General features: G+C 40.7%; 1 protein-coding gene across 3 annotated transcripts; it reads right to left on the minus strand.

Annotated features, from left to right (window-relative positions):
* Positions 1-1,704: 1,704 nt before the first annotated feature.
* Positions 1,705-119,397, minus strand: LOC150077609 (GTP-binding protein Di-Ras2-like). 3 transcript variants are annotated; one of them, XM_090385602.1, is made up of 4 exons: positions 119,277-119,397; positions 51,597-51,682; positions 27,534-27,686; positions 1,706-2,662 (listed from the first exon to the last, which is right to left on the minus strand). In XM_090385602.1, the coding sequence occupies exons 3-4, from the start codon at positions 27,669-27,671 to the stop codon at positions 2,201-2,203; spliced, it is 600 nt and encodes a 199-aa protein (XP_090241728.1). In that variant the 5' UTR covers positions 27,672-27,686; positions 51,597-51,682; positions 119,277-119,397; the 3' UTR covers positions 1,706-2,200. The 3 variants fall into 3 exon arrangements, with proteins under 3 accessions (XP_090241727.1, XP_090241728.1, XP_090241729.1); XM_090385603.1 differs by lacking the exon at positions 119,277-119,397 and adding an exon at positions 72,809-73,068; XM_090385601.1 differs by lacking the exons at positions 51,597-51,682; positions 119,277-119,397 and adding an exon at positions 28,457-28,563 and having other exon boundaries at positions 1,705-2,662.
* Positions 119,398-144,179: the final 24,782 nt, after the last annotated feature.

Consider the following 144,179-nt stretch of genomic DNA (forward strand, 5'->3'; position numbering starts at 1 on the left):
TCAAGTGAAGCACTCATTTAACAGGGAACAGTCAGCAGTTTTAACAAATTCATGAGACCATTCAAGAGTGTTTGCTATGTTATTTTTTATTATTATTATTTTTTTTCAAGGTACATTAGTGAATGATAGAAGTATTTTAGAATTGCAATTATGTCCAGTGGAGCATATTATTTAGTGAACCACTTACACTAGGTGGCTAGTTTATTTGGTACACCAACTGTATTGATGATTTATTGTAAATTCCACTAACTTGGTGGTTGTGCCAGAGTATAAGCAAGTGCTTTAATAATGATTAGCACATCATTCAGGGCAGCATCAGGTCCAGCAGTGGACTCTGTGAAATATCAAACCATTCCACAGAGATGCTAGACCACGTAAATTTGATCACATCATACATATGCCTCAGACTGAACTACACCAGATCACTGCCATGAACAGTTCATCCCACGCCGACTGGGCTAGCCGGGTGGGTAAAGTACCTGCCTAGCAACCCAAAGGTCGCGGGTTCGAATCCCGCGAATTTTTGAATAAAGAAAAAGGGCACTACACAATTAATGAAAACAGATCAAACTTGGCCAGGCTGAACAATCACTTAGAAATGCTCCTTTCTGGATTTTAAGGTTAAAGAGGTGTAGGTGTTTCTGAGGAAAGGAAGTCATTTATGATTAATTTAAATGACTTCATGTAGCTACTTTAGTAGTGCCAAACAGAAAATTTTAACAGTGTGTTTTATTTTTTACGATTGGTGAAAAGACCACATCAATTTACAATTGTACACTTTTGTGAATGGATTGTATAATACTTGAAATTAAAATAGCAGGCAAAATTATTCTTTTAAATGTGCAGTACGTCAAGGAAAAAAGTAGTACAGTTGGAATGTCGTAATAATCTGATATTCTAACTTGTAGAAACCCTTGAAATCTGGCAGAATTTCAAAAAATAAAGTAAATAGAACTTACTGTTGCACAGTGCAACTCTCATATCCTTATCCCTATGATGATGCACCATAAGTATTCTGGGTTCAGGGGTTTTCTTTGTTTATGATATAAAGAGAAAGCACACATTGTTAATCATTGTGCAGAATCATGTGGAATGCCACTCTCTTTCTCTCTCTCTCTCTCTCTGACTGGAGATAGCTCTTGTTGTACGGTTTCCTTTTATTTTTATTCTGTCCTTTTGTGACCACCAGTCTTTAATCCAAATAAATTATAGCTTTCAAGAATGTTGTTTAATTACAGTTACAACAGGCTAGAGCAACAACCAAGATATAACGAAAAAGACATCATGAAAGACTTCAGGACATCATGAAAAAAGTGTAAATTTTAGTCTTCACATAACAGCTAATATTTTGTTGATTCCTCAACAGTTTATGATGGCAAAAGCAATATAGAATGCTGTTGAAGCTTTAAATTGAACAAGAACATATTACAATAATGCACTGTGAACTTCAATCATACCCCCCTCCCTCTCTGGTGCAGGTGTGGAATTGTGTTAGAATTTTATAATTTCTCTTATTACCTAGCAAATTCCATAGTCCAAAAGTGCCAAGTGTACTATACGTTGAGACTCACAGCATAGGTCATGACAGAAAAATGTTTGCTTGTAATAACTTGGTTATATACAGACATCAAATGTGTAGCTTTTAATATGTCAGTTTTTATTATTTGCCACATATCTTTATAGTAAATATAGAATAGATGCTAAGCATACATGGAATTACTTGCAAAATAACATCACATAATTTGCAAAAGCAACAGCAGATTTCATAAAATACATTTCACAGCAGAATGGCTGGATTAATGGGAATATCCACTTCAGCTTTGGTCTTGGACCTTACTTAGGGGTACATGAAATGGGGTATACAATAAGTCTGATGAAATATTGATCACTGTTGATAGAGTTAATTCCTGTAACAAGAATTAAATATCTTGTCAGTTGCTAGGTTAGTTTTTTTTTTTTTTTTTTTTTGTTTGCCAGTTCCTTGAAGCTTTTGTCGTTATGAGATTCAGCCCCATGCAGAATTTGTCATGACACATTCATAATGATATGCTTGGAATAATGATCTTTATCACCAGTAACTTTTAATTGTGACCTGACACACCCGCTCACATTGGTCCCATGACACAATGAAAATGACAAAAGCACAACAAACTGCATGTACTTTATTTTGGTCCCACTGAGTACCATATTTTATAGACAATCACATTATCAGACAGTTACCTTTCAACTTTTCCTTCCTAACTTGAGACCGTGTTTTCTTTGCATCAAGTTGAAGACTCATGGTCCTTCGTTTTTCCATATTCAGCAGTTCCTGGAATAATTCCTTGACATTGTAGTTAGTTTTGGCAGATGTTTCCATGTATCCGCATGCCCATCGATGAGCTTGGTCAAGTCCATGTTGATATTCTACTTCTCGGCTTTCACTTTCATCACATTTATTTCCTATAAGCATGATAGGAATGCCTTCCATAGAGCCTTTTACTTCTTTGATGATGTCATAAATGGGTTTTAGTTCTTCTAGACTTTGTCTGCTGGAGATGGCATATACCAAAATGAAGGCATGGCCTTTGGATATGTTCAGCCTTTGCATTGCTGGAAACTGATGGCTTCCTGTAGTATCTGTTATTTGTAACGTGCAGATATTCTTGTTGCATGTAATCACCTAAACAGTAAAAAAAAAAAAAATTATATCTATATAAAAGACAATTAGGAAATAAATAATCTTATACAGTACAAGAAAGTTTCACTAAAGATCATAGATTCACTCTTGGAAATTAATTAGTATTAGTGGAGGCAAAATGGTGCAAGCTTAGACATTATAAACAAAAAAAAAACCCAGATGGAAATTTGTTTCAACAATCAATTACTGTCTGGATGAAAGCAAATTTGCAAGTCTATCCTCCAACCATAGGTGCTGGCAGCATGGTGCAAGTGCACCACCTTTAGATTTTGAAGTAATGTACAATTTTTAATATTTTCATTAATTTATTTTGATGAAAATTTGGTGAACAAAAAATTTATTACTACATGCACCACCTTGAAATATACCCTGCCGGTGCCGATGCCCCCAACCATCTTTTTCCAATTTATGCCTTATGTTATATGTATATCAAACTGAGAAAGAATAAGAATTCCATTAGCATTTAGTTTTACCCAAAGCATTCCTAGAACTCAATCTGTAACAGAGGGTAAATAACTAAATTGTTAATAGATAAGCACAAAACATAATCTAACCTTTCCTTGTTAAATGGCAGTTCCCACATCTATATGCATTTTTCTATTAGCCCATAGTACTTTCCATCTGTTCCTTCACCTCCAAGTATGGAATGGTTCAGTAATAAATGATCTCCATAATAATGATCATCTCTCAGTTATGTGTAAATTGCACACAAAAGTCACAAATGAGACTTTTGGGCAATCTCAACATGAAAAATTTCCAAGGCAGACTGGGATAATTATTTCTTTTCTGTGTGTTTTGGTGAACAAATTATATAATTTAATTTTATCGAGAATGCTGCATTAGCTGCAACTCTCACTGCTGTACTGTAATCTTCTCAGAGTGTTGGAAGATGCATGTGATGAAGCCTAATATGTAAAGAACTAAGCATGAAACAACTTATTTCATAGGTGTTATACCACTATCAATCTCATAAATTACAAGAAACTTTTAAAGAGCTCAACAAATTAGACACAAGGCAAAAAAATCAAAGGAAAATAGGCTTACTAGACTTTAATTGGAAGAATTAACAAATAGTTGTAGAACACGTTTCAGGAAACTGAGGGAAAATAATTGCCCTCTGTTTCCTGAAATGTGCATATTCACCGATGAGCCAAAACATTATGACCATCTACCTAATATGATGTTGGTTCTCCACCTGCAGTCAAAACAGCTCATTCCCAGTGAGGCATGGATGCTACAAGATTTCTAAATGTGTCTTGTGGTATCTGGTACCAACACATAACTAGCAGATCCTTTAACTCCTGTAAGGTCCGTGGTTGAGATGCTGCAGATCGGAGTTGCTGTTCCAACAAAAACCACAGATGCTCGATGGGATTGATGTCTGGGGAATTTGGAGGCCAGGACAATATCTGGAAGTCTTCCTCGTGTTCTGTGAACCAGTCTCGAACTATCCGGTTGGTGTGGCATGGCGCATTATTCTGCTGAAACGCGACACTACCAGAGGGGAAGGTCGTTGCAATGAAAGGGTGTACCTGGTCAGCAATGATATTTAGTTAGGTGGTAGACGTCAAAGTGCCCAGCACATGGATGACTGGACCCAGGGTATCCCAGCAGAACATCGCCCAAAGCACCGCCCTCACCGGGTTGTTTTTGTCCCACGGTGCATCCAGGTGCCATCACTTCCCCAGGTAAACGATACACATGTACCAGGCCATCCACACTGTGCAACAGGAAACGTGATTCATCAGACCAGACTACCTTCTTTCAATCACTCGAGGTCCAGTTTCGATGCTCGTGTGCCCATTGTAGACCCTGTAACCGGTGAACCGTGGTTAGCATGGGCATTCGGAGTGGTCTGCGGCTATGCAGTCCCATTTTCAGTTCATGCAGTCCATAATTACTCCCGCATTCCAATTACCAGCGAGTTAAACTACAGTCACCCTTCTGTTGCCACGTACCATCCGGGAGAACCTTAGCTCACCTCAAGCATTGACGAGCTGTGGTCGTCCAATTTCTCACCAGCAGTTAGTGGGTTTCCCCTCCTCGGACCACTTTTGGTAGGTACTGACCAGAGCTGACCGTGAGCACCCTACAGCTGTGCCATTTAAGATATGCTCTGACCCAGTCATCTGGCTATTACAATTTGGCCTTTGTCAAACTCGCTTAAGTCCGCTCCCTTTCCCATCTGAAGAACAAGGGTAACACTGATTAACGGAGCTCAGTATCAGGTGCTTTTTATACCATGTCCCAACCTGTGCACGTGCCGTAGTTCACCTGCAGTTGTTTCGATTTGCATAACGACTTGCTGGTCAATGTTTTGGCTCATCAGTGTATGTTTGAAGCATATGCTTCTTTCAGCAATTTGGTAATCTCTCCTTATCAAATCAAGAGTATGGTGTTGAGAATGTTGCATGCAGTCCACTCATTTGACAGTTCAGTCTATTATCAAATACATCAATGGTTATAAGATGTAATTGGCAATGATGCCATCTGACTTTTCTATCTTTGTATCTCGGTCAAATGCAGTATCTGTTTATCTTTATCATCTCTGATAAAGCTAACTTATTAGCTCTGCTTTTAAACCAGCAATCCATTATATATTGTGATTCCTGTTATACGCAATGATCACTGAATTATGACCACCTACCTAATACTTTGTAGGTCCTCCTTTTGCCCTCAGTACAGCAGCTATCTGATGTGGCATTGATTCAACAAGATGTTGGAAGCGTTCTGGAGGTATGGCCAACCAAGCTGTGTGTAATACGGTCAGTAATGCAGGAATGGAGGTGATTAGTGTATCCAGACACCTGATATGTCTTTCCATAGTGTCCCACAAGTGCTCTGTGGAATTGATATCAGAGGAGTTTGGAGGCCAATCGATATGCTGGAATTCAGAACTGTGTTCCTCAAACCATTCCTGCACAACAAGTGCCTGATGGCTCAGCGCATTGTCATCTTGGAAGACACCATTGCCATTCGGAGAAAAGAAACAGTGGGGTGTACACAGCAAGCAGTTGACGATTGCAGGACCACATACGTTGTTCCACATGCACCAGGGGTCCAGTTCCTGCCAGTGTAACATGTCCCACACCACAACCGCCTCTGCTGGCCTGCACTTTTGATACCATGCATGATGGATCAAGAGCCTCATGTTGATGCCAAATCCGTACATGACCATCTATGGTGTGAAGTACATAATGGCTCAACGACAGCACACCTTCCAGTCTTCTAACGTCCAACTTGCATGCGCTTTGCACCAGGCGAGTCTTTTATGCCGATGAACCTTGATTAGGAGAGGATGCCGTAGGGGTTGTCTGCTGGTATAGCCTATATGTGCGAACGTGCGACACATAGTAATGCCAGATATTGTTTCGTTTCAGGTTGGCCCATGTTGTATTGGGTAGTCAACTCTTCAACAGTGCTGCGCATGTTTGCCTGTACGAGTCGTTGGACCCGGCACTCACCTCTAACATCAACCTTTCGCTGACCTTTCCAGTTTTTCCGTCGGGTCGTTGTTTGACCATTTTGACGCCAGTCCTGGGACACTTTAACTATGGCGACTCTCGAACACCCCACCAGTTCAGCCATTTGGGAAATCGAGGCACCAGCTCGTCGAGCACCTACAATCTGTCATTTATCAAAGTCCGATAAATCCTTTTACCCATCATGTTCAGAATTTAACTACCTACTGAACCACTGACACCTTATCTATGCTACATAGCTCGACTAACTCTGCACTCTCGAATCTCACGTGGTCAACGGGTCGCATTCAGTTTTCATAGTGGTGGTCATAATTCAGCGATCACTCATTGTATATCGTGATTCCTGTGATTGTGATATTGTGATTACAAAACAAATTCCCGTCTCCTCATCCAATTGTATTTAATGGACCTCCATGAAATTAAGTGTTCAGTTAAATTCTGTTGAATACTGGGAAATGCTGGCATTCCAGGCAATGAGGGAGTGATCGTTCTCTACAGCACATCTTGTTAATATCAAATCAGCTCATTTCATTGTACCATAATCTAATTCATAATCATATACTGATTATAAAGTTATCACAAAATGCAAAATAAAACTGCAGCTACATGTAGAACATGGGGTTCAATCATGCAATTCTCGTTTCATATGACTAATTCAGCCATGTTGTGAAAAAAAAAAAAAAAAAAAGCCCTCGAAAATTCCTCATGTTATTGATGGGATTCGAACTTCCACCCTTGTAAGAATACGTGTTTTAAGTGTATCAACGACTTAGACCATGTGGCTAAATTGCATTTGTGCTGTGATTGATTTGCCAGACCCTTGTGGGTAGTACGTTTGGTATAATCACCAGAGTGAAATCTCTATGCATTCATGAAAGGCAAGACAAAAAGCACAATGGGTGGCTTGTTGGCTGGCCACCCACTCAGATAGTAGTTTATTGTGTTTCCCTCAGATAATCAGATACTGTATTATTTTAGTGCAGTTAGGGACTGCTAAAATTCAACAACTTGAAGTAGATTAAATTTTCTTAAAACATCTAGGAACCGAAGTAAGGCTGCCAGATGTTTGGTTTTGTTCTGAACAGCCCCACATTTGAGCCTATCAGCTGGTAAACAAATTTAGACAAAACTGGAACACTTACATGTCTGGTATTTTCTCAATTTTCTTATTACAAATAGCAAGAAAATTTAGAGTTTTCAATTCTCAAATGAATAAGTAAATAAAAAATTAAATTAAAACGGAAACCTTCATAACATTTGCACTCCTACTAGAGTCACTACCTCCATAATTTTGGGAGGTAACTTATTGAACAATCTGCTGCCCATAGCTGAATTTTATAAAATTCAATCTTCAATAGAAGCATTAAACTTTAGTTGCTAATTTTCGGACCTTATATGCAACCGAACCAACAACTTGTGCATTGAAACTGTTTGAATCAGAACAGTGTTTTTTAATATGCCTCTCAATTCTTTATATGTCAAAGTTGTTTTCTATATAAAAAAAAGGATAAAAGCGGAGCAATCAAATTTAAATTTTAAATAAATAATCTTTATTGAATGTACTAATTAATAGAAGTAACTATCCAATAAACATATTTACTTTATTATTATTATTAGCCATATAGTGCAAGGAAGCCTGAGGCTTACGCTGCACCAACCAAAAAAATTCCAAAGTTACTCTCAGAGGGGTAACTTTGGAGAGGTACAGCTTATGCTGCACCAGCCAAAAAAAATTCCCTAGTTACCCTAGGAGAGAAAGAAGTAGAAAGGAATGACCAAGAAAGAGAAGAATGATGATATCCAGCTCAGGACTGGATATCATCATCATTCTTCTCTTTGGGGCCTGGATTTGCCAAGCCCATACTCACCAGATGCGAGCCCCTGGAGTTAAAACATTCATTACCAAGAAAGAGAAGAATGATGATATCCAGCTCAGGACCCTGGGTGTGCGAAGCCCATACGCACCAGATTTAAAGTAATTAATGTGAAACCAATAACTGCATTTTCTGAGGAGGTTATTTGGCAAGTTACTCCCTAACAGAGCCTGCTAATCCCTTTTGTCATTGTAGTAGGGTTTTAGGAGCATCAACCACTAAGGCCTTATTACTCTGTGTATACTGTGTCGATTTTCTGTTTGTTGGATGAAAAACCTGAGTTTCCGTGAGAAAAACCATGCTACTCTCACTTGAGACTGACTAACCCAAGGGGCTCACATCTGGTGAGTATGGGCTTGGCACACCCAGAGTCGTGGGCTGGATATCATCATTATTCTCTTGCTTAGTGATTCCCTTCTACTTCTGACTCTCTGTCTCTGTCTGTCTCTCTGTCTCTGGGTAATTCAGAAATTTTTTTTGGCTGGTGCAGCATAAGCCTCAGGCTTCCTTGCACCATATGGCTTGTGAAAAAAGGCCCATAAAAAATACTTCATGTCATCAACTGGACTTGAACGCGGATATTTTCCATCCGGTGGGTGGTGATTCGACCAACTGTGCTATTCACGAGGGCAATCCTCTTCCAGGGTCTTTGAATTCGTTATGCCGCAACTGTATGTTATTATTAGAAATAATATTAATACTGTATTATAAATTTCGAAAAATCAGAAATAAAAAAAAAATGGATCAACGTTAACATGGCAGAGTCCTCTTTACAAGCGATTTACTATTATTATTTAGAAAAAGAGAGCTCTGCTGCTCTTAGGATTAATTTTACGTACAGTAATTTTATTGCTAAAATTAAGTTGCAGTCAGTTATTTAAAAAAACTACTGATTAAGACAAGTATGTCGTTATGGGGGGGAGGGACTAGGCAAAACTGATATTCATCTAGTAGCTGCCCATTCGACGACTATATATGTTACCTCAAAGTGTGGCACACTTCAAACGGTGACAAAATTACATGTTGAATTTTCGTGACCCATCTTAAATCTGCTCATATTATTTTTAAATGTTCAGAATTGTTAAGGGATGTTTGTTAGCATTCATATAAAATAAATAAATTTTCAGTTTATACTCCGGCACGACAACCAAGTCAGTAGAGTTTACAATAAATCGTCAATACAAATATTTATCGTATTTAGTAGTCACGGGCTTGAACACCGGTCCACTCAAGGAACGCGTGTTATGCACTCTCGCTCCTGACCACTCGGCTACGTCAGGCGTGTGCAATGCACTGTTATTTGTGTATTCTTTTTCTGCTGTGAGTGACATTATGAAGTTCTGAACAGCGCACGGTTTCACTTTTATTCATTTGTGTATTGCGCAACACGGACTTATGTTTCCAGTGCGAATCGGAAGATTTTGTTGGCTTTCAGAAACTGATTTTCTTCTGGATGCATATTAATTATTCGTTTTTATGTTCGGCATATGGGAGGATCTAATTTCACAAAAATACAGCTTGTTTAAGTGGGTGGAAAAAGTAGGCAGAGCGAGGATGGCCTCATTCCAATCACGTAAGTATTTGAACGTTATATTCTTTCCCATTCGTTTGTTTTGGATTTAATTCAGTTTGGTTAAAATACTGAAGTGTGTGGTGGAGTGCTAGGACGAAGGAATTGTCTTTCCTTCCTGAGATCTCCTGCCCCGATCCATTTTTGTTTATTTCTGGTTGGAAAAGAAGCCTCGAATGCATCAAATTTACTTTTGAGAAAACTGAACAATTATTCAGCTACCCTACTAATTTGGCTGTATCCAATAATGATATACCTAATTACTGATCACAAGTTTTCGTTTACCAAAGAGCACCTAGTTTGTCATTATCATCAAAATATTGGACAACTCGTTGATAATCAAACTCTGTTGTGCATGTTTTTGGTTAATCACGACTGACGTCAATCAAACTACATCGTTATAGACATTAAAACACCCTTTTTAAAATGTTGGCGATGGCATCCAGTGAGATGGCATCCAATTCTCATTGGATGCCATCGCGAGCATGTTCTGGTTCTTCTTGATGCATTCATTTCTCATTTACGGGTGTCCCAGATTTCCCTATCTTAACATAAGATAATGTTAAGATAGGGAAATCTGGGACACCCGTAAGGCACCAAAGTATTACGCGAGGATAAGATGGAAGTTTTTATAATGCGATTTTTTGGTGGTTAAGGTCGTGACTGCATCATTCATTCAGTCGCACCTGTCGAAACGCAATGGCTCAGCCATAGCTTCTGGTGCGTGACTACATCAGTGCTTCACCCCTTGGTAACTCATCGTAGAATTTCAACAAGTTTTTCTTCAATAATAAATGACAACAAGTTTTTCAATTACAAGAAGTTAATACTTTTAATGTTACAACAAGTTATTATTAACAGTAAATAAATTCCAAGTTTTTCTTCAGCAATAAATGACTCCAAGTGTTGGAATATTCTGTTGTGTAATAATAGGGGGATACGGTTAGAGTGTTTATTAAATGTATCTTGAGGGATAGATGATTAAGTTTCAAGTGATATTATATAATTTATGAGTGGCCCAACGTTCTCTAGAAAACCCAACACAGTAAAATCCAGTTAAGTTGATTCAATATGATGAAAATATGCGTTAAAATCTCGAACGATACTCTTGCAGTATCTACGATATATGAGTACCGCGTTGTAAATAATATATATATATTATTTGTTTTATTTATTTATTTTTCAATGTTATTATTGTCAACTGAAGAAGTTTCGAAAGCATTATTTATTTATTTGGGTTAACTTCCGTTTATGGTGCTTAGCTATGGTCTTTAGTGATGTCTTTAGCATACTGTAGTAAAAAAAGGAAGGTTATGTTATACGGTTACTATGTGAGTGTGTGTTTTTATTATTATTTTTTTTTTTCTCGGTAAGGCCTCACCTTGAGTACTGTGTACAGGTCTGAAGGCCTCATTTTAGGAGGAATGTAGAGTTGTTAGAACAAGTTCAGAGAGGGGCAAGATGGGGCAGGGGAACGAAAGGGCCCTCTTACCAAGAAAATCTTAAGTTCTGCAAATTGCAGCTTCTGGAGACTAGGCACCTGAGATGGGATCTGATTGAGGTGTACAAGGCGTTGAATGGTTTGAGCAAACTCAATGCTGATGGAATTCTTCTTATTACTCAGATTATTCTGAGGGGCATAAATTCAAATTGAGGAAAGACAGTTGTATAACATAAATGGGGAAATTTCCCTTTAGCCAGAGGGTAATTTGCAGAACTTAAACCTTTCTTGGTAAGAGCACCCCTTTGTTCCCCTCTTCAATTACTGCTCCCCCATGCAGTACTTTGCATTTGTCAATATTAAACTTCAATTGCCAGTTCTCAAACCATCTGCCTAATATTTCTAGATCTTGTTACAGTAGCTTACCCTGATTACTTCATTAAACACCCTACCAACCTTTTTATCATTAATATACAGGGTGTCTCAAAAATATTGGTACAAGCGTTTAGGGGAGGTAGGTAACATCTAAAGGAATGTGAATCGCATAGGAACCCATAAACGGAAACGTCACGGGAAAGTAGAAGCAGAAATGACTCAAGACATTCATTAGTGGCACACATTTATTTGACATAATATTAACAATGGAGTACGAGATGGATGTATTTCATGATGCTTGAACAGCAGATGCTCGAAGGTTCCACCATGAGACGCGATGCATGCGTCACACCGACGCAGCATGGATTGGCGGACACGGTCGAACACACCTGGAGTTTCTTTGACAGTAGCAGCAGCGCAGACGAGTCTCGCCACGAGATCCATTTCCGTCTCCACAGGCGATTCATACACGATAGATTTGAGGCCCCCCCCCCCCAAGGAAAGAAATCAAGGCTCGATAAATGAGGTGAGCGTGGGGGCCAGGCAACGGGTCTACCACGGCCAATCCATCGACGCTCAAACCGCCTGTTCAAATGGTCACGAACACCTTCCATAATGGGCAGGCGTCCCGTCATGTTGAAACCAAATGTTGCGTCTCACATTTGCTGGAACATCGTCAAGTAACCCTGGTAGAACTTGTTCACGAAAGATCCGATTTTTAGCGGAGTTCATGCGGGATGGTAACAGGTATGGGCCGACTAAGCTATCACCGACCATACCTGCCCACACATTTATTGCGAAGCGATGTTGTGCCCCATGGGGGCGCACACCGTGTGGGTGCGCCCCCATGCACACACATGAGCATTGTGCTGATTGAATAAGCCTTTCCGAGTGGAATAAGCCTCATCCGTGACCAAAACATAGGCTGGAAAATTCAAGTCTTGAACACTTTCTTGGAGAAACCAGTGCGCAAAAGCCACACATGCAGGATGATCTTGGAGGAGCAGTAACTGAACCCTTTGGAGATCAAAGGGGTGTAAGGAATCATCGTGCCAGACACGCTGTACACTGCAACGAGACACTCCTAAGGCAGAGGCAACGGCATGTATGCTGATAGTAGGATTATTCTTGACGGCATTCAACACACTTTCTTCCATGGCGGGAGTTCGCGTCGAACGTGATCTGCCCACACTCCTGTTACCTCTAAATGACCCATAATCGCACAAATTTTGATGCACACGCGCAAACAAACGGTGGTCCGGTACATGTCTGTCTGGGAAGCGTTCTCCATAAATTCGTTGAGCGGCTCGTCCATTGCCCTCTGCTAATCCATACACTAGGTGCATGTCTGCCAGCTCACAGTTCGTATATCGATGCATGCTCTTCGTGCGGCGACTACTGCTTGAATGAGTAAACCAGAAATTTCCCTCTCGCGAACTGATGAACAGCGCCATGTACCGACTTACGGTGACGTTTCTGGTTATGGGTTCCTATGCGATTCACATTCCTTTAGATGTTACCTACCTGCCCTAAACGTTTGTACCAATATTTTTGAGACACCCTGTATATAGAAAAGATAATGGACCCAACACTGAATCCTGGGGGCTCCACTGATAATATCATTCCATGAAGAGCAATGTCCATTAATAACCACTCTGTCTTCTCCCAGTCCAGCATCCCTTCATCCACAACAGCAACTTGTCCTTAATGCCACATTGCTCCAATTTGTACAGCAGTCTTCTATGCACAACAATATTAAAAGCTATTCTGAAATCTAAGTATATGATGTCAAAATTATTTTCTGCATCCTCTACCTTTTTGGTAGTGCATCATAGCATCCAATCATATTTGTCAGACAAGATCGCCCCTTAATAAATCCATGCTGTGACTACAGTATAATTGCATTCCTGTTTAAAGATTTGTGCAAATTCCCTGCATTACTTTAACCAGTGACTCCATTATTTTCCCTGGAACAGAAATTAAGCTAACAGGTTAATTAGCATGAGTAATTATTATTATTATTATTAGCCATATAGTGGAAGGAAGCTTGAGGCTTATGCTGCACCAGCCAAAAAAATATTTCCGAGTTACCCTGAGAGAGAGAGAGAGAGAGAGAGAGAGAGAGAGAGAGAGAGAGAGAGAGAGAGAGAGAGAGAGAGAGAGAGAATGATCATACCCAGCTCAGGACCCTGGGCGTGCCAAGTCGATACTCACCAGATGTGAGCCCCTGTGGTTCTTTTAATAGGTCTGTAATTATTCGTGTCACCTTTTGATCCCCGTTTGTGAATTGGGGATACATTTGCACATCCTTAGTCCATAGGGACATCCCCTGAATTTAAGAATGCTCTCATAATTGTGGCTAAGGGTTTGTTTACCACATTTTCTTCCCCCCTTTAATATAATTAGATAGATACTATTCATCCCAGGCGCCTTTTTTGATGTTTGGCTTCGACAATTACTCATTCACGTTCCTCTCAGTTATTACAAAATTATTTAGCTCCCTGTTAGATTTGCTAAACTTCTGGCCTCCACTTCCCTAAGGAATTCCTCATGTGTGAATGCAGATGTAAAATATTCATTCAATTTGTCAGCTGCCTGAGTAGGGTGAACAGTTAAACCATCGACATCAAGTGGGCGAATGTGATTCACCCCTTCCTTGTAATATTAACACGAGGGGTGTCAAAAAGTTCGTACTCTTACCTAATAATAGCCCTAGAAAGGTGAAACTTCACAGGAACTTTAATCCTTTTCTATGGACTCTCCATATATAATAACACATTTCTCCCATCTGTGGATCAGTTGTTTAATGCCATGATCATAGAATCTGCACTTTTTTGCATGAAACCATGATTCCACATTATTGATGACTTCTTGAGACGAATCAAAGCGGCGTCCACGCAATGGTTTCTTCATTTCTCGAAACAAGAAGCGTGATGGTGCTAGGTCAGGAGAATAGGGTGGGTTCACCCTAAAAAAATTCGTAACATCCGCATTACACAAATCCAACAGTTGGAGAGAACATTGCATTCGACATTGCTTCTGCAAATGCGTCAGCAATCTTGGAACCCATCGTGTGGAGACCTTAGACATGTGCAGATGGTCATTTAAAATGCTGTGGGCAGACCCATAACTAATTCCCACTGCATTTGAGATGAAATGAATTATCACACAACTATCACTCAGCACCAGCTGCTCAACCTTTTCAACCGTCTCACTGTCTGTGGATGTTGATGGCCTTCCTTCTCTTGGCTCGCCAAAGACACTTGTACGACCACATTATAACTCCCGTTTCTACTTTTTACAGTGTCATAGGATGGACAATTCTGCCCGTACATAGCTTTCATTTCTTCGTCAGTTTTCTGAGCTTGCCCTGCAAATGCAGGAACTTGATCACTGCTCGATACTTCGCTTTGTCAACCATTCCTCAGATTCCGGGCTCCATCTCTGGTGTACGATCACCTAATAGAATAAAGTTTTCCAGGTTAGTTATTGAATATGTAGACAACTTATATTAAAAACAGCATCTTCTCACTGATGTTTTATCTAGGTCAGGGTATAAAACCTCTTGATACTCCCTCGTATAAATAAATAAGCCTTTGCTGCTTTTCTTGGCATTCTTTGCCAGGAACTTCTCGTAAGCGCCCTAGTTTGCTTAACCTCCTTTGTGACTTGATTACTGACTAGTTTATATCTATCATAGGCTTCTATATCACCTAATAATTTATATTCGTCCCAAGCACTTTTCTTTTCTGCCACAAGTACATCTGACGTTCATATAGGTCTGTCTTGAACAGTATTTCTTAATTGGTACAAAAAGCCTAGTTGCTTCGTTGGTTACATCCCTATATGTTTTCCATTTAGAATTTGCTGTTGGGAACATCATCAGTTAGTCCCACTGAGTGCAATTTAAAACTGTCTGAGAACACCGTAGCCACCCTTACGAAAGCAAAAGCCCTATCCTCTTTTGCTTTCGATATTAGCTTTTGCTTAATATCAATAATAAATATAGATATTGATTTGGCTGATTTTGATATCACAGCCAAATCAGCGATTCTCGCAAATAATCTTGGTCTATCATTGCCCCTATGCGGAAGGAAGATAGGCAAATAATACGCAAAACGTCGAGTTCCCAACGACAAGATTCGTAGCGTGGACAGAACGACTGACAATTTATACGAGATAGGGGAAAAACCATACTATCACCTTGATTTGAGGTCTTTACGAATTCCTCCAGCCTCTGATGGGGTTCGAATTCATATCTCTCCAAACGAGTGGCGAAACCACTGTACTGTCATGGAGGATCCACACATAATTTGTCTACAGGGCTTCACCACCCCATCCGTATTCGGGGGTGCCCGTGTTAATTGCAGACACGAGGGCAGCATTTTTTAAAAATTCATTTCCATGTTATCTTATTTGGAGCACAGAACGTCAATTTGTCCAAGTTAATGCCCTCATACTCGAAAAAATTGAACTTGTGGACTCCAGCGATTTTGGTCTCTTCTCTGGGATGTGGGCTGGAGCGGCAGTGCGTAGCACACGCTTCTTGATTAGACCGGGGTTCGAGCCAGTGACCACCAAATACGGAGGATGCGGAAAGGTCAGGGAATGACCACCGCATATCCCCGGAGCAATATGGCCTTAGTTGCTAATGCTCCATAAAAAAAATAAAATAATAAATAAATCTCTGGGATGTACGTTGTTTTGGGACAATGGCGTCTCAGATTTTATAGCGAAACTTGAATTTAATTTGTGTAGTAGTGCGTATCTGATTTAATATGTACTAATGTTGCATTTTGAAGAGTCTTGATTAGAAACGAAATAGAGTAAACTGTGTAAAATCGAGCATTTTACAATCATCCAGAATTGTAAAAAAAAAGTTTAAAATACGGAAATAGTAAGAAAGCAATCCGGCACTCGTATTACGACCTCATTTGTCTTTAAAAATCATGCAAATCAGGTACATTTCTATTTCTTTAAAGATGCGTGCAGTCCTTTAAATGTTGCTGGCTGCAGAAGCAGTTTAATTGCACAGACAATGGACTTAATTCTCACCAGAACAAACTTGACTTTAGTATTCAATATTCATCATCATCAGATTCGGTCTCCGTGTCGAAGGTTTGCAGTCATGATTCGCCAAAGCCTTCTGTTTTGGGCTCTTCAGAGCAAAGTATTTCTTCCTTTTCAACCATTCTTGATGTCTTTTGAAGTTATGATGGACATCATAACAAGATCCAATCTTCCGTACATTTCAAGGGTAAAACTCTTAAACGGTGTTAGCAAGCTGGCCGGTGATAGTCCACCGGACCGAACCTATTGGTAATTTTCTAGGAGGCTTCCGAATGAGCTAGTGTATAAACTCGCTGCCTCTACTCTGTCAGATAGTGACTGGAAGGAGTCCGACTAGTGTGCGTGCAAGGGGACATTGTGGAGGCCACGTTTCAAGGAACCGGGTATATCCTTGCCATATCCAAAAATTTCGTTTCCTTAATAATTCTCGCCCCTACCGAGCGAGAATTATTTATTTATCTTTTTTAGGTCTTAGCCACTGAAATCTCAAGAAATTAGGTGGCAGGACCTGCCAGAGTAAACAGGCAGGTCCTGCCACCTTCTGGAGTTCTTTGTAGGTTTTCTCTGGGAGACCTATTGCCGCTAGGCTGTTATGCAGGGTCTTTGGCACCATACTGGTAATTGACACAATGATCGGGATAGTCATTACTTTCCTGTAATGACTATCCCGATATGTTGTGCCCATTGTTTGTCCGACATGGTCAGGCATAATGTGGACAACGTTGGGTCTCAGCGGAGGTCTAGCGGCTAAATTGCCAAAAGAACAACGACACACAACACTACACTTACAAAATCCATACACTTTTAAATCTCTGGCCTTTACAGCGAACTGTTACACCTACAATGAGGGAAACCTCTAGTGCCGTTAGACAAGAACACACTATACAAGGTATGTTCGTGTCAGACGGCACCTGGGATTTCTCCCATCTCCCCGTGTGTTTCGCTGTATCGAGGACAGTACACTGTCAAGCTAGAGACTTGAAAGTGTGTGGGCAGTGTCTGTGCAGTGTGATATGTTGTGCCCATTGTTTGTCCGGCTTATTGGCCGCCAGGCCCCTAGTGGAGCCCGACGTTGCCCATACCTTGCCACGTGGAGGCTAGCCGGGTTTATCCAATATCGCAAAAAATTTCTCTGGCAGGTCCTGCCACCTAGTTTCCTGGGATTTCAGTGGCTAGGACCTATAAAAAAATTATGCGTTTGACATTAATGCTTAATGGGATTGCTGTTAGGAAATCGCTGGTTGGGGTTGAACGCTAAAGAGCTGTGTTAAAGGCCAAATAGGTCGGGCAAAATTTTGATGTTATTAAATTTAGACATGTGAGGCTATACGCTAGTTGTTGTTATTTGGTTTTTAGGAGCATTAGCAACTAAGGCCATATTGCTCCGGGGATATGCGGTGGTCATTCCCTGACCTTTCCGCATCCTCCATATTTGGTGGCTCACGGGCTCGAACCCCGGTCTAATCAAGAAGCGTGTGCTACGCACTGCTGCTCCTGCCCACCCGGCTATGGAGGCGCCCTATACGCTAGATAAAAGCTAATAGTGTTTGTTGTCTTAGAGATTTAGACGAAACCGGTGGAATTTAGACATTGATTAGAATTTGGCGGCATTGTTAAGGGTTTCTGTCGGTCGATTTAGTGAGGGGGGGGGAGACTGAAGACTGGAGAAACAGATAGAAGAACAGGGACGATAGAGTAGCCATCCCCAAAGAGGTCAGTGGAGACGAGCCCCACCAGGCGAAGTATTAATTAATTAATTAATTAATCTTTATTGTACAGAGGATGTATACAATTTACCCTTCACGGCAGGAATGCCAGGGGTTTCACATTGGCTGGTGTACAAAGGCCTTGAGGACGGGGCCCACATCGAAGTTCGGGTTCGTGCCTCAGGGCCAACAATATAATAGGTTTCAGTTAAATTTCACAGTATTCATAGAAATGTTATACAGTATTTTTTGACTTTATATACAATATTATACAGACTTTAAATTTATTATACTGCGACATTACTGTGAAGTTTTCCTGGTTGAGTTTACGTCATCAAGGATCTCCCTCCGGTATTTGCGGTCCTTGACAAATTTGTAGAGGTCGCCTTTGATTGCTTGGACTGTGATAAGCATCTGCTTGGGGAGAAAGCGGTCACTAAGGGCTAGTCTGTTATGGTTGGCTATAAGGGTTGGAGCTGATCTCAGTCCGGGTTGAGGGATCCTCCAGCTGCACAGTTCCCATATGTTTGGCTCCGAGATTATTCCAGTGGTCATTTTGACAGTTAGGGTGAGGCGTCTTTCCATTATAAGATTTGGCAGTCGGGCAAAGTTCAGTGCGGTTGCCATCGCAGTTGTTCTTTGCTGGGGTGGACGATGATGTTTATGTGTGACCCAACGAAGGAGCCAGTATTCGGAGGAGTACACACGCTTGATATTCGTGGGGGCTGCAGATGCCCATATTTCTGAGGCGTATAACACGACGGAGTATACAGAGGTGTATATGTACCGCTGAGTCACATCCAGATCCTTAACGTGAAGTAGTTGTTGTTTGGTAATCCACCGCATTTTGCAGAATTTTGTTATGAGCTTGTCAATATGGGGCTTGAAGGTCAGTTTGCAATCGAAAACTACTCCCAAGTCTGTATGTGTATTTACCACTGGAAGGAAAATGCCATTTAGAAAAACTTGGACTTCAGTGGGTTGGTGCTTCAACGAAAAGACACTTTGGGCTGATTTTTCAGGATTAATAAGTAGTCCAAATTGATGGAGATAGGATTCTAATTCGTGTAGCTTTCGATTGATCTTTTCATTAATTTTTGAGATATGTTCGCCCGGGTTAATCTGGGTGTGTAACTTAATATCGTCAGCATAGCAGATTATGTCTTCTCTCTCTTGAACTAAGGTATGGGGGGTAGGTAGGGAGGAGAGGAGACAGAGATCCGTCTCCTCCCTCCCCTGCCTGGGGATGGGGTTTTAAAGGGAACCAGGTTAGAGTACCCAGTTCAGATCGCCAATGGCGTGTTGGCAGCAAAGAATGTCTTCATCGGTGTCATGTCCAAGGAGTGTCGAATCCGGTATGAAGGTCAAGCTGCCCATCCCGCTCCGGGGGTGGGATATGTTAGCTGGCAATGGGGAACCCACCAGGCAAGGGGGTGGGAGACACATACATTTACTTCATTCATAACTGCATTCTCACTCTACTTGCATTTTTTTATTATTATTATTATTATTTTTTTTTTTATTTTTTTATTTATTTTATTTATTTATTTTTTAATACTTTTTTCTTATTTTATAATTTTTGTTTTCCAAGTTTTATATATACTGTATATATATATTTTTTTTTTTATTCACTCAACTCATTCATCTTTTTCTCACACACCAGGAGGGGATGCAATGATGTGTAATGTAAATTTAAATATCAATTAAAACTAGGATTAGTGTGTACTTAACTGTAGCATTTATGGTTTGTGTTCTTTTTCTCACACACTTACACTTTTATTCATTATTCTTCTAGCTCTTATCTCATTTATTCGACTCTTTCTTTCTGCACTGCACTCTCTGGGCACCTCAACTTACTGTTATTCTTCAGTTGTGGTGCAGGCCTAGCTGCAAGTTGTTTTTTTTTTTTTTTTTTTTTTCGCAAGCCAGGGGAGAATGCAGTGATAGTGTTTATGTGGTTAGTAAATGTTTGTTAGTACAGTATATATAAAGTAATGTAAGTTATTTTTAACTTTGTATTCTTTCGGCCAATTACACTTGCTCTTCCACTCATTCCCACTCACTCTCTCTTTCCCTCATGCTAGGTCACTCTTTCTTTCACCAAAACTGCCATTTATTCCCTTTTACCATAATTCCTAGTTCACCCAGTGCCCAACCTATTCATTGTCTTTCATTCTCATTCATTCATTCTTCTTTCATCTACATTGCATCCCCTTGCTACCAGCTTACTGATATTTTTCAGTTAATCTGCTTCCCTGGCTGCCTATACATCTCCCTCCCCTACATGGTTTCTTATTTGGTGTGGGGCCCTAGGTTCCTACACATGGCAGGGTAGTCGTGGGGAGTTTTGTTATGTCAGGTTTCTGTCAGGGTGCAGAATACTGCTATCCTAACAGTTTTTAAGTCATCGTCTGGGCGCGGTGGGAAACTTGGGCAATTTTAAATATTGATTATTGTTTAATTGTTGGGGGGGGGGGCTGAATTGCCATTCTTTGGATTGCTCTGCGCATTTCGAATATTTTCTGTGTGAAAGATGTAAAAGCTTTATAATTTTGCTCTTCTATGATAAGCAGATGTTCTTCTCCCCTGGGAAGGGGACCAATCTGTGCTATTAGCTCTGTTCTGGGGATGTCATATATTATACATTCATAGAGAATGTGTGCCCAGTCTCCACTTTCGCCACAGGTGCAGTTTGGGTCATCGGTCAGCCCTAAGGAGATTAGTTTCGCCTTTAGGGAGCCGTGACCTGTCAATATAAATGTTGTAAAAAGTCCAGGGGCATACCACTTAGGTGGCTTTGGGCTAACCATTGACACCAGTGGCAGAAACCGTTTGGTGACCAGACCTCTGGTTTCCTGCTCCCACTTTGTTTGCCATAGCTCGTGGAACTTTGTGGCTATTCTTTTTCTTTCATCATTGAAGGTATTGGTTGTATCAAGGGCTATCCCCAGAAATTCTGTGGGTATGCCCTTTTTAAATCTATAATATAAGCCTCTTTTGGCTACTTCCAGGTAAAGTGGGAGAGTTCCGGCCAGCAACTGTAGTGCAGGTGTGCTTACTGTGCGACATGCTCTGGTTATAGGGTCCTTTGTATCGATTCTAATTTATTCCTATTTCTTACTATGGCCGAGCGGATTAGTTTCACCGGCTCCATAGGTGATAACGGGTAGGAACATTGCACGGTATATGATTGCCAGGGTCTTTCTTTTGAGTCCCCAGTCTGCTCGACTGATCCTGGCAATCATACCTGCATAATTTCTCACTTTCTTCGCCAAGTAGATCAAATGGGGGTAAAAAGTTAATTTTGAATCAAAGACCACTCCAAGATATTTTAGTTCTGTTATCATTTTTATAGTGGTTATCTTAATTTTGATTTGTGGACGTCTTCTTATGTCCAAATTGGCTTTTAGAACACACTATACAGCATGTCCTCACCACCTTTTCTTACTTCTGAATACCATGAATTGTCAAACTAATAGAGTAAGCTGATCTGCGAAATGATCTAAACCTCCCAAACACTTCCTAGTTCATTTCACAAATGTACGTGGTCTCAGTTCTAATCTCAACGATGTCCATTTCCACTTGCAGTCTGCCAAACCCCATGTACTTTTTCTGACAGAATCTCAGTTATCGGTTGATTAAACCACTGCTCATCTCAGTTGTTCCAATTATTTGCTGTACGATTCCTTTCGCTTCAAAGGTGGTACTTGTGCATATGTCCGTTCTGATATTCACTGTTAGAGAATTAGTAATTTGGAATCTCCTCTTTTTGATCTTCTTTGGCTTAAAGTCTCTCTGCCACATTCTGCCAAATTGATCTGTTGTCTCTATCGTTCTCCCAACTCCACTAATCACTTGAAACTGTTTCACTTCCTCTCTTTGAAGCTTTCCTAACAGTGAAGTAATATTCCTTGGTGATTTTAAAGTTCACAGCTCCAGCTGGTTTCCGTTTTCTACTCACGCGAACCCAGCTGGTCGAGATGCTGAGGTTTTTGCAATTACTAATTACCTCGCACAGATCGTTCATTTACCTATCAGAAAATCCTAACCACGCAGCCAACACGCTTGATCTTTTTCTCACAAACAACGCATCTAAGTACACGGTCGAGGTGAATGATTCTCTAGGTATCTCAGATCACAACTTGGTGATGAGCTCTTCTCCAATGGTGCCTTTCTCTCGTGGCCATCCTCAACCTTGTGTTGTTTGGCATTACACGACACGAATGGAAAATGGGATGATCTGCAAGATTTTTTTCTTTTCCTTAGTCGGATTACCGTTTCAAATCTTCTGATGCCAACGTTTGCTCAGATCATGCCAGTGAATTAATCTTGTAGGGATGAAATCCTTTATTCCAAACTGCATCTTAAAATCTCGTCCTTTATCGCAATTCGCTTGTATCCAAATCTCCAGGTTCATTTTCTGCCTACAACAAAGCTGACAACAATTGTAAAGCAGTTATTAATCAAATTCAAATCAAATTATTTATTAGGGTCACCCGTAATTGATTATATCTACCCATGTGTTTTGTGTCTGTAAATTGCGTGTGTTTTCTGGTCGATTTGCCTGTTTTGCTGGACGAAAAACCCCAGTTTCTGCGGAAGAAAACCCTTGCTATCTGCGCCTGAGGCCGACTAACTCAGCCACGGAGTGAAAAAAGCCCATTAAAGTTCCTCGCATCATCGACGGGATTCGAACCCCGGCTTTTTCCACCCGGTTTGGGGAGGACGGTGGCCATACCACTCTGCTACCGCGCAGACTCCCTGTTATTACATGCGGATTTGGTACCATAGAGCAATAATTGTTCGCAATAAATGCAAACTATAAACAATTTAGTGGAGTATCTTGCACGCCATTACCAGGGCCTGCTGCACAGTAAACTCTCCGGCCCTCTAGGTTCTTGCGGGTGTCTTCCCTCTTGATTTGGAGGTTATCCATCGAGGATTGCACTACTGCTTGTCGCTGGTCATCCCAGCTACCATCATTGGACATACCATCGACACTCACAATGACTGTAAGCAAGAAAAGAAGAAACTAGCTGCCATGCTACTGCAAATATGGCAGACAAGATGGGAAGAGACGGACAAAGGCCTAATAACTAAGAAATTCATCCCGGACCTCAAACTTGTTTATCCAAAGTCACCGCCTTGGTTCTCTCCTGGCCTCTATTAATCTCACGCCATACTTTTCTCCCATTGTGTGAATTTTGTTAAGTGCTCTCTTTAGTTCCGATTTACTTCCAGTAGTTATAACAGTGTCATCCGTGTCTCTAATCCTATTGAAATTGTTCTGCCTTATTTTTATACCTTCAATGTCTTATAAAGATTCTGCAATTAATTCCTCACTATATAAATTGAAGGAGGAGGGTGACCACAAACAACTTTCCTTGTCTTACATCTCATTTGACCTCAAACTACTCTGTTATTTTGTTATTTATTTTGAAAGCCTCCTTTTATTCTAGTTATAGGTTTCTTATAATTCTTAAATCCTCTCCCTCAGCTCCTATCTTCTTAAGCATATTGAGCATTCTCCCATGGTTGACTCTGTCAAAACGTTTTTCAAAATCCACAAATCTGATGCACAATAGTTATAACAATGTCAATGTTTTGTGATCTTTTATTATCCTCTGACCAATGGTATTTAGTTCCATTATTGCGTCTCTTGTTCCTCTATTTGCTCTGAATCCATATTGATCATCCCTATATATTCTTCTCTTTATCCTCCTCAATATCACCCGTAAGAGAATTTTGGAGGCGTTCTATGATGTTGTTCTGTAGTTGCTGCAAGCTAGGCGAGCTATATGAAGAAACTAAGCAAACTATTGTTTGCTTAGTATCTTCAGGTAGCTCTCCTGTCATGTAAATATCATTCACAAGTTATGTCAATGTCTCCAAACCTTCTTCATTCATATTCTTGAAGAATTCTATAGGATTATTATCCATTCAGCAAGTTTTTCCGTTCTTTATTCTCTTTGTTGCTTCCTCTATTTCTTCCTTCATAATTGGTAACTCAGCTTCCTCCTTCGGGATTACAATTTCCTCTGTAGCTGTCTTTTTCTGCGTATAATATTTTACTATTATTTTTAACTCCTCCTCCTCGGATCCTTCTTTCCTTTTGCTGAATTCCTTTTATGATCCTGAGCTTTCTGTTGGTGTTATGTTTTTTTATCCAGGTCCTCAATTTCTTTACACTTTTCTTCATGCCATTTTTTCTTTTCCTGCCTACATCTTTTTCTTATAGTGGAGTTCAGCTTCTTGTACCCCTCTCTATCATTTCTTTTCATCTTTCTTCTCTTTCATCATGCATAGGGTTCCTTCCGAAATCCATTGTTTCCTTCTGCATTTAATATAATTAGTGGCAAATGATTGAAAGAAGCAAGCAAAATCGGCCAGAAAAAAGAAGAAAAGTCAACTAAAATGCAAGGTATTGCATTTATCAACGTTAAACTTCAATTGTCACTTCGGTCTGACCACCGACCGGTCCTAAAACATACTGCAAGCAGTCAATTAAATTTTTGGCGAAGCCATCTTTTTGAAGGTTGTGCAATACCGGGGAAACTCGTTAGTGAGGCAAGTTTTTGTTGCTGTGAAAATTGCGTTAATGAAACTGTTAATGAAATTGAAATCTTGCTGGCCGTGGAAGCAAATGAAAAGACAAGGCAGGGTAGTGTGTGCAAACATCTTTATTATTTTTCTGTTAAAGCCATATGGCTTTAACTATATAACTAGCTTTGAATTTCCCTCATATAATGCTATTTCTTATTCAGTTAAACTTCGCAACCTGTTGGAAATGATAGCTATGTGACTAGTCATACAACGCTTGCATGAGCCGGTGACTTTGTCACTTTTTTTAGGACAAAAACCTGTCATATTAGAACCAGCTCATCTGCCCCCCCTCCCATGTAGTATGTACATAAATTGCCTGTGTTCTCTGGCCGATTTACCTGTTTCTGCTGCACAAAAAGCCCTTGTTCCTGGGAGGAGGGAAGTGATGGATCCTTGTTGTCCATGCCCGAGACTGACTAACTCAGCCACAGAGTGAAAAAAAAGTTAAGTAAGCTGATAAAAACTGCCTCGACATAATAATTATTCTAAAAGAAGATGGGTTAATTTTTTTTTCTTATTCTCAACTGAGAAATTATTTTTTTCTCCAGAATGCTCTACCACTAAGTACAACTCTAAAATTCGGAATATTTTAAAACTTCTCAGTCCCCGAAGGTGCCGGATTTTAACCAGTTTTACCTTATCTGCATTTAATATATACTGTATAAGTTATATAGTTAACTTTCATTTTTATCAGTCTCCTAACTATTTCTTTTCTTTTCTTTTTTTTTTACTTTCTACCTTCGCCAGTCTGATTTCACTGTCCTCCGTGACAGTATAATGGTTTCGTACCTTCCCAGATTTGCATCCCGTCTGACTCTGGAGGAATTTAAGACCTCTTCAGTAGTTAGCAGATCTTGGGCAGAAGGAATAGGGTTCCCCACTTTATGAGTTATACTGCATTTTTCAGCTCACACACAACATGCAAATCGCGAAGATAGTAAACATGCAAAGATAACAGAACTGGAGCAATATGGCCTAAGATAGTGAAGATTCTTAAAACCATTAACAACAACTGCGCTTCCTTAGAGGAAAACCAATTTTTCATGGAGATTTCAATGAATGGCTGCAGTAGCTATCAATGAATGCCATCATAAGCGAATCATGAATTCCTCTTCCCACAAACAGCCCTAACTGGCCGGGAATAGCTGGTGTCTAGAGCTCTGGACAAACCATGCAACTGGCGCCTCAAACTTCGTGTCTGGGTTTTCCAAAGTGGAAAACCCAGACACGAAGGTATTAAAACTTATAGTACTGAGTAATGTACTTGGGTTGAAGGATGAGAAGAATGATCGTTGCTATTAGACTAGAATTTCTGAAGATAGTACTTTTCAGGAAATACGGGTGAAGGAAGGTTGTTCCAGAAAACGGAAGACGGAGGGATAAATGAGGAATAAAAAAAGTTGTTCTGTACGTTTCGAATAGAATATTAAATGGATGTTGACGTTGCGGCACGTGTTCCAACTGGTTTGGAAGGGAGAATTACAGGATTCAGTTTAAAAGAACAGTGCTCATCGAAGAATCTATAAAAAAAAGGCATGAAAGAGAACGTGTATGAGACCGAGAATGGAGAAACTTTGTAAGCGACGGGTCATTAATTAACCTGACTGTCCTCTTTTGAATGAAAGCTTGAGATGTGGAACATTTATTTCATGATAGGGCAGATTTGAGACTTGTATAGAGTAAGTAGTTGTTTAGAAGAAAAGTAACGCCGAGAAAAGAAAAGAAAAAAACTCAGTTATTCAGATGCAGAAGAAGCAATATTTGTAATGTGTTTATGCAAAGCGAGATTAGAAGTCAGGGTGATCCGTAATAGAGGTGTGATATTTAGAAATCTGAGTGTGTCGTCGAGATAAGCACAGGAACAGAAGAATTCTTTTTGCGATATATAAGACAGGACTGAGCTTTAGAAGGATTGAAATTAACTAAGTTTTCTTTACTCCACTGGAGAATTACTTGGAGATAAGTATGTAAGGAGTTGTCGGTGGATATTCAAGACGTTTAAGCTGTTTGTGCAAGGCAAAGTTTCTCAAACTGGAAGGGTGGAATGCAATGCGCTATCATCAGTAAAACTATGAATAGGATTTACGGTCAGTGGAAGAAGGTCATTAATGTACAAGTGGAAAAGAGTGGAAGAAATAACCGAACCTTGGGAACATCTGCATTGGTGAAGAAGTTAGAAGACAGAGAGAGCCATCTACCCTAACCTAGCGAGTGGTCAGCGAGAAAGGTGGAGTCCCAATTACAAAAAATAGTTAGTAAACCATAAGATGGTAGCTTGTTGAGAAGATTATCAAAACTTCAAACTTTTCGATTGAATTTGTCCATAGGTGGGTAATGTAAGCAAATGGGCAATGTGGATCGACATTGTCGGAATCCATATTAGCCCTGGTATCCATCTAATATGGATACCAGTGGATCAACATTGTCGGAATCCATATTAGCTATCGTTGATCAGCTGGAAGATACCAAATTTTATCAAAGCGAAGATAAACTAAATCCTAGGATTTATCGGATTTCGGACTGTTATAGTACCACATATCTCGGAAATTAAACTTGTAGCACTCACGTTTCAATGTACACTGTCGATTTACTATTAACGCATTTCTTGAAGAGAATGAAGGTTTCGTTTAAGATGATTTATTGTATTCTGACATAAGATATCGTGTGATCATCTGGTTAGTAGTTTTACAAATTTAAAGTGTCGCATTTCACAATTGCAACAACCCACTTACCTGTCTGTAGGTGTCTTCTATGGTAGGAATGTAGCTCTCTCTAAAGGTTCCTCGGACAAACCTGAGAACAAGAGAACTTTTTCCAACCCCTCCTGCCCCAAAAACAACCACCCTGTAATCATTACTCTGTTCAGGCATGATTCGCTGCGACTTCTGGAAAAAAAAAAAAAAATATATATATATAGAAACATCTTACAACTAAAACTCATTAATAACAGAATTAAAACAATTGATTTTGAAGTTAAATTTTATTTTTACTTTTGTTTACAAACTTTAGAGAATTTGTAATTTTTTGGCATAGGAATATACAACTGATTTTTAAATAACTCTTAAACTTAAATATTAATAACTTGGAGTGTTTCCATTTTGATCATACCAAACTGCTAGTTAGAATTGTTTGAGAAGTTGGTAAAATCCTAGACGAATCTGAATTCCCTCTTTCACTTGAGTTTCCTCAGTTCTTCTCCTGCCATTAATCCAGATTTAAAGCAAGTGCGTACTTTGAATGCTAAGATAATATTCATTCTGATTTTCGCATTAATTAACTTTGGATACATTAAATTAATTGGTTGTTTAAACAAGCAAGATAACACAATTAAACCCTGAATGCACACCGGGTGGTTAAATTACTTTAGCATTAATAAAATCGCATTCATTTCTTTCAAACAGGAACTCGCTGCTACCGGCGTACCACGGAAAAAGCAAAGTCTTGTTACCCAATTTGCCACCGAATATAAATATAGCAAAATAAGTCTTTACAGACCACCTGGATACAAAGGTTGCTAGGCAACTACTTCATTTGCCCTGTAAGGACGAGGCATCTTGCAACATCCACTTGATATTGATTCTGAAAGCTAGATATATTAGTGGTAATAACAACATCAGTAATTAACAAGGGTTCAATAAAACTATAGCCAATCTACCTGACTGTTGGGCAGATTCTTCGCAACGTATGTTTTGGTTTCCAGGAACACAATTGTCATCCAGCGGATAAGGAAGTGCAAAAGGATGTTTCTTCGCGTTACCCCGGTGCAGGGTCACAGTAGCGTGGGCGGCACGTTTAAGTGAGACTTAACTATGGCCCAATAACTTGTGGTATTTCAGCAGTGACATCTAGCGAACAGTGGCATAAACTTCCGTGCTAGCTGAGGACTGGGGATGCTGGTACGTAGCGAGAGAGAGAGAGAGAGAGAGTCATGTTGGATGCTGCGAAACCACAATTAATGTTTTAAAAGCGTGAAGTGAACCAACTAACTGTTATTGAAGTGACAGAAGTATAAAGCTCCTGCTGATTATACACGTAATTGGAACTACCATTTGTAATAAGCAGTTGGCCACATCAAACTCGTACCTCCAAATCTTGGAAAGTCTTTCTGCCTGTTTCCGGTTTAGAAGAATTTTCTTTTATTCTTTCTTCTGTTACTACACCAAGCAATCTCCAGTGTACGCTTGTGAACATTCACAATCACAGAACGTGTTTGTGTCAGTACTGTTCATTCATTTTAAGAAACGAATGAATGGAATTAAATATTTTTCAGTTATGGTGTCGATTAATCGATAACCAAATAGTTAAGCGTGTAGACGTTCAGTAATGTCTAATTAATTAAGATTAATTTAATCTTTTCAGCTTTGTGCTCCAACTAAGCATTTCACACAGTTTGACTCTTCCTCGATACTTCAATTCCTCATTCCTTCTTAACACCAACTGAGACTTTCCCTGTTTTTAGGTTCATGGGGACTTGAAACTTTCATGTAGCCGGGTAAATGATGCTCTCTTTTGTACACCGATTGGCCACTTTATTAGACGCACTTTACGTGGAATGGAGAGCTCCGTCAGTAACAGCATCACCTGCGATAACGAAGGAGGAGGATGACAACCGTAGGGATGCTGATTTTTTTTTTCTTTTATTACTACGACTGTGTACTACGGTGTATCGAAGTTGTTTAGGGCGTACCTGGGTGTATCAACAAGACTATCACCTGTGTGGCACGCTTTTGACACCTCGTTGAGTCTACACCACGAATAGAGGATGTTCTGAGGGATAAATGGGGCCTACTCTATTAGCTAACTGCACCTAATAAAGTGGTTCAGTGTATCAATTAAACTAATAAGGCCAATTTCTTTTTCTTCGTCTGAAACCTTTGTACCCGCAGAGGTTAATCTGAAAAATTGGTATCAAATACATTTTGGATCTCGTTGGAATATAGCGTTTATGATCATCTTCGCAATCGGCGAGCTTGAAGACCAATGGAAAAAATTAGGCTCTTGGCTCGCAAAGTATAATTAGTATTAAAGTATTTTATATGTAATGAGTGGTACATTTTTTGTAGGAGTACAATAGGCAGAATCCGATTATCGAGTTTGTTTGTTTGGATACTCATAGCAAGATTTTTAATGATTATTAATGCTTTCAGGCTCCAGCCTATTTAATGTAGGTTATTTTTGGCTGATGTTACATAACCTCGATTCCTTGCATAATTTATCTTAGTCGTTTTGAAACAAACCCCTCCAATCATTCATCGGTGCCATTAAGAAAAACAAGACAGAGAAGAAGTGGCCCCTACACTGATCTCTGAGGGCCTCCGCTTGCTGCACTGATCTACCCTGAGGTAGGTCCATTTATGGCTCTCTCTCTCTCTCTCTCTCTCTCTCTCTCTGTTAGGCGCATTATAGCCTAAGCTTCTCTTGCGCCAATAGCTTTTAAATAACAACAACAACAACTCTCTCTCTCTCTCTCTCTCTCTTTTAGTCAGCTCCTTGGATCCAACTGAAGATGTTGCCGTAATCTTAATTTACACCAGTTTACATAATTGCCTTTCGTTAGGAACCTTATCCAAACCTTTACTGAAATCAATGTAAATAATGTCAAAGTTGTTTCTTGCACCCAACTGTTTTCTAACTTAGTCATAATTAACCAGATTGGTCAGGAAAGATTTCTCCCTTCATGAACTAAGTCTCTTGTATTGTATCTCTCTCACCGCGGATCTCGTGATCTTCCCTACCACTGAATTCAAACTCCCTCTTCTGTAATTGGCCATCTCTTATCTCTTTGTAGACTGGGGAGACTTTAGCACTTCTTCAGTCCAGGGGGTCCTTCCCAGAGTGTTATGATGCTGTCGTTAAATCCTATAGAAAGCTTCCGAGGGGTTTTTATGCGCAACGAATAGTTGTTTAAGTTCCCAAAAACCACAAGAGTACATGAGCAAATACTTGTATTGCACCTTCATTAGAAAGGTATAATGGTATGGCCAGCGAAATCTTCATGCCTCATTCAATACAGCACGCTTGAGATACTCTAGACAATCATTGGGTCCTCCCATCCCTACGAAATATATCTCAACTTGCTTCAGCTGTTAAATAAGAATGAGATCTGAAACTAACTTCAGGTTCCCGTTTCTGCTATACTGCTACCCACGGAATCACATGCCTTGTTGACAGTGTTTCCTTTAATTATTATCGAAGCTCCATTTCTGGCGTTCGTGAACTCATTTGCATAACCCTAATTTCGGAACGAAATTCAAGCAGTTTTTAGGTGCGTTATATATGCTAAGTTTTTACTTTTTGTTTTCTTTTTTCTTCTTTCCTCAACTGGCTTTCCTTTTCGACACTTCACGAAGGATTTATTTTTCGAACACTGCACTGTTGAAGTAAAGTGTGTTGATGCCTAGCGGCACCAGGGGTTTCCCCCCATTTCCGCGTTGCTTACATTGTGGGTGTGCCAGAGATTTAAAAGTGTGTGGGTATTGAATTTGTGTTATGTCGTGTACCGTTGTTCATCTTGTCGTTTAGCCGATGGACCCCTGGTGAGGCCAAACGTTGCCCCATTTACGCTCCGTAGAGGCAGACCAGGAACCCAGTAGATTAATTTTACTCTGGCAGGTCCTGCCGCCTAATTTCCTAAGATTGCAGCGGCTTGGACCTAAAAAAAGAAAAAAAAAAAGTGCGTGTGTGTGTATATATATATATATATATATATATATATATACACACACACACACACACACACACATGTGTACCTTCAATTGCGTGGGATAATGGTAAAAAGGCCGAAAGTGGGGCGTAGTTAATTTGGAGTTGTTTGTTTTGGTGTGGGGGGGCATACGTTTGCGTAAAGATAGAAGGGGGCTGTAGACTGGGGTTATAAGGCAGAGGTATGGGGACGATAGAGTAGCGACCCCAGTAGATCAGTGAGACATGCCCATGCCTCACTAAAAGGAAAGGAGGGAGTGGGCCCTCCACCACCAGGATTTAAAGAGCGTCGGGCTACATTGCCCGGCTCAGATCGCCATGTGGTGTCGGCAGCTGGGCTGCTGCGTGTCACACACGTCAACTCTGTTTGAGTTGTTGGTCCGGTATTTGTCCTGGAACAGGAGCAAGGAACTCTTTGTTCCAGCTACGTGAATGTCCTCACAGGTTCTGCTTGTGATTGTAGGCGACTATAGATTGTCTATCTCGTGGGTGTTCATTATCAAGTTCACTGTTGAGGTAGTCTGAGGGCGAATGTCCAGTTATAGAAATAGGCCATACAGTTAAAAAGTGGACAGCTGGGTAGACCCAGCTGTCCACTTTTTAACTGTATGGCCTATTTCTATAACTGGTAAAAGATTACATTGCGTAAAAGCCTCCCTTAGAGGTGTTCTTATGGCCTGAGGTTCATACTTGTAATATGGTAAGTTTTCTTCGATCGATCAGCTGATATTTTTGCGCTATCTTCTGATGTATTGTCTTAGCCTGGTCGTGTCTGTGACTGTACTTCGTCTGGTGATCACCCAGAATCCTCCAGTGATGTGCTGGATTGTTTCTGGGGCCAGGTGGCATCATCGACATGTGTCATCTGTTATTCCGGGGTCCTTAGCGATGTATTTCTATTATTATTATTAGTAGTAGTAATAGTAGTATCTGTTTATTGCTTTATTCATGAGCAACTCTCCCTGCAGAGCTAATATGGGTGGAGGGGGGGGGGACAGGTGTCCGGGCTTACATGGATCAACACGTATGCTTAACCTGAAAGATATTTACAGTTTATATTACATTGCGGTTTATGGGATGTTAAAGATTCAGTCCGATATATAATTTTCTCTCTGACATCTACTGTATAGTAATACGCATCGTGGCCTTTTAAAGATTGGAACAAGCAATGAACGATTTGAGTACAAAGTGAACGTTGATAAAAGTGTGTGTGTGTGTGTGTGTGAGCTAAATGCACATTTTAATCAACGAAAGGGTTTCTTTCGTTGATTTTCAACTGTTTATCGCACGTTGAAGTCCGCGGTTTCTGATCCTTTCTACACATCTCAGCTTATAATGCCAGGCGTCTTTTAATGTCTTAGATACCGAGGGTAAGGATTTGAAACGGCTTATTTTATATTTACCTCGTCATGGGTAGCTTTAGCTTCTAGTTTTCCTTCAGCTTGTGTCCTCGTAACCACGATAAACTTTTGTTTGTTTCCATTAGTTTCAGGAGTCTGTATGCTTTCTGCTGGCAGAATTCGTCGAGATCAAATCGCCAGATTATTAATCAAATCTTCCCTTAGTTTCAAGCGTCTCAGATATCAAGGGTCTGTGATGTCGAGGCGGCCTGGTATGAATCTAATTAGTGCAAATAGGTTAGCTGCCACAATCCAACCTGTTGTTTCCATGGGGAAACTTCGAGATTCATGTAGAGTTGAGCCCTAGAAACAGTGTACTGGTCCCATTCCACTGGTTGAGTCATTTCAGGAGCCACTATTCCAGGCTAAGAAACTTGTTGAAATGTGTCGTAGGGGCAGAGGACCTTATAGTTGCTATGGTATGGGATAGAGACAACGGAGGATGTATTTATTGACCAAATCAATTCAGTGATTATGGAATGTAAATCCCTCAGATCTTCGTGCGTTTTAACTTTTTGAATGGATGATCCTTTATCACCAAGAAGAAATATTTTCACTTATTTGAGCTACATGTATGGTTTCACTTTAGTACAGTTTGAATGTCCAGTACGTGAGCTTCCCCTTGTATATCTTTGGTTTACCAATTTCTCGACTTCACATTAATGTGGACAGTAACTCTGATTTCCTTGTAGTTTGTTCAAACTTATAATTTTGTTAAACAACGAACACGAGTGTTGGACTGCGAGTCATTCCCACCTTTATGAAGCACGCATTTATTGATTCTGCAGACTAACCTATTGTCGTGTATTACAACGCGACATTGGCTGCACTTTTCTCAGATTGATTAATCTTCGTTAGCGGATGTGCTGAATGGAATCTATTACCTTTGACAGGTTACATCGTCCAGACAATTCAGTAATTAGTTTCGTAGGCGGCAGGTTTGTGATACGACTAATGGATTAGTTGTTTAAAATGCGACCATTATGACTCGAGCGAAATGTCGTGGATTCAGTGAAGAGTGCATAAATGTTTTAAGGCTGGAAGTGGCAAGTTGTTTGTAACAAAAGGTCATTGAGTCCTGTGGGAAAAGAATAATACAGATTTATGACTCAAGCGTGATCAGAGAATTCAAACCAATGCACTTCGCAAATACTATAGAAGCGAGTTGCGGTCTGTTCATTGTGTTTGGGAATATTGATGTTAATTGATGTTAATATTGATTCAACAGATGTTAATCTGTTGAAATTTTGAAACTCATCTTCTTCTGTATTACTTCAGATTAGATTAGATATTGATTGTCTTGGATAAGTATATTAATATTTATCCTCACCTAGAAATACTTCAGTTAGGGATTTGAAAGCTGGTTGGCAATTTCATCTTTCTCTATGCAGCGACCTTCTAGAGCTACACATTTTTCTCATCTGTGGATGAAAAAGTTGATACGAAAGGTCTTCCAAGCCTCTTGAATAGAACTCCTCACTTTGAGCAGAAACACAGGGCTTCCACTTCATTAACTATGGCTGAAATCTGCGGTCCCGTAATTGGTTTATCCATTTAGGGAAGAGGAAGAACGACTCAAGGTGAGAGGTCGGCAGAATTAGGTGGGTGCTACAAATTTTCAAAGGGGTACCTGATTGCAAACTCCACTCTGAGAGCAGCCTTGTGAGCAGGAGCATTGTCTGCTAGAAGTCGTATACCTTTTCGATACCTGCTGTATTTCTTCAACTTCATATGTACAAAGGGTACTAGGAAAGTTTTGCAATACAGCTTTGTTTATTTAATTTTTTCAAAGTAATTTCCTCTACATTCAATACACCTCTCCATCCTCCGAAACCAATCTTTAAACCAGTTCTGCCAAGTTTCACTAGGGAGTAAAGCACACTCGTTGTCCCAAGCCCGTAGAAGGTCCTCATCACTGGAAAAACGCCTCCCTTTTAGCTTCATTTTCACATGCGGGAACAGTGCAAAGTCGCAGGGAGCAAGGTCTGGCCTGTAGGGAGGGTGCTCGAGAAGTTTCAGTCCTGTCGTGGTCAAATATTCGGTGCAGGCTTTGGCGCGGTGAGCTGGAGCATTATCGTGATGGAGGTACCAGGTGTCCATTCTTGACTTTGGCCGCAGGTTCTTCATAGATCCAATGACTTTAGGCAGGCATTGTTCAGTATACCACTTAGCTGTGACTGTCTTCTGCGTGTCCAAAACGACACGTTCCACAATTCCACTCGATTTGAAAAATACAGCTATCATTTTCTTCTTTACAGATCGGGATTTTCTGACAATTACGGGTGTGTCGTCATCATCAAAGACCCAAACTTTGTTTTGAGCCTTGGTCGGCAGATCGTAATAGTACAGCCAAGTCTCGTCACCTGTCATGATGTTGTTCACATACCGAGATTGTCCCTTATCAAACTTTTTTAACATCTCCCGGCACCAAGTCAGACGTCGTGTCATCTGCTCTTCAGTCAGTTGATGCGGCACCCAGAGAGAACAAAGTTTCTTCACGTGCAAATGATCTTGCAGAATCGAACGAATTGCTGGTGCATTTAGGCCCAAAGTATCCTCTATCTGTTGGTAGGTCACTCGCCTGTTTTCGTCAAGCATTTTCCTCACAGCAGTAACGTTTTCCTCCGTAACTGACGTTCGTGGACTTCCTGGCCTCTCAGAATCCTCCAGAGTGAAATTTCCCCTTTGGAATTCTCTATACCACCTGAATATCGTTGTACGATGTGGACAATCATCATCTAGTGCAAGAGTCATTTCTTCTAAGCACTGGTCTATGGTTAAACCACGCACGAAATTATACCGCAAAACTGTCCTTATCTCATTTCGTGACCACGATGCCATCGCAAGCACTTTACACTCTCACTACTAATGAATAACTGAGCCCATCGACTTGGCGCGGCGGCTACTATGCACGTATGAACATGTCTCAACATGCAGCAACAAGCACCTTCCTGTGATTCATTGTTGCGTCATATTGCAAAACTTTCCTAGTACCCTTTGTATATGCTGTATAACTGCTCTTACGTTTCCCAGTATTGTAGTACTCCCCGGTGAGTGATGCTGTTGCCTTTAGGGAGGTAATCTGTAAATATATTACCTTTAGAATCCCAAAAGACTGACAGCATGACCTAGTTGGCAGACAGTTTAACCTTGGTTTTTTTGGGGTTGGGATTGGTGAAGGTGAATGCTTCTATTGTTTGCGCATATGTTTTGTTTCTGGGTTACAGTGATGTACTTAGCATTCATCCATCACCACAATTCGGAAAAAAATCATCAGCTTTATCATCATTATCAAAAAATCTACGAAGCTCCAAAATGTTTTCCGAACACTCAATCTCGGAACCCATCGGCACCACGTGCAAAAACTCATACATTATGGTGCAAACAGACCCACGGCTAATGTTCACTCATTTGCATTAAAATTTATAGTCACACGCTTGTCTTCAAGGACTAGCTGTTCTGTTTAAGCCAGAGCCATGCCGAGGGCAAGGCGAACTAGGCTCTTGCCTCAGGTTAAAAGCTGAAAGGGGCGCCAAAAGAAAGATTAAAGAATTGGCAACGTTTTAGATTTTATGTTTTGATTATTCCAATTAGTTTATCATCCTGCTTTTGCAAGAGAAATCTTAAATGTTAAATTATTCATGAATATGAACTGTTAGAATCGTTTCCCAACCTGGAAATGGCATTGAGAATATCTTTAACGATTCCAGTGACAGTTGCGCGATGTGAAAGAGGTTCCAGCAAGCTGAAATTGATTAAAAACTAATTACGGTCAACGTTAAGCCAAGAAAAAATGATGTGATGTGGCCATTTTATCAATCGAGAGGACCACATGGAATCAAATAATCAGTATAGTTGTGTGTGTATTTTGTCGATTTTTTGAAATTAGCTACGACAGTGTAAAGCTTAATATAAAAATAATATACACTAAGTTGACAGAAATCATGGAATGCCTACCTAGTAACGGATAGGCCCACCCTTTCGCTCGGATAAGGGCAGTCACGCGGCGAGGCATTGGGTCCGCTATTTCACGAAAGCCTTCCACAGGTATTTCCATCCGTGCTTGCTACACCGCTGTCCATAATTCCGTCGCATTCCTGGGTGGAGGATCCAAAGCTCGAACGTACCTTTCCACAGCATCCCAAAGATGCTCCACAGGATTCATGTGGAGAACGGGGAGGCCATTCCATGGTGGTAAAATATGTAGAATGCTCTCCGAACTATGTTCTAGTCACCACGGCTCTGTGGGGGAGGCGCATCGTCCTGCTGGAAGAGTCCATTGCCCTGTGGATGCACGACCGTGAAGAGATGCAGATGGTCTGCAAGGATGGGTACATAACCTGGACCGTTCAGAGATGCGTCTAGACGTACCAGAAGTCATAGCGTGTGCCAGTTGAACACGCCACAGACCATTACCAACCATCCACCTGCCTGAACAGTTCCTTGTTGATATGATAGGTGCATAACTTCGTGCGGTTTCCGCCAGATATGCATCCTCCCGTCCGCTCGATGACGCGAGGAACTTTTATGGGTTTTTTTCACTCCGTGGCTGAGTTAGTCTGTCTCAGGCGTAGATAGTAAGGTTTTTTCGTTCAGCGAAACAGGCAAATCGACCAGAGAACACACGCAATTTACAGACATAATAGATATACGGGCATATGTAAGAAATTATGAGTAGCCCTAATATAATATATATATATATTATTATTTTTTTTTGTGCCACTGTCGCTCTCCTGTTGGCTGAAACATTGCGAGACAGATGAGCACATTCATCCACCACTTTTCTGCGTCCACAGAGCTGTCCACAACGAGATGTTATTCCCGAAATGGCCTATTCCTGATGCACTGTTGATACTGTCGAACGGCGATAGTGCAATTTCTCTACCAACTCCGTGATAGTGACCCATGCGTCGGGCACCCACTATCATCCCTCTTTCAAAGTCGGTTAACTCACGACGTTTATCCATACTGACACCGAATTACCGTCTACGTGAATGCAGTGTACCTATTGACATGCCAAGTGGTGGATTCGTCTACTAGCGAAACGAGTGACAGCGTCGCGTTGCCCAGGAATCGGGTATCCCATGAATTCTGTCCTTTCAGTGTACTACAAAGTATTTTATGATTTTTATTAAGCATTGAAAAATTTATGGCAAAAAATATTAAAACGATTAATATGAACAACTGATTTTCATTAAAATATCCTCCACGAGATTTTATCACTGCCTTACACAGAAGTGGCATTCTGGCGATTAAGTTCATAACAGTAATTTGCAAAAGGTTCCCATAAATGTTGTGAAGGTGGACAGACTTCACAGATCTAGGTGATCCCATAAAACCCCCTACTGAGTGAAAATTAGAAATGTCCGAATTCAAATCGCTCACAACCCTTTCGGTCTAGCAAAATTCTAGCGTATTTCCCCCTCTCCCCCCTTTTTTTTTCACATACGCCCTAGCCACCGAAATCTCAGGAAATTAGGTAGCAGGGCCTGTCAGATTACCATTTAAAATAATGGTGTACCCGGTCTGCCCCCACGGGGCCAAGTGTGGGCCAACGGCTAAATATCGATTTATCGAACATTATCCTGTTGAGATATAGTGGTCATAGTCGCATTGAATAAGGCAATTGTAAGACTGCATTTGGAATATTATGTTCAAGTATGGAGGTCTCACCTGAAACAAGACATTGAGCTTCTTGAAAGGGTTCAAAGATGGACAACTCGTATTGTGAGATCGGCAAAAGGGCGACCATATGAGGAAAGACTCCGTATATGTGGGCTACAAAGCTTGGCAACCAGGCACCTCAGAGTTAACCTATTGAGGTTTATAAGGCTCTGAGAGGGGGTTAGTAAAATGAACTAAGGCGGAATTTTCACTGTTACAGACAATTCCAGAACTCGTGGAAAAAATTCAAATTACAGGGGAAGAAGTTTAGATTAGGTTGTAGAAAGTTTTCTTTTAGCCAGCGAGTCGTTGATTGCTGGAAATGTTGCCCTCGCAGGTAGTTCAGGCTGAAAGTTTGAATAAATTCAAAGGTCATCTGGATAGTTACCTATGTAAGGAGGAAAGCAAATCAAAATGCCAAAACGGCCAGTGCAGCAAAATGCCCATGGCTTCCTCGCACTATATGGCTATTATTATAACTAAGTGGTTTTGGGTTCCTGCCCTCCTGTGCCTTCGCCGACCTGAACCATATTATGAAACCTATCTTAACTGCTTACACTGTAGTAAAAGTAGTTTTTTTTTTAAATTCTGTATCAAGTAAATGTTATGATACCCATTTGTCTAAAGATAAACTTTATTTTTCGCTGATTTTTCAAATATATTAAACAAAAGTAATTAAATATTCATATCTGGTATCTGGCTCATGACAGCACGACGAAACAAATGGCCCTCAGTCCCCAGAGGCTCTCACTCCCCCTCTGACGGCAGCGAGAGGATCAGAGTGGGTTGCAGAGGGTGCTAAGAATCTCTGGGTACGATCAGGCTGCCATGCATAGAAACTGAACTTGGCCTGTTACAACGTAAGATCGCTCATCGGTGAAGACAGGGTATTAGAGCTGGAAAAGGAACTAGAAAATGTGAATTGGAATATCATCGGTTTGGCTGAAACAAGAAGAAGAAATGAATCACTTATAAGTTTATCAAGTGGAAATCTGCTGTACACCAATGGAAACAGTGAAAGGAGCGAAGGTGGAGTTGGCTTTCTGGTCCATACAGATAAAAAAACAACATTTTGGAATTCCAAAGTACATCACCAAGGGTGTCAAGACTACTACTCAGGATTTCTAAGAGGTACAAATTAAAGGTTATAATGATTTATGCACCAACATCGAGCCATGATGATGAAGAGGTTGAAGAAATGTACACCGAAATTGAGAGTCTTCTATATGGCCAGAAAACCCACTACACTATCATTATGGAGGACTTCAATGCTAAGGTTGGAAAGAGACAAAACAGCGCAGAAAGGAGAACTATAGGATATCTTGGAATTGGTGAAAGACTTGTGGAATTTGCAGAATTGCGAGGATTCTCAGTAATGAACACTTTTTTTTTCAAGAAAAGGGTGAACAGAAAGTGGACATGGAAGAGTCCAAATGAATTAACAACTAATGAAATCGACTTCATCCTCACTAACAGAAGATATATCGTGAATGATGCTACCGTCCTGAACAAGGTAAGTGTTGGAAGTGATCACAGAATGGTAAGATGCACACTTGATATAGATGTAAGAAAAGAAAGGAAAAAAACTGACTCGAGTAAATAATACGAAGGTCTTTGAGATAACAGAAGAAGAGAAAAAGCAGTATGTACTGGAACGTAAGAACAAGTTTGAGTTTCTGAAGACTGCTCAGGACCAAGATATCGACGAGGAATATTACAACTTTCTGAAAGTGATGAAGCCCAAGAAACCTATAAATAAAAATAAATCCAAAGAAGAAAAAATTAGTCAAGAAACACTTGTCATGATGAACCGAAGACTACAAATGAAGAGCAAGATTAACACTGACAAGGAAAAAATTGAGTATACTGAGTTATGCAAAGCCATTAGAAAGAGACTCAGAGAGGACATAAGAAGATTTAATACAAGAAAAGTAGAACAAGCATTAAGGGAAAACAAAGGATTTAAATCAGCAGCCATGAGCAGTAATACAGAAAGACAAATGATACTGAAACTGAAGAATAGCGATGGTGTACCTATAAATAGCAGAGAAGGCAGAATTCAAATAGCAGGACTACTATAGAGAATTATACAAGGAGCGAGTGAATGATGTCAGCAGTGGGGAAGATGGATTGCAAATTAACCCGATATCCTTCCTGATGAGGTAGAACATGCATTGAAGAAAATGAAGCATCAGAAAGCCCCGGGGGAAGATGAAGTTACTGTAGAGTTGTTAAAATTGGGAGGAAGAGACATAACACAAAAACTGGCAAGGCTCTTCACAAAATGCATTAGAAAAGGTGTGACGCCTAAGCAGTGGAATAATGCAATTATAGTTTTGCTGCATAAGAAAGGAGATAAATCAGAAATTGGAAATTATAGACCAATTAGCTTGTTATCCCACATCTAGAAGTTGTTCAGAAGGGTCATTACTAACAGATTAGAAAGAATACTTGATGAGAATCAACCGAAAGAGCAAGCTGGCTTTAGGACAGGATTCTCAACTATGGATCACCTTCACGTAATATCACGGCTAATGGAGAAAGAAAATGAATACAAAACACCATTATGCCTGGCATTTTTGGATTATGAAAAGGCATTTGACTCCATACAGCATAAGAAAATGTTTTGGGTACTGGAAAGACAAGGCATAGACACCTCATAGATTTTGAAGAAAATATATGAGAACGCTACCTCCTTTATTAGACTAGACAAAGACAGTAGGAAATTTAAAATCGAAAAAGGAGTTTGACAAGGAGACACTATCTCTGAATTTGTTTACTGCTGCCCTTGAGGAAGCTTTCAGAAGATTAGACTGGTCGCAGAAAGGAGTCAATGTGAATGGAGAGTACCTAAACCATTTACGATTTGCAGATGACATTGTGGTCAAAAGCCACGATCCCAAAGAATTAGAGGAAAATCTTAATCACTATGCAGAGTTAGTAAGGATTTTGGACTAAAGATGAATATGGCTAAAACAAAAGTAACGATGAACAAGTATGCCACAGAAAGGGACATAATGATTGAAGCAGTAGTAATTGAAAAGGTGGGATCATATACTTATCTGGGACAAGTCATCAGCTGTAATAATAATTGGCTGGAAGTCAAGAGAAGAATAAATTTTGGATGGTTCGCATTCAGGAAATATTATCACATACTGAGGAGCAATATCCCAATTTGTCTGAAACGTAAAATAATGAACCAATGTATACTCCCCACCATGACTTATGGAAGTGAAACTTAGGCACTCATCAAAAGAATGTAAGAGAGCTGGGAACTACACAGCGAAGAATGGAACGAATTATATTTGGGAATCAGACTGTTAGATAAGAAGAGAAACACATGGATTAGGCAGCAAACTCAAGTAAAGGACATTCTTATCAAAACTGAAGAACTAAAATGGTCTTGGGCAGGACACATAGCTCGAAGACATGATGACAGATGGACTAAGATAATAACAGAATGGTATCCAAGAGGAGCTAGAAGAAAACCTGGAAGACACCGATGGAGATGGACTGATGAAATTCATGAGTTTGTGGATAGTAAATTGATGGCCATTGCACAAAACAGAAAGAACTGGAAAGTTTCTGGAGAGGTTGTTGTTGTTATTTGGTTTTTAGGAGAATTAGAAAGTAAGGCCATATTGCTCCGGGGATATGTGGTGGTCATTCTCTGACCTTTCCGCATCCTCCGTATTTGGTGGTGACGGGCTCGAACCCCGGTTTAATCAAGAAGCGTGTGCTACACACTGCTGCTCCTGTCCACCTGGCTACGGAGGCGCCTGCTGGAGAGGCCTTCATCTTGCAGTGGATTGAAAATGGCTGATGATGATGATCTGGTAAACATAGCGAGATTGCATATAAACATCAATATGCAAATTTTCTTTAATCTCGAATCTACATCCTATCTCGAATGCAATCCGAAAAGGAAACATTTTTGTTAATTTTTCTATAAATCAGAGTAATCGAATGTCGAGTTTTTTCGACTATATTTCAGTTTTTAAATTAATCGAAATTAAAATCCACATTATACTGTTATTAATTTAGCCACGTGTTGCAAATAATCAATTAAAAATAAAATAAAGCTTGCATGCCAAATTTCAATATCAAAAATAAGATCTGGCGTATGACTTAACAGAACCAAAATAAACTTGTGGATGAAATCATTTTAGAGTTTGAGTGGGGATATTTTGAAATAATTCTGAGAATTCTGTCAGTGAGACGATTAACATTTTTCTTTAATTTCGGAAGAGTGACTTAAAAATGACTTAACATGGGAAGGTTAAAAATTTTACACCAATCTTTATATTTAAACATAAAATAGTCTAAATCTGATTTATAAACTAAGAATCTGATGAGAGATTTTTGAACCCTTTCCAGCGTATTAATATTATTTATACCGAAAGGGGTCCACACTTGTGTTGCGTACTCCAGAATTGGACGAACATATGATGTATAAGCAAGTTTTGGGATATCAGGGCCAACAAAGTCAAAATTTATGATTCTGGAGATAAAGATTTCTCCGTTGTTGGTAGTTTCTGTGATTTGATAAAAATGTTTCTTAAGGTAGTATAATACTGAGAACTAGCTGTGGATTGGATATTTGTTAAGACCTCTTAAATAGAAAGTGACGATTTTATAAATTATTCATTAAAAATAGGGTGAATCAGTTCACATGGATGCCTTACGTACTTGAACAAAAACAGTTGGATATGTAAGAAAAAAAAGTTACATAGATTTTTGGGAGTGCGTATAATTCGACCTCGATTTCATTTTAAGGGATATATTTGTATGCGCCTTTCTGCTACCTTTTTTACCTTTATAGTTTTCTGTAGCTCCAATTGAAGGATAGCAGTTTTGCTCAATACCACTCTACTTAAAGGATCACAAAAACCATTCACTTTTACCTGAAATTCATTCGTTGCTTGGAGTGATCGATAGCACACTCGAGACGTTTTGGAAATTCTCGGATGTAACTGAAACTCGTCCAGTTAATGCTATATTTTGTTTGAAATGGCTAAAAGACAGTTTCCATGTAATACGATTCTAGGAACTTATAAAGACAGAAAGTTTCTGCAATGAATGTGGTTCGAATTTAATTGACGACAAAATACTCTTAGCGATAACATTCTTCTAAAATGTCATTAAAAACTTCTGTGGTAAAAAAGTCGACACCAAGGGGCAGTGACCACCTGGAGTGATAAAGTTCTTGGGGATTGCCTATCTTTCTGTAGGAGGGGTGGCCATCTCTCGCTTTATTTTTTTTAGAAACATTGTTAGGAAATCAATTTACATAAAGGCTGTTGTTACTATTATATTCTCCTTATCCCTTGATTGTCCTCATGGATAGCAGAGTTGATAGAATCACCATTCTTCCCACACCGGGTGAAAATTCCCGAGTTCGAATCCCGTCAATGACGCGAGGAATTTTTATGGACCTTTTTCACAATGGTTGGTTGAATTAGTTGGTCACAGGCGAGAGTAGCATGGTTTTTTCTCCCGGAAATTCAAGTTTTCATCCAGAATACAGCACATGGACCACACGTAATTAATAGACATTATATATACGGTGCAGTATGGCTTAAGTTGCTGATGCTCTTAAAACCCGATAACAATCTCTTGATAATTTTTAAAAATATTCTGCGTAATAATAAACGAGTGAATTATAAATTAGTCTCGAATTTTTTGTGCCACCGATAATGTTGTAACCAATGTACGGAAACCGCTTCGGACCATGTCTTCTTAGGCATATTCATTTCAACAAAAAAGAGGAAGCAGTTGAAACATTATCGATTATCAGCTTTATCGAGGAGGAAACTTTATCGTTGAAAGAGCAATTTACTTCCTTTTGTGGTTGCTTTAAAATGCGGAGAGTGAAGAGTTTTATCCTGACAACAATTAGTTCACTAGACAAAGAAAGCTTTATCGACTTGTTCAAGTGGCAAAGTTCAGCAACCGCTTATAAAATCCCTTCATTGTCACGCGCCAGGGGATTCATTAATGACATTCGCGAGTCTTTGTTACACGTTCGCATACTTGTGCTTCTACAGCTGAACACTTGCCCGAATTCTGCTCTTTGGGTGCGCAATTACAGGGAGAGATCTGCGGTCTTATTAACTAGATACCCCGCCCGACAGTCGCTTCTTTATTTTTGCATTCATTACGCGAATCGATCGATAAGAGGCTTGACCTTCGTCCGCGCCTTGATTCTTCGTACTATGACGTAATCGCATGGTGTTAATGCAAATGAAAGTAATGGTTTATTAAGACGATTAATAGCTATAATGTAGATATTGGTCGAAAAATAAACTTCCATCACAGCGCGCATTATCGCATTGCAAGGTGTTGGATGAAAATTCCCCTATTTAGAAGCAAATGATCCTTCTAAACGTTTGTCAAATTGCCGTAACAAATGGTAGAACTTTCAGGTGCAGATCCATTCGCCCGGGTCCCAAATTAACATAGCATGCTCCAGGAGCTGACAGATGACTTTAAGCGTTGCATTTATGTGGGCTTCAGACTGCATGAATCGAGAAAGTCCATTGGCTACGTGTAGAGAATTTTATAAAATAAAACTAGCTGGATTCCAAAAAGGGTTAATTGTTAATACTTCCTTCTTTTAAGGGATGGGAAAGAAATCAAAGAAATCTTTACAATTGCTCTGGAAATTTTGGTTTTATTCACAGAGTTATTTTCCTTATAATCCTACAAGTTTTCCTGTTCCTGCAGGAAAACTTGTGTACTTTCCTTTGCATTCTCTTTCTCGGTGGAGCATCTGTCTTTTTAACTGCCTGATCTTTTTTCTAAGATCAACCAACCAAGAAGGCATAGCAGTTGCTGGTACAAACGTAGCTAGCCCGCGCATCAATACTGTCATTTCAAGGGCAACTGGTTACATCCGCGAAGCAATGCCTTCTGTCACTAAACCGAATAATATTCTCCATTACTTGAAATCGCTGATGACGGAAGGACTTAAGTGAGCAGTTGGAAAGGGTTGGCGACGTTACAGCGAAAGTCTTATCGATTGAAATGTGAGTTCAACCCTAAACAACGTACGGATTCTTTTATCTACCAAAAGAAGTTCGCTGAAATATTTCGCGTGTGCACTTGACACTTAAGCTTTTCTTGGCCTGTGTTATTGGCAAGTCTTTCCTTTCCTTTTTTTTTTCTTTGCGTAGCTCGATTTAATATTGCAATTGGAATAAAATATGTCAAAGATATTACTATGGAATTAATATGTAATAGAGATGGAAGGAGTTCGCTGCTGCATTCAACTTGTGAACTCCTCAACAGATCTTTAACAAGATTTTTCTTAATCACGTTACTCTGATGAAATATTACTTTGGAAGTAATTTCCACTCTTCATTTCGATCGCATACATAAAGGCAGAGGATAGAAATTCGTTCAATTCCTATTAACTGATACTTATAATTATAATAATTATTTATTACATTTTTGTAGTCAAATACATTTGTGAAACAGCAATGTACGAGGAGAGCCTTTCTATTGGTGCAAAAATCAGGATGAATTTTAAACATACGTATTTAACTCACCGAGATAAAGCGAATAAATTGATTGGTGGTCTATTCTTTTAGTGCAGAGAAGTGTCAGAGTTTGTAGGTCCTTTGCTGTTACCTGTCTCCACAGCTTGGCATTTAGGGTTATATCGAGTGCAATTTTGGAGAGGGTAAATGGGTTTCCAGTAATGCTTTTAATCCATCGCAAGATGCAGTACTTCTGAGCAAGAAAATTTTTTTTCTCTGATAGGATAACGGAGAATAAGAGATAACAGATGTATATAATCCGACTGGCACTAGATATCAAAGAATGTATGGAATCATTTGTCTTGGATTTCACAGGCGTATGAGCTCTTGCTTTATGACCTGCACGGTCATGAACATCTTGGTTTAGGCGTGAATGAATCGGTCCTGGAATGTTAGACGTTCGTTCTATGTAAGACCTAAATCATTATGAGAAGCGAATATAGTTCATGCTAAAGGACTAAGAAAGGATCTTCACTGGGTGAGGCTATTCACAAATGGCAAAACTTCTCGTATGTTGTAGTACGTTAGCCAGTCCTTGATAATGATCTAAGTCGAAAATCACGTCCGATTTCGGCTAGGCAAAGGTTTTAGCATATTATACCTATTTTCTGGCTGCCCAGTATGACAAGATCGAAATATTGTGTATCCTATCTGGTATTTTGAGCGAAAGGGTTCCCTATCGTTTTGAAATGAGAGAGAGGAGGGGAGGGCTTGTGTTAGATTATAAGATTTGATAGTGAAAGCTCCAAAATTCATGATATTGTAAGTGATTTTAAATATGACTGGCCCCCATGATACAAACAAGAAAGGTAACCTTTTCAATATTTCTGTATATTAAAGTGCAAGTATATTAAAGCTCCAGATATACTGTTGGAATTTCCCTGTGTCTTTTTATTATGTAATGTAAAATGCAGGCGTGGTTCAAGTGATTACGATAATGTTTTTTTTTTTGCCACGATAATTAACAAAATTACTACTTATTTTTAGTAAAAAAAAGTAGCTTTACATGAAAAACAGGAGAAAACAGAATGTTCAGAGGTTTTTGAGGACACTGGGACATTATGCCAAAAATCAGGACAGTGGAGGTTGATAACCCTATATCTGCATACATCCGGCTCACATTTTCGGGATTTTATTGGAAGGTTGAACATTCGGCTATATTGAACATCATCCAACGGTTTGGAAAGGCGTTCAATAATTTTGAGAGGATAGTATATTTCTCCCAATATTGATTTTCTTGTTAAGAACGATAGGATACAAATTTCATGTTAGTTTTTGATTTTGTTTATCATTTACTAGCTAAAGTTCCTGGCATCATCCGTCATATTCCTTTCAAAATGATACGCATTCTTCGTCCATTAACCACTCGAATCTTATTTTCCATTAATTAACATCACAAATTAGAATCGCAAAATTTATTTACCATGCAGTGATTAAAAGCAATTAAGTTTACTTTTCATTTACGAAATATGAAATATTTACGTATCTGATGAAATGAAATATAATTGTTTCGTCGAAGTAATATTTACTGCCATACTTCTATTTGTCAATCGATAATGGCTCCCTCTTACCGAAGGTAACAATTAGTTTTTAATAACTCATATTAAGAACTGATGAATCCAAAACACAAATACAGTACACACCTCTCAACTTTTGAGGTAAGGCTTCCAAGAAAGCCAAGAGATATCAGTCCTAGCTCGTGAATAATTAAAATGATCGAAGTTTATGAAGAAACTAAGAAAAAGCAATTGGAAATTCAAATTGGTCGGCAACTACAGGTGTGTCTTAGCTCACTGCCCGGCCCGTGCTGGATTTTGGAATGAGCGTTCCTTTTTGTGAGAATGCTTTTTTATGGTCTCTTTGTACGCTTTATCTTAGGCCTTATCGTGTCCTGTGGTCCTGCGCTCAGTAAACGCCAAAGGTACTCAGTGGTTGTCTTTAGACGATTTTAACAAATGTATAAACCATAAAAACACTTTTTATATTTCAAAGAAAATAGTTTCGTCAGTGTAAAAGGTGCTACTACCTAAATTGAAGAAAAGAAAAACTGTATTTTGCTGGACGTAGATATCGGATGAAAATGGTAAATTTTAGATAACTCTTAAAAGTGAGGAAGAAATAATGGCGCTGTCGAGCGAAAGCAGACACAGAGAAAGACTTTTGAACAGATGTGCATAGCAAACTAACACACCTTTTAAAACTTACTACCTGCTGGCTTAATGAGCCGGTCCATTGCCAGAGCAACGCTAATCACTTCAAGTATCTTCTCGAGAGAGAGAGAGAGAGAGAGAGAGAGAGATGGATGGATTTGAGTCAAAAACAAATTTATTCGCCCTAAGGAGGAAATTATTAAAGTAATAAAGAATTTATATGCAAATACAATGAATAAGGGGACAGCACTATTGAATATCTAAACCATAATTGGCAAATCTATCCGTTTCTGATTTTATTTTACTGGTCATAGTTAGGTTACAAGAAATACTTTATAGTTTCCTTTATTAAATGATGTTAAGAGCCAGAGAAAGTGTATTGTGCCTGTTACCCTCTTTAAAAATATCATATACGCGTGTATATACACACACACACATACACGAAATACATTATATATTGTGATTGAGATCAACAGTTATGCAAATTTTATTGTGCTTCAATAATGACCTTTTTAATTTGTAATTTTTATCATAGAATAGTGAGCGTCGTACGACTCCAGCTCTCGGGAAGTTGCAAAAATTCTATCAGGCAATGGTCGTTGGAAGGTTATACACATCTTGTCTAGATTTTGGACTTTGAAACACAGTACAGTGCGCGTTGTAATGGACTGGTTTGAGGGCATAACAGAATCTAATCTCCCACTGAGACTAGAGGCTGTTATAGAGACTGAAGGTTTCAGCGTTATTAGTTTTGCTGCAAATAAAGATTATTTGTTCGGATGTTAATGGAATGGGTGTGGATACACGATTACTTAAATGCGAAAGAAAAGTGTGGTAATTAGCTTTGTAGTGTATTATTAACCAAACTGGCATTTTGGTACTTTGCAGTGTATCATTAACTGATATTACATTTGCCTTGCTGAGCATACCAAAGTTGAAAAGCTTGTTTAATTCTTTCTATGTCTTTTCTTAGTGTAGTCCGTCCGAAAGTCGGTTTTGTGGACTCATTCCTTTTGTGCCATTTTAACCTGCTTTATGCATATAAGTAGAGTCGCGCGCTGATTATGATTGCGACTTTTCGATGAGAACCAAGTTCTGTCATCCTCTGCTAATTACTTGCCACTATCCATGACCTACAGCACGCCACATTTCAGTATGCTGCCCGTTTTCATCGGGAGCATTAGCAAGCAACGGTGAAACGGCTTACAGGAGAACCTTACGCGTTTCAGTCAAAGTTTCTCCATTAACAGGCCCCAAAACTTCTAAGCGTCTTTATTATGTAAGACAGGCATGGGCAACCTTTTGTAGGCCGCTGTCCATCAGGGCATGACTGTGGGCCGCAGCCATAACTAATTTTCTACCGAATTCCATAATTAAACATCAAATAGATCTTTAAATAAATGAAATGCAGTACATTCGTTATAAAATTGTAGACTTGTACAGTGTAGTAAATTATTGATTATTTTCCTATTTCACTTCACAAAAAGGTGCCTCCAGTACGTAAGATGGTAATGTAAGCAACACAATTATATATTTTTTATTTATTTAAAATTGAAGACAAAAATTTAGGAAAAAGTATCTGACCAAATTTTAACGAGATTTGGAGTTTTGGAGAATTTTGCAATTTTTTTTTACCAAATGTTTGGCAGTTGGGGGAAACCTTAGATGTTGCAGTTGGGAAATTATTTTCAAGATGTACTAGCGTCAGTTTTTGACTTAACTTTCATTCGAGAAAATAGCTGTTCACAGTTACAAGTACTCCCAAACATCGAAGCAGACTTCTTAGCAAATTCTACAATTTTTGGAAAATCTTCTACTGGGAGATTTGCGATAAATAAAGAACAATTATGATATTTTTGTCTCAGAAGTTCATTGAGCTTAAGTTCGATTAATTCCATCCGAACTTCCTTTCTCGCCAGCAAATCATGTACTTTAAACGGATTAGAAAAAAAAAGTTTAAATTGAAGTCACGAAATCTTGAACTGAGTTCTTTGTCAACAGCCATTAGCTCATCATCATAGAAAACGTCTCCAAACATCTTGCGATTGGCTAATGTAGAGGAATGGTAAGTGTCATCACTCCTAAGATGTCTTTCCCAAATTTGAGTTTTGCTTTGATGTGAGCATATAGTTCATGAATTAACTGCTTTTCCCGTTTCAATTTCGAATTCAGATTATTTAGATTGATATTAATGTCAACTAGAAATGCACGAGTCCAGTCACTACATTTAAGTTCTTTGTGAAATGTGGTAAATTGTTTCTCTGCTAAGTTGAGAAGCTAATACGGATTTTAATCTGGAAACCAAGCCGACTTTCTGCCCAATCATCCTAGGTGTCCCATCTGTCGGCCTTATGAGCTTAACAAAAGAGGAGTTAAACTTTTTCTTTGCTGCCTTTTACTTCTTCAAAGATTTCATTTTCTGTAACCCTTTTTTTAGTGTTTGAAAGCAAAGCATTTCCTCTGTAACATTGAAAGCATTATCAACTCCACGTATGAAAATTGTAAGTTGAGTTGACTCTGATACATCGATACTTTCTTCGATAGCCAGCGAAAATGAATGAAATTTTGAAGAGTGTTTTACTAAGCTATCCTCTGAATCAGTTGCAATTTCCTCAACGCGTTATAGTTCTGCAAGACAAGCTACGAGTCCTTGAAGTTGCGTTTCGAGGTTGTCACATTTTAACGCAGATTTTGCAAAAAATGCTGAGATGAACCAACTGCTTTTTTCGGCCAAGGTTGCCATAAAATGGTGTGAACATGAATTTGACTTCTAGGTGCTAATTTGACTTTGACTTCTTGGCAATCAAATTGGCTTGATAATAACGTCAATAACGTGTGTTCCGAGGTCAATTTTCTATTTGCTGGACGAAATACTGAGTTTCCTGGAGAAAAAAAACCATGCAAACCTCGTCTGAGATCGACTAATTCAGCCACGCTGTGAAAAAGGCTCATAAAATTCCTCACGTCATCCACGGGGCTCAAACTTGGACCTTTTCCACACGGTGTTGGGAGAACGGTGCTCCTACCAACTGTACTACTGAGGGCAGTAACCTCTTCAAGGTCTTCTTGGGATCGTACGGAACCTAGGATTCATTCAGTTGTTCAAGGGATTTCTCCGCAGTTCATTAAACTAGTTTGAAATAACTAGCCACCACCACTATAATACGCAAGTATTCGCTAAAGATTGCATTTAAATGATGTTTCTTTTGAACAAGGAATTAACGAAATGCAATTTGCTGTCTTGGGACAGTACAAGGATGTTTAATATAATTAAAGAATACATATTTTTTATAGGAAATAATAGTTAGATTAGACTTTTTACTTATGTCTAACCTTACCTGATTATCACCCAGTATGCCTTCTGTAATGTATTTTAGGAGAAAACGATTGAATCATTCAAAGTGCGAGTTCTTCTCCCACATGTCTGAAATTATAGAAAAAAGGAATTGAGGTGGTTAGTTTTAAGCATAGAGAGACAACCAGCTTTCTACATAATTTCTGTTTTAAGTGACAGGTGGATGTAAGCAGTAACAAAATGACATTTATTATATCTTTTATTTATTATAACATTTTTTTTTTTAGACGTTGACTTAAAGAATCTATACTATGATCTTTTAACAGGTTATTCTGGTATTTTAGAATTATCTACTAAAAGAAAGCACGCTTTCTTTTAGTAGATTTTTCCATGCCACGATGAGTGTAGTCTGTTTTGAGGGCGGAAAGGGGACCCACTCGCTATTCGGTTAGTGAGTCTAATAAAAAAGTCACCCAGTTTAAACACAATTTACAGAAAGAACACAGACGCTTCATAGCCTCAGTTGCTTTAACAAACAAACAAACAAACAACATTTTTATTTAATTTAGATACTCCTGTCTCTTTAGGCATTCTGCGTCTTTTTAAATCTATTACACTTCAGATACACTGTCCAGCCCAAATATTAGGACCATCTCCATGTTTTAGCAATTGGCTGTTCCTCCCCAACTGGTAGCACACGTATTGCGGTGAGAATCGGTAAATTTCACATTACCGGTTTGTGGCATGCAGTCCATACGAAGTATCGATCGACATGGGCAAGGGAGGTTATTCGACGGATTTCGATGATTGTCGCATACCAGTTGAAGGGTGGCACTATCACAGAAATTGAGAATCTTGGCTGTTCGCGGAGTTCTGGAAGTGAACAGAGTAGCAGTTTCCGGGTCAATAGCGGGCGCCCACTCCTCATCGATGGTCATGCTTTGGACTTTGTCCAAACCATCATGGTCATGGATTGTCCGCGCAGATAGTGCAGTGGTTATAACACAGCCCTTCCCATACTGGGCGGAAAAGTCCCGGGTTCAAATGGGCTTTCTTTTGCACTCCATGTCTGTGTTAGTTTATTCAGGCATGCATAGCAAGTTCTCCCCCCCCCACTCCATAAAAACTCAGTTTTTACGTCCAGAAAAACAAGCAAATCGACCAAATAACAAACACATACAATTTAGATGTAATAGCCAAGGGCGGTAAAGTTAGTTCTTGCGTGGTCCTAATATAACATTTTTTTTTTACCATGGACTTTAACAGGGGACAATCGTTAGTATTTCCAAAACCACAACCAACGCATTCTCTTTCCTTTTGGCCCCCGGAGTAGGTGCTGGGTCATGGTACCCTTGCTTACGGGCACCCATCAATAACGACTCCTAAAGCTTGCATCTGAATGGCGTCTTTGGGCCATTGACGACCGGAAAAAAGTTGCTTTTTTCCGTTGAATAACGTTTCTTACTGTGGACGGTAGATGGAGGGTACGATGACAAACTGGGGAGACGAATCACTCCAATGTCCTGGTCCAACAGAAACTGACTTTTCCATTCTGAAAGGCGGGTAGTGCTTTGGTATGGGGATGATTTCCGGGGAATCGCTTCGTTCCCTGATACCTCCTAGACAGCATTTTAAATGTGAAAAACTATTTTCATCGTGGCTGATCATGATGAAGGGAGTTGTAAATTTTCTGTTTATACTCCGGCACGACAACCAAGTCAGTAGAGTTTACAATAAATCGTCAATACAAATATTTATCGTATTTAGTAGTCACGGGCTTGAACCCCGGTGCACTCAAGGAACGCGTGCTATGCACTCTCGCTCCTGATGCACCCTGTCACGTTGACAGTACTGTTCAAGAGTGGTTTACCGAATATAAATTTGACTTCTACGGTGCTACCTTGGCTGCCCAATTCGCCTGATAAAGAATCCCATAGAACATGTTTGGGATTACGTGGATCTGTCGATCCATGTAATCCTGATTCTGGCAACATGGTGCAACATACCTCCTGAAACGTTCACAGGCCTTATAGAGTCCATGCTTCGCCATGTGTCGGTGGTTCTAGCGGCAAGAGGAGGACATATTTTATTATTAATAAGAATAAAGTTCTTTAACTTAATTTAGATTCAATCATGATTACTTCTACAGATGGTCAGTGGAATCTCACATAAACTCTGTCTATTGTAAGATTCTTCAGTCGCTGGGAAGAGCCGCAGGCCAAACTTCCACGGCATAGGAAAGCTCACTACTGTACATCTGGTTTTCTTGTCATATTGGGCATACTCGGGTCTATGGACACAACTTCATTTTAGATACACGTTTCGAAGCATTTCAGGAAGAAAGAAACGCGTGCATCATATTAGGTTTTTTTGGAACTACCATTACTCTAAGTCAACCTTACTGCCATTGGAACTGCCATTACTCTAAGTCAACCAGCTTGAAGGCGCCTGTGCATTTTGGATTACTTTGTTGTAGAGAAGAGTGAGCTCTTTGCTGATGAAATAAGAACCGATTTCGAGACTGAAATAGCTGTTAAGTAGGTGCACAATATTTTAACTGGTGAGTGTATATGTCGTCACAAAACATCCCTTCTAACCACATTTGTCACGAAAAGAGCTCCCATCATTTTTCTGTTCTTCCGTGGAAATGGAAAGTCACGCAACATTCTTTGAGATAACTTCAAAGCTGGATGTTTCCACCTTTGGAAACATCCAGTCAGTGCTAGTTTATTTACCATCATGAAAGCTACAGCTTCTTTCTATCCGAAGAGCAACTCATAATAATGATTACTACTCCCTGCTTGTCCACCAGATTTCTTATTCTCTCAGCTCTCTTCTACATGTGATCAGCGAGAAGGTGGAAGGAACTCTCATTTGCCAATCTGGAATTTGGATTCAAATCTTGGAAATTTCCGAGCCATTTTAAATCGGTACCGAATTATCCAATTGTAGATAAAAGTTTCTCATTTTTTGATTTCTGGGTTCCAACTTTACAAACACGAAAGAGCAACGTTGCCTTTCTCCATTCTCACTCCTTCCTCCGTTTGATCCTTTTGCAGAGTTTTGGAATGTTTTTCTTTTTCCATTCGAATGCATCTTTAGCCTTTTCTGTTTTTCTTTCCATCTCTTCTCTGCCTGAAGGTACCTCAAAGGAACAATCACTTACCTTAGCTTTTGTTCTTTCTTTAGAAACGTCTCTCTTTGTCTTTCCTTCATTCAATTTTATTTTTTCATTCCCTCCTCAGAGACGGCGAATCTGCAGTACATAAAGATCATTTGAAGCTTCCGGTAAAAGCATTTTCCTAAAAGGAAAAGGTGGTCTGAACATTAGGAAAGAGGAGGGAGAGAATCTTATTTTTCCCTTTGCTGACCATCACCGGCTTCTTTCTGCCGCGGAGTCACTGTGGAAGAAGAAAGATAATCTCCTCCCAAATATTTATCACAGTTGCCACCCAAAGCTGACTGCTCACCCGCTGCTTATTTTTTCCGGAAAACCATTGCCGTTTCCAAGGTGATCAGCGATGTTCAAACCACGTGTCTCAGTTAAGATCTTTTCACAATTTGTTGCTGTTGCCAGAAGGTACGGGCAAAACTAACGTTTACAGCTGCCATCGGAAAAGCCGAGCGTGGTGAATTCACCGCCCCTTTTCACGGAATTGTCTAAATTTACTTCTGTTACACGCTTTATCGAAGAATCGCTGGCTTCGTCGAAATCTATATTAGTTTATGTGGGGTTACCCCGAGAGACAGAAATAAAAAGGGCCGAGGTGGAGAGAAAAGGACAAGAATGCTGAAAGCGCACTTTGGAGGTAATTGCAGAATCAATAAAACAGCCAAATAACTGAATGAATGAACGTAAAATTAAAGGCAGTTTCATACTTATTAATTGCTCAATGAGCAGCTTGCAATTCTGTACAGAAATAATTTAGGGCAATAGAAATTCCTTCTTACATTTGAGGGCTGCATTCTGTTAGATTACATTCCATTGTCGACTGAACGAATGCGAAGTTTGCTCTTTCACTCGGAAGCAGCACTTCTCGTATTAAGTTAAAGGTTTAAAATAATTTAAAAGAGATCGTGGACAGTCCCTCTCATCAGCACAGTGGCTGCGTTGCTACCCTTTCACCTTGTGGGGAATCTAGTTTCGAATTGTGTCTCGCGGAAACAACTTGTGTTTTTATTTTTTGTATTTATTTATTCCAACATGTCAGAAAAAAGTACGACGGTTCTAATGTCCTTGACCTTTTCTCACCAAAGATCCAAACTACATCCAAAGTTTAACAATGCACGAACAAATAGCGGGTAGTTACAGTAAGGTCATAAAATGAATGGAGTTTAAATTGATTTCTATGGTCAAAGGCAAAAGGTAAAGGTTTAAATTTCAAAAGAGGGAATGTAATGGATCCTATTAACTGGAAAGACAACTATAAGTTGATGAATAAAAGTTCATTAGGGTATTCAGGGGATTTATACTAGAAGCCACCAGTGCAATCGTTTGAGTGGAGAATTTTTGCAGAAGATGCCCAAGTGGATGACCAGACCTGTCTTACAACTGATGGAGTAAGACAAGCGAAAGCTGAATACGAGAAATCAGTAACAAAGAGAGCTAAAAATGGAGACGAAGTTTAGTTTTCGTACTGAATAAAAAGAAGGAAGTGAGTGAACTAGAAAGGTTTCCTCCTTGATCGAACTTAAAGTCACAGAAAGCCCAGCAGAACACCCTCGTGGGTAGAACGGTTGGTAGGATCGCCGTATCACACACCGGGTGGAGAAGACTCGAGTTCTGTCGATGACGAGAGGAATGTTTATGGGCCTTTTTCACAAGGTGGCCGAGTTAATCGGTCTCCGGCGAGGGCAATATGGTTTTTTCTCCGAGAAACATGTCTTTTGCCCAGCAAACAGACAGTAGACCGCAGAACACACGCAATTTACAGACAATATATAAAGAGCAATATGGCCTTGGTTGCTGACGCTCCTAAAACCCTATTACCACAACAACCGAGCATAAGTGATTGACCACTTTAATAGGTATCTTTAATAGGTTTATTTTTTTAGTAGAAAAAAAAAAGGTCGCTTCCCTGCACAATTCAGCTATTAAAATACTGATACAATCTAATCTACAAAGTTTATAGAACAAGTAAAAAAATTCTTATGGGCTGGACTTTAGTAAATTACATCAGCAACGCAATTAGCTAACCCCATCTAAGTTGACCATTAAAGCACTAAAAATTTGTCTAAAACTCTTAGGTTGACTTATCCCCAAATTAGACTGCAGAATAGTTTCGGGCTAAAGCCTCAGGTTATGTAAAGAAACTAATGTACAAGTTAGTGCAATTGCATCATTTCTGTATGCAGCCAACTACATAAGTAGTTATAAATTGACATCATTAATTATATCTCATATTGTGAATACCTTCACAACGAGTTGCCATGATATTGTACTACCTCGAACAAGTAACGCTTCACCATAGGAGAAGACTATTGTTGCTTATTCTCAGCGGATACCATCACCCATACGGCACCGTTTCGGAGCTTATTGGCTCCTCATCAGTGGGTGGGCAGGTACCCTGGTGCTGAAATGATGACAACCAAGTTGTGAAGTATGCAATTTCACTAACTTGAAGAAGAAGAACTCTTTATTGCATACAAAACGCACATGCCGTACACAATACCCTTCACGGCTAAAAGCCAGGGGTCAATTAACTCCCTACGTAACCTGAGGCTTTAGCCCTAAACTATTCTGCAGTCTGAATTACTCCACACCATCAGACATCTCTCATATTGTGGATTTATACTTCGCAGCTGGGTTGTCATCATTGCAACACCATGGTACCTGCCCACCCACTGATGAGGAGCCAATAAGCTCCGAAACGGTGCCGTCTGGGAGGCCTGATGGCCACTGAGTTTCCTCGAATAGGTAACAACAATCTTCTCTACTGGGGAAGCGTTGCCTATTCGAGGAATATATGAGCTTTGAGTGTGAGTTGAAGGAGCAATCCCTTTCTTCCTTCTATGGTATTTCCTTCCTCTACCTCTCCTACTATCACCTTCCTACATCTTTATCTCTTTTCTAAGTCTAATAGGATAGTATGAGGATAACCGAGAACTTTATCCCATACCATATTTCAAAACGGTACCGTATGGGTGATGGTATCCGCTGAGAATAAGTAACAATAGTCTTCTCCTATGGGGAAGCGTTACTTATTCGAGGAAAAGAGTTGGAGAAGGCGTACAAAGAAGTGGTGTTCAGTTCAGTTACGTTTCTCTTTATGTCCTCAACATCTTGAATTCTCTTTCCTTTAAGGGGCAGTTGTCACTTTGGGAAAGAGGAAGAAGTTCTCTGGTGCTACATCGGAAGAGTAAGGTGGATGGTTGACTGTCTTGCCTTCAGGTACAAGTTCCTCGCGAATCACACCCAGATTTTCGCAGTTTAAAGCAAAATTTGATATTCGTTTGTTGCAAAATTGTGATACGGAATGTTAATGCTATTAACGAAACTCGTTGTAATTTGCAACCTGCCAGCCTACTGAACAATTTGCGTTCCACCATCTCTTGGAGCAAATTTGAATACCACCTCCGTTTATTTTGACTGCCACAGCCCAGTCTGGGAACGTTATTGCCACTCCTCGTATTTGCGATTTTTTACACAAGTATACGTTCTTTCTCACCTTTTAATACCCAAGGATTTGTTTTACTTCTTCACTGAATTCTTCTTCTTTTCGAGAATTCGAAAAGAAGAAGAATTCGGTGAAGTGTAATATAAATTTGCAATAGAAAGAATAGCAATAATTAAATTAAAAATTAGACAATGGTTCTTAATGTGTTGTTTTTTTTAAAAAAAGGGGAGGTCGACTTCTACAGTGAACTGTAAATAAGCGCGAATCTTAAGAGGCAGAAAAAAAAAAATAAAGGTCTACTTATACGCCGCAATATACGTTATTTGTTGAAAATATTGTACAGCAGAGGAAGACGAAAAGGTAATACTACCATTCGCCCCGAAGCCTAATAGGGGGACTGTTAATAAGGTATTCCGATGATCAACTATCATCATACTGCATGCAGTATCTTGTCTTTTGCAAAAGTTGCATAAGATGCGATTGCCTTCTCGCTGTACACAATTGCAGCCAACGCTTTCTTTGGGGGAAACAACGGATTTTCGAAATTGGAAAGAAAGTTATGCTCTCTGAATAAGTTCAGCCACAATTACAACCGGAAGGAGTGAGGATAACATGTCAAAGTATTGGTCTCAATTTTCTACTCCCACTTTTCTTAAAACCCGAAGGTTCTTTGTCTTCTGACTTCTCCACTAATGTTGGTGTTCCCCGAAGTTCAGTTCATTCTCCCACTATTTTGCACTTGTACATTAATGACCCTTTTCCATTGACTGGAAATCGTATTCATCGCATTCCATCTTCCAGTTTGGGAAACTTTGCTCAACCAGCTTAAAAGTCTGAAGTATCCACCAATAATTCCTCGCTATCTCCGGATAATTCTCCATTCGGGCAGAGAAGATAACTTAGCTAATTTCAATCCTTTTAAAACTCAGTCCTGTCTTATTTTTCGCAAAATAATTCTTCTGCTTGTGTGCTCATCTTCGATTTCTAGATTACATATTTGTATTAGGATCACCGTGGCTTCTAATTTCTCTTGGAATAAGCACATTACAAATATTGCTTCCTCTGCATGTGCACTGGGTTTTCTCTTTCTCTCTCCGCGTTACTTTTCTTCAAACAGTTTTCTACTCTGTACAAATCGAAAATGCGCTCTACCACGGAATATTGTTCCCACAGTTCGAGCGGTCCTCCAAAACCACCTTCAGGCTTCTAGACTGCATTCAAAAGAGGGCAGTTAGATTAATTAATGATCCATCTCTAACAAAGTCTTTCCACTTTGTCTCATGGATGTCCTGTTTCTGCTGCATGCCTTTTCTATATATATAGATATTTCCACACTGTTTTTCCGAAATGTCATCTGTAATTCCTCCACCCCTCACTCTCTTCCGAACTAGTCCGAACACGAGCTGCAACCAGTTCAGCAACTTCAGACTCACAGAACCAACTTTTTCTCTTCTTCAGTTATCCCTTATTTATTTTTTTTATTTTGTAACACCCTTTCTTCACCTGCTATTTTCTTAAAATTGCAATTTACAGAAATTGAAGTCTAATGTCAAGAACTGTCGTCCGTCTTTTCAACCACACTCCCACTACTTCTAATACCGTTCTTGTTCTACGTTTACATAAAAAAAATTGCTTATTTTGTGGTACTCTGCCACTCTTTACTCATTTGGAGAGGTCTGCGTTCGAGTCCCTTCAGAGAGTGGACGACTTCTTTAAGAGTTCTTCAACCGGGCTGTAGTTAGTCCATCTCAGGCAGAGGAAGTAGGGCTTTCTCTGTCAGATTTTCCCAATTTTTCAGATCGTAAACATGCAAATCGGCCGCGAACACCTGTGTAGATGTACCACACACACCACCAATATGGCCGTAGATGTTAATCTGGTATAGAAATCGTAATAGCATCCTGTTTGAGAGGGAGTGTTCACCTCAACATTAATGCAATATCAGCTTTCGAGAGTAAAGGGTATTCTCCTCAAAATATGTGATTTTTCAAAGTTGCTGTAGTCCAAGAGGAGTGTTTAGTGTCAAACGGCACCAGGGGTTTCCCCCATCTTCCCCCCAAGAGGAGCTGGCCCTCGAAATTATTATTAAGGAGAAGGGGAAAACGAATAGTCTTCTGTTTGAGATGACCTTTGCTTACTCGTAACAAAGAGCCAATCAGCAGATACTTTTATAGTCCCTCCAACCTTTGGGTGTTTGATCTTTGTCAACAGTGCTTTTATGGCTTCTGACTATTTTCGATCGGTACGTTGGCTGGGTTCATCTTCTGGGTTCTAATTTTGTTGCGACGTAAATAGGAGGAGGCGGGAAGAATTAGAAGTGGTCGCTCTTCCTTACCAATGAGAGTCAAGATAAGAGCTGTTCCCGCAGGAAATTCCAGTGATGTGACGGAAGCAAAGCCATTAACGCCAACTGACTCTTCCTGTTCTAGTTACCATGGCACCCTGCAGTGCCGGATATAGCGCGCAGCTCGGAGATGTCTGGGTTCGAGGATTAAGGGATGCAGACCTAATGAAGGGAATTCAAGCTGGGTGTCTTCAGTGATGTTTTCCCTGAAGATGAATGACAAGTTCTCTGAACTTTATATGAGCTTTAAAAATGCGAATTTCTCTTCAGTCATCAATAATATTCTCTTTCTTTGGAAGGCACACCCATAGAGGGGTCTGCACTTTCTTCTCGGTTGAGTTCAACCACCACCACGTGAAAAAGACCCATAAAATCCCTCGCGTTGTTGACGGGATTCGAACTCTGGTCTTTTCCACACGCTGTGAGGGTGGGCGTCGATTCTAGTAACTGTCTGTGTTTAAGGTTGGTTGGTTGGTTAGTTGTTTTGGGTTTTATTGGCGCATCAGTGATTGTCTTTAAGGGAATTTCCTCTGGTGGCATATGTAGGTGGAAATTGATTGCTCATCCGCGATTAAATTTTCGTTGGATTTTAATGTGCCAGGGCGGTTATTTTTAATGAAGTTTAATGGTGACATTATTAGTGACCGAAGGTTTTATTTAAGCGATAGACGTTTTAATGGCGCCATCTGGGGAAGCGTCGAAGATCCATTTCTTTGAGCAAACTGTCGGTGCCTCCTCTTGTATAAATATTGTAAAATAAGACTTTAATTTTACGGGCATTGCAAAAAAAACGAATAAAAACTTTTAATGTGCGCGACATCAATCATCTCCCGGAAGCAACCAGTTTAATAACGAGGAATTCACGGAGAACTGAGTGATAAAATGAAGAGGAGGAGGAGGAGGATCTGAAACCGCCAATTCTTTGAAGTAGAAGTCTCCATGCGGGTGTTTGTACAGTGCAACTGTACGTGCTGATTAAAGAGGGTGGGATGCGAAAGAAACCTTGTCTGACACAGGTAATTATGATGATTACTGAGACAGAAACTCATCTCTACGATTTTTACTTCTGATGCGAAGTTTAATCTCTCTCTCTGGAAATTGTTCGGCGCTCAATTAATGTTTATATTTTTTTCTTTTTTTAAAGGGCGGGGGTAAATTATTTGAAAATTCTATCCCTCTTCTTGTGAGACTGCGGCGATATTTTACGGTCTGTTTTCCCCTAAGTGAGACACCCACAGGTTTAGTAGAATTGACGCAATTATCGATGATGCTGTTCCTTTGCATCGGAGGTTGGTTCACCTTTATTAATTTTTGCTTTTGTAAATTTCTTAAAGTAGCGTTGCCCAAGAATTTTCGCTCTACAAGGATTGGAGATGCTCGAAGCTACACACTCTCTATCATGTACCTAAATATTGAAGCTGCATTTGATTCCGTCAACTTGTTGATACTCCACTGTTTACTTCAATCCCACTTGGATCCCACTCGAGATAATATCCCCTGGTTCATAGCATCGCTCCCGAATGACAGGGCACTACAGGTTAATGTCCATGGACAATCGCGCAAGAAAGCGATATCCGCTGATGTTCCACAAGCTGGAGTCTTATCCAGCTTGTCATTTACAGCCATCATCTTATTTCAGCCTTTCCCGATATTGTTCGAGCCTTCACGGACCAGTCCATTTCTACACAAGGAGTGTTGCTAATGAAAAGCCAACTCAGTTTAAGTTGATGTTTTCAACTCAACGAAAATGTAGAAAAAAATCTTAGCAACAGTCCATCGCGAAAGTTTGATTACTTCCAACAATAGTCTTCACTGGTACACTTGTCGGGATGTGCGTTTTGATTCGTACAAAAGGATGTGAATGCACGTGACTACTTCTCCATTTCTCCCCTGTTTTTCTTTGTTTAATTTTTGTCCCCCCACCAAAGCGGTTTTTGTACCATTCGCCAACGAGGCCACTTAGCGCGCAATACAGTCACGTGATCAGCCTTCGGGTGGCTGCCCAGTTGCTTGGGAACAGACAGCTGCACATCCCGGCGTAGGGTACGTGCGCTATTGCCGATATCAGCGCAACCGCATAATTGGAATGATGAATAATCGCATCGGAGTTCTACAAAAACACCCCCGTTAGGAAATAAGGCATTTCATTAGTGGCCTCGCTAATGAGGTATCCCATTTCGCTTTTGTATCCCGATGTTCACTTACACGTCTGCATTAAACTTGAAATGCGGCCGCCCTAACGCTCTTTTGTACTGCTTCGGTTGATACAACACACGGTTCCGCCAAAGCCCTCTTTGTAACGGTGGATCGCGGTCAGCCCTTCCCCATTACTGCTATGAGCACACTCCAGTCTTAATTATTTAACAGGGAGGGCGCCGTCGTTCGCTCTTAAACGAGGCTCCGATTTCCCAATGTTGCTGCAAAGCCCATTTTCGACTCAAATTCAGAAATACTTCAATGACAATCCTCCTGTTGAAAAATACAAATTTACAAGTTCCCGAAACTTAAACCCCGAGAATTTTCTAATCACCAAAATTGTTAATATGGTATCCACCATACTAACAATTCTGGTGATTAACATATTTGGTGATTGACAAACGGATTTTCACAATTCGATCCTAAATGTTTCGGATCGAATTATGAAAATCCGTTATTGGGTGTAAGTTATTAAATAACCAAAAGCTCCATTTCGGTTCCTTAATGAAGATACCTCTTTCCACACTTCTCAGGTAAGATTCTAATTTTTTGTGATTACTTCAATCGAATATAAATGGCAGCCAATTCACACGTCTGCCATTTCTATTTCATTTTATTGGTAACAAGATACACAACAGGTAGCCATTAACAGTATCTGAGAGCAGAACGATGAACAGAGTCGAAGACAATAAGAGGGACATCCAGGAGTAAAGTAAACCATTAAAATAGGTACAGAACTTCAATGAACTGAACTTCATAAAGTCCGTGTTGACAGAGGTAAGGCGAAACAGCCTGCGATTCCTGCTATAGCTACGAAGAGCGTGGAAGTTGATTCTGCTTAGGATATCAGTTGCTTCAATAAATTCTCCATCTATTCGTGGCCACCCAACTCAACCAATCGGGCATTACTGGATCCATTGTGCAAAGCATGGTAGCACTACCATAGGACACCCTGCAATACCTTGTGGAGTCCATCCAAAATGTGTACTGACTGTGTTACTGGAAAAACGTGGACTCAGTACCTTATTACCTCCACTACCTTTGCGTTAGCAACAACTACCTAAATGCTAGAGCAAAGTCAACTCTGTATGCGTCCAAAATGCAACTTCTTTTTTTTTTATTTATTAAAGAAGGCGGTCCCAGCAAGTTTTCCTGGCAACCCACATTACTCATGTACAGATAATTTCTAGCATAACATGTATATCACTAGTTGACTATCATTCCTGGCAGGAATCGTCTCCCAGCGTACGGATGATACTAAAACAGCATCAATCATCTGCCAGCACGCTGATGACATAATGCACTGCATCAATATAATACTCTCAATTTGGAGGGTATGTCAGTTCATTAGTTCATATATCAACGAAAGAGCTATGTGTCTCAGTAAAGCTGATCATGAGTCTGCTGGTCTTGATTAAAGATACGTCTTCCTCACAAGGACATCTTTAACTGCTTCACCTCACAATATAAAGTCGTCTTTGCATTCACTTCATCTTCATACAATCACAATCAGGATAAGTCAACTTTGTTCCCACAGCAACAAATGCAGCTGATGTACCCATCACATAGCAGTGGTGAAGCTGTAATCAAGAATAGCAGTACTCAGGAAATTAAACGCAATCCATATACAAGTCAATGGAATGAACAGGGAATGTGGCATCTTTTCGTTAACTACTAAGAAATACCCCGCTCAGTAGCAGACACTCCAAACCAATATCTTCAAGAAGCAAAGCAACGATTCGCTATTCAACCATCGCCATCAGAAGCGGCAGGCTCGCCGTGGTGAACTAATCCAACGCAGGATCCCCCCCCCCCCCCACTTCTCCAACACGAACCCAGCCACCCGTAGAAGACAGGTGTGATTCAAGGGTGACGAACCACAAATTCAAACTCAAGTCTGGCCGCCACATCCCTCCGACATCAATCCTCACGTTTATGGAATGAGGTAGAACGCAACATTCACCAGCCGACTCCAGGGCCGTGATCTTTTGTCAAAGTCTGTCCAGCTGATACGCGATAATTGAGGACACCCTCCACAGTCTCGCGGAGTCGATATCGAGCCAGGTGCAAGCGTTGGGCAGCCTTTCACCGTGATAACGCGGTGAAAGGCTGCCCAACGCGCTATTAAGTAGTTGTGCATGTATATGGGGCTGCACCTGGAACGTTCAACTAGTTCAAATTCCCATCGTTTCGCTGTGCAGGTACAGAACTCTTTATAAAGGCCGTGAGTAGTGTTCTGTTTGTGTGCGCGTTGTGCTGTCCTGGCCACTTGGCACCCCAGAGGTGGCAATCACCTGGACGTTATTAGGTAAGACAGTCATCATGTTCGTTCTATATTGAGTGTATTATGCATTTGCGGGTAGGGGAAGCCAATGTGAACGGGGAGGCCTGGTATCGCAATTGGCCTTAAAGGTTTTGGATTTAAGATTAGTTCTTAATGAGTTGCTGTCTTGTTGTGTTGTGGTTTTCTTCAGGAGGCGTACGTGACGTTTTGGTGCTCCATTCAATATACGATTTTATGGTTGATCACATCCATAATACGACTTGGGAGAAGACAGTACTAGGGATGATACTGCAAAAGTTCCCTCTCTAAGGGTGTCTGTTGGAGTCTTTTTATTTGCTTGTGTGGGTTGTGAGGTGCCTCCTTTCAACAAATGGTAAAAGATTAAAAGTGAAGGGCATTAATGAACCATGGCCTATTGAATTATTTATACGAAACTAATCTGCAAGCCAGAATTCATTTTCGTCTGAGAAAGGTGCCGCTCTCCTCATTATGCACTCTTCGATCGAACGTGGTCAGGTGCCAACTTATGTGATGGACCGGGCGGCGGAAGCGTTTCTCAGAAGTGTAGATTTCTGGCCACTAGGATTCTTCCTTCAGGAGTTCTTAGAGTCATCTGTTTTCAGACAGCACCACTAACGGAAGCAGAACCTTGGAGAATGTTTTAATATAACGTTAGGGATGATACTTAAAAGTAACTCTGAATTCGGTTTTTTTCACTCAGTCCAGGATAGTGTGTGACGTCATTGTAGAGTACCATACGTTGAACTACTCGAAAGTCGACAAAGAGAGAGAGGAGTTTTAATTTTTTTTTTTATTTCAGGTGGATACTTAAATCTTTTCGTATGTTTTCTGTTGTCTAATCTAAAGACTTTTATTATTTTAAGGAATTCATTGTCCACCACATTTACGCAAAGTGAGCTGGACTACTCCACAATATACATCGGGCATGCTCTCCACTTGAAAGAATCCTCTGTGAACATGGAACTTCTTTTATAGTACGATAAATACAGATGGCACACACACCTAAATATGCAAAGATGTTTCCATTCTGAGATATTTTGTTAGGTTTTCTAAGTGGGAAGAGCCTGAAGTTATTTCTGGATGAAGTTTCAGAAGTGTTTTTACGAAGAACATGTTGCGCATATTGAATTCGATGAGAAAAGGGACTTAGCGGGTGATGCAATCTTGTTGCCTAACGACATTCGAGTGCTGCTTCGCTGCAGTGTACGACTGTTTAAGGTCAGAGCATCACACGTGGGAGGCTAATTTAGAGTCGACTAGTCGGAAAGTAGAGTTTGTTTACAAATGTATTCGATGCAGTACAAACAGCGCCCCTGAAAGCTTTGTATCTGAGAATAGAACACTTTGGACACAAATTAACTGCATGGTAAACAGAGTAGTATGAGTAAAGGGGAGGGAGGGAGGGAATAGCACGTAATAAAGTATCCAGAAATGCTTGGAATTTCGAAATGCTGTGAGCAAATCGAATAAAAGATGTTTACTGACCAAATCCGCTAGAAAAGTTAGTTGTTAGGAAACGCCTCTGACAATGACTGAACTCGGTACTTTTCATTTCCTCAGAACTACTTTGGATGGTTTGTTCTTTTAGAGAATGTTAAGAAACGCGATGAATTCACAAAAAATCGTTACCAAACACTTGTGGAAGTCCAGCAGCATTCTTGAACGTTAAAACTTTTCAATATTTCCCTCCCAAAATATGATGTGTCTCATGGATATCGATGAGCTGAATTTAAATTTGGAGTGTGATGTTTCCAAATTTAAGTCCAAATTTTCTCAGCGAGCTCACAGAGTGTGATCATAATTGTTCTCTACTTTTTAAAGGCTTTTCAAGATTTTAGAGGAATGCAGATTGCGCTTGTGAGAATTTTTCAAATGAGATTTTAATAAGGGCTTCAATAAACGAAGTAAAAAATAAAATAAATTTGTTTTTCGTTTGTTTTTTTCTATTGTAATGATGAAGGGCCTCTCTGATCAATGTTCATCAATTATCTGCCAGCACGCTGGGTCGTTGCAGTAGCGCAGTGGTTATAAACACCGTTTTACCAACGTTAGGTGGAAAAAGCCCACATTGAAATCCTGTCAGTGACGTGAGGAACTTTTATGAGCTTTTTTCACTTCGTAGCGGAGTTAGTTGGTCTCAGGAGAGAATAGCAAGATTTCTTTTTTTCCCGAAAACTGGAGTATTTTTCCAACAAAACAGGTAAACCAACTAGAGGACGCATGCGATTTATGAACACAATTGTAGAACATGGAACTTGTTAAGAGAACTACAGGATTCTTTCATGGAGACTGCGTGTCTGATTGGTATTGATGTATCTGTTTCTATAGAAACATATTCATAAATATACACATCTAGCGCAGATTTTAGACTTAATTTTATTTCGAAAATTCGACGAAAAGCCTCCATTCTTCTGCTGCTTTACTGTATCTTTCAAGGGCCTCAAGCCGTCCAACGTTATTAGAGAGCAAAGTGAATCTTCTACAGTAAAATATGACGAAAGCTCTTTTTTGTCCTTTACGAAATACAGGTATAGTTGTATCTTTCTGCAACCATTCCATTCCTTCAACCGAAATCGCAAAAAATTCCTAATTTAAATTACGCGCAAGAGGCTTTAAAAGTGGTGTTCACTTTTAAAGCCTCTTCCGCGACACAAAATAAAACTACTGTTATTTGGCTCGCATCTCGATTGCTTACTTCTACCTTGTTCGTGCAAATCTCAAAGACTAGCGAAGATAAAAGGGATCCAATAAAAGATTGTTCTGAGATAGTTTCTGTTTATGTTGGAAACTATTGACAACTTTAGGGAAAAATACTTTATCTTTAATTATATAGACTCATTCTAGGCGTTTAAATTCTAATGAAATTTCAAAAGGATTTTCTTTCTGGCATCATATATAAAAATCTATTCAGAATGTAAAGTTTACAGCTATTTCAATTTAAAAACAAACGCCCTTCGAAAATCTGTATATTTAAAGCATTAAAGTGTACTAGGAAGCGCATTAAAGTGCAATAGGCCAGGAAGACAATTAACGTCTAAAGCCTGACGAACGAATGTTTCTTATATTTGTTGGACATTAATCTTCGGTGCTATTTACGAGTTGTCCAGTTTATATAAGCGAAATTCCTCGGGGGTTCTATTTTGAGTGAAAACGTCACTGCCTTATTTATTCGTAGGTGAACGCGCAGTTATTGATAGAAACACTATGCCTCGGGGAGTTATTATTGAAGTCCCTCAACACACAGCACACAAATCAAGAGAGAAAAATGCAGCAATGTACACACAGAAGACCAACTGCAATCACTCTTTGCGCTACTGTTGCTAAGTGATCTCTTATTCTTACAGGAACAACAGAATGAATTTCAAGAGAAGAAAACTTTTGCGACTCTCGCCTGAGACCGAATAGCTCGGCCACGATGTGAAACATGCTTATAAAAGTTCCTCGTGTCATTTAGGATTCAAACGCCAGACCTTTTCCATTCGGTATGGGAGAATGGTGATTGTAACCAATGTGCTACGTGCGAGGGTAGTACATAGGAAGCAATGCTTACACATACGCATTTTGTAATCCCTCCTTTTCTTCCCAGTTACTCGTTGTTTTTTCAGCCTGTTGATAAACCAACTTTAATTTAGTCACTAGGTTTCTGCCTTTAATGTTTACTGGCAGGTAGGTGAAGTGTATCCACAATTCCAATAACATCTTTTTATAGTTCTGTTGTTATAATTCGTACTCTTTTTAATCTTGCAGTTTCTGGGGGTTGCGGCAATACGTAGCTCGAGTCATCCACCCTATCCCTGACCTTTTGTGAGCCCGATTCATTTGCCGTCACCATACACTGAAGCAGCGTGTGAGAAGCGTGTCGATAAATGTCGCCATTATGTTGCCATTTCTTCTTGTGGTGGCATGCTCTTTCCAAAGGCAACTTTCGATTTGATAAGCAAGTTCGAGACAGTAGGAGTTATCAGAGATCTACACAGGTAATTAATTAACGCTAATTCAAAGAACCGTGCCGGGTTTCACCGTTGTTCAAGAAAACAGATTCATAAACTCCCTGTAAGGAGCGTTTGATAATAAATTGTAACCTCTGTTTAGCGTTCCTGGAAGAAATACGCTGATCTTTGCGCACGGAGTAGTAACAGCTAATTAGGTTGAATCATCAATGAAAGAAACTCCCAAGATATTCTTGCGCGAATGAAAACTAAGTGCGATTTGCGATGTTAGTTTAGACCACGCGTAATCATTTAGGTAATGGAATCCAACTGAGGTAATGAATTCCAACTGCCATCGTGAAATGTTTCGAGACATTACATTCCAGCAGATAATGAAACGGACTTCTTTATTGCTGTAGTTGGGTCACGGCGAATACAACTGACAGATTGGATGTGGTATTTGTTGCACGTTGGACCTTAGTGATATACTAAACCGTACCTTTAGGTTGTAACTGGTTTTCCCATTAAGTTTTTTTTTAAAATAGATATCCCTGTAAGCTTATTGGAGAAGATTTAATATTTTACGTTATTTTTGATATGGTTATTACTGATTTCTAGCTGAAGTCTCTGGCATTATCGGGAAAAATTGCCCTCACTTCGCTCGGATGCGAGTTCTAACTATCAAAGTGCGGAAATTCTAAAAACAGTTTTGGTGTTAGTTAATCGATCTGAAGGGGGGGAGGTTTCCCCTGAGTTATCCCAAGTTTTTCAGCCTCACGATGTGCAAATAGCCTGCCGAACACAGACCTAATTACGCGTTAAGCATCGTGTGAGCCAGCATGTTAAATCACATTAAAGAACATCGAGTTGGCCTTGCATTAGCAACCCCTACCAAATACCTCATGGGTCACCTTTTGCTCGCAATACCATCAGGCGACCATGGCGACACACGTCAATTACTACCTCCTAGCAATTATCTACGCCTCGTGCAAGCAGATTAACTTCATTCGGCATTGACAAGTGCAGCCAACTAAACCAGTCCAGAAGCTTCTTGTTAAATTCTCACACAAAATCTGTCCATTAAACAAGCGAAACTCTGGCTACAGCGCGGTGTAAAATATGCAAATCAAACGCTAAACTGCGCATAGCACGTGTCAAGTGTCACTGCACCTATTGCTGATCGTCCCTTAAAAGAGATTTAAAAAGAATGAACAAGCAGCGCAGGCGCCAATTTTCTTGTTTTTTCATGAAAGGAAGAATTCAAACCTAATAATGAGCCTAAACGACGCACCCAAGGTCGCACCACTGCTAAGGAAACCACCGACCAGCCGGCACAAAACACTTCTAATGACAACGGACTTCAGTCCCTTGACCATCGTCCCACAAATAGTGGCAAAACCTCCGCTTCCCTGCTGCTATACAGGGGGGGGGGTATTCAGTGTAGGATAGCGAAACTGAGTTTGTCGAGCGACAACTTTCTGTCGTCCCTACACGCACCAAGGATGCCCCACCAACAAAACAATATGGAGAATAACGACCAACAGCGACTTTCACCTGCATGCAAGAAATCCTGCATATCCGCTGAACACTTGCCCCAATGGCTGACACAGAAGCAAACCTGCTTCTGTCAGCCATTGGGCAGTTGTCACTGTGCTGCCAGAGCACAATGACGACTCTGAAAATTCTACTCCACTGAACAGAGATGCTGTTACCACAGAGCTACCAGATGGATCAATAACGGAACAAATTATTTTGCGGTACCTAGACCAGGAGGTCCTAATAGCACAGCAGAGCAATCAAATCACTACCGCTGTCAGAGGGGAAATCATACAAGTGTGGTCACGAATGGAGCGTGTTCTGCTAGATCTTCATGTACAACATGACAGAACCAAGGGTAAGCTAGACGCATTTAAGCTAGTTTTAAAGTCAGGGGGTACCCCCGACTTTCAAAATCATACATACAGATGATTCGTCCTGGGCTGCCATAATCGTACGTAACCCTAACGTTATGGTTACGAGGATCTCCTCCCTATGTACTGTGTGGGCATCGTATGCCCATGTAATTGGCCTCTTGGGAGCCTTCTATCCCATCTCCCTCTACTTCAGATCTCCTTCTACCGCTGTGGATCTTGGCCAGACCTGACCAAGATATCACCCCAACGATAAACTGCATACGTACGGTCCTCGCTACGGTTCCCCCACAGCAAGATTATCCTTGGGGCGGACGTTAATTAAATAGGGCGTGATGTCTAAATTTGTAGTTGACGTAAACATTGGTAGAGTATTTAAAGATCGCCACACAGCAGATCTTCCTCAGAGTGACCTAGATAGACATCAGGGATGGTCAGAAAAATGACAGCTATGCCTTTTCCAGCAAAGTGTAGTAAGGTATTGCACCTGGGGAACAGTAACCCCAAAATAATTTATCACTTGGCGGAGTTCAACTTAAGCCAGTAGTGGAGGAAAGGGACTTGGGTGTTACGATACGGTCAGACATGAAATTCTCTGAGCATTGTAAACAGGTTGCAAGGAAGGCCCATGGTGTCCTATCGATGATGTATCGAACAATCGCTGGTAGAGATAAGGACGTCATAATCCCATTATATAAGGCTTATGTTAGACCACACTTGGAATACTGTGTTCAAGTATGGAGACTGCACCTAAAGAAAGACATCGAGCTTCTTGAAAGGGTGCAAAGAAGGGTAACTCGCCTGGTGAGATCGGCAAAAGGGCATCCTTATGAAGAAAGACTTCGAATATGTGGGTTGCAGAGTTTGGAAACTAGGCACCTTAGAGGAGACTTGATTGAGGTGTTTAAGGCTGTGAGAGGCAAAACTAAAATGAATGTAAATACTAAGTACGTTCTACACAGCGAAGAAAGCGTAAACTTCTGCATGTCACTGCCAACAAAGCGTATCAATGTGCTCCTCCCCATTTAAGTTTGGACTGATCGCATTCAATAATTTTAATCATTTTTGAGTTTCAAAAATCGTTATCAGAATTAGATGAAGAAACACGAAAATAATCGATCATTTTGTAACTCGCACGAAGCTGAGAGTTCGACTGTCAGATGCTTTTTGAAATATTGATTTCTCTGCACACGTCTCTGAAATAATCTTGTCTAATGGTAGATGTCCTCGAATTATTGTTTGTGCGTGGTGGAGCAGAGTTCTAAGATCGTTTAGGCTCTCGACTACTTTCATAAATGAACCGATTCCATACCATAAATGGAACATTTTCATAAATGAAACCGGTTCCGAAAAACAAAAAGAATAGAGTACTCCTTGAAGCGAACAAAAGTTTACTTGAAGGAGTACTTCATTTTTCGTGTCTGTGGTACTGCATTTGTCATTCCCCTGTTCGGTTTTTAGTTGGCCCGTCTTGTTTTAATACTCTTTTGCATTTTTGGATAGAAGTAACTGATAAGGTTTAACAATATTCATTTAACGGTTCTCCTATGAATTGGGATTGAAAATGAAACTCGTTTGCATTTAACATGTGGTTAGCAGTTCTTCCAAAAGAAGTAGACCTTCAAATGGGTTCATTGGGATCGTTTAGTGTTTGTGCAGCGGAAACACAGGCCATGAGGTGTCAGTATAGTTTTTGGGAAAAAGAAGATTTCTCAGCTACTGACCATGCGTCGACTTGGCTAATATGGCCCCACGAAAGCTCTTCCCGTTGATAGAGGTTCGAACACCACTCTGAATCTTAATCTTTACTCGAGGAATCCAATATGAGGTATTCTGAGAGGGAACTCTTTAAAATTGTATTCAACTAAACTGTGCGTCGATAATTACACGAAAGTGATTAGGCCTGGTGGCTGATACTAATCTTAGATGAATTCAAACGTAATTAGAAGCTTACCAGATATTGCACTTTCCTCCTCTTTTTGAGTTCGCTCGATGGTTCATTCGACATCGGAACTTTGATGGCGGCTGAGCAGGCGATCTTCATTCGTAGGAAACTTGTTAACAGGGCGGTTTATTCCCGCTGAGGGGACAGACTAACGAGGTGCAAGAAGTCTGAAAGAGCGCGGGATTAAGTCAGTTCCTGGAAGATAACAGCATCCTGTTGTGTTGATAGGACATTCTGTCTTTGCGATTATCACCGAGACCCATTGAACGTGCTTTCGTTATCTCGCGGGTCTATAATTAAGAGGCTGTATCGTGACCGCCCCCTCTGTCATCAGTTGTTATAACAGAGCGGACGAAAGTCCTCTTCTCGGCTACTGACCATGCGTCGAAGATTACGAGTGGTGCCTCGTGAGTGAAAGGAGAGCAGTCCATGCACGCTTCGGGAGCGAAGTGCAATAAGTGCGTTTTATTATCGCCAAAGGTCGTAAACGTTACACACTTATTGGAGGAAGCCGTCGGGCCCGGGGACAGTTGCATCAGCTCGTGGAACCGAACAAATGGCCATTATTTTTGTACTTCTGAGAAAGCGGGGTGGCGTAGCGCGTTATGGAGGGAAAGGGTCTCGTTCCACGGGCACGCTTATACGATTATGTCTTCGTTTTCATTCATCCCTTTCACTCTTAGGAGCGAACTTTCTTCATATTTATTTTTCTTAAACGACCACAGAATGCAAGCAATTTATAGACTCAATGCGCTGACACGCACTTTCAGTTGGATCTAATAAAAAAACAAGCAAACATTAGAAGCGAGTTAATTAATCCACTTAGAACCATCCCAGGGCCCAACAGAATATACTTTGAAAATGTGGCAGCAGTCCCCATTTTTCTTGTCGATTAATTCGGAACATACTTTCATTTATGCCGATTTTTGTCCGGGGGTGGTGAAATCGAAACCGCACCTGAAATTTTCCCAAAGACCAACAGGAGAACATCAGTTCAAATTTGGTTTCGATCCGACTTTTGGTTCTGGAGTAATACGCGAAATATACTTTTATTTACAAGGATAGATTTCTGTGGTTAGGGCTGGAAGGCTATACTTGATCTTACAAACTTTCCAGGGACCATTTTTTTTATTGTGATGTACTCAGTCAAAGAAACGTTAAACACTGGTGGGGTGTTCCACCGAGACTACAGGCTGTTATAAAGGTTTCGGTTGTTTTGTAAATAAAGGTTATTTGTAGAAGTGGAGGTGTCCGCATATTAATGGCAGAGAAGTGTTGTAAAGTGTAAAAGCACTTATACTTTACTTATACTTACACTTATGCTAAGCACTTATCGTCTTCACCATGTCCGTTCGCCCGTCCGCGTGTAACAACTCCCAGTGAGTGGATTTTCACTGCCTATTACTAAAGTGTATGATTTATAGTAACAAGCAGTGTATAAAGTATAGTTTATATACTTTACTGCAGAAACAGTGCAAAAAGTTTAATAAAAAGATCTAAATGTAAATATTTACATAAATGACAAAGCAAGTTCTTATTGTTATTACTTCCTTAGCCAGTAAGAAATGTACTCATTGAGGTCTACGTTATAGGATTAACAGCGAAAAAAAATGAAGGAAATGGAGATGAATTACCGAATGATTCATTTTACATTGAGAAGATGATGTACTCCATTCATGAAGAGTCCACGAAATAGGTCGAAGCTGCCGCTATGATGTACAAAGATTAATTAATCTCGCGCAAGTCGGTGTTGTTGTACACAGTCGAACGGCGCCTTGTTATTCACTTGGGATTAGGAAAATTGACTGTTTGGCAATATCTGGTTGTGTAACCCAGTCCTCGGGTCTCCAGTGGACTATTACGAAATAACTTCTTACGTTACAATCCCCACAGGGACCAATTTGAACAATTCAGTAAGCTGAAATGCATCTTACGCCATAGATATTGCGTTGTAAAAGAATGACCTTCCATTGCTACCTCAGTAGCTCACGAAGTCGGAATGTTTACTGAATAGCAAACACACCTCGGGTAGTTCGTGGGGAATGCTGCAAACAGCTATTTTTAGTTCAGATCATCAGCAATAAGAATGAAATTTCGAAAGACCAGCCGGGATGGAATCCTAGTCTTTTCCAACTACATCAATATGCTTTTGGAAAAGAACTGCTAATTTTGGAACGATTGTGTATCTTTCATAACTTAACAGAGGTATAACAAGAATTTAACTCGATGAGAACAGGACTCAGTCCCTTCTGCTTGCTCTGTGGAAGATGGGGAGTACCATTCTTTTAAAAATCAAAGATTAAGATTCTAAAGCGTATACTGAATTGTCGTGTAAATTTAAATCTGCGAGACTTCTATATGCCAAGATAATTTTTTGAATTTAATCTCTCTAAATGTCGAGATTTAACTTATAGTATTCATGAGCCCATTTCAGTCCATTCTGAAATTAATCCCAGTGTATAAACTGCGGAGGAATAAACGTGTTGGATATTTTATCTGGGATCCTCAAAATTTATAAATCTGCCCCTGTTTGCGCATGACCTTGTCACCTGGTCTGAGCAGCAAGTGATAAGTTGCGACTGCACTGCGAAGGAAACAACCCAAACTGTTGGAATGTCGCCATTTACCTTCAAGGTTATATCAGCATAACTTGTACAGAATTATAGTTCCAACTCCTTTATATCTTCACCAGTTGCCGCAGACTCGGAATTTGGAAGGTGCTGACACATCTTCTTCCTTCCCTGGACCTATTCCCATGCGACTACCTTCTGGTAGCTCCAATTAACGAGCCATTTCAGGGACGCCATTTTCACCACACAGATTACAAAGCAGATGACCAGTCGCACCTTCGTAAGTGCATCTGTCTCCAGCTCAAGGTAATCATCTTCAAATGAGGACAGATGCAGATTGTTGTGGTATATGTACGCTGCCATTTACTAATAATCTGGACACCCCTCCATCGATAGTTAGTTTTACCATAGCATCACGTGTTAGAAACAAATATGTGTTCTTGTTTCTAACACGTGGCCTACGTTGTGGCAGGTCCATACCTGCATCAGCAGCACAATGATCCATGGCATTCTGCTCGCATTTTGATGGACTGATTTGTGGACAATTGCGTCGGAAAGTTGGACTGGCCAGAGAACTAAAATTACATCGTCGAGTGCGTGTAAGGAGAGTCTTCCACCCCAAAAAAAAGAAGTGTTGAACTGGTCGCCGCTTTGAAAGCTCAATGGCGGAAAATATCGAGGATGTTTGCAATAAAACCAACCAGAATATAATGCCCATGATGTTGTCCGAAAAGTTATTTTAAAGAATTCACAACCGAATTCAAGTTCCTTAAAGGTCCATTTATCATTGCGGTCACGTTGCTGGTTTTTGCTGTACCACCAGGTGAGCTGGAAAAGCATTTGCTCCGCAGTATGTTGTTTTGAAAGATGAACTCGTATTTCTTCTTATTTCTTTTTAATGCAAATAATGCCGATATTTGTTGTGGATTGACTGACGAGGAAAGTTGGATTTCCAGCAACTCCAATACACGAGACTTGTTAGACCACCTGTAGTTCAGCATGAACGATATCGGTTCCTTTATGATGCGCTGCGATCGATAAATGTTCTGTCGCGGATCCATAATCTTCACCCATTTCGAACTGCGTGTATTGACTTTTCAACAAGGCAGAGGTACATTTTTTTTCTGCAAGATGGTGTTCCACTTCTGGGAATGATAAAAATGCGTATACTTCTTACATGCAGTCCTTAAGCAGTTTTCCTTATTAGAGTCGCTTATTTGAAAACTTATTCTCATTGTATACAGCGACTTGTGTAAAAGAAATGAATTTCTTCGCTTAGTTTAAAACATCTGAACCGGCTATCCCGATGTGCACCGCGTACCGAATGAACACTGCCCCACCAAAATATTGGAGAATGTACCTCAGGGGATAGTGGTTCCTGCCATCCGTTTTTAGCCTTCTGGTGATTGCGTGCAGTTATCTTCTGATATTTGCGTACCCGGGTACCAAATCTAGTTTGGCAACAAGCATCTGGTTTCGGCAATGAGATATCTTCTTCCTTTTTCTGCTGGACTTGTTCTTGTCGATGTTTCTTTTCCACAATACCCACTGATTGAAGACAAACATTTCTGCATCGACGGATGGATGAACTGCGCTGCTGCATACCATAACGATTTGCTCTCTGCACAATCACCTACGATTGTGTCCCTCTTGGGGTCATCGCTGTCCTTTCCATGGTACGTGAGTTTCCAAGGCGCCCTTGCACCACGTGAAGAACGGCACGGACTACTGAATTTGCATAACGGGGCATTGAATATGAGAACTGGATTTCTAATAAGTTGCGAGGGCAGTGTGTACATGCAGCGAATCTTTTCGAGAAATAATTGGTAGAGCAGTTGAGATATAATGTGTCCCAATTATGTTTGTACTTTAAACTTGGCACCCGAAACAATTTAGAAATTCAGATTTAAGAAATATTGTGGGGAATCGGATGGAATAGGCTTTGACTTCGAAATCCATTAGTTGAATACCACTGGCTTCTGAAGGAGCCCAATATTCTCTTTGTATGCGACGTTTAAATTATGAAAAATTCAATCATTTTAGATATTCGATTATTTCTGGAGTAATTTAAAGAGTCGTGCCAACAGTTCAACTGTAATGGAAAGCGCTGTGCCACAGAATGAAGAGATATTTTGAAGCGAAGAATGCGAGTTAAAAGTCTCTGGCAGAGAAATTAAACCGTAAATGATTTCAAAAAGATTTTGGGGGAGGGGAAATAAAGTCCAATAACGGACTTACCACGCGTGGAATAAAGGTAATAAATTATAAGGGTGGCTATAGTTTTTCTGGGCAAGGAATGCGAGTCGTTTGATTTTTAATATACTGAATATATATTAAAAATCAAAGGGTCCTGAATGTCGGATGGCATATTATGAATGGAGTTCGGGTGGAGAACAAATGGAGAAAGAAATTGAATAAAATATTTCGTTTTAATTTAGCATCACATTTTAAAAGAAAAACATTTTCCTTCTCGCAATTGTACTTGTGTCATTAATATCTAAGATTCTAGGACCGGCTATTCGAAAATGCAATCTTGTTTGTTCAAATGAATTCACGGTTTGTTCATTATTCATTTGCAAGATTCGCTTTTTGAGGTTTGGGAGGATACAGCAGGAATTTATTGGCACGGAGATGCTCGGATAATCTCAGAATTAGAAAAGGTGGAGGTCCTGTTTTTTATGTATGATACGCTGCTGAAGCCTGTTTCAATATTATGGATGAGTTGAAGGTTGGCAGGACAGAAGACTAATACTTTTATTTTATTTTTTTAATGTAAACCCCAAACACGGAAGGTGTTAGCTCCTAAAGTACTATTTTGTGCATGGGTTGAAGGTTGAGAAGCTGGCGATATTCGTTGATTTGAATTTCTGTAGGTTGTAATTTTCAGGAAATATCTGTGAATGGAGGTTGTTCTAGAAAACAGAAGTTGAACGAATAAATGAGGAAGAAGAAAAGTTGGTTCCGTGAGTTTGAAGTTGGACAGTAAATGGATGTTGACTGTTTGGAAAAGATAGTTTTGGAAAACAGGTTTGGAAAAGACAGAGGGGGGGACAATTATAGGAGTCAGTTCAAAAGAACAATGCCCATAAAAGTATCTATAGAAAAGGCACGTAGCACGAATAAAACGCGGGAGACTTTGTAAGAGAAGAATCATTAATTAACCTAATTGCACTCTTTTGAATGGGTCTAGGAGCAGGAGAAAGGGAAGAACGTCTGGGGCAGTGCCCCCAAATGTCCTTTGGGGGCATGGCCCCAGATGTGGGAACAATATTCCACGATATTTGCGATTTGTACAGGATGAACAGCTGTTTGGAAGAAAAGTAACGCCGAGAGCGAAAGAGAAAACAAAGTTTTTTAGATTCAGAGGAAGCAATATTTGTGATGTGCTTGTGCCAAGAGAGATTAGAAGTCAGGGTGGTTCCCGTTAGAGATATGTGATCTTGTCTAGAAATCTTAGAGTCATCGAAGATAAGCATAGGAATGGAGGAATCCATTTTCGATATAAGACATGATTGAGTGTTAGAAGGATTTAAATAGAGTTATCTGGAGATCGGCATTTAAGGAATTAGTGGTGTATATTATTGACACGAAACCACGATAGGCTCAAAACTAGTTAATGGGGTTATTTTTTATGAAAGGCTATTGAAACCTATTTCAATATCATGGATGAGTTCAGGATTGGTGTAAGAACAAATTTATTCAACTGAGCTAAACTTGTAGAAAGAGATCAGAAAAGAAGAAAGCAAATAAAAAAAAGTTATTGATAAAAATCAGGAGAAACTTAGTTTACCCAGAGGCCAGAAAGAAAACCAGATGAATTTTCTCTCTTTCTCTATCTCTACTCCCAATTACCGGACCTTCCTTAAATTTGTCCATGGCAAGTTTCATTAAAATCGTAAAAATAGAATCCCACAGCTGTTTTTTGTACACGCAGAAAGGCTCCTCATTTTAGATAACCGGTCCTGCACGATGCATCTTAATTATTTCTTTTATCAGTAGAAGACTTGAACCTTATTTGAAACTTCAAATTTGTCCTTGAACACACTTAAGTGATCACCATTCCCTCACGCATAACTAATGACTGTTTTCGCAAACGCATCCTCAGACATTTCCAAGTTTCACGATATCGATTATTAAACTTTTCGACGGGAGTAACATTTGGTTTCTTTGCCCGCAGCAAAACAGTTGTCTTCCAAGGGTGCCGTTGTATTCTCACTTTAAATATTCAGCGGTGTAAATTCTTACCAATCAATACAGGCGCGTGTTCCATTCGTTCTCAGAAAAAAAGCTCTTTCTTTCTTTTCATTTAGAAACATTCAAAGCCTTTCGCCGTTTATCGACTACCTAAGCAATCAGTGTTTCAAGAAGTTGCGCTTGTAAGATATACTCCTTCCTTACATGACCGATGAATGATTCTCTACATTCTCCTAGATTGATCCTCTGGTTTGGTTATGTGGCCGGTGCCACTGACTGGAACTGCTTCGAGTTTCAGATTGTAATTCTTCCACTATTCAAATTTATTATGTTTATGTTATGCAATTTATTTTCTATTAGAAACGTAAGTTTTTTTTATTGTTCCTTTTATGGCATGGATCCCTCAGCTTTCTCAAAAAGTTGTCTCGGTATTGCGCAAATCAAGGGATTGAAATTGGTTTTATATAATTTACATGGCTGGAGAAGCCACGTGAATAAATCTGATTGGAAAATGTATCTTCTGAAGTCGAGTGAACAGAATTCTACTTGGTCCACCTGGATTTAGAAAAGAACTTTTGGGCCACCCATGGCTTTCTTACCCATTAAAATTGCATCAAAGGATGATCGCAAACAAACGAAGCACCGTGAAATAAAAGTGAACTTCTGGTAGAGGAGAAAACACGTGAATTGTTTGAAGTTTGAGGATCTTGGTCGCTGGACACTTGTAAGGATCTGGATTCTCTGTTGCGCTTGCGTTCTCGTAAGGGTGAAGCTGGGGATTATTTCACTCGGCTGGCACCTTTTCGTTATATGCGATTTTTGCCTCCTGACGAAGTGTTTTAGTTAATGTACGTACAAGTTAATTTGCGTGATATTGGACAGCATGATCCTTGCATATTTTCCGCTTATTTGAAGCCTGGTAATAAAACTCGTATCTAATATTTTCTTTTATGTTGGTCAAAATGTTTGCATCAAAATGTCCACGTGTTTTTACTTTATGGCCACCTCGTACATATGCTGGATTTACGTGATCAGAAGGGTTGCTGCTTAATGGGTCATTTCACGTTAATTATTCACCCGTCCAATATTACCTGCTCGCACTCTTAGGAGGACAACATTACCGCGCATGCAGCCCGTATCTCTGATGCTGCTCGGTGTTTGCCAGCCGAGTGATTTCGAAGGACATTTAGCCACTGGGGTTGCTCGCTCTTTCATCTCCCATTTTTATCTGTGGGTAGTAATGAAATGTGCGGCCTACAAAGGCAATCCTCGTAGGCTTCCAAAATTGAAGGCAGTCATCGGGAACATCTCGGTGATTGAGTTGGCACGTGTCTTCACAAACAAGATTAAACGCGTTCGTGTGTGTCTGTATTTACAGGCATGTGGGGGTCGTTTTCGACACTCCATTTAATGGAACATTTGTTGTTCGCGATAGGCGCGCGAGAGCTTTCTGATCATCCTATACGTTATCTATATATGGTCCTTCCTGACTTTAACCCACAGCTTTTTCGTATTCACATGTCGGCAGATAATTATTTGGAATTTCCAAATCCATTCCTCTTTTTTTTATTATGCGGTCTTTCATTTCCTATAAACTTTGAAAGTTAATTGGCCATCGCTTAAAGTGGTTGATTTTATGTTGTGATAAATCTTAGGCCAAAATAGATAGGCTGAGCAGTGAAGAGCGATTTTAAATGTTATACATTTTTAAATTGACAAAACATAGTAAATGATAACTTTGAAAAACTTACACTATCTTAAAGGCAACCCCAAAGTAATTTTTGGTGAATCATCCATTACTATCAACGTGAAATGTTGAGTTAAACAACGTTGGCTGAAACGGCGACACCCTCTTAAGATTGGCAGACAGCGAAACCCTCTTTTTCGATGTTTTGTAGAAGAAGAAAACGAGTTGAATTTCTTATATCGGATAACATCTGAAACGAGAGAGTGTGATTGAGTACCCAGTTTTTTCCAGCCTTCTTCCCATCCTAATGGCTTCCTTATGCCTTGGCCATCTTGCTGTCCAGTCAGATTTCTTTTAAGATTCGATGGTTTCCTTTGTCACCGAAAAACATGCGCACTACCTCTCTGGTTATTCAAGAGAGTTTTCCAAATTTTGCGGAATATCAACAGCAAAGAGAAAATAATCGGTTGTATGATGTGACCAAAAAACAACTGATTTGCAATATTTATTCTGTGAAAGACTTGGCTTTCTGTGGTTTAATTTATGATTCCTAATTAATATAATTTGTGGTTTTTATATCTATACTTTTTAATGTTAATAAATACTTCGATTCATTGTTTGTTAATTAAGCAAGAAAAAAATCAAAATCATTGCTGGAAGTGAGGTTTGGTAAACTATCGATCGATGAAGAAATACCATCAGGATTCGTCATTTCAAGTCCCATCTTTGAAGACGGAAAGAACGGTTATTCGTTCACGTGCATGCTTCATTTGAATTTACAAATGGAATCTTCTATTATTTTACAAAGTTTCTCTTCCCCAATTATTTCTGAATATTTTCTAATTTAAGACTTCCTAGGGAAAACCGGCTGCGCAAATATCAAGGTTTACATTCTTTTATATTGGTGGGATGTGGGAATAGCACTCCACGGGCATAAATTGATAAGACATTGTGGAAATGTGCGAAATATATGCTAGTTTAACGAGTGGGACTTCGCGCTGGATGACAGATAGTCATCGGCGAATTTATAAGGGTATTAACAAGTCAAATAAACACGACGGAAACTGGGGAAATAGTTCCCTGGCGGCTGTAATCGATAAAGCTAATTTGGCTTCCCGCGCGTAGAACTACCGCTTGGGAATCTGTTGCTGGAAGGATGAATCCTACGTGGAGCTGTTGAGTTTGATAAGATCACGTCAATAATCAAATATGTTTAATATCTTGGCTGCGTCTTTATTTGTACTACGGACAGAATACTGGGAAAATGGAAAAAAAATATAAATTTTCAGAAATAGAGGCAGCACATAAAGAGAAAGCTGCACGATATATCGAAGCGTTCAGAGAGGGGCTCAAATCCGTTGCGATAAAACGCATATGTTATCTGCTGTTCTAGCAGCCGTAGCCTGAAGCTGCATAGCGGCCGTCTGGTGTCAAGGCAACACGATAAGCAACCACACCTCTTTCAACTTCCACAGCTGTCACTGACGTCTTCGCAGAGACTTTTCTTCTCGACAGCCTTGAAGCCAAAGAAATAGCCATTATCTTTGCTGAGTAAACAGACCTTCTGATAAATCAGGCCTTTCATTAAGGTGCTGCGATAACGCGGTATTTCTGGGCTCGATGTTAAATTCGCAATCCGGTGCGTGCGTGTCCTGTTCCTGTAGCCCGCAGAGGTTCTGGTTTATAATTGCAAATAAGCCTGGTGCAATGCTTTTCCACTCATTTCTTAGGAAATAGGTTTGTTTTTTCGCATAGTCTCCCGCATCTTGTCAACGTGACTGCTAAACAACATCCCACTACAACGGTGCTCTCTGGGGAAATCGATTTTTGGTGTTTCTCCAAAGTTCGAGAAACCTAAATTTTATTTCGTGACTGCGTCCATTATGAACGCTGAATTGGGCGATGTGTGATTTGTTTACCGCGCTGTACCCGTTAAGCAAGGTGAGTGACCGAAGCAGTCGGCTGGGTACCTAGCAGCGATGTCATCAGTGCGGCGATGCAGATGCGTGGCGTGTTTACAAAAGAAGCCTCTCCACGAATATCATTTCGTTTCTGTCGTTCTTGCATCGCTTCTTATGTACGTTGTTTTTCTAACTGTTCATCTGTCCATCAGTTTGATTGGATGTCGTCTTGCCAATCTAATTCCTCTAAAATTCCAATTAATATATTGTGTTGGTCTAAATAAGCAATGCAACCGTGTAGCTGTAGCTACCCTGCATAGCAGATGTGCTTACTGGAATGCTACCTTTACAGGAGTAAACGTTTCCAGATGGCAAATACTTATACTGCAGGGTTTCAATTTTTTTTTTATTCTCTTTTGCAAATTTCTGTCTTAATCGGCACCCTAATGTCATTAAAAATATTAAAAACCCACTATAAAATGAACAGAAGTTTGAGAACTCTGTTTATAAGCACATAGTAGGCATTTGAATTGCTTATAAAGAGATAGAATTCAGTTATAGTCCCTTTGGGCAGTTATAAGACATAGCCCTCATCTAAAATTAATTTAACTGAGGTTAATTTATGGTTTAATTAAGGGTTGCAAAACCAAACGCACACACATTGTCGAGTAAATTTAAGAAAAAAATTATAGAACGTAATTGGGAGGAGACTGCAAAATTAAGTTATTTTTTATGAGAATCGAAATGTCGGATAAGAATGGTGAAGTTAAAATTTTCTATTAATTAATTCGTAAGCAAAATTTAAGCCCCGATATTTTTATGTTTGTCTTCTGATAAAAAGGGATTCAGTTTTATATTTATTATCCATAAAGAAATAAATCCCAAAGCAATTTTAGGACTAAAGCCCCAGGTTGCGAAAGAAGTTAATTTAAAGTTAGTGAAATTACATCGTTTCTTCACGCAGCCAACTACTAAATAGTCAGAATTGGCGTCATTTAAGTACATCTCATATTATGAATACCTTCACAACGAGTTACCATGATATTGCACTATCTCGAATAAATAACACTTCACCATAGGAGAAAGACTACACTCTTATTTAATCTCGGCAGATACCTCCACCCATACGGCACCGTTTCGAGCTTATTGGCTCCTCATCGGTGGTGTTTCTCCTATAGTGAAGTGTTATTTTCACTAACTTATACGTAAGAAATAAATCCCTTATTTTTTATACACGTAACCTCATCATAATCAAGGTATATTGAAAAGTTAGCCAAACAAAATTAAAAATTTCACTGCAGCTATTCTGAGGATTACGAGATCAGATTGGGGTTTAAATTAGAAAACATTAATATTGTATTATAAAGCAGTATTCCTACTTAGTGTGTCATATTCAGAGGGTGTCATATGGTTTGCTGTTAATGTTAAAGTGAAGGGTAAGTTCTTGTCTCTGCAAAGATTGACGATACTAGCTAGGTAGGGTTTGTAGAGCTTTCTATTAACGCACTCCAGGTAACAGCAGGAGTACTGCCCTTGGATTTAAATATAATTTAGAGGTATTATTATAGACTTAAAGGATTGGTAACATCTATTTTAGTAACTGAAAGTAAACCGGTGAATGATATCAAATTAGGAAAAAAAAAAACTAGAAAACAAAGTGGGAAGCCTATCAGAACTTCTTCTCGTGCTACAAATAGTATTTAATTGCGGATATAAATAAATAAATATTAAAACCTTTTCTCCGAAAAGGAATTCAAAACGAAATGCTAAAACGTGTCTTATTTCCATAATATTTTCTACGTTATGCTATTGAACATAATTGGATGCTGAATAATATTTTCAAAGTCCCGAAAAGTATTCTTTAAGCATCAAACACAGAGATGTTTAATTACATCACCATCTTCCATGAAAAATACTTAAGCGAAGTTTGTGTTTGTTTTTCTCTCCGTTATATTTGCTTTGATAATCAGGAAAGTTTACTTTTTATTCAGCTTTCAATTTTATTTCCAAGATTGCAACAGTTCGTAGAGTTAAAATCGCTTTATTCGCGCTGCAAAACGTTACTAAAAATACACTGGAGTTCCTGTTAAGATGTAAATTTGTTTGTGAGTAGTAAATTGGATGAACTGTGCATTATGCTAAGATCCAGCTGATTGTAGGATGAAACAGCGATAGTTAACATCAGCGGAGATTGTAATTAATAAATGCAATCTCTGATTACAATAAAATATCTTAGCATGGCTACTCTGGTTTGGTACATTTACCAAAGAAGGAAGTTTATAGCCAATATTTATGCCCTCTTGACTAGCAGTGGCTATGACAAATGCTCTTCTATGCTGTGCGGAATAGGTTGAGTTAGTCCATCGTAGTTTTTAATTAAAGGTCCACGTAGATGTTTCTCTTTTTGAGGCATCCTACTCTATAGGTAGTACGAGTGCTAGGCGAATGTATTCTAATTTGTTGATAAGCACCACGCCAATCAGGCAATAAAAAAATGCCAGATTTCTCTGATTTCATTGATCACATGTTATAAACAATACTTGGCGCAAGTTTTCAGCTGCTATTTTTGCCAGAACTGTTCGTAGATCCTTTCTTTGAGGGGCTAACCTGGTGACTGGATTGTCTTTATGGAGTATCTTGTTGGATCCGATACCTTGTGTCGGATATGCCATTTTGGACAACGTTGCCTTCATCTATTGGATTCTGCGCGGTAGCACAGTGGTATCGTCATCGTCCTCCCCACACCGGGTGGAAAAGGCCCAGGTTCGAATCCCGTCGATGACGCGAGGAACTTTAATGAACTTTTTTCACTCTGTGGCTGAGTTAGTTGGTCTCAGGCGTAGATAACCTCCCAAGGATTTCCTCCCAAGAAACTGGGGTTTTTTCGTCCAGCAAAACAACAAATCGACAAGAGAAAACACTCAATTTACAGACACAAACACGAATTTATGTAATGAATTACGGATGACCCGAATATAATAATTTGACCTATTGGATCTAACTCTGGCTGGCGGCTGCAGTGTTGAACCTGATTCATGGTGTTGGGTCTGGTGCTCTGGTTAGTTGTTTTTTGTGCTGCTGTTAGGAATACTTCTGGATTTTGGGGTGCTGGACCTGATTTATTGTGTCGGGTCTGGTGCTCTAGTGGTTCTGTTTTCCATGGTGAGCAACTGCTGGATGGTATCTTCATTGGACTTTGATGTTCTAGTGATCGTAGGACAGCAAATGAAGAGATATTCAGATGAACTGTGACTTTTGAAGTTTTGTTCTAGGCTCTGGGGTTTCAACTTGAAATTTGTGATTGTGCCCTCCAGAGAACAGACTAATAGTTTTTTTTAAAGCTGGCTCCCTGGTATAGTGAACCGGGGAGCGGGATTGCTGGCATCCACCAGTATTGCACTACTTTTGGTGGGTGGGAGATTTCATGCGCGAAGTGATAGTAGACCCAGGTCACACAATATACTCTTCCAGGGACGATCTGTAGTGATTCTCTATCACAGGAATTCAAGGTGGAATTGGGTTTATGCATGGGAGCCACCCAGGTTCAAGAACGCATTTATGTGCAGAGTGCATTTAAATATATGTAAATATATAATTTAATGTACATTAAATTATGTACATCAAATTATAAACAAGCGCGCAAATAAAGTAAAAAAGATGTTAATAATTTCTCAATCCAGGCCAATGTACGAACAGTTACGTAAGTTTGCTACTGCGGTTATATATTTAAATATTTCAGCGGCGTTGCGGAGATATCCTAGTAACAGGTTATTTGCACGTTACCATGGTAACGCATCTCCTGGCGAGACGTGTACGTACCACCTCCGCAACAACGGCTCCTCGGTCCGTCAAACCAGATCCTCCTTTATTCGGCCCGTTTGTGCGGCCCAATAAAAAATCTCTTTTTCCACTCAAAAGAACTGCATCTATTTTTGATGGTTTATTTGTTTCCCCGAGTTCGGTCCATCCGATTAAACAAGAGGCACGAAAGGAGCACGCTTTTGGAGAACTACTTTTATTATCTTCTCGATGGCTGCAGAAGTTCGGTTGCCGTGGAGACGGGGGGTCTCACGTTTTACTTCCTGTTTGCTAAAAGAATGCGTAGCGGGTGAACGGTGGCGAAGCCAGAGAGAGAGAAAGAAAGAGATATTTAGTCATTCAAGTGTCAGAGCAGGAAATGTACGGAAGCTTTGACAGACATTTATGCGCGATAAACCTTATCCCATCCTCTGGTGATTTCAAACGAAAGGAATCCTGAAGTAAAACTTTTTTTTTAAATGTGACTTCGCTGATATGTTTTACAACACAGCAGAATTCAAATTCACGTTTTGCTGGTTCATTTCAATTATCTGTAAATTTCTTTCGTTCTAAGGCTGGTTTGTGAGATGAGAAAATATCGTAAATCTATATGCTAGTCCCAACCCTATTTGTAAGGCGTCAACACGTTCTTCCCGTTATCAATGGGATTCTGATCCAGATCTTTCCAAACGGGTGGAAGTCACTTTTATATACACTGAGTGATCATTGAATCATGAACACCTACCTAATACCCTGTTGGGCCACCGTTCGCACCGATAACAGCCGCTCTTCCTAGGCATTGACTCCACTAGATGTCTGAAGACATCCGTAGAGATCTGCAGCCATGCTGCCTGCAAGGCTTTCCACAGTGTCCAAATAGATGACAGGTGCATGTCCATACGCCTCATATCCCGTTCCAAAATATCCCACGGGTGTTCAATTGGATTGAGGTTAGTCGAATTTCGAGGCCAGTTAAGATGGGTGGCAGCTTCACTGTGTTCCTCGAACCACTCATGCACTGTGTGGGCCTGTTGACACAGCGCATCTTCGTCTTGGAAGATCCTGTTTCTGTCTGGAAAAAAATGCGATACTACAGGTGCACACGGTCTCAGAAGACCTCCTAGGAACCCATAATTCGCAGTCTTTTGTTTCCACTTTATTTCCCATTCCAGTGCAGCAAAATTTGTTTTTGTTTTCTTAAACCTGCACCACGGGTGGGTTTTCCCTCCTTCTGGAATGGACCCTCAGAGGATCTTGGCCCAACTTCTGGCAAAACCAGATGGGTCAGTGTCACATTCCAGACGGTTCGTGTTTTGCTGGAACTGGCCCACCTTCCCGTGGTGTGGACGAGTACCCAGAATGATCATCTCTCGAAGAGACATGCTTCTGGGTAGCCAAATGATCAGAACATGCACACCTCTCACACGAACACAATCGCATTTCTGGTCCAATTACAGTTGATTCTGTCCTTCACGGTAATACGAGGCGGAGTTGAACAGACGTTTTAGGTGCCATCCTTACATATACATAAGTCCATGTCCTAAGACTTGCCTGTGGACGTTACCATTGAATTGTTGGTCCATACGTAGCAGGGGTTCTAGTTCTTTCCAGCAAAAGATGCTCCATATTAAGCAACCACAACAACCTGCCTGGAAATCTTTCAGACGGATGTTGGCAGGTCGATTTATTTGTGGATGGGCTTGGTATATGCGTTCCCCGTTAGATGAAAACAGTAAGTCTATTTGGATGATCAATGACAGATTTTATCTTGCAGGCGTAGTGTAATAACAAGTTCTGTCGTCTATGCTGTATTGAAGGTTCATGGGCTTCTGCATAAAGGCTTTATACAGGTGAAGTTCGAAAAGCTCCAAGTGCTGTATGGAGTGCACTGTTGGTGTATGGGGTCTAACCATCTCAGTGCACTTGATTTCGCAGAGTCGTAAACAGCTGCTCCATAGCTAGCTTGGAACCAGTTATTGCTCGATAAAGTTTAAGAAGTGTATATTGATCTGCTCTCCAAGTTACGCTTAATTTTTTAGAAAGAACTGTGGGTATGCTTAATTTTTTAGGCACGAAAGTCTGAGTTGTTTAATGTGCTCAAGGAATGGTAGTTTCTTATCGAAGAGAAGTCCTAAGAATCTTATACTTGGTACTACTGGGATCATATGTACTTCAAGTTTCAGTTCAGGATCAGGGTGTAGGTTTCGTTTTCTACATGCAGTTGTTTGTATGGAAAACCTGAAGCCATTTGTTCGCGTCCATTTGCTTATTTTATTCTGAGAGTGGTAGGAAATGGTGAAATCATCAACATATAAATCTGCATCAACGGTTCTTGGAATGTGCTCGGTTATGGTATTTATTTTAATAGCGAAAAGGGTAGTGCTAAGCACAGACCCCCGAGGCACACCCTCTTCTTGGGTGAAAACCTTTGAAAGGGTTGTCTGTAGCCTAACTAGGAATGTCCTGCGTTGCAAGAAATTTTGGATATATTTAAGATGTTCACGTAATCCAAGGAAATATAAGTTTTGAAGAACTCCATAACGCCATGCCGTTTAAGCTTTTTCTATATCAAAGCAGATCATGACGTGATGTTCTTTTTGGATGAAGGCATTCCATACATTGTTGTCCAATTTTATAAGTCTTAGTGTTGAGCGATTTTTCCTGAAGCTGTGCTGTGCTGTGCTGTGCTGGATCGAAAAGGTTCTTTCTGTTTAACAACCACTTTAAACGAGCATTGATAATTTTTTCCATAACTTTGTCTAGGCAACTTGTTAAAGCAATTGGACGGTGGTTGCGCATAATCCAGTGATCACTGAGTGTATATACTGTAATGTGTGGATGCACAACTTAAATTCTTTAAAACATTTTGCGTTAAACCTACAGATGGAAAAACTTTCGTGTCAAAGAGCGGCAATATGTTTTCGTTTTTGACACGATGATTGTAGAAAGATTACATGATTCCTTTCGCATGTGATGCTGGTTATCACACCTGCCAAGACGGTTGTCTTTCTTTGGAAAATAGATACTTTTTCTAGTGTTCTTCGTATTTCTCTCTGTCAATTAACTTCCATTACATTAACGTTTTTTTTAAACATTCCTAGAAGGCGATAATGTTTTTCTTTTCCGAATTTTAACGTCTTTCTTTCTAAACACGCTGTTAGAAGAATTCCAGTGACATAATTCGGAATGTGCGCTGGCGTGTTATTGCTCTCAGGAAATCTCGGAAGGTTACAAAGCACTCGATGAAAACGGTTTCTTTTTCTGAAGAGGAAAGTTTGAAAAGAAAAAAGATGTTAAGAGGTAATGATTTTTCATTACTGCCAACAGTAATTAAAATAGTAACTCAATTCAGTTTCTGCGCGGCATAGGCAAGGGATTTCATTCCTTTTTTAGGCTCTTATTAAAATATAAGAGATGCGTTTTATTTTGGCAATGGGATTCGCGCTAATGAAATGCTTCTACAATTATCCTCTCTTGTATACATCGGATTCTTTTTAAATTTCTTAATTCGATTTAGGTTAATTCAATTTATATTTTACCGAAACTATCGTGTTTGGAAGCGTAGGTTTAGCTTCCTCAAATTCGTAACATTTAGGATCCTTGGCGTTTTCCGACACCATTGGGGTTTTGCTTCGATAAATGGTGCATATTCAGTTAAGATTTGAACGTGTAAAAATCACGAAACCAACCGCCCTCGCAAACACAGAAGAAAATCACCCATCTACAACGCAGTTTTTATGAAAAATATCGCTGCTATCTGATGATTATCTACATCCCTCCACTCGTGCACCAACTCACCGTTCGGATTCTAGCAAGTTAGCTCATCGATAGACTCTATCCAAAAACCACTCCCACACACCATTAGAACTTGTAGTGGGTTTTATCCCATCTCGTTTGTTCTTTGTCTACTTGAAATCTTCCCATTTAAGGATAAAACCAGCTGGAACTGTACTCACCTGCAAATATGCCGACCTTCCACCAGAAACTGCCTTGCCTAGAACCAGGAACCAATTGTGCGCTCGCTCCAAATTGCACGACCGTGCTAGTAAATGCCCATCGTATGATGACAAAAACAATTAATGAAACCGGCAATCTGTAGAGAAATTCCTCAGGTTGCGACCTTCATCTGACGGTCCACCTATTCAGTTGTTAGCTGAACTTTTTTGCTTTGCATGCAGCTCAACAGTACCATCACTGTTGTTATTGGGAACAATGTCTGAATTCGAGACTTGAGAAATCTTTTAATTTGGAATTAAGGAACTTGGGCTTTTCCACACAATGGCCGAGGTTTTCAGTTTGGGAAGAGTTTCATGGTTTTCTCTCCCTTAAATTTAGACTTTTCATTCTGCACCTCGAACATAAAGTCATTGCAACTAAATATGTGTACCGATATATTCATTCGACCGTGCCTTATCCTGTCATAACGTTATACTCCAGACAGAGAATCACATCATTTCGGTACATCTTTACCTAATTAAAAAAGTCCAGGTTTTTGCGACCTTTTCATGCATCCAACAGTTGATGATCAAAGGATGGCCTTTAAACATGGATTTCTACCAGCGATGCCCTTGTGGATAGCACAGTTGAACTCAGGTGGAAAAGACCGGAGTTCGAATCCCGTCGATGATGAGAAGAATGTTTTGAGCCTCTTTCACAATATGGTCAAGTTTGTTGGTCTCAGGCATGGACAGAAAGATCCATCGAACAGCAAATCGGCCGTAGAATACACGCAACTTATAGGCAATATACGGTGCAATATGGTCGAAGTTGCTAGTGCCACTATAAACTGTGCACACAAACAGCAACTACCAGCGATATAAACACATCATAATTAGTTTAATCCCTCAGCCGTTTCAGAATAAAAAAAACAAAACAAAATCAACCGATTTTGCTTTTTTTTTTATTCTGAAAAGGCTAAATGTTTCTCTACAACCATGAAGCCGTTTACGAGAATTTATTATCCTACTTTACTTTTTCGGTCCACCATTGCAGGATTCTGAGGGGGTGGGGAGAATACTCATCCTTCCAGACAGCATGGAGTAGTTACGATTGCTGTCCTATCTACGACTGGCTAATAAATGACAAAAATTTTAGACACGTTCTCTAGGTACTACAGAACGTACCAAGCCTTGTACTCCAGGATTTGTTGGCCCGGTACACAACGAAAAAAGCTCCGTACCTATTCACTCTTTAAAATTATCATATCCGTTCTCAATTAATCGAATAGATGGCAATGGCTTCTTAACTTTATTCGAAGTACTTCGTAGCTTGCAAAATTGATTAAACAGAAAAAGATACGAGGAACGTTTGAAAAGTTCATACCCCGAGAATGAAGGGTTTATTTAAGGAGTCTGGACATATGTTACTTTTCAACAGTGTCCTCTTTCTAGTCAGCACACTTTTTCCACCGACAATGTAATGCATTGATTCCAGCTGCAAAGAAAATTTTCTTTTTGGCCTCCAGGAATGCATCCATTACAGCAATGACGTCGCTGTCGTTGGGAAAATGGATGCCAGCCATCCCCCCCCTTTTCCCCCTCAGATTAGGAAATAGGTGAAAGTCCGATGGTGTTAGATCTGGGAATATAGAGAACGGGCCAAAATTTAAAAGCTAAAAAATTTACGCAGTGTAGCCATGGAAATGACAGACGTGTGTAGGCGTGTTGTCCTGATGGAACCAGACCCATTTCCTCGGAATTTATCTTCGATGTTTTTTTGCAAATGCTTCACAACGTCAGCGCAAATATACCGTTGTGGCTGTGTGACCTTTCTGTAGGTAATCCACCAGAAACACTTCATCAGCATTCCAAAATTCGATGCCATCACCCTTACCGGCAGAAGGAATCGACTTGGGTTTTTTTTTCAGGGAAAGAAGAAGAGCTTTGTTTCTACTGTGTGCCGCTCGTTTATCTCTGATTGAAAGTGGACGCACGTCATGTTCATGAGGCTATGTAACCATAGCCTCATGAACCGCTTTTGGTGTTAGTCCCTTTTTCCAAAATATTGGATGACTGATTTTATCCATCTTTCCTCATTCGTACAACTTTGTTGTCTTCAGGACTTGTAATTAAAAATGACTTAACTGAAACTGCATGAAACGTATTATTATTTGAAGTGCAGAAACTTTTAACACTGTATTAATGCCTTTCATACTTAGACCACGAAGTTTTCAAATTCCCTCCCCCCCGTAAGCTGCCAGTTAATGAATTCTTGAAATGTAAAAAAGCAGATGCGAACTTTCCTCTTCTGTTTCATTGCAGTAATTTCGAAATTTGCTCATTTAACGATATCGGATGACTGACATTTTGATGTGTATTTTCGCCTCTTCTAACAGTTTCGCATCCGTTCCTCTGTCCTTGTGTCTATGATTAATGTTTTCTTAAGAACCTCTTCTGACATTAATGGGGGCTCTACAGGAGTCATCTCATCAGTGACCAAGTGCTAAATCTCGGTTAATACCGAGAGTTCTCTTTGACTGGGTGTTATTGCTAGGATAATTTCCGCGGATGTCCGTCAGAAGCGTTATTATTTCTTCTCTACACAAGTTAATTAACCGCATTAGCGACAATTTCTATGCAAACGCAAATCTCTACGCAGCAACACTTGATCTCATTGCAAATTAGATGAACATCCGATAAACTACATCGTACGGGGGATACAGATTACGTTATCGTAATCCCTTTTCTTAGTGGTTCTATAAAATAATCCGCTTCAGCTGTGCAACTCTTAATTAAGTTAATTTATGATCCGAAGAGAGAGAGAGAGAATGTTGCGTTGGTGGCACGAATCAAGCAGTTATAAGAGGTAGTATTGCAATTCAAATAACAACCGGTAGAATTGGAAATGAAACAATACTCCTCCTTTGGCAGTAATACAAAATTATTCCATGCCATACGTGCATGGAGTATTATGAACTAAACTTGTTGATTTAGTTTATAAATGCAGAAATTTACCCGCAGGTCTCAATCCTGTCTCGATGGGAATATTATCAATGGTTTTCACAACGTGGCCGAGTTATTCGGTGTCGATTTGGTGATGGTTTTATTTCACTCAAACTTTCGTTTTTAATCCAGAAAATAAGGAAACTAACCGAGAAACACAATATATTCAGGTTATTAAATAGTATCTATAAAGAGTGGTTTACAAATAAGATGAAAACTTAGTCTAGGTGCAGAGAGAAAGAGAGAGAGAATTTATATTATAGCAGTCTTTGAAATTTATAGTTTGATTTCTGATGCTATTTTAGATACTATTTTCTCAGACGAAAAGTGGTTTGTCCAACTTTGGTATGAAATAGCAGGAACGAATAGTGTGATGTTATTTGAGCCCATGCACTTTTTGATCCCTTTGTTTGATAAATGTAGAGTTTTACAAATAAATATGTGTAGTGATTGTCACACAACGCTTTGTGAGTTTTAAACGCATTTTCATCAGCCTTATGAAGTTTACTTGTTTGGAGATTTAGCGTTCAACACGTTGCATTAGGCACTGAGGAGGAGTCACCACAAGGTTCTTCTATGAAACTGTCTCTGATCTAGCAGAAAAAAAAATCTGTACCAGATGCAAGACATTACTGGATCTCATTTTTGCCTCTAACTAGAACTTTATAATAGAAGTAGTTTCTTTATTATCACCTGATCACAACGCTGCGAGGTGCTAAGTAGACATCGGAGTGGAAAACAAAAGCACAATGTCGCAGTCAAGCTGAATATTAATTACCAGTCAAGCTGCTAGAGCAGACTGGCAATTAATAAGTTTCATTCTTCATAATATTAATTGGTTTTCATATCCACTTATAAATGATGTCAATCAGTCACTGATCATCTTAACAAAATCTCCTCTATTGTGCAGGAACTTCGCTTTCGTTCTAATAATAATAAAAACAGCTTCCCTCACTTTCACTGCAAACATTATTGCAAAAATCTTAGCTAAAGGACAGCGCAGAAAATATTTTTAAGAATGATACGAAGCATATATGATTCTGTTCAAAGGATACAGAAGCAACCTGAAAAAGATGATTAGAAAGTGTCATTTTAGATATATTCAATCAGTGGTTTCACTGTTGATGGCAACTGGAACATTTTGGAATATCTAAAGAACTCGAACAATTGCTCAATGGAAATCAAGGCTGTTGATGCCAATAGCACTCCGATAGCCTGTGATAAAAGTAAAACAGATATTTTTTTCTTTCTAATCTGTTCTGTTCATATTCCGATCAGACAACAGTTTCAGCTGCTTTTAATTATGAATTTCCACTCATTGAGGATGCACACTTCATAGTATCTCAATTGGAACAAACAATCTCACTCAAGCGCTTTGGAAATTTTCAAATTAGAGAATTACCCTCCCATATTTCTTTGAATTTCGGCTGTAAAAAATTCTGGACACCATCATTCACAGCTGAGTGATAAACTATTTTCAGAATTTCATCTGAAACTGTCAAAATGATTCTACTAGCAGCTGCTCAACTATCAATATTTTCACCATCTGGCAGCAGGTTTTAGACATAATAATCAATGTAAGAAGACAGGTGGTGCTATTTACACAGACCTCACTCAGGCATTTGACAGTGTGTCGCATCATAATTTCGATAAAAAAAGACCGAATCACTTTTATCACTAAACCCTGTACCGTCCTGGTCCTTATCTCGTATCGTAAACATTGGACAGAAAATCCGTAGTGAGTTCTCCCACCTAAAGGAAATCCACAAAGAACAGTCCCTGGATCTTTTTTTTATTCACGATTTTTGTCAATGATCTACTGAACTTCGTAGACAAAGTTGTTATTAAAAAATTAATATTTTCTTCGCTCAACGATCGTTTTAAGCTGCCATACGGTATCGTATTTTTCCTGGATTAACTGATCTGCCAGATCTCCTATGCCATCTCAACTTCCAATGACCGGCAGCAGCCACTAGACAGAAGACCTTCCACATCAGCATATCGAGGTTAGAGATATACAAGAACCTCTTCGTTAAAAGGAAGTATGGAATTAATAAACAAACACAATTGGGATATAGATTTGGACAGGAAAGCGATTCACGGGGCTCTTTGGAGTCGGTTATCTGGCTCATTCATATGACTCTGCCTTTGTCTATTCTGTTAATGTGATGAACTCTCTTACCATAGCCTGTTTTTTGGTGATTTGTTCACCATACGTTAAAGAAAAGCGACAAACATTTTGTATGCTTTTCCTCATGCTGGACTGATTGTCTGATGGAACTATGCTATCATTAAGATATTGTATTATTCACTTTTAAACTTTTTATTTATTCATAAGTTAATGTTAAAATGTATTCATAAGTAAATTTTATATATACACATGCATGTACGTATTGAATAATAATAATTGTTATTTATGCTCTCGTGATATCGGTTAAAACAATTCTTAATTTTTTTTTGTTTTTTTTCTTTTCGTTTTGTTTCGACGAAGTCTGTTTTATTGGAGAACACGTTTGGCTACCCTCAGATATATAATTTCCGCTTTCCTCGTAACCTCCAGACATCCGCAGATGACTTCATGCGAATGTCCTTCGTTAGCTTTGACGACAATCTGCTTTATCCAGACGTGACCTTTTCGATTGTCAGAAAATCTCCATCGAGATGTCTTCACTCTTCCTAGTCTCGGGAGCACACTGCAATCCAGCTGGCTGCACTCTCGTGACCAAACTGATGTAGCTGACGCGACGAGACTACCCTTGACCTACTAAATAGGAAGGGCTGTTTTGAAACTACTCGGCTGACAACGAAAATTCTTTAAACGAAGAGTGCAAATGCGCAGCTTTGATCAAAGTCACTTTGAAAAGTTTAGCATTTTTTCTAAACGCTAATATTCTCTGAAATGCAGATAAAACCAGCAGAGGAAGTTAGACGCTCCTTTCGCATTTCTGAAATATATATTCATTTGCAGTAGTTTTCAATAAATGGTTACAGGTCCTCTTCCTCCTCCGAAAAAAAAAAATCTTTACAGCTTTTGTGTTCGGAGGAAGAGGTATTAAGCAATGTATTACGTCTGTAATGGCAGATTTTCATGCTGTACGGATTGGAAAACCCAGGATTACTCAGAGAACCCAACTCCTTCCATCTGGTCAGTTAACTGTAGCATAGATTGAAGAAGCTTTTAAGAATTCCTCCAACTTCTGACAGGATTCGAACCAGGACTTCGCCAAACGACCTAGAGATGGCGAAATCAGTGTGTGTGTATATGTATGTATATATATAGTCACTGGAAATAAATAGCTAATCATGGTACTCACTGATTACGCAATAACCCAATACTCACCCCCCCCATACACTTACGAATACTAAAGATCTTACACAGGGTCAACCAACGAGACAGAAACACTCCACCAGGAAGGCACGTACTAGGTACTCGTACTTTCTACCAAAAGAACAGACATTATACAACAAATTGATCTTTCGGCTGAAGATTCCAATTTCAGATAAGCTTTCGTGTAAAATTTAAGGGTCTCATTTGCATGGAATCTCTTCCCCATTTCTGGCAGAGATTTTCTTCTCGTTATCCGCAACTCCTGCCAAAGTGATTAACCGCAACTTTAGTCCATATACACTTCCACCTCTGTTAAACCCAATGGTTCCGTTGCCACCTCAGCTAAAGATAAAGCTGACCTGCTTGCATACTACCTTTCTTCTAACTCTTGTATTGACCATCTTGGTAAACCACTTCCTACCATTCCAAGTACACTCCACTAAAGGCTTCTGTGGTCTTCCGTCAAGGGGATGCGAGAAGCAAATTTAACAAACAGCTGTTCACTCTACGAATCCCAAATTCGCTCTACCGTTGAATATTTTCCCACATCTGAGCGGTGACCCAAAAACTCTCTCAGGCTTTTAGACTCCAATCAAAAGAGGGCAGTCTGTTTAATTAATGGCCCATCTCTTACAAAATCTCTCCACTTTCTTTCTCTCTCATAGACTTTCTGTTTCTTCTGTATGCCTTTTCTATAGGTACTTCCATGGGCTTCTGTATTGTCTTCTATAATCCCTCTTTCTCTTCCAGTCCAAAAACGAGCCGCAACCAGTCAGTTTACTGTCCTACTTCAAACTCACAGAACCAATCTTTCGTCTTCCTCATTTATCCCTTCAACTTCCGTTTTCTGGACAACCTCCTTCACACGTACTTCCTGAAAATTACAGTGTAAAACGTTCGTTTAAATGTGAACACGTATTTTCTTCCATCTTCTAAAACTTCAACTCACGGACTGTTCTAATTGCTGCAGGTCCTAATACCTTTCGTGTTTTGGAGTTTCCAAAAGAAAACTGCTTCTCTTCTTTCTTCTACATTAATAATAAAAGAAATCAGTTAAGAAATCTCATGTTGTGCAGCCACAGTTTGGATGACTTTCACCGCTATCCGAAGAGGAAAACACTGGCTGCATGTCCTTTCATGTCAAACTGGAAAATGTATTTCGTGAAAAGAAAGCAGACAGACATTGGAAGTGTGCGCATTTTTAGACCATTTCCCTCCCTCCCGTCAAAGGAGTAGTTTTCCTCAATAGAGTCATAAAGAAACCACGCAAGGTATACGAGTAACCAGAACCCCCATCAGATCAGCAACGAGAAATTTTCCTTTTCTCTGCGCATTCTTCTACACAAAGGTTGCACAAATGTTTCACGAGCAGGATCCAGACCAAGGCATTCGTTGTTCGATTCTCGCTCGGCTAAATGACGATGAAATCTTTATCTCCCTACACCTGGAAGCATTAGACGTCTGCGATGAGAGTTAATGATCCAGAAAAGAACTCCCTCTGGCAACATCTTAGATCATTCTCTTGATCATGCATTAAACACTCTGTTTCCACGGAAACATCGATCGCTATTCCTGTGTCATGGGTGAATTATTAGTTTCGCTCAAGTGATACTTTCTACTCTGGGCGATTGCCACTGTTCTATCGCGGAATCCGGATCGAAAACGCTGCAGCATTTTGTATTGCTTTTCAAGCTTTCACTTTCAAAATACTCTTCCAGTCTTTGAAGGCTTTCAAACGCTCTTTGAGGTCTACTGTTTGTTCCTTTCTATCCGTTGCCCACCCCGCTGACTCATTAATCTCTCTCTCTCTCTCTCTCTCTCTTTCCCCCACACTTTAATGTTTCGATTAATCTTTGACTGTCATTTGGGTTTTTGTTTTCTTCGTTTTTTTCTCCCCTATCTATAATGAATCGGACAGACTGAGAGTCTTCAGGTATGCAAGAATAGCAAGGTTCAATGCGATGTCGATGCACAAAAATATTTTTTAGATTCAAAAGTGGATTTTTAACATAAGTATTTTACATCAAAGAATCCCATACTTATATCCCTGGAGACCGAAGAGGTATATTTTAATTACATAAAATTGGAGCTCTAAGAAAAACAGTCTACTTAATAACAGTATCTTATTACCAGACTTCATTAATCAATAAAATCTTATTTTTGGCACATTAACCACTCGGGTTAAGGTATCTAATCCTTTTTTGGCTCTGCCATGAATGCACCACTTGTACACTGGTGCGCAAATATAAGGACCAGTCAGGTTTTCACCTGTAGCTTCTCATAAGAGTGGCCTGGATGTGGGAAAAGCATACCAAAGGAACCTCGTGAGGTACAGAAATAATGAATGAAACAACAACGGAAACAAAATGGTGCAACAGAGGGACTTTATTCAAAAATGGCAACATAGCACTGGCTGCCATGATACAGATGCATCACTGTCAAAGATGGGAGAAAGGGAAGAGGTGGTCCTCAGTAGGAGACATGGCCACCCCTAATGTCGATGCAGGCTTTGCACCACCTGTCCATACTTAGAACAATGTTGTTGATAAGTTCTTGCGGTAACATCGTCCATTCCTCTGTTAGCGCCATCTTCAGCTAGTTGAACATTTTCTAGTGGGTGTGGATGTGCCGCTAGACGGACGTCTTCCCAGAGCGTCCCATAAGTGTTCGATGGGATTTAGATCGGTCGGGGGAACCGGCAGGCCAATCCATGCGAACAATGTCCTCACTTTCCAAAAGCATATCAACAGCTGAAGTGCGATGGGGTGTGGCGTTATCATCCATAAAGACGAACTCGGGGCCAATGGCACCTCGGAACAGACGCACATAGGGAAGGATTACCTCAGTATAGTAGCGTGCACTAGTTAGAGTACCGCCTTCCAGTATCTGGAGTTGTGTACGTCCATCCAAGATAACGCCTCCCCAGACGAGAACACCTCGACCGCCATATCGATCCCTTTCAGTGATGTTTGCGGTGTGATACCGTGTTCCAATCTCTCACCAGATCAGCTGACCTCCAGAATCGCTGCTGAGACTGAATCTACTCTCACCAGTAAAGAGTACTTTAAGTAAAGATTTTGTGGTTGTAACCTTTAGAAATAGTGTTGGTCCTTAAGTTTTGCACAACAGTGTACTTTGGTACAAGTGGTGTGTTTAACCTTATCAATGCAAAACTCAAAGTTTCCAGAGAATTTAAGGAGATCCAATAAAATATTTAACTTATATGATACGAGTAATGTTTATTGACTACGTTAAAGATTTATTCAGGTAAGCATTGCTGAAACATTCCAGTATTGGGAAAACTTGCCTTATCCTTAAATCACATCGACTAACCGTAGGCATTTGAAGTTCTGGTGAAATTCCCAGAGGATTTTCTTTGCGGAACTAATACTAATGGCTTATATATTAAACAAGTTGAGATGGTATCTAATGCACAGCTTAAAGTTATTTCAATAGATTAAGGAGCCTTTTACCTGTTAAAGAAAACGAAGGAATTTTGTTCTTTGATCTCCCGGGTTTCAAAGCTATCAACGAGTCAGCCTAGTTTATAAACCACATGACATTCCCTGGGAAAGTTCCACATTCAGCAATGACCACAGAATTATTTCTAGAAACATCGTGCATCGGGGTTATCATTATCTCTTTGAGTTGTCCACTCCTCGTATAAAGCATTGACGAGTCCCATTAATAATTGACGGTCTTGTTTTGCATTCCAGTTTATCTGAGAGATATTCAGTTCAGTTCAGTTGAGGTTTGAGCTCTGTGCTGGCCATTGCAATATAATCCTTTGGCCATTGTCGTATTGGGAGAAGTATGGCTACTTCAATAAAAATTCCCCCATGTAGGGCGCATAGAATTATCCAGAACATCAAGATGGTTTGTAGCATTCATAAATTTCATGTACTGTGACCAGCGGACCTGGTACATACCAGTAGAAACACCCAGCACTTTGTTCTCTTCCCAACTTCACAATTGAGACAGCACCCAGACAGCAAGAGTTTTTTCGACCCATCCATGCACAATCGGGCCCATCAGATTATATAAGTAATGGATGCCGCTTTCCATCGATCCACAACGCAAGTCCTAAAAGCCGATTTGTGAATTTCTTTTTGTATTCAAAAGCTTGTGGACTACGGGAAAAATAGTGCAATGCATCTCTAAGTGTTGGGAATGCTTACAGGTTTTCCCATGATCATTTGCGGCTCTAAACTCAGATTATTTAGGATTTGTGAGTGAAATGAGGTAATTAACCGTCCTCAGTTAGTATTTTATGCATCTCGTCGTTTCTTGGGCTCGGACTTCCATTTCTTCAGCACCTTTCCGATTCTCGACGACTAGGGAGTATTTAATTCACGAGCAATTGAATGCCCTTACGATTTTCCCCACGTGACATACAACTATCATTCCTTCTGAATCTCTTAGCTCCTTCCATATATGATAGTAATTCAGCGTACATTGTAACGAAGTCCCAGTTAACCGGAAATACCCTTTATAGACCAACTAGTTTTGTATAGTCAATATATACCAACTAATATGTCAGCCATCTTTATCTGGGGTGCTGTAATTTTGCTACAGTAGCACGAATTAATTACTAAGAGGGGCACCCTGTGATAACTCCCCGTTGCAAATTAATAGTTCAACCGCTGTATTTGTCCAGTTGACTATTTCTAGCGCCAAAGCAGTTACATTTATACGTGTTCCTGACACGTGGATGAAGGGCGTGGTCCATTTCTTCCTAAATCCCCCGGGTGTCTGAATACTCTTTTAGTAATTTAGTGTGCGTGAGTACAGTATGTTACCAAACGTATTGAGGCAACTGATGAATGCGAATATTTTATGTATATCGTTGAAAAAACAACAACAACAACTTGGGTGTTCTATGGTCAGTTTGATGGACATTGGCATTTGCCTATTGATGGACATTGGCATTTGCCTATCGATAGACAATGCAGAAAATGTTTGCTTCTTTATATCATTCGTCCTTAGTAATACTAAGAAACCCTAGTTTCCAAAGATAAAACCATGCGAGACCCGCTCGAGACCGAACAACTTGGCCACGGGTAAAATTGCCAACAAAGGCTACTTTCTTTCCCTATGGAAGTATTACTTAACTTTGGCTAGAAAAGGAAAATTAAGCTCGGGCATTATTGCTCCGGGTGGAAGATAGGTGTGTGCTAATCGCAAAAGCAATTCAGACTATGAGGCGTCAGTGTATTTTATCTCTAATTGCGCTGGAAAAACCGAACCTTCTGGGAAATGAAACCATGAAATACTCGTTTGAGACCTACAGAATGGGCCAATTTATGGTGTTACTGTATGGTTCTAGGCGCTCCAGCAACTTTGGCCATATTTCACCGTATGCAATATGTCTCTAAATTGTTTTGTAGTCGATTTTCTGCAAGAAAGACCAAGCTCCTCTCGCCTTAGAACGACTTACTGAGCCACGTTGTAAAAAAAGGTCCTTAAAAATTCTTCGCATCATTGATGGGATTCGAACTCGGGTCTTTTCCACCCCTGCTATCATAAGAGATTGCATCGAGTTATAAGGCAGATACCCTGATAGTAAGGAAGCCGGATAACTGGTACCGTCTGTTAAAGATTTCTTTGGCAAATTCTTAAATATCCCTGAATTTAGATTTAAAAAATATTCAGTAAGAAGGCTGGTCCATCGAAATCAAGTACAGGGGGAATATGATAAAATTGGGATATGGGAGCACTGTTTTTTTAGTCCCCATTCATTCTTAGATGTTCGGAAGAGCGCCGTTGTAAAGTTTTTGATCTTTTTAGAGAGATGCTGTAATTGTGAAGATAACATCAGACGGTCATCTAGGAGAACATATTGATGTTTGTGTGTCTGCGTTAAAGGAAGTGATTTTCCTTGATATTTTATTACCGGAAGCCTGGCATAATTTGACCTTCCCTTAAAGATCACTAAAGAAAGTGATTTTCCCTGATATTTTATCATCTAGAGGGTCCTAGATTAGACCTTTGGTACAGATTGGTGATCAGTTTGTGTCAAGATAGAGTGAGTACTAACGTAGTTCTTTATGAGAAGGTATATAGCTCGGGACAACTTGTCGCTCTAAGACAACGAAGGACACTCCCCCACCATTCAAACCTCAGGGATCTTCTTTACTAGCAATTTTTACGAAATTTTTTCGATGTTCCAACTTACTTCTTTGAATTGTTTTGTATGGTTTTTAAATAATTTTAAATTTCTGGTATAGTCTTGAAAGTTCTGATGGTAAGATATTGTTGTTCCTTGGAACTTTTTGAAACGTTTTTCTAGCATGATGAATTTTATGCCTTAGTATCTTGAGTTCTTGTGGCCACCAAGGTGTGGTTTTGGTGGTCAAGACTTCTTCTCTTAGATCTGAAAATGGCTTTTTGAACAGTCTTTTGAATGCCAACTGCTGATTCCTCGATTCTATTTAGAAATAAGTTTAATATCACTTGAAGGAAAATCCTGGATTATGAATTTTTCAAAGTTTTTTCCAACGAATATTACGAAGCTAATACCTGACAAGGTCACTTGGGGGTTGCATCGAAACTTTAGCTGTTTCTAACAGGAAAGGGATAATACTATGGGCAGATGTAGTTAGGTCACTGTTTTCCTCCTTGATTATTCTTGAGATCATGGGTATTCTATGACTTTACCACGATAATGAAATGGCTCCTGTTGGCGTATTATATCAAAAGGCGACATATCTATTAAATGACTAGTCTCATCGGCTACCTCTCCAGCCTATTGAGCATTTAAGCGTGGTACACGTATGGTAGATACGAAGAGAAGTGGTTCTGGTAAAGTATCACTTCGTGGTTTCTTACATTTCGGAGTGAATGGCTCGTGAGTGTACAGTTTCTAAATTCACAGCTAAGGTTTGATGGTGTCATGGTCAGAGAAATGATTTCGAAAGGAGGGGAAAAGCATTTGTTGAGAGACTAATCTAAATATACAACGTTTCCATCAGATCGTGTGGAATCCCACCCAGACAAGGTCCATTTTGAAAAGCATACAATATTCTGTTTGTGAGATATGATGGTAGTAGTAATTTCTAGTAACACTATGAAAACCACCTTTCGTGGTTTTCATAGTGTTACAGCTCTAATTTTGGAAAGATACTTTGCTAAAGAGGGATATAGTCACAAAATAGGGAGGCAGATGCCTTTTGCCACCTTATTTAGTGACCCTGAACATTTTCTGGTGGGTGTGGACGTGCCGCTAGGCGTCTCCCCAGAGCGTCCCATATGTGTTCGATGGGATGGGGCAAAATCGGTCGGGGGAATCGGCAGGCCAATCCATACGAACAATGTCCTCACTTTCCAAAAGCATATCAACAGCTTCAGTGCGATGGGGTGTGGTGTTATCATCCATAAACAGGAACTCAGGGCCAATGGCAGCTCGGAACAGACGCACATGGGGAAGGATTACCTGAGTACAGGAGCGTGCACCGGTTACAGTATCGCCTTCCAGTATCTGGAGTTGTGTACGTCCATCCAAGATAACGCCTCCCCAGACGAGAACACCTCGACCGCCATATCGATCCCTTTCAGTGATGTTTGCGGGGTGATACCGTGTGCCAACCTCTCGCCTAATTAGTTGACGTCCAGAATCGCTGCTAAGACTGAATCTACTCTCACCAGTAAAGAGTGCCTTACCCCATTGTGTTGCTGTCCAGTTTTTGTGTTCGATACGCCACTGTAAACGGTGTCTCCGACGGGCAGGTGTTAAAAGGACACAGCTTACTGGCTAACAGTTCACCTTTGTGGAATCGCCTGGCCACAGTAAACCGCGATATCCTGCGTCCTGTGCAGCTGGTTTGCAATGGATCCTGCTGTCTGGTGTCGGTTCCTCTTGGCCTGTAGGAGTATACAGCGGTCATCATTGGGCGTTGGTTGTTTTTTGTGGACGACCACCACTGGTCCTTCGAACAGCTGTTCCTCTCGTCTGAAGGCCTACCACGCACGTGAGACGATGCTATGGGCGATACCGAACTCTGCAACCACACTCCTCGCACTTCAAGCTTCCCAATTATTCGACCCACCTTGGGTAAAATGATCCAGATGTTGTATACTGGCCATTTCGTTGTCTGTAGCACTCTATGAATCGTACCAATGGAAGGTGTGTAACAATCGTGCTCACCATGCGGTAAAATGCACATAACTGCTGAACCGCTGCTTTCATGTGTTTATGTGACCCCTCTCATCCATCACGATTGAAATGTTTGCATGCGCACCAGCTTTCTACTGAACACAGGGCCACAGTTATGCAGATCGCCACAGGCTGTTTCGTTTGGTTTTGTGGCTGTAACCTTCAGAAATAGTGTTGGTCCTTAAGTTTTGCACACCAGTGTAGTTCTAAAATTGAAAGGATTCAATTTTATAATTTACTATCATATAAAATAAAGAAGTCGCGATTTTTATGATGATGGTTTCTTAGGAAACAAAGTGCGTAATTAATTTTATCGATACACAGACTGATCACGAGAGAATAGAAGTGACAGCGTGCAACCATTCAGGTTTCGCGATCTGCAGTAAATGCCAGAAGAGTATTTCCAAGGATTTGCTGCAAGTAATGAAAAATCACTGTAAGTGTGAACCGTTTTATGAGCTGGGGTCTTAAGTTGTGCACTGTCGTACACGATTGACATTCGGTTCTTGAGCAGACGGAGTGCAATTGTCCTGTCTCCATCCAGAATCTCCCGGCCTTCTAATTTGCTGTGGGTTGGTAAAGCCCTCGGGTGACGGCAGTTCACAATCAACCATTTCGTCAATGAACGCGTGAACCGTATTCACTGTCAAAGTGGAGGTGTCGAAATAGACACCTCCAGTCACGCGGGCTTGAACCTCTGTCCACTCGTGCGCATTACTGCACTCCAGAGAGATCACTCGGCAACTTCTTCACGCGCTGGCAAATATTAAACATTAATGAAGTAAGCAAGCCGTGAGCGTGCTTTTATTAGGTTAAGTATAAATCGGAGATAGAGGGAAATGCGTGTAGGTGGAGTTTTACGTGGATGTATAAATAAAAATCGAGGCCAGCAAGAAACTAACGATATTTCAGTGTTTGTTTGACTTCTGAAGTGTTTAATCTTGCAGTTCAAACGGAATGGAATATTGCAATTAAGTTTGGAATCGCATGTTGATGACCGTACCACTCAGATGTTCGCTACCCATCAGAAAGTGTTTGCTCTAGCCAGAGGTCTGGAGACGATTAATGGCATTCATTACCGAGTTCCCTGGCGATCTCTAGCTGTGTTTATATGGAATATTGGATTATCTTCCTCATATACTTCTGTCTGCTTCGTCAGAGTGCTTTAACCTGGTCAAGGAAGCTTCTGCATCGTGTGAGTCGGTTTATTGCGGTCAAGAAACATGACGTGGCAATCGAGTTTCTTAGAAGAGAAAGCTAATTCAACGTTCCAGTGTTCGTTTAGCTCATTCAGATATATTCAAACACAGTGTTGGTTTCTTCCTGCCAGCGTATGGCACGCACTTCCGTCATTCTGAACTATTTTTTGGGTTATGTCGGACGCAGAATTAGGCACCCCTCCACAGTCGAGCAAAGAAGGCGTTCGCACTGCTGTGTGGTGTTTTTTGAACACCGAAGAGATAAAATGTCTAAATTTCGGAGAAGCGATAGATATCCATTCCTAAGAGATGCAAAATACGTAATCTGCTTTTGGAATTTGTTAATAACGCATGCGTAACTGGTTCCACCCGGCTAATACAGTGGCCAAAACTGATACTAATTCCTGTTAGCACTTGAAGGACCTAAATTCCTACGTGACCGAGTTGTTCGACCTGAACAAGGACTGAATGGTTTCTTTTTCTGATACGAAGGTAGGTTGGCAGGGTTGTTAATGACACTAATTACAGTACGCTACTGCAACAGGATTCAGAAAAATTAGGCAGATGTTGATAAGTGGCAACTAAAGTATAACATTGACAAATGCAAAGTACTGCGTATGGGTAGCAGTAACCCAAGAGAAAAGCACCAACTGTGTGCTACTGCACTCAGAGTGGTAGAGAATGAAAAAGACGTGGGAGTTGATTTGATTTTGGGTTTATTGGCGAAACAATCCTGGGAGTAATTGTGCAGTCAGATATGAAGTTTTCTGAGCAATGCAGACAGGCTGCCTGAGTAGGTTATGGGGTTTTGTCAATGATATACAAGAATTTTGGTAGTAGGGATAAGGAGGTGATTGTCCCTCTGTATAAGGCAATGGTCAGGCCACGCCTTGAGTACTGCGTACAGGTCTGGAAGCCTCATTTTAGAAAGGATGTAGATTTGCTTGAGCGAGTCCAGAGAAGGGCAACAAGATTGGCGAGGGGAAAGAAGGGGTCCACTGACCAAGAAAGGCTTCCAAAGTTACCAAAATTTCTTCAAATTGCAGTGTCTGGAGAGTAGGAACCTGCGAGGTGGTCTGACTGAGTGTATAAGGCCTTGAATGGTTAGAGCAGGCTCAATGCTGATGGGATTCTTCCTCTTGCTCAGATTATGAACCTAAGGAGCCAAAAATTCAAACTGAGGGAAAGACAGTTGCAGAACAGATGAGCGGCTGTGGTGGACAGATTTCCATCTGGCATTGTGGTTGTTGATAGCTTAAATAAATTCGAGGAGTAACTGGACAAACTTTTAGAGGGAATGGATGGGTGAAACGGGATTTTTTTTTTCTTTTTTGGCAGGTGCTGTATAAGCTTGGTTTCTTGCTTCATATGCCTCTACTAACACTAATTCTAACTCTGGTTTCTCATCCCTCAACCAGAAAACTTGCCCCGAATACACGCAGATTGCTGACACATTATATTAATTCCCCTTCCCTCCCTAAGCATTAATTGCCTCGGCCTTTATGTAAAACAGCCCGATCCATATCTGGCGTTAAATTTGCTGAGAAATTACCACACCCGCTACCGAAATGAAAGTTGAGATCTTTGATGGTTTTCAAAGTGCGTTTAGTGAAGTGATATTTGCTGTACTCTAAGTTATATTCGTGTCTGAAGTGCATGCGGTTTGGCTTACTAAAAGGAACTTCGAATCAGCAAATGCAAGCGAATTCTATTGAATGCAGAAATGGAGAAAGAAAAAACTCGTGTCTAGAGAAAATCAGGAGCATAAGCGTTTATCTTCTCTCCTCAAGCACCAGTTAAGTAGCTGAAATCTTCTCAGGGTAGATACTCTGGACGTGGAAATTCGCAGCCTCTTAAAAACACGGGATGAATTAATATCAGCACCCGAAAGAAAGCAGGAGAAACTCTCATAAGGAAAAAAAAAACATGCAGGGTCCTTAATCGACGCGACGCTGTAGGCGAAGAGTAACTCCTTTTATTTATTCGAATTCGGAGCAGTTCGTCGAGAGAGAGAGAGGGAAGAAAGTGACCATTTAGTAGTTAGCAAATGATCCACACAGAAAATGAGCAAACATCTGTTTCGTTGGGGCGAGTCCGCACTGCTCCCAACGAACCAGTTGACTTTTACCCGATGAAAGTCACGGAACAGACGTAAGCAATGACGCGTCAGAGAGATAGAAGGAGACACCCTCCCTGGCGCGTGTGCTACGAGCGGAGCAGGGTTTCTTCGCTCCAGTCTCACTCAATGTCTCAAATCTGCCTCTCTAATGTGTGGGTGATGAAGGATTCTGCCTTTTGCAGAAGTATTTTAAGGGACGGGTAATTCTCTAATGGAGGCCTGGGTATGTTTTGCGCAGTAAGAAGTTAAACACACCCCTGAATATTTAACGTTAACCGACACGGGGTAATCATTCGCGTTATCGATCAGAAAAGTTCAACAACGCGAGGGATATTCAATTTTGATAAATATTTTGCGCCGAGCATGTCTCACGCAGAGATCATGGCTACCTTGTGTACCGTTAGTGGACCGTGCGTTGCTTGGAGCCTGTCACGTAGCAACAAAGCCAATGAATTTTTAATAAAAGAACGAGAGAATAAACAGAGTGTGTTCTTGTAATGGAGTCGATGGACAGAATTGCTTCACCCATTCAGTGGAATAACTGAATCTGATTTGCCTTAGAGATCACTTCAATCTGTAAAGCAGATCTGTAAGGTGAGTGGGGGAGCAGGAAATCAGATGATCAGAACAGCGGGGGGGGGGGACAGGCAACTGAAAATGACAGCAATTATAAAGAATGAAATAGGTAACTGAAAAATCTAATTGTGGGAGAATGAATGCGCAAGTCGCATTAGGCCCTTCGGCGCCTGTAAAGTTTCCACACTTTTTTGGCTTTTTAGGCAAAGTACCTTTCAAGAGAGGGGTTCAAAAAAGATTTGTGTTCACCGAGAAGTGGTGATAGAAGGTTGAAACAAACACCATGTATTACACCTTTTCAACACAGTCACCAAAATGACACGTTTCTGCCTCTCAATACACTTCCTTAGGCCACCTTTATAGAAGTCCTCTGACTGCCCTTCAACCACCACTTGGCAGCAGAAATCGCGTCATCATCGTTTTCCACGAAGGAAGGACTTCAGAGTTGGAAAGAGGAAGAAATCCGAGGGTGCAAAGTCGCGGGGAAGAAGCAGAATGCGGCAATATTTCGAACCCACCTTCGTCGGCAGACCTCACTGCAGCATGCACAGAATGCACAAGGGCGTTATCGTAGTACAGGCGCACACCTTTTGACAGGTTTCCCTCCCTTTTCTCTTTTACAGCAGCATAAAACTTCATGAAGAGATTGGAATAATAATTCGCCGTCACAGTACAGCCCCTTTGAAGGTAATTTGTTAGTATTACACCCTGAGCCCCCCCCCCCCCAAAGGCAGCATCACCTTGCTTGTATTTGGTTGCTCCTTTGCCTTTTTTTGTGGGGGGTGGGTGATTCTGCATAATTCCATTGTTTTGTCATTTGTTTACTTTTGAGATCATAGTGCTGATCCAAGTTTCATGCATGGCAACTAGTCATGGAAAAACTCCTCTTGCTTTTCCTAGCATATCTACAACATTTCATGTGCTCATGGTGCCCTTTCCTTCTTCTGGTAAGGAGTCAGAGGTCACCCATCTAGCAGACACTTTGCTCGTGAGCAACCGTTCATGGACGATGCTCTCCAGAAACCCTCCGCTGATTTGGAGCTCTGCAGCTAGTTCTTCGACGCTAATATGGCTATCTTCCAGGATCCATGCCAAATTTTTGCAACCATCTCTTCAGTTACAGCAGTTGCTGGGATTTGTTCATCATGCACTGAGGTTCTTTCCCATTTTAACTGTTTACACCAGTGTACCTGGGCAGTCGTCGCTATAAACAGCGACTATTTCTTGGTGGGTTGTTTTGAGTGCTGTCCTTTGCAGAAAGAGGAAACGAATCACAGATCTGTATTCTGTTTTATCCATTGCAACACTTCACTTCATTCAGTGGCGCAAAGAGAAAAAATGAATTGTCAAATCGAAACCAAAATTGCGTGGTCGCTATAGAAATTTCAACGTATCAAACAGAACGAAAATTTAACTTTCTATCACAACTACGTCTGGGTGGATATATATATTTTTTGAATACTCATCGCAAGGGGAATCTGCAGCTGCAATCTACTCCACTCGTGGTGTAGCTGAATGTTAATATTGGATCTTAATGCCTTAGAATGTCAAGGCAAGTTATCTTGAGGAACTATTATTCCTAGATTTATGGATGAATTTATTTTTAATTGAAGTATGTAATATATACAATTAATCCTTATGTTTTCCCATCACTAATTTATAACAAGAGGGATGTATTTTGTTCTACTTTGGGCAGCAGCTGATTCTGATTTGGGTAGAAAATACAGGTCGGTGAGGAGTGATGAGAGTTTTTTTTACAGTCATCTTCTAGAAGCTGTTGAGAAAGAGAATTCTCTTTATGGAGAATGTTTTCTGTTAGCTGATAACATATTTCACCTTGATTCAGCACTTTCGGCCGAATTGAAATTAGAGCATTAACACCTATGTTAATCTCAGCATTTTTCTTCAGAATGTAAGAAGCGTAAAAAATAAACTGTCTACGCTTATAGCACTTTTGGTGGAAGAAACTCATGACAATTTGTTTTGTTGAAACGTGGATGCAGGAGCCTCTTCAGGATGTTTTTATACTGCCGAAAAACCTCAACTACACTCCATACATGACATCTAGGATTAATCGAAGAGGTGGAGGGTCAGCAATTATTTTAGAATCCAACATTAAAGTTATTAATACCTACAACTCCTGTTCCTACAACTTTGAAGGAATTTCTCTTCTGATCCAAGTTAAAGATTCCCTACTTCAAACATATAATATTTATATTCCGCCTGGACCTACTGGTGATATTATTAACGAAGTAATAACCTGGATCATCACCGTTCATAAGCCTCATTCTAACACAATTATAATGGGCGACTCTAATCTCCCCCTGCCCAAATATAATTTACAAATGAAATTGCTGTCCGACCCCTTATTAGTTCTAGGAGCTAAAAATATCAACGTCCCTGCTACAAGAGGTAATCAACGTCTTGATCTTGTTTACTCTAATCTTCAACTTCAAGAAAAACGTAGCAGCAACAGTACATTTAGATCTGACCACAGAAGTATTGAACTGCAAGCAGCAATTTGCAGTGGGAATCCTCGCCCCCCCCCTCTAGAAATCACTAAAAGAATATCATCAATTAAATTCCTTCAGAAAGAAAAGTTTTTGCAGCTCTTAAAATACTATCCATGGGATTCTCTTAAAAATATACCTATCAGGACGCCACGTTTCTACTAATAAAATGGTTAAATCAATTAAAAACAGAATCAGCATCCAAACTTGTAAGGTTTTCTTCTCAATCCAAACCGTGATTCAAATCTCATCTAAAACCATACTTTAAAATGAAACAAAAATGCCACAGGCAGTGGAAGAAGTACGGCACTTCATCAACATACATAAAGTATAAAAAGAGCAGAGCACTGTTTCAGCTCAAAAAAATTCAGGCGTACAAAAATTATTTAACGTTCAGACTCAAGCATAATAAAAGAGCACTTTCTTCAAAAACAAGAGCTACCTTGCAGCATGACCAGACTTTGGAATGGATAAAATTCAATATGGAAACATGCAATTTTGACATCTGCAATGAAGACGTGCAAAACAGATTTAAAGAATTCACTTCTTTATAAACACGCAAATAGCGTTCAACATGAAATGCATCCTAATCAAGCCCTGCTAATCAACCAACTTGTAAACAAGAAAACAGTTCAGAAAATTATTAACCAATTACGAATTGATAGTAGTGAAGGCCCTGACGGCATCCCTAGTTTTATTATTAAAATGTCCAGTGCATCCATCATTGATTCTTTAGTTCATATTATATCTAGTTGCATCTCCAAGCCATTCCTTCCAAGACTTTGGAAGACTTTTAGAATTACCCTGATTCCAAAACAGGCTAGCAGTAATAACCATATAAGCTATCGTCCAATTGCTGTATCGTCAATAATCTCTAAAATTATTGATAAGATCATGCTGCCATATCTTCAGGATGCGATCTTCGCTAATGCACCCGACAACATGCATTTTGGTCCTACAGGGCGCTCCACAAAAATAAGCCGAGCTGACACCATTGTGCGCATCCAAACTGCGTTTCAGGATAAAGCACAATGCGATGTCTTTTACTTAGACATCAAAGGTGCTTTCGACAACATTGATCACAAGAAAGCCATCGAAATACTGAAAAATCATTTCCTCATTAACACAATGGTTATATCCTATCTACAGTACAGTCTAAATTATAGAAATCTCATCTTCCCCACTAATACTGATAATATTCTCGTCACAACCACAACAGGCATCCCTCAAGGAGGTGTTCTCTCCAGTATTATATTTTCAGCATCTCTACAACCACTTCTACAAGAAAATCCAAATCTGCTGGCTTATGCCGATGATTTAAAGTTGTTATTATTTCCAAATCCTGTGATGACGTTTCCAAGGTTAGCCATGATGCGAATTTACAGATGTGCGGAATCACCAAGTATCTGAAGAATCTCAATCTGACTATAAATACAAACAAATCTGCTCAAATAACTTATTTCTTACAGAAACAATCAAACCACATAGAAATTAAAATTGCAAATGTTTCAATTCGAAACGTATATGCTCACAAAGACCTAGGAGTTGTTTTTGACAAAAATCTTTCATTTGATTCTCACTATGTGTATGTTTCTAAAAAAAATTCAAAAATCAAAATGGCTGATCAAGCAAGAAACAGCGGCGTTTCAAGATAGAAAAACAGTCATAAACCATGTTCAGAGATGCATTTTTCCCATTCTGTTTATGCCTCCGAAATCTGGTCTGGCGCTTCTCAAGTTACCGTCAAAAAATTCCTTGCCCTAGAGTATTGGGTTCTTAGATGGCTGAACAATAAACTTCGTTTTCCCCGTACAATATCCAGGCAACAGCTTTATAAAAACTTAAAAAACAAAGCCTCTGCAACAGATGATCAACGAGTCTGGAGTAATGCTTCTTGCAAAGTTAATTACTTCTGCAACCAATTCACCAAACCTGGCCAACATAATATATTCCACCAGCAGAGAAAATTCAAGAAACCAACAACAATTCAAATCCAAACTCTCCAGACTAAAACAAATGGACAGGATGTTCCCCAATGCATTCCTTCACCTCATAAATTATCGCAACATTGATTGTAAGAGGTTGCTCAACTCTGAAGCCTACAGGAGTCTCATTTCCAAACAAATTATGAGAAATACAAACAGCTGTATTCCTGCAACCCAGTAACTACATCCGAGAGCCAAATGTGATGTTCTGCAATATATATTTTTGATCATTATAATTCATATTCGTTGTTAATGTACATATAGAATATGCTATGTATTTTTTTATATATATATTTGTACTGAATTTATGCCCCTAGCTCAGTGCTGTGATGGGCTTGCTGTAGTTGCAATAAATGAATATTATTTATTATTTATGTGACCCTCGCCTGAGGCCGATTAACTTTGCCACATTATGCACAAAAGCCCATAAAACTTCCTCTTTTCGTTGACGGGATTTGAATCCTGGAATTTTCGACTGGTGTGCGGCAGTCGGTGATTATATCCACTGTGCTACATGCGAGGGCTGTATGCAATGCCATCTCAATCCAATGTTTTAGTTTTGTGCACGCATTCTCTCGTTTAACCGCATAAGAGCCCTTTATGGTTGTTGCTGGTTGTCTGGAGTGATCGCACCCCTATCAAAGTTTTCATCCATCAAAGTTCTGAAAGGCTCGTTTGCACGATGAACCCTAAAATTAAAACAATTGCACGTAATGTAGGGTAGAAGTGAAAAATTTGATTTTTGAAATTCCTGTGGGCTTAACAAAGTATAGCGTAGAATCTTTAATCGAATTATGAGATATATTAAACTAATCCCATCACAGCATGTTGTTGTCTGGGGTTTACAAATATATATATAATTAATAATTCAAATTAAACTCATAAATTGGCATTACACAGACACATTCCTATAGTCTTAGAATAACTGTAACATTGTACACTCAGTATAACAGTTCAGAGTTGGAGGTGTGTGATGTAGCAGTTTGGAACCGGAAGCTGGGGGAGACAGAGATGGACACGCGTAGACGACTGTTCGCGGTTTCAGGCGGAGTTTGACATCTGGAGGACGTCTGTGATGGTCATTACTGGCACGTAAAAGCACAGCTGTGTACCTCTTTTTGGAGGCCACACTCGATCACTTTGAGTGAGGACAGCATTTGTTTAGATAGGAATCAATCGGTGACTGCTAGCCAGGCCAGTAGTAGTTTGCTAATAGATGTGCTGAACAGCCGAAATAAGCGCCACGAATTCGCCAAGAGCTTTGATCCCAGAAATTCGGCTCTGTTGTTTTATCCGTGCCCATCTTGATCATGAATAGCAACCTTCTTTCTGCGGTGTAGGCTCGCAGCCTGCGTAGCTCAAGGAATCTGGTAACTGTATTTCTCTGAGAGTTGTGGCAGGTGGAGCTTTTTGTTCCCTATTTTAACAGCCAGAATCCTGCGGCAAAGATCCTTTTTAAGGTTGGATTCGGCAGCAGAAACATGAGGCGTATGGGACGACTGGGTATAGATTGGATACGATATCTTTTTAGTAGGTATAGGTCATTGGTGCTGCTGGTGATCCGGCGTACAGAAATCAGCTTCGAATGTATAGGTTAACTTGTTGCTCGGTGACTGGTATCTTGGAATGGAATACGACTTCCAGATCTTTGCGCGTTCCAAGACTTGGAACTGAGAAGCCAATGAACGCAGGCTCCAGCGTTGTTGAGCTGCCCTTTAGTGAGAAGGCGATTTTTGCGTATTTCGGAGGATTAATTTGGAGATTGAAGGCGTTGATATAGTCGCATATGTCCAGGTGTGTTCTATTGATTTGTTCAGTGGTCTAGGTTGGCGAGTCGGACGGTGGCAAGGAGCTTGACATCTTAAGCATATGTGATCCAATTGCATTTGTTGGCTGCAAATGCCACCATGATTGTCACGAAGAGAACGCTGGACAGGACCCTGCCTTGAGGCGGTTATATCACGCGTAAAGGTCTTCGTTCCGACCTTTAGGATAAGGGTCCTCTTGGGTAGGAGAGATTCTAAGAACTAGAGAACAACACCGAGGGAACTGAAGTAACCTTCCAAGAAGTGTAGCAGTTAGGGTATACAGATAGCAACAAACGTAGAGTGGTTGTCAAGATGTATGACTGACAGCTTTCTGTCTCTGTTTTAAGGCTTCTAATTTGGTATGATTATGAAAACAACTTAGTTTCCTTTCCTTGACTGCGAGAAGAACGAAGTGCACAGACAGTATTATGTGCATATTTATTAGTATAAATAATACCATTATTTCCAATGTATTTCGGGTCCTTTTACTTGTAGTTGAAAAAAATTCCTGAAGCTCCTCAAAGTTTGCAATTTCTCCTTTCAAATCAAACAGTTTAAATCTAAGTTACTCGTGAGAAACACGATATGTGGGAAAAAAAGCCCATAAAACTTCCTCTTTTCATTGACGGGATTTGAAATGTAAACGAGCTTCAGAAATGTAAACAACTTTTAATTAAAAGGGGAAAACAGTTAAGTAATAAAATCCGATTAAAATTTTCAAGGGGCGGTAACAGTATACAGAAAAATGTGCTTTGAGTTATTACATCTTATTCTTTGGATTGAAAAATAACCTATTTTGGAGTGCGTGTGTGTTGGGCAATAGGAGGAGCTCTCCCTGTTCTGTAGATTTTTGTAAATTCAATAACTTTACTCAATAACTCAATCTTTACTGAACAACAAAGATTTCTTCTTCTTCTAACTCTGCGTGTTAGTGAATTTATTTTTCTCTCCATTTAATTTTCATCCGCTTAATTCTATTTTCACCCTTTCCAGTGATATCTATATCACTTCTCTTTCTTGTTGATTCCACTATAAAATCTGTGCCAAAATCAGTTTTCTGTTTATCAATAATATTTCCATAATTCTGAAGCTCTTGGACGAACTGATTCCAGTAATATAGAATTTTACTCAGTTAAAGTTGCAGATCAGAAGCGAGACAAAAGAAAACATATGGATTATGCAAGTTAAATTTTCGCCTCTTCTCGCTATAAAAAAGTCACACTGTGGCCACGAGGAATATGGATTCATCTGCCCAAGTGTATATATATATTCGAGAATTGCGTCTTCTTCTTGCTATAACGAATTGCTCTCGAGAAATCAATAGATGCAAAAGAGTGACTGCAGATCAGAGGCCAGCAACTTGCACTCCAAGACAATTGTCAACAGTCATTTATGTATCTAAAGGACAGAAGAACAGTCATTTATGTATCTAGAAGGAAGTCGATAACCTCAGGCCTAACGGTAACTTATCTACAGAAATGCGCGTCTGAGACAGAACTGAATTTGAAGCGGAAAAGCAGAAATCAGAGTAATGGAAGAGGTGAAGAAAGTTCGTAGGTGCTAAGATCGTGTCAGTTTTTCTCAAGAAACTGTGAATGAAGGAGGAGGAGTATCAACAATGATTTGGGTAGCAATATCTTGGTATTGTTAAGGTCCTACATCACCTTGAACGGGCGAGTAACTGCCACTGCATACATTCTGAGTGACCAAGTTCATTCTGTGGTACAAACATTGTTTCCCACAAACGATGCCGTGTTTCGAGATGATAATGCTCCAATACACACAGCCAGATTGTCCAGCCTTGGTTTGAGGAGCAGAAAGTGATGCTAAGCATCTCCCACTGGCTTGCAAAATAATTAGACTTAAACGTTACTGGGCTACTGTGGGCGTATTTGGAGAGGAGAGTGAGAAGTGAGATTTCCCCCATCTTCATCACTCAAGAAGCTCGAAACGTTTCTCCACGAAGAATGGTCCATTATTCCTCCTAAGACAGTTCGAGGATTCAATCTTCCATTGTCTGTTTATTTTGAGTTCAGTTGTTCTAATATTTCTATGATTTGTTGCAAATTATTGACTTTCCTACCTGAACTGAAAACATTCTTGGTTTGCCGTTTACTTTTACAGTATTATTCATTTTTAATAGTTGGAAATCTGAGTTTGCGTCTGATCAACTTCCGCTCTCCCTGGTGTTGGACATTTTGAAAAGTTCAGAATCTTTTCTACCTCGAGGGAATCATAATGAATCGACTAGCTGTTAAATTCCTTTTCCTCCAAAATTCCTGAATATTCCGGTGTCACTTGAACTTTTTAAAATACCTCCTTTGAATATACGGAGTTTCTTGCTCTCTTGACCTCGCTTTCCTTCTTCTAACAAAGTTGTTTGCCACTATTGCCACAGCTACTGCTTCCCAGCACGTCCCAGTAATGGTGGGATTACAAAGTGAATGCTGCCTTTGTTATTAGCAGAAGTGCTTTAGATAAAAAAAAAAAAGTCCCCGATAACCATAACTGAGATCTGAACTGAACCTCTCGCGACTGTTCTCAACTCCTAAGAAAAGAAACTTCAGCGACCCATTTCATAAGAAATAACTTTTTTTTTTTTTTTTTTGTCTTCTGGTACTTATCACTTCTTTCCACTTTATTTCTGGACATGGCTTGATCATATTCAACGGCCTTGTTCCCTAATTAATAAATCCATTAGTTTTCCACACTAATACCACTCTTGTGGCAATGTCTTATCATTGCCACAAGAAAAGAAATGTCTTATCATTGCCACAACTTGTCAGTGTTAGGGATAAAGTTGGCTACTTTTAGAATCACCAGTCTCGATGTTGGATGAATGCTTTAAATCATTTTTCCCTTCGATCCTGGTGGAATTTCTCCATATTCCCCGTCTCCGATCCCAAACATTTAAAAGATTGATAGGCATTCGCCACTTCCTCCTCACTGCTCAAACTCTTCCAAAAATCCCTTCTGCTTCTAGACGCTATTAAGCGTAAGATGTGGTTTACGGTGATTATCTTCAGCTGTTTTACTTAACTCCAACCAGCAAAATAGAAATGGTTGTTCGTAATACTCTGTTAAAATTGGATACAAATATTCAATCACTTTTCTGATATAATCCCGATATCCTGGAAGTCCATGCGCCACTAAATCCCAATATAAACCAAACAAACCAAACCTCGAATCCTGAACTCTTTCGATTGTATGCCAATCCCTACCTTCTGCACAGTTGCGTGCAGGTGGTTGCATTTTTCTAACATATGGATGGTCAGCGTTGCTCGGTTAATTTTCCAAAAAGGGTTTCGCAATTATTGCAGAAATTAGAAGCGTCAATAAAATTAGAAAGAAAAATTGTTGTTTGCATAAATTAAGCGAGGAATGTTTGTTTGCTCCGAAGTTTGTCAACCTTGTTGCCACATTCGGATACTCGACAGTGGCGAACGCGCATTATTTTTTGCAACCGAAAGTTTTTCCGTCGATGGTTCTTCGCCAATATTTGTTGAAACCGAGAAAAACGTGGAAAAAGAGATGGGAGGCATAAAAGAAACGCTTGACCCATCCCAACGAAAGCCGCCAAATCACCGAACAAAATTCAGACGAAGAGGATGTAACCTCCCGGCAACAGAAGTTCGCATGTAACGCCACGGCGAGTTCAATACGTGAGCAGGTGCGCTCGAGGGCAGAAAATAAACTTATCGAAACTTACCGCAAATTGTCCGTCCGTAGTGGGTGGGGGTGCGTCAGCGTCAGTCCGAGCGGGTCTCGCAGAGCAGGGCCTCAGACTGTAAGTGAGATGTGAATGATATCAGCCAGGCCCCGAAAGTCCCGTGAGTCAGTGCGGAAGAAACGCTGACCATGGTGCCAAACGATCCTACTCGAGGGCAGGTGACGTGCACGTTGTCTTGGCAACCACTACCGTCTATCGATTGTGGCCCGCTACAAAAAAGGCGCAGGTTGGCGCTACCCATTCATTACGATGTGCCAGTCTGCTTCGTGCGTCAGATCGCTCTAATGTTGTTAAAGCGAACGTGAGAGGGGACACCCCGGCCGAGCAGCGCGCTTAACGCATCCCACTAATTATTTAACCGAATCGAAGTTTTAGTTTAGCGAGCCATTTGGTAACGTTAAAAGCGATACTCAGAATGTGGGCCGAGACGCATTTGTGACTGCTTTTTCCAATGTCCTCCGAAAAGCACGAAGGTACACAATCGCGCTTGCGCTCTGCTCGGGAAGACAACTTTCACCAACGCTTTGCTGAATGTATTAAGAAGGCATTTGAACAAACAAAAAGAAGGACGGACTATTAGGATTCTGCCCAGGAAAATTGCTGGTGACTTTCGCAATTTGATATTTGCAAAGAGGTTAGAACTTCAACTTACTGCGAAGAGTTGATCGAAAAGAAGAGGATAAATCGGATGCTGTTTTTCAGCCGAAGACTCGTTAATAAAATAATGGGTCACAAATGTCCGCGGCGACCCATCTCAAGTGAAATGACGCCGAAACATCTGAACTCAGCGAACAATGAGCGCATCGCATAAATCGATGCTCGCCTTCTGCTATTAAACCCTTTTACGACTAAATTGAACTAATCTTCGAGTGGTTAACTTTCCCACAAGACAATCTCAGCCTGCCACACTTATTTTCCTAACATTACCTACCTTTCGTGGTGGAACAGCAATTTCTCTTTTAATCAGCAGCTTACATCTTAATTTTGTTTCAAATTGCTGAGGATTCACCAACTTGCTTTGTGGACCACATTATTCTTGAGCGCTACCAATTCACTAATAACAACTACTTTAAAATAATACACCGCTCGACAAAAGTACCGGAACACGCAGAAAATGGTGTAACTCGTGCAGCGTGCGATGAAAAGGGACAGAATTTTGTATGGTGGTTATGTACCACAGAATAACGATGGAATGAGGAGACAGCAAGAAACTTTGGACAGCAATAAGGGACATTTATAGGGGTTGTGTAAGAATTAGCAAAAAAGTCACATTATTACGTCAGTACAGCATGTGATCCCCTCCAATGACCAAACACGCCTAAGAGCGATGAACCATGCTCGATGTAAGGGTCTCTAAGATTCCGTGGCAACAAATACACCAGCGCAGAGCTCACCAAATGACCGAAGTTGGCTTTCAGCGTGCAATGCGACGCCCAAGGGCGTCCCGCACTTGTTCGATCGGTGATCGTGCCGGCTAAGGCAGCCATCTGGGCCCTAAAGGGTCGCACATAGGGTTCGAGGATCTGTTCTCAGTACCTCCGCGCGAACATAAATTCCATCCCACGCGAGAACATCGCCTCCACCGTAATTGTCCCTTTCCCTGATGTTGAAGGGTACGGCATTTCTCGTTGTCTCCAGACGAAACAATGTCTAGAATCTGTTTGTAGCTAAAATGGGACTCACCGAAGAACAGAACTGTATCCCATTTGTTAGGGTTCCAAGTCACATGTTCATTGCACCAGTTTTTGCCGCAGCAACCTCAAGAGAGGACATCATAGGGTTCCGTCTTGCTGTTAGAGCCAGACAGCGGTCTATTCTGGTTGACGTGGTTCTCGGGTGCCTTGTCTAGCTCTTCTTGTAACGGTTCCTGTTTCCTGAAACTGCTTCCTTAGTGCTGAGACGACACTGCGTGACTCATTAAGTGAACGTGGCAACTCCGCCTGCGATTTCCATGCTTCAAGTCGTCCAACGGCTCGCCATCTCAAAGAATCATCTAAACGACGATGACTTGCCATCTGGAGATGTGGCTGTTCCACTCAGCTGTCTGCGCGGTAGCACAGTGGTATCGTCACGTCCTTCCTGCACCGGGTGGAAAAGGCCGTGGTTCGAATCCCGTCGATGACGCGAGGAACTTTAGTGTTTTTTTTTTTTTTTCACTCTGTGCCTGAGTTATTCGCAGATAGCAAGTCCCCCCCCCCCTAGAAACTTGGGTTTTTTTTTCGTCTCAGCAAACAGGCAAATTGACCAGAGGACACACGCAATTTACAGACAAAATAAATATATGGGTAGATGTAATCATTTACAGGAGACCCTAATATCATAATTTCGTTTTGTCCCATTGAGTATCCCAAAAAACGGGAATGAAGTGGTTTTGTCGCAGCCCGTTTTTTTATAGTCATGAATAATTTGCATAATTTGCGTGTCTGTAGATCGATTTCTATTGGATATGCGGAATTTTTTATTACAATTATTATTATTATTAGTTTATTCGACAAGCACCCCTGTACAGAAATTATCTAGGAGGGTGGCTCATACATACATCCAGCTAAACTTATTTCAGTGTACCATAGAATAAAATATCAGAAAATAAATAAATACAGAGTCAAAATTACACAGAAACAGAAATCATAGCTTCATAGGAAAATTAGAAAACATTATACATACACAGAAAAATGACATCAAACAAAACAAAAAGGAATACCCTCAGTCCTATAAGAGTCTTTTGGAAACACGATATATCGTTCATTTAAGATTTTTATGAGTTCGAGGGCACTTTCTTCTTCAATTACGTTCTTCATCATATTTGTAGTTTCGTATAGAGATCCGCTGCAACGAGCTTCCTGTAAGTTTTCTCGTGGCAGTACCTGTCCGGGTCTATTTTGAGGTCTCTAAACAGCTCCAGAGTATTGGCAGGAAACATCCGCCTTAATCAGTCCGTCCGTGTGGTGGAGAGCGCTTCGGAGACTATGAGGATTGTGGAGGCGGGCTCCAGGGCGGGGCCTTACTACCAGATTTTCAATTTGAGGTTCATCTAAACTCCCAGTTAGAAGTTGTGCCAGAGTGCTGATGTTTCGTATTGTGATCATCTGAATCCACGGAGCTGTGTTCAAGTTTGCGTACCGTATGGATTTCGAAATTGTGAAGGGCTTCCCGGCAATCCTATTCAACCACCGGAGCAACCAGTATTCTAGGCTGAGAAATTTCCGAATATTAGTTTTTAGGGCAGAGGACCAAATTGTCGAAGCATATAAGGATACAGGAACGATACATCTTTAGATATATTGGGTCACTAGTTGCTCGTTTCGAACCCCAGTTATTTCCTGTCTTACAGCCCATATGGCAGCGAGAGTTTTTGTTCTCGTGTTCTGAAAGTGCCTTTGGAAGGTAAGGCCCTTGTCCCACATCACTCCTAGGTCGGTGTATGAGTTGACTTTCTTAATCTGATCACGTAAAACCGATTTTGCTTAGGTATGTCTCCAGTTCATACAGCTTAGCGTTGGCATGGAAATCGACGTCGGACACCACAGATCCTTCGTCATAGACAACAAAATATTTTTTATATCATCGGCGTAGGAAATAAAATTCTGATTCCGCGCCAGAAAAGGCTCCAGGGCGGCAAAGCTGATAAAACTCCTCCCTGAAGGATGCCCCAAGTGAGGGTATATTCTGCACGGAATTCTTGGTGTTGTACAATGAGGTGCCTTGGCTTCAAAATGGTCTTGATGATCTGCAATAATGCGGAAATAAACTTTCAATATGTTTTCAAGTGCTTTCAATATGTTTCACATTATCGAATGCTGCCTTTATGTCAAGGAATATGATGTCAATTTGGGCTTTTTTCATTTAATGCGTGCTGTATTCTGAAGAGTCTCCAACAGATTAGTAGTAGTGGATCGTCTCGGTACTACGGTGTGGAAGTGGGGTGGCCTGTGCACAAAACACTGTTGGGTTAAAGCAGGAAGGATCTCTCTTTCAAAAAGTTTTGAAAGAGAACAACTGATGGATAAAGTCTGAAGAGGTCTTAGGGTTCTTCTTTTTTGGCACCGGTCGCACAAAGTAGTGATTCCATCTCTGGGGGAGGACTCCATCTCTCAGGATGTTTTCGAAAATATGCAACAGCACATCAACAATATAGGCACTGCATATTTTTAAAATAAAGATAGCAAACCCGTCGGGGCCGATCGTAGATTTGTCAGGCAAAAGGAATTAATGGCATTGATGAGATCTTCTCTAGAAATAGTGACTGTGGGCGGATAAAGCATTCTCACAAACGCCTCCTCTCCCTAAAATATGTTGTGCCATATTCTCCAGCCCATATCCTTGGACATTTTTTGCTTTACCTTCAACTGGCAATTTGCCTGCCACGATGCCTATTATATCAAATATTCGCCTTGGTGACAGTGTTCGCAATAAAATATTCATGGAAAACATTTTGTTCTGTTCATTTTGTCGAGCAGCGTACTTCTCAAGTTTTTTCTATACCACTGACACGGCCCAGTTTATGGCCGGACAAATGGTTTTTGAATCATGACAACGCGCCACATCATTCCTCCGTCGCAGTGAGAGAGTTTTTAACGAAAAACAAGGTTCAACATGGGAGCATCCGCCTTATTTTTCAGATATGGCGCCGTGCGACTTTTTTCTGTTTCCGAAAATTAAAATCCACCTCAAATAAAAACGATTTGAGAAATTGGCAGACATTCGGAAGAAGAGAACGCAGCAATTAAAGGCGTATCTTCCGAGGACTTCCGCTGCTGTTTCAGATCGTGGAAATCGTGAAATGGAGCGCAGTGCGGGAGAGTACTTTGAAGGGGGTAAACATCGAAAATTGTTGTATTTAAAAAAAAGTATTTCTTTCTTTCTTTTAGCCGATCCTTGTAATTAAAATAAAACTATAAGAAATATTCAGGAACTTGTTTTTGCTGGCTTTTCAAACCAGCGCGGGGTGTTTAGTACTTCATCAGCTGTCTGCGCCGGTACCCGGCAAGCGGACGACTTGTTTCTGCTTTGCTGGCAACCCGCATAAACGAGGAGCGCAACGCAAATAATTCGAAATAACGGTTTCGTGTCGGAAAGGTGAATATGTGCCCGAGGAAACCTCCCGTGTGAATCTCAGCTTTTCTCTCTTCGCAGTTCAAAGCAGTGTGAACAAATGAACTTGGCCATTGTCAGATGAGGTCGAATGTAGCGTCTTATTTTAAAACGCGTTAATACCTTTCGGCGCTCCAATTCCATGACGCACTAGTGTATTCGTAGCCTGCACGTGTCAGAGGTCGAAGTGATTAGCGTTTAATGGCAGAAGTAAAGATTACGTCCAATGCATTTTACGACATCGTTCCGTTGCCACCTCTGTGGGGGCCGCGCACAAGCCCGCGATGGCCTAATTAAAAAGGCGCGAAGAGTGACAAATTAGAAGAGAAAGTTAATGCCGTGTCTCGAGCTCCGGAGGGCGGCGAAAAGGTCGTTTTACTGCTAGCAGCCTCTGTGGGTAGCGAGAAGTTGGAACGCCATGAAAAGTTTGTCGGATCGAGTTTCTCGGCGGGGTTCAGGGAAGATCCAGCGTTTATGAAGTAATCCACGGCCTCGGCGGTGACACGACTCCTGCAGACTCTCCGATGGGGACGCCTCAAGTTTCAGCATCCGGGATCTGTCACTCCCCGATGTGTCATGCACACGCGTTTATAATCTTTGAAGGACGAGAGGACTTTTCCGATCACTAATCACCAGAGTAACGCTACATGGCCGCGAAGAGTAGTTAGCATTAATAGTGGCATGTGATGGAAGAAAGCAAGCGTATGAGCTTATGCAGCATCAGCCCACAAAAAAAAAAAAAAAAAAAAAAAACACATTTCCCACATCCATTCTCTATAAAAGTTTAGCCAGTTCCTCCCAGAATTTATTCAACCTATCAACTTCCACAACAACAGATGGAAATTTGTTCCAGAAATCAACCATCCCCACTGACTAAAGGCAAATTTCCGCACATCTATTCTACATCTGTCCTTTCTTACTTTGAATTTATGCCCCCTTAGGTTCGTAATCTGAACAAGTGGAAGGATCCCATCAGAATTCAGCGTGCTCAACCGATTCAAGGCTTTATACATCTCAATCAGATCACCGCGCAGGTGATCTGATTGAGGTGTATAAAGCCTTGAATGAGTTGAGCACACTGAATTTGCAGAACTTAAGCCTCTCTTGGTAAGAGAATCCCTTCATTCCCCTCACCAATCGTGTTGCCCTTCTCTGTACACGCTCAAGCAAATCTGAATCCTTCCTAAAATGAGGCCTCCAACATGTACGCAGTACTCAAGGCGTGGCCTGACCATTGCCTTATGCAGAGGCACAATCACCTCCTTTTCCCTGCTAGCAAAATTCCTATATCTCATTGACAGCACCCCATGACCTACTCGTGCATCCTGTCGGCACTGCTCAGAAAACTTCATATCTGACTGGAAAACTACTCCCAGGTCTTTTTCATTTTCTACCATCCTAAATGTAGTACCACACAATTGGTACGTTCCTCTAGGGTTGCTTCTACCCATATGCAGTACTTTGCATTTGTCAAGGTTAAACTTCAGTTGCCACGTCTCAGCCCATCTGCCCAACTTTTCTAGATCCTGTTGCAGTTGCACATTGCCATTACTATCATTAACAACCCTGCCAACCTTTGTATCGTTATAGTTTTGGCAAAGAGAGTGTCAACTTGCTTGTTCTGCAAACATGATGGAAAGGAATTCGAAAGAATCTGAAAGAAAGTCATTCTCCATTTCACAAAGACAGCAAATGCTAGACTCATGAACCCAAACATTTTGACCACCTAACTAATGGCGTGTTGGCCGCCTTTCCCCGTTATAATTTCTTGCATCCGGAGTAGCATAGATTCCATGAGACCATGGAAGGTGTCCTCTGATATTCTGGACCAGCTGGACAGTAGGACTTCTCGGATTTTGGCAACAGAGGGGGACACTGCTTGGACTGTTGAATGCTGCGTGTCACCGCAACCGAGAAATGTTCGATGGAATTGATGTCGGAAGAATTTGGCAGCCAGGGGAGCACACGAAATGCTTGGATGATTCTCAAAACATTCTTGCAGAATGCTGGCCTTGTGACATTGGGAATTGTTTTGTCGAAAGAGTCCAGTGCCATCGGCATATATGGTCACCACGTTGGGCAAAACTTGGTTTGAAACATTCCCGAGGTAGGATCTGGCGGTGCGGGTTTTTCAATGGGGATTAGGGGAACCGTTATGAATATGAATATCCCCCAAACCATGATACTACCGCCGCTGGCCTGTTTTCACCAACTGGTTGCAGCTGTTCACCTGCTAGCTGTCGAATACGTTCTCATTCACGGCATGATGGAGCTGGAACCTTCATTTTCCGGTCGTCCAATGTCCAGTTACCGTGTTGCGTGGCCATTGCAGGCGGAGGTGTCGATGACGGTCGGTCAGCATAGATACGTGAATAGGCTCCGTAAGCCTACCCGCTAGCGCTCACTGGATGGTGTGCTTGGAAATATTTCTCTGTGTGCCCTGGTTGTAGTCTGTCCTTAATTCAGGGACTGTGAGCAGTCTATTGTCGCGGCCATCACGTGCTAACCGCCATTCGCCTGGACTGTCAACTAGTAAAATAATAACTAAATATAATGAGAAGACTAATTTAATAATTTATTTAATAATATTTAGCATTTAACAACCATTCGCAATTAATTAAACCAACTTAACAATTAATTCATTAACCACATACTCTGTGTTTTTTCATCTCCAAATATTGTAAATAAGTTCATGTTAAATATGCTTGTAAATACTGATATAATGTAACCACACCCTCTAGCCACGTGCTGTCTATGGGTGTTTCGAAAGAGAAATAAACAGATAGAAGAAGAAGAATTCTTTATTATATACAGAAAGCACATTGCTGTATACAACTCCCTTCACGGCTACAAGCCAGGGGTTTACATAAAAGAAATCATATAATACAATAAACTCAAAAAAAAAAAAAAAAAAAAAGCATTATGACTCCTGAAAAGTTTGTACACTGGGATGATGGATTCAGGGCAGTGATGAATAGGTCTCCGGGAGCAGGGTCTAAGGTGTAAGGTGTAAGGTATATTGTTGTCATGCGGCCCCAGGGGTTTCCCCCATCTCCGCGTTGCTTTCTTTGTGGGTGTACCAGTTTCCTGGGAATGCCAGAGGTTTAAAAGTGTGTGGGTATTGTACCTGTGTAATGTCGTGTACCGTTGTTCATCTGGTCATTTAGCCGCTGGACCCCTGCTGGAGCCCAGCGTTGCCCCACCTTCGCCCCGTGGAGGCAGACCAGGAAACACCAGTAGACTAAGATTTACTCTGGCAGGTCCTGCCGCTTAATTTCCTGAGATTTCGGCAGCTAGGACCTAAAAAAAAAAAAAAAAAAAAAAACTTATGTACACATACACATATATGCACATATACACAACAGTGATACATAATATATACGCATCCATGCAATCGTAATTACTTTGGATGTTTGCATACAGCACGTGTGCATGCATTCATATGGCAGGAGTAGGGCATTGCGTAGAATAATTAGGCCGAGACTGGGCGAAGATTATTTTTTTGCTAGATTAAATTTAGTGTGTAGGGCGCTCGCGTTGTGTATAGATAGAGTGGGGGAGGGGAGGAAGAAGGTTGGGGGGAAAAGGCAGAAGTATGGGGGACACAGAAGAGATTCCCCCAGGTGGTCAGTGAGGCATGCCCATGCCTCACCAGAAGGAAAGGTGGGGTAGCAGGGGGCGAGGCGACTGGTCATCTCGTCCTCCTGCCAGAAGGGATATTAAAGGAGAGCCAGGCTAGTGCTTGGCTCAGGCCGCCAGAACAGCTGCTATTCGTCCTTCATTCAGATTTTTTGTCTATCTTCATGGTTGCTTAGTAGTCCATCTTTGGTGTTATGCACAGAGCAGGGTCTACTGTCCTCTAACTTGGTCCTGGGAAGGAAGTCGACCGAGTACTTTCTGCCTATATTCCTTGTCGACTGCGAATTTGTAGAGGTCGCCGTCCAAGGACTGCATGTCTTGCAGCATTTACACGGGTAGGAACCGCTCAGTTAGCTTTAACCGGTTTGGAGTGGCCTGTAGGATTGGATTAGCCCTAAGGCTTGGGACCGGGATCCTCCATCCACAGTTAGCCCAGAAATCTGGCACTGAAATAATGCCGACCATCATTTTGATGGCAAAGACGAGTCTTCTCTCGTGAATGATGTCAGGAAGACGTCTCATGTTGAGAGCTACCGCCATCTGGGTGGTCCTTGGTGTAGAGGGAAGCCGAAATTTCCATATGGCCCACTTCAGTAGCCAGAATTCCCCCGCGAAAATCCGTCTAAGATGGGTCGTAGCAGTTGAGGTCCAGACTTCGGCGCCATACAATATTACCGGATAAACACATGTCTTAATATATCTGCACCCAACAGCCTGGTCATGGACGTGCATTAGTTGTTGTTTAATCATCCACCGGATTCGACAAAACTTTATTTGCAAGTTGTCTATGTGCGGTACAAAGGAGAGCTTTTGATCAAAAATAACGCCCAGATCTCTATGTTGCTGGACGGCAGAAATCGCGCATCCTCTTAAAATGGGTTGTACTATTGTTGGGCTCCGTTTGAGAGAGAAAGTCAACTGTTTTGACTTCTCAGGATTGATTTTAAGTCCGAAACCGGAGAGGAAGGCCTCAAGGTTCTGGATTTTCTGAAGGATTAAGGTATTGATGTATTCGGCAGTGTCTCCAGGGTTGATAGGAGTAAACAGTTTTATGTCATCGGCAAAGGTGAGGATGTCAGTTCGGCCTATCACAAATGGCACGAGAATAGCTGAGAACAAGATTCCGGACAGGACCCCGCCTTGTGGAACTCCAGCTGTAATGGTCCTGGTATGGCGCATATTTCCATCACGAACTATAATGGTCCTGTTCTCCAGCATTGTCTGAATAAACCAGAGCACGTCTCCACCAATGAGGTAATACTCACGTAGTAGCCTTGCCAATGCGTGAACGGATACGGAATCAAATGCTGCCTGGACGTCGATATACGTAACGGTGATTTCCGAACGGTGCTCAAATGCCTCGAGGATCGTGGTAGTGGTGGTGACTAGATTTGTAGCGGTGGATCTTGACCGGGTAGCATAGTGGATCTGCGGTAGCTGTTGTGGCATAATTTGGATGGTTAATGTTCTTAGAAGAGCTTTCTCAAAGAGCTTTAATAGGCATGATGCAGAGGAAATTGGACGGAAGTGACTGGGCTGAGAAGCAGAGCGTGTTTTCGGCAGCGGTCTTACTAGATAGACATGCCACATAGGAGGGAAGAAGTTTTGATTAAGGATCTTGTTAAATAAGGACAGGATTGGATCAACAACAAATGTACTGAGGCATTTCAGCATAAACTGAGGAATTCCATCAGCACCTGATGCGGCCGTAGGTGCTAAGCTATTCATTACGTCGATCAGCTGGTCTCTGGTGAGGTGAACTGAATTTAAGGGGTCTGTCGAAATCGGATTGATTGGGAATTCCATTGGTGTAGTGGATTCTGGCTGAGCAGCGAACGTAGTTATATGGTCGAGCCAGCTCCTCATATTGAGTGAGTCAATGGCATCCTCTGATTGGATTCTATGGAAGGGCTTCCCCTTATTTATGGTATCCTCTAGGTGAAGTTTTATTGCCTTCCTCTTGTTCCGAATAAAAAGCGCCCTAGCTCGGGAATAGGCAGTTCTGTCCGAAGGTGACCCGGAGTTTTTCCACTTTTTGTGCAAATTCTGTTTAACGTGGAAACTTTCAGAGACTTCTGGATTCCACCAGGCCTTTGAATGCTCTGTGATGGTTAGTTTCTTCGTTGCAGCATAGAGAGAAACAGTGGCTATCCATCTTGTCATGACGTCAATCCCGAGTTCGGGATCACATTCCTCAAGGACAACCCATGGGATTGCTTGAGCCGCATAGACACACTTTTCAGGATTAAGGTATTTGGGCGCTGTAATTGTTTTGGTTGTGACTTTCCTTCTTCCAGAAATGATGGGCATTTCTATTTGCACAGAGAGAATGATGGGGTTGTGATCAGACTGTATGTTGCTTGTAGGATTTTGATTAGCCACACAATTTGCTGACACGAACGCAAGGTCTAATGTGCTTTCGCCCCTCGTGGGTGGTGTGCTAACCAGTTTGAGACCTAATATACCTAGATGCTGACTCAGTCTCCTCCTGAGGTTTCCCTGAGTATTCGGGAGATTGAAATCCCCACAGACGACGTGTTTCAGTGATGAATGGAGATGGTTAAGCAACCAATTGAGGAGTTCATCAACTACTTGTGCGTTTGGAACCGGTGGGATATACACTGCGACAATGGCGAGAGAATTGTTCTGGCTGTTACTGTTTTTAAGTTTTAGCGTAACTAGAACTGCCTCGACAGAGTCGGACTGGCTCGATACTGAGTGGAGGATAGAAAATACTTGCTCCTTGAAGAAAATCGCAACTCCTCCTCCCCTCCGGTTTTCTCTTGACGTGCACACCATCTGATACTTTGCAGGCCAAGTAGAGGAAAGCGTGTCTTCATTGGGGTCAAGCAAGTTTTCTGCGAAGCAGACCACATCCATTGTACTGGACAGCAAGAGCTCCTCAACTTCATTCAGTTTATTCCTCATGGATCGCACATTTTGGAAAAGGAGTTGGAATGAAGCTGTTCTCTTTACCGTGGCGAGGGATGTACGTGGTCTGATTCGTCTGTGATGCGTCGCAGGTCTTCGAGATGTTGAGACCGTGACAGGGATCGCAAAATTCGAGGAGAGAGATGATAAAGATTTTGGGTAATTTTCAATCTCATCATTTTCAATGATCGCTGGGAGCCCCGTTTCCGTGGGTATGTTAAGGGCGAAGTATGGATTTACCTTGTTTTTCCTACGGCTATTCCCATGCAGAGCAGTTGGGTTTTTAGTGGAGAATACAGATACATCGTATAGTCAGAGTCTGGACTGTTGTGGACACATCTCAGGAGCGTTTATGGATATCGCTTCTTTTCTACTTCGTGCTTCATAAAATGGTCTGATGATGGTGCCGAGGGGCCATTTGGTGCACGTTCCAATCATTTCAAACTGACTTCGATCACAATAGATGCGAAAAGAAGCATATGCTGTGCTTCGAGTGTTCAGTCTCTGAATCTTTAATTCTAATTGTAATTCCTCAATCAGTACATCTGTGACGAGTTGTGCTGAAGTGTCTGGGGCCAACCGTGAGACAAACAAACTGCTGGGGGGGGAGTCTGGGTGAAGAACCATCCCGTTTGAAAGGCCGAAGCTTCGAGGCTAGTGCGGTGCCCGTCCAAGTCGTTTTCTTCCTGTTCAAACTTTTTCTACTGGCCGTCTTGCACTTGGTTGTCTGGTTATTTCCCGGTTCGGCTCCCATCACCCAGCTGGTCGCAGTGGTTCGGTCTTGTTTAGGCCTAGCTGACGAGTGGCTTCCTGGGTTGAGTTCATGGGCGTTTAATGTGGCATTTTTATTTATGTACTGATCGTAGCTAACTGCGTCGGGTGGCACACCACCTATTGTTTCCTGGGGCAGGTTTAGCTTGAGCGCGTTTAGATATGATTTATTTCTCTCGGAAGAGTGTTCAATGACATCTTCTGCTTCTCTATTGCGTTCATAGCGAGTAGTGGGCGGTGTGTTCACGACTGATTGATCTGGTCGGTTAACAGCTTTAACGCGAGAGCTAGTCGTCGAGAAGGATGCACGGTCAACACAACCTTTTCCAAATTGAGAAGATAAGGTATCTCGATTTCTGCAAGCTGGTTTTGAGGTTTGAGGACCCCGCAGAGACGATTGATATGCGGACCTCTCCGATAGCACAATATTACTCTTCATGTCCATCATTTGGTTTTTCAAAAGGCTCATTTCCTTTCTAATTTCCTCATTCTGTGCACGAAGTTCTTGATTTATAGTAAGTAGAGCTGATAAACATTCAAAAATTTTTGGGAATTTCTCCTCTAAATTGTGCATATACTCTTCAGCCTGCATAGCAACAGGTTAAACAAATTGTGTAAAAGCTTCCGCTATTATGCTGCTTAGGCTATTGGTGAGGTTGTTGAGATTTGGGGCGTACGAATGTTCACTCGATAATAATAATAGTGGTGGTCTCCCTGTCCCGGCCCGTTGAATCAGTCCCATCACACCTTCACTACGGCAGCTCTCGAACAGCGATGATGCTCGCAGTTGTTGAGTTTCTGGCCCCCCGCCTTCCTCGTACCACAAATCACTCTTAGTTGTTGTGGAATGCGTCCACTGGTGGAGAGAGAGAAAGAGAGGGGGGGGGGGAGGTCAATGTTTTGTCCAAGAGTATACAGGGTGTTTCAAAAGTGATGGTCAATAATTTAAAGGTGAACTGTACAGACTACAATATGCAAAAAAAAAAAAAACTAGTAAACATGGGTCCTTGAGTGAATCGTTTTCGAGATATTGCACATTTCTAGTTGCAATCCACTACTGACACGGTGAACTGTACAGAGTTGGGATCCACCACTGACTTGTTTGTTTAGGTTAGGTTATGCTCATTCTCTCCCTTTCTTCTTTCTTAATGCTCTGAGATGTAGCAGGCATGCCAGTACTTGTCAAAGGATAGTCAACGTGGAAAGAGGTTACAGCAACGAAGAAAAAAAAATTATTATTATTTTAGGGTTGCCCGTAATTAAATACATTAACCCGTATTTGTTTCTGTAAATTGCAATAATCTGAAATGCCATCAAGCCAATTGAACACAAAAAACTCCAATTTCTGCTCTGTGACTGATAATTTATAGCTACAGTATAGAAAAACCTTCTGCAAGAACGCTAGTGTTACTGCGAGTTCTTTAATGCATGCTGGGAACTTCCTCTCCTGCCTAAAGCTCAGGTTCTATGGTTGATTTGCTTGTTTTGCTGGACGAAAAACCCCAGTTACTGGGGAGAAAAACCTTGCTATCTACCCCTGAGACCAACTAACTCAGCCACGGAGTGAAAAAAGCCCATTAAAGTTCCTCGCGTCATCGACGGGATTCGAACCCAGGCCTTTTCCACTCGGTGTGGGGAGGACGGTGGCGATACCACTGTGCTACCGCGCAGACTACAGCAATTGCTTATTAGAGGCTTGAAGTGGTGAAACCCATGTTTAGTCTCTAGAGCAAAGTTTCCGGCATCCCCCCCCCATACTTCTCCTTCAACCGATGCACGGTACTAAGTACTATAGGTTTTGATACCTTTCGTGTTTGGGGTTCTCATAAAAAAAACGAAGAGTATGCGGACATGCATTTCATGTATGGTAAAGCCAACGGCAGTGCGCTCGAGACTGCACGTTTATACCAAGAAGCATTTCCCAGCCGAAAGCAGCCCAACACGGGCGCTTCGCACATGGAGTACGAGCAGGTAGGTCCAGAAGCATAACACCTGATGTTGAGGAAAGGTGTTAAAAAGAGTAAGAGTAGAACAAAATCCAGGAATTTTGACAAGGAGGGTTGCTCTGCAAGAGCGTGTCCTAAGTCATAGCAGTGTGTGGCGAATTTTACATCGCCAATTACTGCACCCTACCATATCCAGCGTGTACAAGAAGAACTCTTTATTGTATACAAAACTCACATGCCGTACAGAATACCCTTCATGGCTACAAGCCAGGGGTTTACAGTAGAGGTCGACCATCACCAACCTCATGGGGAACACTGCTAAGGATTCAGCAAGCACTAAACAGCAAGCAGCAGGTGGACGTAGTCTTTTTAGATGTGGCAGCCGCGTATGATAACGAATTCATCCCAGCTCTCATAGTCATAGTCTGCGGGACTACTTTCTCATTACGGGAAATGCCCTCCATTTATTAAAGAGCACTCTTCGGTGCAGACAAATTGTGGTGACAAACGAAAACAAGCGCGGAACTTATGAAGTTGATAGAAGTGTCCCGCAAGGCGGAGTCTTGTCTGCCACACTTTTTGCCATAGCCCTCGAACCCTTCTTAGCCCAGAACAAGAAGCACTTCATCACATACGCCGATGATATAAAATTTTTTATTACATCAGGAGATCAGAAATCAGCTGACTTCCACAACCAAGTGGCTGATACTAAAATAAAAGAACTTCAAGAGTATCTTGATTGTATCGGACTGCAGTTGAATGAAAAAAAGACGGAACAAATTACTTTAACAAATAAAATAAATCAAAAAACAAAATGGAAATATTTGTGAACGGCATCCTCGTCCAAAAGGCGCAGTCATACGTTGACCTTGGACTCAAGTGGAATGAAGGCCTGACCTTCCGCCCGCACTTCGTATACACCCGTAACAAAACATACACGGCGCTTTGGACAACCAAGCAGGAGCTCACCAACCGGCATTAGAGACCCCGGTCTGATGAAGCAGTACATCAACAGATGTGTTACTCCTATTCCCCTATACGCGGCACAAATCTGGTCTTCAGCTCCCGAATGCAGTATCAAAGCCTCTCTAGGACTCGAATACTGGCTCTTGAGATGGCTGAACAGAATTTCAGCTAAACCTTTTACCATCTCAAGAGCTATAAAAGTAAAGTGCAGCCATTATCAACCCACTGCAGGATGGAAGCCTCCTCAACAATTCATGTTGAGCTCAAGAGCTATACTATACTCCAATTTAGAGGTCACAACCTGGAGACAAATAATCACGTCAAGAAACATAATGACCCTCGCTCAGCTTTTAACAGGACGACTGGATGCACCGAAAGCCCGAGAGTGGATAATAATACCCGGCGAAAAACCAAGACGAGTTGCAGATAAGGAACCGCAACTCAAAGCGGCATTAACGCAGTTGGATAGCCTCGGAAGATTCTTTCCAGCAAACACCATCCAGCTATTCAACAACCTCAACATCAATCCTGAAAAGCTCTGCAATTGCAAATCCTACAGAAAGGAAGTTCTCAGAAACTCTTACTTGCAAATACAGATGTAAGGATACAATTTCAGCACCTTGTTCGGCCAGGCACGAGCCACTGGGCTTTAGGAAACTCGACCTCATCAAGAAATAGGCGTCAGAATTGTTCTACCCACCCCACCCAACAGTAATCCCCACAGAAGAAGACGACTGCTGGAAAATTGAACTTTCAAATTTTTATTTTGCTGTATCGCGGTCATTCCTTTTGTTTCAAATGCTGTACGTTATTTGGCTGTAAATATTTGTGTTTATGTAAATATGGTGAAACTCCCACTTGTGTGTGTTTAAGCAGAAGGTATGCTTCAATTGTCACGGTATGTTCTTACCAGTTTACAGTAGTTCAGTAGTAAAAGCCTTTGCGAGTAATTAATAACTCAAATATTTTATATTACAGATAAAGTGTACTTATAAATCAGATATTATGTATTTCATGTATTTTATAATTGTATTATAATAATAATAATAAATAAAGGCTAATACAAGTTTACAAAGGCTAATACAAGGTTACAGTAAAGGCTTATAGAATGTAAGAAACAAGGATGAGATAGGAGAAAAAAAATAATATTATTACTAATTATACAAGTGTAGGATTAAACATTGGAAAACAAATGAAGAATTTACATATGAAAATATATACACAACAGCATTTTATCAAGTTAAATTATTCTCCAGGGAGCAGTCCTTTTACAGTGCTCGAGTCTTCTAAGCAGGAGCAGAAAGTTGGAACAAGGTAGTGAGGGATCCATAGGAGTGATGGACAGGTCCTTGGGAGCAGGTTCTAATGTCCTGTGACGTGGTCCTGAGGATGTCGATGGAGTAAGTTCTGCCTGTATTTTTTATCTAATGCGAACTTGTAGAGGTCGCCATCCAAGGAGTATACGTACTGCAGCATTTGCACGGGTAAGAAGCGATCGGATAACTTTAGCCGGTTTGAGGTGGCCTGGAGGACTGGATTGGCCCGAAGGCTTGGGACTGGGATCCTCCAACCGCAGTTAGCCCAGAAGTCTGGGTCCGAAATAATGCCAACCATCATTTTTACAGAAAAGTCTTCTCTCATGGATAATGGCAGGAAGCGTCTGATGTTTAGAGCTGCTGCCATCTGGGTGGTCCTTGGTGCACGGGCAAGCCGAAATTTCCATATGGCCTACTGCAGTAGCCAAAATTCGCCTGCAAAAATCCGTCTCAGATGCGTTGCAGTAGTTCAGGTCCAGACTTCTGCTCCATAAAGAATGACCGGATAGACACACGTCTTAATATACCTGCACCCAACGGCCTGGTCATGGACATGCATAAGTTGTTGCTTAAGCATTCACCGGAGTCGACAGAATTCTTTTTGCAGGTGGTGTATGTGTGGTAGAAAGGAGAGCTTCTGGTCAAAAATAACGCCCAGGTCGGTGTGTTGCTGAACAGCAGAAATCGCAGATCTTCTTATATTGGGTTGCACCATCGTTGGGTTCCGTTTGAATGAGAAAGTCAACTGTTTTCGATTCTCAGGATTGATGTGAAGGCCGAAACCGGAGAGGAAGGCCTCGAGGTTCTGGATTTTCTGTACGATTAAGAAATTTGTGTAGTCAGCAGTGTCTCCGGAGTTGATAGCAGTGAACAGCTTTATATCATCAGCGAAGGTGATAATATCAGTTTGGCCTGTCACGAAAGGCAGAAGAACAGCTGAGAACAAAATACCAGAGAGGACTCCACCTTGTGGGACTCCAGCTGTAATAGTTCTGGTGTAGCGCCAATTGGCATGGCGAACACTAATAGTCCCGTTCTCAAACATGGTCTGAATGAACCAGAGCACGTCTCCTCCAATGAGGTAATACTGACGTAGTAGCCTTACCAACGCGTGAACGGATACGGAATCAAATGCTGCCTGGACATCGATATAAGTAACGGTGATTTCCGAACCGTGCTCAAATGCTTCGAGGATCTTTGGTAGTGGTAGTGACTAGATTTGTAGCGGTGGATCTTGACCGGGTGGCATAGTGGATCTGCCGTGGCTGATGTGGCATTATTTGGGTGGTTAACGTTTTCAGAACAGATTTCTCAAATATCTTTAATAGGCTTGATGCAGAAGAAATAGGATGGAAGTGACTGGGCTGAGAAGCAGAACGTATTTTTGGCAGCGGTCTTACTAGATAGACATGCCATATAGGAGGGAAGAATTTTTGATGAAGGATTTTGTTGAATAACGACAGAATGGGATCAACAATAAATGTACTCAGGCATTTCAACATAAACTGAGGAATCCCGTCTGCGCCGGATGCGGCCGTAGGTGCTAAACTGTTTATTGCATCAATCAGTTGATATTTGGTGAGTTGAACTGAATTTAAGGGGCCGTTGAAATCGGATTGATTGGAAATTCCATTGGTGTAGTGGATTCTGGCTGAGCGGCAAACCTAGTTATATGGTCGAGTCAACTGCTCAGATTGAGTGAGTCGATGGCGTCCTCTGATTTGCTTCTATGGAAGGGCTTCCCTTTATTTATGGTAGCCTCTAGGTGAAGTTTTATCGCCTCCCTCTTGTTCCTAATAAAAAGAGCCCTAGCTCGGGAGAATGCAGTTCTGTCCGAGGGTGAGCCTGAGGTTTTCCACCGCTTCTGCATGTTCTGTTTGACGTGGAAGCTTTCAGAGACTTTGAGTCCATCAGGCCCTTGAATGCTCTCTAATGGTTAGTTTCTTTGTTGAGAGAGAGAGAGAGAGAGAGAGAGAGAGAGACTATCCATCTTGTCATTAGGTAAATTCCGAGTTCAGGGTCGCATTCCTCAAGAACATCCTATGGAATTGCCTGGGCTGGATCTAGGTATTTGGGCGCTGTAATAGTTTTGGCTGTGACTTTCCTCCTGCCAGAAGCGATGGGCATTTCTGTTTGCACAGAAAGAATGATGGGGTTATGATTAGACTGTATGTTGCTTGTCGGGTTTTGATTAGCTACATAATTTGCTGACGCGAACGAGAGGTCCAATGTGCTTTCACCCGTCGTAGGTGGTGTGCTCACCAGTTTAAGTCCTAATATGTCTAGATGCTGACTCAGTCTTCTCTTGAGGCTTCCCAGGGTATTTGGGAGATTGAAATCCCCACACACGATATGCTTCAGTGATGAATGGAGATGGTTAATCAGCCAATTGAGGAGTTCATCAACTACTTGTGCGTCTGGAACTGGTGGGATATACACTGCGACAATGTCGAGAGAAACGTTCTGGCTGTCGTTGTTTTTAGGTTTTAGTGTGACTAGAACTGCCTCGAAAGAATCGGACTGGCTCGATGCTGAGTGGAGGATAGAAAATACCTGCTCATTGAACAAAATTGCTACTCCTCCTCCCCTGTGGTTTTCTCTAGACGTACACACCATCTGATATCCTGCAGGCCAAGTAGAAGAAAGTGTTTCTTCACTGGGATCAAGCCATGTTTCTGCAAAGCAAATTACGTCCATTGAACTGGACAGCAAGAGCTCCTCAACTTCATTTAATTTGTTCTTAATGGATCGCACATTTTGAAATAGGAGTTGGAATGAAGCTGGTCTCCTGACCTTGACGAGGAATGTACACTGTCTGGTCCCTCTGTAATGCGTTGCTAGTTTTCGATATGTTGAAACCATGACAGGGATCGTAATATTCGGAGATAGAGATGACGGAGATTTTGAGCAGTTTTCAATCACCGTTGAGAGTCCCTTTTCCGTAGGTATGTTAAGGGCGAAATATGGAATTACCTTTTTGCTATGGCCAATCCCATGTAGAGCAGTTCGGTTGTTAGTTGGGAATAGAAATACATCGTCTAGTCAGAGTCTGGACTATTGTGGACACATCTCAGGGGTATTTGAGGGTATCGCTTCTTTTCTGCTTCGTGTTTCATAAAATGGCCTGATGATGGTGCCGAGGGGCATTTGGTACACGTTCCAATCCTTTCAAACTGGCTTTTGTCACAATATATGCGAAAAGAAGCATAAGATGTGCTACGAGGGTTCCGTTTCTGAATCTTTAAATCCAACTGGAGTTCCTCAAACAGTACATCAGTGACGAGTTTTGCTGACGTGTCCGGGGCCAAACGCGATACAAACAAACTGCTTGTGGAGAGTCGGGGTGATGAACCAACCGGTTTGAAAGGCTGAAGCTTCGAAACTAGTGCGGTGCTCGTCCAAGTGTTTTTCTTCCTATTCGAACTGTTTTGACTGGCTGTCTTGCACTTGATAGTCTGGGCATTTTCCGGTTTGGCACCCAACACCAAGTTCGTGGCAGACCTGGTAGTGGTCCGGGTTTGTTTAGGACTAAGTGACGAGTGAATTCCTGGGTTCAGTTCAAGGGCGTGTGATGTGGCATTTTGGTTTCTGTACTGATCAGGACTTACTTGGTCGGGTGGCACATGAACATCGTTTGTTTCCTTGGGCAGGTTTAGCTGGAGCACATTTGAATATGACTCAGTTTTCTCAGAGGGCTGTTCAATGCAATATCTTGTTCCGGCTATTACACTCATAGACAGTAATAAGCGGCGTGTTAGTGACTGCGTCTTTTCGTCGGTTTTTTCGCTTCAATGCCAGAGCTAGTCGTCGGGAAGGATACACTTTCAACAAGATCTCAGCAATACAGACTACCCTCCCAGAGTGCTCCCATAATCAGTGGCGGATCTTAACAGAAAATGCGCAATATCTCGAAAACGGTTAAGTTTCGGCCCGATATTCACTGGGACCTTTTTGCTTATTTTAGTTTTTACTTTTCACCTTAAATTGACCATCATTTTTGAAATACCCTGTATAGAGAAAGTGTAGTAAATTCGTTGCTCCTTGGAAGCTGGGTTCCGTCTAAGACTGCAGATTATGACTTCCATTAATTTGTGCATCTGTGTTATTGCATTAATTGAAACAAAAGTTCCAACAAGTCCAGTTATCGGTAGAAGTGTGGTTACTCCACTGAAAGTCATCTTTAATAATTATTTAATACCAATCGAAATCGCCTTCCGGAAGTGAAGGTTTTTAAATGTGGAAATCCGAAAGCAAGGATTACAAAGGATCACAAAGGTTACACCAGAGTGTCTAAATATAAAAGCCAATAGAAGAAGAAGAACTCTGATGTTAATAGTCGTTGATGTTAATATTGTTTCCTGAACGTACTTAGCACCTAATCCAACTGAAGCGATTTTGAGTTGGCAACAAGTTCCCTAATAATCCAATGTTCATGAATCAACATAGTCCACGTTCTTTAAACCTATTAAGTTTAGTATTTCAGACTTTATAGGATTTTTAATATATTTTATATCCTTGTAATTATAAGGTGCGGCTAAAAAGAAACGAGAAATATTTTTTAAATCATCTATTATTTTAAATTCAATTTCGATGTTTATCCCTTTCAAAGTAGACTGAAAGGACAGAATTCGTAGGATTCCTGGGCAACGCGACGCTGTCACCCCTCTCGCTAGTAGACGAACCCACCGCTTGGCAGGTATATAGGTACACTGAATTCACGTAGATGGTAATTCGATGTCAGTATGGATAAATTTTTTGAGGTAACCGACTTTGAAAGAGGGATGATAGTGGGTGCCCGATGCTTGGGTCACTCTATCGCGGAGGTGATACGGAAATTGGACTATACTCGTTCGACAGTATTACGAGTGTATCGGGAATACGCCATTTCCGGAATAACATCTCATCGTGGACAGAGCTGTGGGGCGGAGAAAGGTGGTGGATGAACGTGGCCATCTGTCTCGCATTGTTTCAGTCAACCGCAGAGCGACACTGACACAAATTATCGCCGACTTCAACGAGGAAGATGCCAGAAACGTCTCAACCAAGACCATCAGGCAATCATTAGCCGCAATAGGTTATGGGACCCACCAGAGTCCCATTACTAACCACACGACTCTACGCCTCAACGGGGCCAAAGAACATCAACACTGGACCTTGAATGTTTGAAGACGGATCCGATGAGTCCCGTTTCCAGTTATTTCGAGCGGACGGGAGGGTACGTATCTGACTGAAACCACACGAAGCTATGCACCTGTCGTGTCAACAAGGAACTGTTCAGGCAGGTTGATGGTGGGTAATAGTCTTGGGTGCGTTTAACTGGCACAAATTTGGACGTCTGGTACGCCTAGACGTATTTCTGTACGGATGGTCCAGATTACGTGTCCATCCTTGTTGACCATCTGCATCCCTTCATGGTCATCGCGCACCCACAGGGCAATGGACTCTTCCAGCAGGACAGTTCGCTTCCCCATAGAGCCGTGGTGACTAGAACATGGTTCGAAGAGCGTTCAGCAGATTCCACCATCATGGAATGGCCTCCATTTTCACCGGACATGAACCCTGTGGAGCATCTTTGGGATGCGGTGGAAAGGTCCGTTCGAGCTTTGGATCCTCCCCCAGGAATGCGACGGAATTATGGACAGCGGTGCAGCAAGCATCAAAACAAACAAACAAGCAGCAAGCATCAATGGAAATACTTGTGGAACGCTTTCGTGAATTAGTGGACTGAATGCCTCGCCGTGTGATTTCCCTTCATCCAGGCGAAGGGTGGGCCTACCCGTTACTAGCTTGGTATCCCATGATTTCTGTCCACTCAGTGTATTTATCTCCGTTAAACTGTTTCGGGAATAACCTCATCTACTGTGTGTATTGAGTCTGTAAATTGTGTGTGTTCTCTGGTCGTTTTGCCTGTTTTGTTGCACTAGAAATACTCCTTCAGTCTTAAAAAATAACAAATGCAAAAGAAGGAATCATTTTACATTTACGATACAGCTTGGCAGAACGTCTTGAAGAACAGCAGAATTTTCAAGTATACTTCTGAAAGATCCGGTGAATGAGATGATTGATCGATTCAGAACGAAAGTAGCCGAGAAGATATTGATGCATTTTAGAACACCACCGAATGCCGAACTAAATCTCCTGACTTGACATTGTCTTCTACAAATACACTCTTTTCGCCGCCTTTCTGTTTGACATTGTGCATGCAGAATGGCAATAAAAAAACCAAGTACCTCATATAATATTCAGAGCACTTCGTCCCCAGAAAGCTGCCTTAGCAATATTGATTCTCGACAGCGTGGCGAATTTCTATCCAGGATTTCTTAAAGTTAGTCGCTCTTATAAAAGTCGCAGCCACCTTTTCAGCCTGCCTGTGTGGTTAAACTTTTATTATTGACGAAGACGGGTAGAAAATTTATTATTTCGTTTCCCCAAAGAGAAAAATGTCTGCCACAGATGCAATCAAATGTAAAAGCTGCTAATAATTGTCTACAACTTTTTTCAGCAGAAGAAATGATCTCCTTAGTGTACTAATAAGGAAGAAACGCATTGTCAGAGAAATACAATCTTCAAATAGTTCAAGTGATCATTGCGTACTTCGAAGAAACTCGTGATCACAAAGCACCATTAAGTAAATCAAATATGTAGCAAATCGGTCACGAACTAGCCCTGCACGTAGAACATGAACTGCCCTCCGCGTCTCATCGTATGTGACATTGCATGGCACGCGGTCCGCAACGCCAAGCTGACTGTACATTGATCAGAATAAATCCAGGTGCTGTACGAACAAAGGACTCTGGTACTGCAAAAAAAGTCATGCCCAATCAAACACGCACTAAGACATGAGAATTAACATCTCTATTCGCTCCACAAAATTCATAAGATATATGAGGGGCGGTTGAAAAGTTCGTGGCCTGTGTCAAGGGTTTATATGAGTCTGGTAACGTGCAACTTTTCAACGTAACCCCCTTTGGAGTCAATACCCTTTTGCCACCGATGTTGCAATGCTTTGCTGTTCCAGCTGCGCTGAAAGGTTGTTTTGGGCCTCCAGGAATGCATCCACTGCAGCAATTGTGACAGACTTATGAGGAGGAGCATTGTCCCAGAAGAACAACATTTCTTTGAGTTTTCCTCGTCTTTGATGTTTCAATGCAAGCACCTCACAAGGTCTGCATAATGTGTTATTGTGACTATCGGGCCTTTTTTGAAGGCACTCTACTAGCAACCCTCCATCAGCATTCCAAAAACCGATGCCATTACTTTGCCAGTAGAAGATATCGACTTGGCTTTCTTTGAAGAGGGGGGAAGGAAGAGATGTGATTCCTCTAATTGGACAGTTCTTTTGTCTTTGGCTGAAAGAGATGGATCCACATCTCATCTATGGTCATAAACCTTGAAAGGAAATTGGCTGGATCTGCTTGAAAACGATACAAATGTTCACTTGAGTTGACAACCCTTGTTCATTTTTAATATGCCGTCAACAATTGGGGTCTGTCGTGCTGACATCTTTTACATACCGAGAACCTCCGTTATTATGTGGTAGACGCATTCAAATGTGATGCCCAAGACGCTGGCAATGTACTGAACTGTCATTCTTCGATCATTCATCACCAGATCATGCACAATGTCAACAAAATCTGGAATATGGACGTTGCAGGCCTTCTACAGGATGGGTAGAATATTCCAGGTTCTGCCTGCCTCATTTAAATTTTGCTGCCCACTTCTTAACCACGGAGTAGGAAGGGAGGCATCCTCCCCCAATATTGTAAACATATCCTGATGAATTGTCTTTAGCGTTGGCCCTTTTTTCCTCAATATTGGATGCCTGTATAGTGATTATTTTGTCCATCTGTCCTCTTTCATTCATTCAACTTTGTTGACTTTAGGACCACGAATTTAAAAAAAAAAAAAAAAAAAAACCTGAACCTCTCCCCGTTCATACTCAAGCCCCTAACTTTTCAAACTTCCGTCGTATATAGGCCTGTATTCAGAGACTGCGTTCTGTGGTGATTACAATTCAATCCGTTAAGCTTTGCTCTTTAAGTCAAAATACAATCTCAATCATTTACAATCTTAAAATTCCGTTGGAACAAAAACAAAATTAATCGATATTTTCGTCTAGACAAGCTCTTAAATTATTTAAAATAGATTTCGGAGAGGATCTTTAGTGCGCTGCAGTCTCAGAATGGTACCTTAAGTTAATAAAAGTGGACAGAAAGCCTTCC

The sequence above is a fragment of the Mastigoproctus giganteus genome, chromosome 12 (genome assembly GCF_048544385.1).
Source record: "Mastigoproctus giganteus isolate SK-2022 chromosome 12, ASM4854438v1, whole genome shotgun sequence".
NCBI classification, from domain to species: Eukaryota; Metazoa; Arthropoda; class Arachnida; order Uropygi; family Thelyphonidae; genus Mastigoproctus; species Mastigoproctus giganteus.

Coding starts and splice junctions, on each gene's coding strand:
- LOC150077609 (XM_090385601.1), bottom strand. CDS start 28,516: ATGACAATTGTGTTCCTGGAAACCAAAACATACGTTGCGAAGAATCTG. Junction 27,687..28,456: donor AGAATCTGCCCAACAGTCAG/GTAGATTGGCTA, acceptor TTTTTTTTCCAG/AAGTCGCAGCGAATCATGCC. Junction 2,663..27,533: donor TAGAAGACACCTACAGACAG/GTAAGTGGGTTG, acceptor TTTACTGTTTAG/GTGATTACATGCAACAAGAA.